Below are 144,179 nucleotides of genomic sequence, written 5' to 3' on the forward strand. Positions count from 1 at the left end.
TTATTGTTAACTTAGGAGACACACTTGTGACTGTATCTGTAGCCAGGGAGTTTTAACTAAGGTAGAAACACCTACCCTGACATCATCCCATGGCCTGGGGTCCCCGATTAAGTGAAAGAAAAGTGAGCTGAGGCACCAGCATTTAACATCTCTTTCTTCACTGGATGCAGTGTGACCAGTAGCCTTATTCCCCTGTCATCATGCCTTCTAATCAGCACCAACTGCAGTCTCAACTTGTGAGTCCAAACAAGCCCTTCCTTAGGTGGCCCATGCCTGGTATTTATGACATAGCAATGAGAAAAGTGACTAATACAATTACCAAAGGATGAAAGTGTCAACCCTGCTAGCAATGACAGACCCACTATGGCAGATCGTGGTGGTGGTGGGGTGTGCTTCCCTAGTCTTTAAACTTTGCTGTAATTTACATGTTATTTTTATATGGTAAACAGTAAATGTATAATATGCTTATGTATGGACAGATAAAATGTAAATATATATGTGCATGCAAAAATATGATAAAGCCAGAGTTTCTTAGACATTTTTTAGAAAAGAAAATTAAATCTGAACTCTCTCAGTCATATGTTTTCTTAAGAGGAAGCTTGTCATTTTAGCCATATATGGAGGTTCTTTTCCCTAGCACACCTGAAGAGCTGAGATCAGATGAAAACCCTCTCCTCACTTCTCACAACCACTGTCTCTTATAACATCAGGGTCTTGTGATTGACATGTCTCATGGGAGCTACAGAACAGGCTCTATAGAGTGTACAGTGTTTAACTGACAGGTGGTAGAACTCTTGCATCCAGAACAGAGGTCTGCCCATCACCTCTCTAACCTCGGTTGACCTGTTCTGATAGGGAAGGTCTGGGGTGTTTTTAAAGGGTGCTCCTCAAGGTGGGGCGTTTCCCTTGTATGCTTAAAGTGTGTCTGTATTTAGCATTGGAGAATTAGATGGTATTGATCAAGTCTCTACTCATATCTTCATGAGAAAGACTGCTAACTCTAAGTATGTGAGGACCACAGCCACACAGCTTGGTTTGGGGACAGTCAAGAGCATGCCTGTGTCATGCTCTATGTCTAGCCTGTGACATAACCTTGGGCTAGTTGTTAATCTCTCTGCATTTCAAAAGTAGAAGCAATGAAGTCCACGAATAGGGTTGCTATGAATATTGAGATTCACAAACACATGCCCATCCCATGGCACGGTATGGCTGTGTTTGACATTTTGATGCTATAGTCAAATTCCCCGAGAGAAACAATTTAAGAGGAAGGAGTGACTTTGGTTCATGGCTTCTGGAGTTTAATCATGGTTGCCTGGCTCCATTGTTGTGGGCTTGAGGCAGAGCCAAACAACATGCAATGGGTGCATGTGGCAGAAGCTGCTTAACTCATGGTGGCCAGAAAACAGAGAGACAGGGCACAAGCTTCCAGTGCATGCTGCCAGCAACCCACTCCCTGACCTAGACCCCAAATCCCAATATGCCATCATGTGATGAATTCATCAAGGGTAAATGAATTGATAATGCCAGAGCTCTCCAGAACCAAGAGCCCAATGCTTGAGCCTGCAGGGAAATCTCAGATTCAAACTACAGCAGCTCTGCTAAGTGCCCCTCCGCTCCTGACTTCTTCCTGGAGATTCCCTCAAAAATAAACAAGAGATACTTCAGCGTATGGACTAGTCTTTTTGTAGACTGTGAAGATGTATTGCTCTCAATGATTTAATGAAGAGCTAAATGGTCAATGCTAGTGAGATCTTATCTCAAAACACACAAACCAAATCAAAATAAAGTTTTTACTACAATGGAGAGCTAAGTGGTAAAAAAAGTAGAAAACACATATATATACATATATGTTTTGGGATTCCATTCTCTCCTTCCACACTATTTTCCAGAGATTGAACTCAAGTCATTAAACATGTGTGGCACGTGCTGTACCCACTGAGCACGTCACTAACCCACTTCCTGTTCTTCCTATCCTGGCTTTAATAAGAAGCTGAGTTGTAACAAGGAGCTGCTAATGAAGTCTTCAGTGATACTGGGCTGATTAATGATGCTGTGACTGCTGGGGGAAAATGCTCTAAGATAATGAAGAGATGTCCAACCTTGCAGCGCTGTGGGTCCCAGTTACACACTCATCTCAGTGGTGCTTGCTTTTCCACGGATGGCCGTGATGCCCACAAGGACACTCTTGTCAACCTCTCAGTGGGGAGATAGCCTTTCTGAAACTGTGAGCTGGGGTACAGTACATGTTTTTCATGCACAAGGGTCCAGATTAGATCCCTAGCATCACAGAAAGAAAGCAAGAAAATACATAGTTGATATAGTCACTTCCACTGGGCCTCCTTTCTCCCAGTATGCCATAGAACTTAGGGTGTGCTACTTGTTTGTTTTTATTGGGAGAGGTGTCATGTTGACACAAGACAGGACACATCTAGAAAGAGGGAACCTCAATGGACAAAATTCTTCCATCATTGGCTTGTAGGTAAGTCTGTCAGGGTATTTTCTTGATTAATGATTGATGTGAGAGGGCCCTGCCCACTGTGGGTAATGCCACCTCTGGATAGGGAGTCCTGGGTTATATAAGAAAAGAACCCAATCAGGCAAGGAAGCAGCACCCTTCTATGGTTCTGCTTCAGTTCCTGACTCCAGGTTGCTGCCCTCATTTTCCTCAATGATGGATTGTGACTGGAGCACTTGAGCCAAACAAACCTTTCCTCTCCAAGTCTTTGTTCTTTTGTTTCACAGCAATAGGAAACAAATTAGAACAGAAAATGGTACTGAAGAGCGGGTTATTGCTCTGTCATTCATGACCATGTTGTTTCCTGGAGGATTGTAGGAGTGTTTGGAACTTAGGGCTGAAAAATTCATTGAGTACCCAAAGCTCAACAGGCTGTTCTGTGGGAAAATTGAAAATAAAATCGTGAGTAATGTAAATTATGGGAGCTTGACTTGTAGTTTCAGAGGGACCATTAATATGATTTATTTAAATGAAGAATCTGGGCTCTGGTCACTTGGAGTTGAAGAGCTGGTTGTGATGAGCAGAGACCAGTACCACCGAAGTGGAGCCTTTGCTTTACTGGGACAATCGGGACTGGTTGGCTGGGGCTGAGAGCTCAGTTGTGATTAATGAGAGACTGGCATCATTGACATGAAATCTTCTGAGGGCTATTTCCTCCGAGGGGCAGCCCACAATAGCTGTGGTCCATCGGGGTCAGAGCTGCATCCCCACTTGACAGCTGAATTTGGTAATGTATGAGAGTCTCCTGTGCAGTACTAGTTTTAGTAGCATGGAAGCTGCAGAATTGAAGGGGTTATGGAGGCTTGGTATGGCAAGGGGCCAGGAGAGGCTTTTGGTGAAGGTGAGGACTCAGTTGTAGGATATTGGAGATGCCAGGACAGTGGGGTAAACACTAAGGACAGTGGCAGGTGTGGAGTGGAACTAGCCTGCAAATTTGAGACAAGCTGTATGAGATGTGGATGCCACAGCTGGAGAAGGGGAATGGCCAACGTCCTTTAGAGCCCAGAAGAACACAAGCAAGTCCCAGACACTGGGCACTGAAGTGTTTTTCTTCTTTCCCTTTTTCTTTCACTGTTGGTCTTTGGCTTTACTTCAATCTGATTATGATTGTGCCCTAATTCTTTCCTCTTGGAATTAGAAAGTATGTGGTTTATTTTGGATTTTACAGGAACCCATAGTTATTTAAAAGACTTTGACTTTTTAGTGTTTGAATTCAAATTTTTGTTTTTGATTTTTCGAGGCAGGGTTTCTCTGTATAGCTTTGTAAACCAGGCTTGCCTCGAACTCACAGAGATCCTCCTGCCTCTGCCTCCCAAGTGCTGGGATTAAAGGTGTGTGCCACCACTGCCTAACCTGAATTTAAAATTTTTAATGATTACATATATGCATGTTTTGTCTGCATTTAGATCTATGTTCCGCTTATGTGCCTGGTACCTATGGAGACCAGAGAGGGCATCAGATCTCCTGGAAATGGAGTTAGAGACAGTTGGGGGTTGCCATGTGGTGTTAGGAATCAAACCTGGGTTTTCTGGGAAAGTAGCCAGTGCTCTTGACCACTAAGCCATCTTTCTAACTCAGGTTTGAAAGTTTAAAAGACTCAGGACATTAAAAGTTATACCTTATTTTATACTATGATATGAACATGAGATCATGGGAATAAACAAGAAAAGAAAGGTTATGGTTTAATAGAGATGTATTTGTATGTCAAATTGATAAGGGATTAAGTTTGCTGGATAGTTATTTGTCAACTTGACACAAATTAGGGACAACTGGGAAATAGGAACCTCAATTGACAAAATGTTTTCATCAGGTGTGCTGATAGGCAACTCTGTTCAGGCATTTTAGTGATCAGTGATGAGCATGAAAACAACCCCTGAGCAGATGGACTTTGATTGTATAAAAAAGCAAACTGATGGGCTGGAGAGATGGCTCAGAGGTTAAGAGCACTGACTGCTCTTCCATAGGTCCTGAGTTCAATTCCCAGCAACCATATGGTGGCTCACAACCATCCATTATGAGACCTGGTGCCCTCTTCTGGTGTGCAGATATACATGGAAGCAGAATGTTGTATACATAATAAATAAATAAAGCCGGGTGTTGGTATCGCACGCCTTAAAAGAAAACAAACAACAACAACAACAAAAAAAAAAACAAGCTGAACGTGTCATGGAGAACAAGACAGTAAGCAGCACTCCTCCGTGAGTCTGCTATAGTTCTTGACTGGAGATTCCTGCCTTGAGCTCCTGCCCTGAGTTTCCCCTTCCTGATGGACATCAGCAGTCAGCTGAAGTAAATCGTTACCTCCCCAAGTTGTTTTGTCAGTGCTTTTTTGTTTGTTTTGTTTTGCACTGATAGGAAAGTACCCTTGCTATAATAACCCAGTAATTATATGGAGGAGACAAAACAAATACCAAAGAACATGAAAGCCTGGTTAATGTTGAAAGTATGTTCCATTTTCTTAATTCATTCTGGGAGGTCTGACAACTAAAGTAACAAGAAAGTAACTGGTGAAAAGGCACACAATTTTTATGAATATGCTGCAAGTACCAAAAAAGTAAAAGTGAAACTCAAGTGGTAAGAACAGTTCTATGTATCATTTTAATGAAGGAAAGGGACTTTGTATCTTAAAGAGAGATGAATTATGGGAAGTAACTAGGAAACCTTGGGATATTGGTGCAAGAAAAAGGATTTGGAGGGTTTTGTTGCAGTTGTTGTTTGTTTTTGTTTGATTTTGCTGGGAATTAAATCAAGGGCCTTGCTCAAGTCTTTGCTCAAGACTCTGTCTCAGAGAAATGTCCCAAGTCCTTAAGTGTGTTTATTTTGATGAGGTTGACTTATGCAGGCTCAACTGCGAGGTGACTCTTTCTGGTCATAAATCTCTCTCCTTCCCTGGTACATGAGTTCCCTCCCTTGAGAGGGAACATCTCAAGGGAAAAGTAATCTTGCTTTTAGGCAGAGAAACAGAGGGCAGAGATCTCTTCTGCATCTGTTGACTAAGAATTTTATGCCTAAGTAGCATGTTTGTGTGGCATACCCTGATGTGTTTAAGATAAACACACCCCTGTTGCCTACTAACCCCCGGAGAAGGAAAGTCATACAAAACTCACCTGGGTCCCCACATCCATAGGCCACAACAACACGTACAGAGCCTAGCTTGGATCTGCTGAACCACAGCCACCTCACAGGTGTCTGGCTATGTGCCTAGAGCTCTCACTGTTGTTTATTATTTGGAATTGCTGTAGCAATGGCTGACTCATCTGTGAGGTGCAGGAAGTGTGTTTCTTGATTTGTGTCAGCATTATGAGAATCAGAGCTATTTAACCAGTGTCTCAGATTTCAACACTCAAAGAATGCAATTGTGGCCACATTGACAAGGAAGGTTGATTTACCATGGTTCCTCCACAGCAGAGGGAAACACCTTCCCAGAAGAGCATCCTAAGCAGTGTTGACTGAACCCCTGTTAGATGACCCTGTTGAGTTTGGTTCAGCTCCCTTGAATGGACTCAGGCAGGTCATGGGTGAAAATGCAGTAGAATTACCATGAGTGACCAGAAGAGGAGTTGAATTTCACCATATGAGACAGCACAACATTTATTTAGTGAATGGATGAACTAAGGTGTTGCCCATGGTATTCTGGTCAGTTAATAAGTAGTCACAGTTTGGCTATATAGTACTGCAGTAACGGTTTTGATAAAGGGGAGGGGACAGAAGATGTTCTCTGTCTCCTTTGTGCCCAGGAGTGAGCTAAAAAGTCTGCTCAGGCCCCAGGGAGTCACAATTTGGAGAAATAGTGTGTTTGCTTTGGCGATGCTTCTAGAAAGGCAGGTTTAAGAAAAGATCCACTGACAACAGCAACAACAATAAACTCACCCTGTTCTCCTTCAGCCCGTAGGGCTTATGGCTGGGTCTGAGCCCTAGTACCTACCCCATCTCCACCATTGGTGGTACTCAGATCTGTAAGCCATTGAAAGTGTCTGGATCTCAGTCATGAGCAGATATCAAGATATTTTCCCACAGGACATTGTAGACACCATGATGATCTAAGTCTGCACACAGCTGTCATTGATGTGAGGTATCATAGGGCCTCCTAATGCACTGAGTGTTGCTGGAATCCCTGCTTACAGGGTATGACAAAAAGCACGGTGAGGGAAGATGGACTTATTTCATCTTACAGTACAAGGGGCCACAATCTGTCATGGAAGGGACAGCATGGCTGCAGGAGCTTGAGACAGCCGGCCACATGGCATCTATTGTCAGGATGCAGAAAGATGGATACAGAAATCCAATTCATTTTCTCCCAGAACCCCAGCCCATGGGATGGTGCTGTTCACATTTAGGGTGGGTCTTCCCACCTCCATGGAGTTTATCTAAGAACTCTTCCATAGATATGCACAGAGTTTTGTTCTAGGTTATTCTAGATGGTGTCAGCTTGACAATCAATGTCAACCACACTCAGTGGTGTGGAAAGCAGCAACTCGGTGGGAGGAAGCACTTGAGGAGGCCTGGCCTCTAACACCTGGAGGAGAGGAAACAGCTGCACATGCCGCATTTGGAATGGAAAAGGAGTGTCTGTACTACAGAGCTTGAATATAGCTTGGGCTCCAAAAGTGAGATCAGGAAGTGGCCAGGATGCTGGCCCTGGGTTGTGTGATGGGTAAGATGGAGTGGTGTTCTCTGCATGGGATGACTCAGCCCTCTTCTGGTGCTGAAATACTTCTAAGGCCTTCCAGAATCCCTGCAGACATCTCCTAAGTCCCAGTCAGAGCAATTTTTCTTATGCTCGTGGCTTTGTATTCGTTTGCAAAGCCCAGAATATCAAAATGTCACAGGCTGGGTGACTTGAGCAACAGAAATTTATTGTTCCATGGAGCTGGAAACTCATCGAGGTAGGGCACTCTCCACATCCTTCATCTGTTTCTCTTTGAGGGTGGAAATCATGCACCTCCCATTCTCCTTTGGAGCCATGTAGAGGGCAGCTGTGGACATGGGCTTCACATGCCTGCCTCACTTTGGAAGCACACTGATTCCTCGTGTGCAGCTAGGCTTAGGTGTGTCCCTTTACAGGGGTGGAGACGCTCGTGTGTGTGTGTGTGTGTGTGTGTGTGTGTGTGTGTGTGTGTGTGTGTGTGCGCGCGTGCGTGCGTGCGTGCGTGCGTGGTGTGTGAGAGAGAGAGAGAGAGAGAGAGAGAGAGAGAAAGAGGGAGGGAGGGAGGGAGGGAGGGAGGGAGAGAAGGAGGGAGGGAGGGAGAAAGAAGGAGGGAGAGAGGGAGAGAGAGAGAGAGAGAGAGAGAGAGAGAGAGAGATTTTGTTGCATTTCAGAAGGGGGCTATTTAGCAGAACCTTCTGGAGCCAAGAAGGACTGTGGCTGCATCAGGCCTCAACCTGCACTGACTGGCACTGTTCTCATCTATGCTCTCCCAGCAAGACATTTTGCCTGGATGAGTGGCTCAGAAACCAGAGGTGGTGTGCAATGTGAGCCCAACAGTTCTGGAAAATCAATCCGATGCATCTTTGTGGAGGGAAGGGGAAGCATAAAATAAGAGCTGTCTTGGCGGAGTCAGCTGGTTTCTTTATGCGGCTGTCTGGGAGGGGAATGACCTTTGAGGCTTCTATGCCCCAGACCCGGCCCCCGATGCACTTTCTGACTTTCTCTAATTGACTCCTGGAAGCTGTTTGCCACTCAGAGATGTCAGAAGGGCCACTTTCAGCTTCCTGAGCCACGTAGGGAACAGCTAACTTTGGGTGGCCGCAAGCCCCTACCTTCCATTGGCACTTTCCAGAAAGCAAGTTCAGGCCTGTGGAGAACCTGTCTGCTGATCTCATGCATGACTGAGTTTCTGGGCCATTCTGACCAACTGGAATACTGCTGGCCTCCTCATCAATAGGAGCTTGACTGCATATACCGCCCCCTGACCCTTGCAACTACCACCGTTCCTGCAGTATTTTGTGCATGGTCCTGCCAGGCCTGTGGCCAGGTAATTATCTCCAGATGACATCTTCCATCTTCCTTGTCAAAATCCTGCCTACCTGTCAAGGCTCAGCCCCACCCCCACAATTTTGCACTTAATGGCCACCCTCATTGCTGAATATCTTGAAACATCTGTTGTATTGTCGTGGTAGTGAAGTTAAAATGTATTTATATGACCCTCAGATGTATATTGGAATATATTTTATCATCTACAATCAAATTTTCCTTCTGAGTATGTACTCCCTGGGCATCAATAATGACAGGTGGTTGCATAGGTTGGAAACACTTACTTAGTTCAATGTAATAAACCAATAGACTCCTTTGGGAAATGCTTAATTTCCTAAGGACAAACACCATTACTCTCAGAGTGTGCTACCATACCTCCTCTTCCTCCAGATGTTGGTATAAAACTGGGGCCTGTTGGAGATGTCAGCACCTACTATCAGGCAATGCAGTGTCTTGCTCTGGCTATTCTCACCAGATTCCTCTCATCAAATGGTCCTGCTTCTAGCTTCATTGCTGTTTGCAGATTCCTATAGACACAGCTGCTGCTACAGTGCAGAGAGCCAGCACCTGCATCTTTCCCCACATTTCTCCCCAGGGTATATGCAAATGCCTGGATGCAGTCAAAAGGTTCAGAGGCCAGAACAGCTTGGAGAAGACACAAGTGGTAGTTTAAATGACACAGACTCAGGTATTTAAAGACTTAGCCCCCAGTTAGTGATGCTGTTTGGGAAGGTTATGGTACGTTTAGGGTGGGCTTTGAGAGTTTATAGCCTCTTTTCCAATTTGCTCTCTGTGCTTCCGGTGTGAGGATGGAGATGTGATATCCCAGGTTCCTGCTGAGGCTGCTTGGGCTACCCTGCTGTTGTGGATTCTTACTCTGGAACTCCATACAACAAAGAACCACCCAGCCCAAATATCAATAGCAACAATGTATGGTTCAAGGACTCAGGTTTCCAATTGCTGGCACTGTTTGGTGAGGTGGTGTGGCATTGCTGGAGGAGGTATGTGACTGGGGATGAGCCTTGAGAAGTCATGTTTATATTGAAGATGTGATCTCCCAGTGGCCACACCTATCACTTATTGGCTTACCTTTTTGCCATGATGGATTCTTACCCTCTGGAACTGGGAGTCAAGATAAATCTTTTCTTCTGTAAATTGCTTTTGGCCATGGTGTTCTATCACAGCAACAGAAAAGTAACTAATGAAGACAAGATTGAAAAACTGCTCCTATGGCTATCTGGAAGGAGTGTGCTCCACTGAGCCATGTAACTGTGAGTTGTCCACAGCCTAAGGTCCCAGCAGATAGGGAATGGGTATGTTCCCCCTCAACAGAGGCTCTGTGCAGAGCTGAGTGCCTGTGTGGCTCCTCATATTTCTCCTAACAGCACTAATAACCAGCCATGCTCACAGCACTTTCCTGTGGGGTACACACACACACACACACACACACACACACACACACACACACACACACAATCTCTTTTAAGCCTTGAGAGATGACCAAGAGTTTTTTTTTTTCTTCTCATCATTTTATAGCACAGGAATATGAAGCCTAAGGAAGGTTAATCCCAATATAACTGAGTAAGTTACAGGACCAGAACTATTAGACCCCAAAGTCTGATTCTTTTGCAAATGGCTCAGATCATTTTTGCTCAAAGAGAGCAATGCACACAGGAGAAAGAGAATTAACTGGAGTCTTAACCTAGAATTCAAGAGAAGACTCATTTCAGAGCAGGAGCCCCAACAGTGTGAGGTTGGGCAAACATCATCAGGGCCGGATATAGGTTTAGGATTCCTGGAAGGAAGCTTCCTGCCACCACCACATTCACAGCTGCCAATCTGGGTTTCCAGGACAACCCCTTCCCTGTAGAGGGTTGTTTTGTGTGTTGGGGATGGGAAGACTTCTAAAGAGAACAAGTAGACCATAGCATTTTGTATAATGACCACAGTGACAATGAAAAAGAAAAGAAGCCAACTTCCTGGTAGTCAACTGTAGAAAAATAATTTTATTTACTACTGTAAATAAAGTAGTGCAAAGAGTAGTTTGAACCCACAGTATTGCATTACTGATTTATTTACTACTGTAGCAGCATACAGTACACAGACACTCTGTTCTTCCTTGCCCTTTTACACACTACACACACACACACACACACACACACACACACACCTACCTATACAGACACAGGCAGGCAGCAGAAGGGGTGGGATGAAACTATGAGCTACCAGCTGTTTTTCTGCATATTCCATTGCTGCCAGTCTATTCTAATGGTGATTCATGAAGAAGACAACTACACTTAAATAGTAAAGATTTTCTAGATGTTATTGCATGGGTTGTGATGGAAACATAAACGATATCCAATAATGTCATCAGATGATTTGGAAGCACTACGACTCTAGAAAAACCCACAGGGGAAAAAATGTAAACCAATGTACAATGCTATTGCCTTCCCTGTATACGCTGTTTTGTTCACTCCAAGGCGCCTTCTAACTGCTCGGTTTGGGACTCAGAGAGCAATCTGTCAGGTGGGGTTTTGGGAGCAGGATGTGGCAAACACAGACACTGAAGCATCATTAGCCTTGGAGAGAAGTTCCTGTTCTCTGGTCAAAGAGGATGAACAAAGACTAAGACTTTTTTAAATGCCTCTCCATGGATGGGAATATGGAAGTGCCACAAGGCAGACTGTGGGTCCCAGAACAATGACCAGGAATGACAGTCTGATGGCCCAGTTCACCTCCTCACATGTCCCTGTTTCAAGGTAATTCTTGAATTTGTTTGATAACTACATTCTGCTCTGGGTATGTCCTTGTTTAAAAATAAACAAAAAGACACCAAGTGCAAAACCGGCATCCAGTTCACAAGACATTTAAGGTAATTTATCAGCAAAATGCCCTGGCCTTAGCCTTCCCCAACCAGCTATTGAAAGGACTATCTCTCAGCTGGAGAGACTGGACGTGCAAGTTCACCCTCGAGGCTCAGGGTTGTTAGCCATCATGGGTGGGTCATGGTCGGAGGCATCTGCAGCTGGAGGCACAGCTGGACTTGGGGCGGATGAGGTGGGGTCTGCCACGACCCAGGCTGGTGCTGGAGAGGAGCCACTGGCTGCAGAGACACATGCAAACGGAGGTGAACATTGAGAGGCATATGCAGGACACCCAGCCTCACCCGGGATCCAGAAAGCAGGAGGGATGCTCCTTGGCTGGTGAACCCAACTCTCAGTAGACAGACAACATTGGACCCATAATCTAGGTTCTTTGAACCTTGGTGCTCCCTTCTACAAAATACCATCTTGGAACAGAAATGGAGAAGATAAATGTAGCTGCCTCGCTGAATCATTCCAAGGGTTAAATGAGAAAGTGCATTAAAAAAGCTTAGAACAGTGTTTGGCATGAGTAAATGTGTGGGAAATGTTACTGTTTCCCAAGGAAATGTGTTAAGATTTGTTCATTTCAGGTACATGGCTTATGGGACTGACAAAAGAGCTGAAGCATTTGTTTTCTGGATGCCTACAGTCCCCTTTGAGGCTCCAGAACAAAAACAGCATGAACTTCAAAGCAAGAAAGACTATGGGTTGAATAGCATTGATGTTTACCAGCTGGGTAATCTTGAGCCAGCTCTTAACTACTCTGAGCCTTGGCTTCTTTAGCTATAAAAACGGGGACAGTAACACCCAGAGCTGTGTGATGAATGGTTAGCTAAGTGGCCAAAGTCTGGGCAAACATGGGCTAGTTTACCTGTAAGCTGTGATCACACTTAAACTCGACAGTATTTTAGTCTTACTAACTTTGTAGAAAGTGGGCCTTTTTTATTTTTACATTTTGTACTAATTTCTCTGTAGCACATATGTGTAAGTGTGTGCACATGCCAGGCACATGTGGAGGTCAGAGGACAAGTTGCAGGAGTCCATCCTCTTCTTCCATTACATGGGTCCAGGGATTGAATGTAGGTTTTCAACATTGGTAGCAAGTATCTTTAGGGGCTGAGACATCTTGAAGGCCTGATGGAGCCATTTTTAAAGGCCATTCTGAAATATATGTACTATACAAAGATGCCACCCGGTGTTGACAATCCAACTCTCCAACAGCTCCATATCTGAATATGGCCACACCCAAGGGCCACTGCTGGAGGTTGGCTTTTCTGCCTATGGACAGGATTTTCCTTAAGGGCTTCTTCCAATACCCACAGGAGATGTGGAAACAGAGACTAGGGGAGAGGCCGAGGTGCTGTGGAATGGTGGGACATTACTAGGGTGACCAAGTGATAAGGTTCAGGGACCACTGTGCCACAGTTTGAGGAGCAGTCCTGGTTCTTTTTTTCTTTTTTTTCCGTTTTGGTTTTTCGAGACAGGGTTTCTCTGTGGCTTTGGAGGCTGTCCTGGAACTAGCTCTTGTAGACCAGGCTGGTCTCGAACTCACAGAGATCCGCCTGCCTCTGCGTCCCAAGTGCTGGGACTTAAGGCGTGCACAACCACCGCCCAGCTCTGGTTCATCTTTTTTACCTGTTATTGGCTAGCCCAGAGCTAGATGCTGCCTTGTGGACGCTTCAGTTCTAACGTGTTAGAATCTCTTGTTTCCCATGTTTCCTCCCCTGGGAATAGAAGGGCTTGGAGCAGCTGGTGTCTGAACCCCCTTTTGCCATAGGATCTGCCTTTCCTGTGACCCTTGTGGAAGTTAATACAACACTAAGGCATGGGCTTTCAAGCTTAGGAAACATTTAAGTCGCCATGGTAACGAGATAAATCAGCAACTGGTTTTCTGATTAAAACAAAAGGTGCCAATGTGTAAATGTAGAAGGAATGCCTAATTAGCACTGCCACCACTTAATCCCCCTGGACGGAGACAATAATGAACGCAGGCTGTTTCCTCTGGCAAGTTTGTTATTATCTTTGTGAGGGTCCCCTCCCTTCTGTGAGGACTGCAATCACTGCATGAGCCCCCCCCCCCACTTCACATCTTAATTTTAGAGTGGCCCCTTTGTCTCTGCTCACCTGGAAAACGTGCTAATTTTATTATTGGGCTAGAATCAAGGTGACCAGGAATATCATCATGCTGCTTAAAAAATAAGAGTGTATTCCAGAGCCAAAGAGAAGTGATTTGTGGATTACTTGCTGCTGGGGAACCATTTTTGTACATTAGTGGGAACAATTAGGATCTGGCACACACAGGACCCAGGGCCAATGGCAGTCACTGCCTGGTTTTTTTGTATGGGTCTATGATCTAAGAGTGGTTTTTACACTTTTAAATGAGAGAACAAAAACCAAAGCAAGAATAAGACTTTGTGATGTGTGAAAACATTTGAAATTCAAATGTATCCACACACAGTTTTATTAGAAGCCCAACTATGATGCCTACTTCAGATTTCCAGGGACAGACTGGAAAAGCTAAAGCAACTATTATCTAACTCCTTACAGAAAAATGTGCTGCTGGAGTGTGCTCAGTTGGTAGAGCGCTTGCCTAGTATGCATGAGCCTTTGGTTCCATCCTTAGCATCACATCAGCCGGGCATAGAGATGTTGTCCTACAATGCCAGCATCTGGGAGAGATGTGGGAGGACTAGAAGTTCAAAGTCATCCTCTACTACAAGACAAGCTTGAGGCTAGCAGGGGCTATGTGAGACTCTGTCTAGAAAACAAGACAGAAAGTATGCTGACTCCTGGTATAGTCATTGCACACATTTGGTTGCCAGTCAATCAGATGTTGGCTTCAACCAATAATATGGGAGCATGCATTGACATGGCAGACCACTAGTAAGAATGAGGGGCAAGGAGGGGCACTGGAAACCTCACACTATGTATGAGTTCGTCCTCAGGAGCTTGTAGAGCCCAGGACAGGTACAAGATTCCTGTGACTAGACTAGTTCTAAGCACTGGCACTGGTGGGAGTGGGAGGCTAGAGGAGACCAGGAAGACACCTTGCTGTGACATCTCCAACTTCAAGACTATCAACTTTCTTCACTAGCACTCTGCGTAGCATTTCACTGTGCTGTTAGCAGAAACCTCATTATCTGGAAATGTAGGGGACAGGAGCAGAGCAGAGAAAGGTTTAATTAATCTCAGTTGGATCATCTTACATTTTGCTAAAAAACAAAAAACCCTAGGCTAACCACAGCCTGAAAGGATGAACCAGAGTACATGGGCAGTGTAGGGACAGACTGGCACTGATATAGGCCACCTCATCATCCCTGGGATCAGGAAGCTCTACAAGCCTCTTTTATGCCGTGTGTTCTTTAGACATCAAGTTTAGAGTCATGCTATAGGTGGAGGAATTAATTATTATTATTTTTTTTTGCTCTGAAATGAATAAGACCAGATGGGTTTCAGAGTTCAGATTTGGGGCTTAGGTTAGACTATGCCTAATAAGGTATCTTGTGGACTCAAGTAGAAACATGAAATTCATTGTTTCATATATACACCTTATATATATAGATCGAAAGATAATTTTATATATGTTTAGTGCCCCTGCATTTTGACTACAACCTGTTATGTGAAGTCAGGTCAGGGACTTCCCTCTTGTGGCTTCATGTGGCTTCTTAAGTTTCAGAGTTTAAGAATTTAGGATTTAGAGTCTTACGGATTTTGTGTTTTCAAATTTCAAATATCAGTTTTTCAAAGGAGGGCCTTTTCTTTGAAATGGCATTTCTGTTTTATCTTTCCATTCTTTTTTCACCTCCCTGCAGGCAGCCAGCCAGGCTTTTTTTTTGTTTGAGGGATGTCTGCAGCAGGCACAGGTAGTCATGAATCCAGACTCCCTTTACTTTGGGATATTTTGGGTTTCAAAACAGCTGCTCCATTAAGCTAATTATGTTCAGTGTCCTTGGTAGGGAGGGGGAGGTGGTGCTTTTGAGACACACTCAAGCAGTGAAATGAAACTTTTTTTGGAGTCAGAGAGGGACTGCGCTGTTTTTGGATTGTTCTAGCAAAATGCCCTCTCCTTTCCCGGGAGCAACCTGAAACTGGAGGCTCCAGGAAAATGCTAATGGTTCTATGGTTAGGTGAAGCTGCCCAAACAGGGGGACATGGAGTAAAAAGGTAGGCCTGGAGCAATAGGAGTTCTGTTCTCAGACCTGTGGCAACCAAGTAACTCCAGGGACCTTATTACCGGGAGAAGCACTGATCTTTTGAAAGATGTAGCTGCCTGGAAGAAGGCAAGCCAGAAACCAAAAACAGGTTTCCTTAGAGGCAAGTACTTATCCCCTGTTTTGTTGCTTGTGACATATTTGTTAACACCTTTGTTTAAATGCTTTTGAAGCCCCGCAGCATAGCAAAAGAATGTTAGGCTTGTGTTAACTATTAGAGGCAAATCAGGCTAGTTATGTATCATCAACTCCTTATGGCAGAATTCTTTAACCCCAAGCAAAATGTCCCAATAGGACAAGATTCTGATAGATAACAGCTTAAAATATACCATGCCATCTCATTTGGTTCTCTCAGCTACAGAAAGAAGCAGACAAAGTATTATTTCTTCCATTTTGTAGAAAAGCAAATGGAGGCACAGGCAAGCTTCTCCCTTACTCAGCATTGTCTCACAAATAACAGTAGGGTAGAATCTTAGCAGCTCCTTTCCCCACTACTGTGGGACTAATGCCTGTCCTGCACCACTTAACAAGGAACTATTTCATGTGGCAAAGGCTGTGGCATGTTGACTGTATATCACAGAGCATCACAGAAACTTGGGAGGAAAATTGGACGAGCTGGAGCTGAACACACAACAGATATGAACAGCTTGCTGACAAACCATTAAAATTTAAAAAACAATAGATTTTTTTTAAAAAATTCTAAAATGAATAAAAAACCCAACTTCTAGTTCCAATCCCTATCCCAGGCTGTTTTGGAGATCCAGCAGCTTTCAAACCCATGCCTTCTCTATTGACTTATTGACCAGCACCCAGGCCAGGGAGAAACTCGATCTGTAAACCAGGCTAGCCTCAAACTCACAGAGATCTGCCTGTCTCTGCCTCCCGAGTGCTTGGATTGACTGATATGTTTTCATTCTAGACCAGGACTTTAGACACCAGGAAAGGAATGGGAGAGACTCTTCAGCCCTCAGCATGAGTTCTCATAGGGCTGGTGGGACTGCAGCAGGCAGGCAAATTCTGTTAGCATGCAAGCCTTTCCTTTTTATTTCTGCCATTCCTGGTCCAAGCATGCTTTACAGAATGGCAGTGTGGGCATGACCCAGAGGCTTGCTACAAAGGTCTAATCTAGGCGCACACTATCAGAATTTCATGGGGTATGAACCCTGCATGATTCCTATGCCCAGTAAAACTAAGAGGCAGTGGGCTAGAAGTTACATATGGAATCATTATTTTGTAATAAGTTGTTTTCTTTTAATTATCATTTATATTGCTTTTAAAGCAAGTATGTGTGTGGGCAGGTTAATTACAAATTTTATTTTAAGATACTCAAACCTATTAGGAAATACTCTTACTGTGAAGGGCCAATTAGTTTAAGATAACCTATAACATTTTCAAGGATTGAGGTTTTGAAAGCAAGTTTAGAATTCTACACCCTACATCCCTCTTGGTCTCATTTCCTTGGGTGAACAGGTTACTCCACCTCTCTTGCCTCAATTCCCTCATCTGTAACATGCCACGTGTAGAATTAAGTTCTTTTTTAGATCTCATCCCAACACAATCTTCTGTGTTTGCTAAGAAGAAAGAGGGGGATGTCCTGGAAAAAGAAAATGAAAACATTTTGAAAAGTGAGGGGTGACAGGTGACAGAATGACCCAAGGAGAGACAGGAAGGGGAAATATATGTGATTTATGAAAGCGCAGGAGGGACAGGGAGACAAAAATGCAGAGGGTCTGATAATGAAGATTGGGAGACAGAAAGAAGCCAGTGTCTAATAAAGGAGCTCCCACCCATCCATGAATTTTCATGGCTACCAGCTGGCATAAAGCCATCAAGTCAATTTTTAGCAACCCTAACAGAACTGCATTCAGAATAGTCATAACAGTATTTCCACAGAGTAAAAATGACAAAGATAATTTGAAACGGAAAACACTGACAAGACACAAAACAAATGTGCTCTACCTGGCAACAAATTCAGGGACGAGACAGAGGTGCCCTAGGGAAATTTGTGCAGGGGCAGAGGACGAGGCCTCCAGCCAGGCAGGGCTGTGGAGGGCACCAAGCACCTCCTTGGGTAAAGGAGAGGGAGATGTTACTTCATTTGCCTTTGAGAGAGAGGCCAACCCACTCCTTTCACCTTTCATCATCTGCTACACAATAATAGCCATGCAAACACTCAGATGCTAGCCCACCCCTAATCTACTCATTTGTAAGTGTCTCTGTTAGTCTTGGTGAGTTATTCCCTCCTCTTGTTGCCATTCAAGATAGTGACAATCTGTCACTTTCCACCAAGAGACATTTGCAGGTTTGAGCCTCTGCTAAGTGTGAGAGATGATAATTTGAACGGTATTAGTTGGACCATCCTTTAACCCTAGAAAGATAAATAAAATAGCTATTGTTCATTGCAAGGGTTTTATACACCACTTAAGTTTAATAGCTCTCATTTTTACTATGGTTGCCATTAGGATAAGTATCTCATATGCATTTTTAAACTGCCGCCATCATTTTACATCCCTTGGAAGTTATGACAGACTCTCTTTTGATTGAATGAGAAACTGGGAGATCAGAAAGGTTGAGTAATTCCCATTAAGTCACACAGACTACAAGTATGGAGTCCCAAATAGAAGTGATGAGAAGCTCATTCCATTAGCTACTTCCTTAGGCTAGCTTGAAAAATAACTGTATCTGCAAAGAACCAAAGTGGACTCTCCAAGTCTACCTGGGTAGCTAGGTACACTTATGCATTATGACTGGAATGAGTGTGCTGTGGAATAGAATCTTTGTTTAACTAAGTAAAGATGTGCTACATTTTCTTGTGTTGTAGAATAATTGTTTAACTATGTAAAGATGTGTTGCTTTTGTTTATGCTGCATCTGTTTAACTACCTAAAGATGTGTTGCTGCTTTAAAGTGCCTGCCTAAGCACCCAGTTGGTCTAATAAAAAGCTGAATGGCCAAGAGTTAGCCAGTAGAGGCACAGGCAGGGCTGGTGGGCAGAGAGACTAAGTAGTAGTAGTAGTAGGAGGAGGAGTCTAGACTGGGGGGAGAACAAGGGAGAAAGAAAGGGAGACGCCAGGGGCTGGCAAGGCCTGGAGCAAGCAGAAAAGTAGGGCATACAGAATGAAAGATAAAAAGTCCCCAAGGCAAAACATAGATGAAGAGAAACAGGTTAAAATAAGTTGTAAGAGCCAGTGGGACAAGCCTAAACTAAGGCTGAGCATTTACAATTAACAGTAAGTCATGATTTGGGGGCTGGTGGTCCAAGAAATCCTGCTACAAGAGTGGAAACACTTCATACAGAAGCTGGGTTTGAAATGAGGTTTTCAGGCATATGTAGGGAAAAAGCAAACATTTTAGTTCTTTTTGGGGGGGAGAGTGTTTTCTGTTTTTGTTTTTTAAGTTAAAAAGATAAAAAGACAAAACTTCAAGCCCTTTACTTTGAAAATTGTAATTGTCCAAGGCTCCCTGACAACTGGGGGCTTTGAGACTATGTTAAAGACACCTTCATAACTATTCGGGACCATGTTAAAGAAATGAAGCAGGACCAAGATTATGAAGAGAGGGTGTGTCACTTGTTTGGAAGGGAAAAGAAGCCCCCCCCACCTCTTCCCTCCTGCCTTGGCTTTAGAGAAAGCTTTACCTGAGACACACTGGAAATAGAGCACCATCCAGGCGATCACTACGGACAGCAAGAAGGTTCCAAGGAAGTAGATCTGCAGACATTTGGAGCATGCATCAGATGACTGTGGAAGGGCAGGGCCTCAGGCAGGGCTCAGGGAAGATACTCACCAGGGCAGAGTGCAGAACAGCACTCCAGAGAAGCCGCAGGTGAAGGTAAAGCCAGGCCAGGGCGCAGGGGCTAAGCGACTCCTCGTTACTGAGGCTCCAGCACCTGTGAACAAAGATCAGGGAACCTGTGATATCACTGGCTTGGTGGCACCAGCCATGATTGGTCCCTTATAGCCACATGTGTTTGATTTTGCATAGGAAACTGCCCTCAAGATGGTGGCAGAGAATGAAGCTAATTAATTCTAAGTGCTCTGGACCTGAGCTGGTATTTGGAGATCCTAGCAGAAACCTCTGGAAAGGTTGTACCTCATTCCTAAGGAAGACCCTGAACAGCAGATATACCCAAACAGTATTTCTGAATGTCTTCCGAAGTCCAGATGCAGGATGACCTCCTTATCTTCTAGAAAAGTCAGCTTATCAGTTGTGTGATTTTTCTCCCCCATCTTACGGAAAATCTTGGTCAGCACTTGAACTTCATATCTAGAACAATCTATGCTGGACCTGAAGCTCAATGGAAAAGGAATAGCATCTGGGCTTAGCTGAAGGCTGACAGAAGCAATTCTGGTGACATTTTCTAATACTTAACATCACAAAATCAGGGTGATTCTAGCTTGAATTAAGTCTGCAGTGTCACCCATTAGGGTCCCCTCCCACCTCATCTCCACGGAACCAGAGTGCTCCGAGCTCACCTTTCATACAGCTCCCGGAGAATGGAGGCGTTACTGGGATGGAGTGATGGGTCAATTTCCAGGAACTCCAGAATGTGGTGTGAGACGGCAGCACCTTCCTCTATCAGTAGAGCCAGGTTGAAAAATCCCTAAAACACGAGCAAAACCAAACTCAGTAACTCCTGGCACAAAACCCAGACACACACCCTTCATCACAATGTAAACTTTTACAACCTCTAAATTTTTTTTCTCACAGTCCTTAGAGCCAGATGGTTTTGTCATGTTCATTGATGAATTGTTTCCCTGAATATATGCATCTGAGAAATTTATTTGCAGGAGAGTAGGGAGGGTTTCAAAGAATGCTACAGCCCATCTGCTCAAATGCCAGGCAAGCCTTCCCCATCCTAGTTTCCACACAGGACTTGGGGAAATGAGTCCTTTCATCAACAAAGCCAGAACACTGAGTTAAACCCATTGCTTAAGAATCATGCCTTGCTTGCCATTAGTCTACTGGACACCTGATCAGATAAACGATAACATATGAACACATATCTGAGGTGTTCTAGGTGAGTGTAGAAAACATCCCATGATTCCTGTTGGTGTAAATCTCAGCTATGGGTCATTTTTCTACTTCTTTCTTCTATACTTTGCTTCTGAGCCTCAGAGGAGGACCTATCCTTTGGACTAGGTAGCTCCAATAAAAGAATGTCATTCAAGAGCCGGATGGTTGAGATGTGTCTAAAATTAAGGTACTATTAAACTACCAGAAAGAAATAACCCCTCTGGCATGAAGGTCTGTGGCCAGATCCACATGTCCTCCAAAAGCAAAGGGATCTTTATTATTAGAGATCCACAAAGAAAAACCATTGTTGCCATTCCATGAATGATTGGTCATGTTTTTGTGGTCTCCCTTTGACCTTGTATTTCAATGGCCACTGATAATAATTTACAGGCCATCAACATCTACCATGTTGTATACATCAGGGCTCTCCTCAAGACCATGCAGCAGTCATTGTCAACACACTAGTAGCCAGCTTGTGAGTGCTTGCTATGTAGGAGGCAGCATTCTGCTTTATAAACATTCACTTAATCTCATAACAATGAGTCAGTATTGGCACTACCACCCTTTTATTTTATAGATCGGGAACCTGGGGCATAGAGAAGTTAAGGGATGTGCTCAAGGTCACCCAGCTAGAAAATGGCAGAGCTGGGATTCAAAGGCAAGGGTACAGGGTCCAGAGACTCTACTCACGCTGCCAAATAACCTCTAGATAGAGTATGGAGTGTCTTTAAAATTCACACACACACACACACACACACACACACACACACACACACACACACACACACACCTAGCAGAATACACACCATTCTCTCTTTGGAAGGAAGATACTCATAAAACGTGAAGTGTTAGAAGAAAAGAGAGAAAGTGGTTATAAAATTGCAAGGATTCTGATCAATGGAAAAATAAGATCAATGTAAGCGGCTGCTAGGCTTAAGGTCCATTGTCAAATAGGCAAATATATAAATAACTAATTATGACTTGAGTTAAAAAATATCAAAGAACCAATAGATAACCAGGAAAAGAACAAGAATAGAGAATTCACATAGAGAAGATAGGACAATTAGTTCATCACCAATAAATGTGGGTGAAATAGTCCTCCTTTCTAGTAATAACGTAAAAGCAACTTGAAATGAGAATCAAGTGTCAGCCTGCAGGCACTCAGTTAACAGAAATAAACTATCCACGTCGACAAGGTTTCTGTCTTCCTCCTCTGCTTATCTGCTGCTCACTGAGATAATGTCTGGAAAATATAAACCAGCAATATACTATTGTACAGTTATAAAACCACTGGGACTCTGTGACTAAGTGACAGTCGTTCTCAGCTCAGTGTGTAACTGAGGTATTCAAGAGAGAGGGGGAAGGTGAAGACCCCAAAGTGTTCATTACAGTCAAAGAGGGGGGCACTCCCCAGCTCCTCCTTGGGAGACTGTCAATCCCAAGAAGGCATGAATAGTGGTTTTACTTTTTTTTTTTCCATTTTATGTCATCACTGAACTTTGTAGTACAGTAGGATTGGATAAATACATGTTGAACCAATTAATAATTTGTCAAACAAAAGAATAAACATTCATGAATGAATACTAATGAAAGAGACTGTGTAATAAAATGTATTAATGTACACAGTATCAATTGAGTGATAATATTATTTTCAAGGTCGTATGTACTCTGGAGATGACATAACAGACACAGCTGGTGGGCAGGGACTGAAAGGGAACATACCGATATCACAAAGAAATGAAAAGCTCCAAGGCTCAAGAAATGGCTCAGTGGACAAAGGTGCCTGCCACCAACCCCGATGACCTGAGTTCAATAAACCCCAGGACCCACTCAGGGGAAGAAGAGGACTATCTCCCTAAAAGCTGTCCTCTGAGGTCTGCATGAATACTGTAGCATGCTCACCCCCACCCACATACAAAAATGAATAAATAAGAGTTAAAAAAGAAAAGAGGAAGAAAACAAAAGGCCTTGCCATACAACAGACACATTTACTGATTTCAGTTTTTTTGCCTTTTAAGATTAAATTTTACTGGGTTTGTAACATTGTTTTTCTAAAATATAAGTAATAACAGAATTGAAAATCAAATCATTAGACCTAATTTTAAATGATGTCTGATAGCCAGGGAGATTTTTTTCTTCAGCAGATCTGGGAGAAATAATAGTAAGATAGATCGTGCTCATTAAGCATACTTGGCATGGGATCAGAGCTTTATAGCACCTTGTTTAATACTCCTATCCCACAGGGGAGGGGCTATAATGACCCCGGTGGACGGATAAGAAAATGGAGACCTGAGGGTTTGCTTAGTGATGTGTCAAGGACACCTACCTGGGTGGGAAAGATGTGGGGTTTTTAACCTGGACACTCAACTGTACTGATGTAACACCTCTATGAAATTAAAGAAGGCTGAGGCAGGAATGAGCTTCAACTTTGCTCTGTGACCACACCCCAGCCAGCCACCCACACAAACAGGTAGCAAACTTCCCATCCTCCATTGTGGAAAAGAACCTGAGATCTTCACATAAATCTAATTAGGAAGCTGAAAGGGGAGGAAAAAAGAATTACCATAAAGACACGAGCTAGTGATTGTTGCAGGGAAGACCTCTTAAAATCCCTGGGCAAACTTTTGAGGACAAGCAAGATGCTTGAATAGTTTTAAGATACTTCCCCCAAAGATATTCATTCATCAGTTAGAAATGCAAAAATATTCACTTTACAGAAATCTTTTGTTGTGGATTCATTGTGAAATGTCACCAACAGGGTCATGTGCTTGAACACCTGGTCCCCAGCAGGTGGCACTGTTTGGGAAGATTGTGGAACCTTGAAGGAAGTGGACCACTGGGGGCAGGTCTTCATACTCTTAAAGCCCAGCCTCTCTTCCTGTTTATTCTCTGCTTTCTGAGTGTGACAAGCCAGACTCCAGTTTCCCCAACATACCTTTCCTCCTTGTTATCACATAGAACTGAAAGTCAAAACAAACCCTCTCTCCCTTAAGTTGCTTTTGGTCAGGGTATTTTATCACAGTGGTAGCTAAAATAAGTTTGCCACTGATGAGACATATTGACTGCATGCATTCCTGATATGATGCTCCTGGATATATCACTTCCCAGTATATGCTATGCTCTCCCCACATATATAGCCTCAATATATTCATTAGAAAGAAAAAGACAGTCTCAAAAGACAGACTCCAAGAGTGGGCTGTTCTACAAACTGTCTAACCAGGATTCTTGAAATTCAAGGTCATGGAGACAAGGAAGAACTGAGGAACTGCCATAGATTGGAGATTGGAAAGAAAGGTAACATCTACATTCATGTGGGATTCTGCATGGGATCCTAGAGCAGAAAAGGGACACTGGAAAAACTGTTGAGAGGCAATTCAAGACTGGAGTTAAGTAATTCTACTGCCCCGCTATTAACATCTTCATTCAACGGGGCAAGTGCCTCTAAGAGATGAACATCAGGGGAAGATGGATGGATGGTGCTGGTAACTCTCTGAGTTCTCTGTATAACCTTTATTTAAGTCTGAAATTATTGAAAACTAAGTTTCCCAAAAGTTCTCAGGGAATCAAGTCCCATCGCTCACATCCTGGTTCGGTGTATGTGCAAACCACTTCCTCCTGTGGGTGCATCTCAAGTTATCACTAAGCAATGAGGTGGAAATACTTGAGGCTTCACCCAGAGACAGAGCTGTGGTTCCTTTTCTTATAATCAGTTGTTTGGCCTTGAGTGATTCATTCCCTTGACATATCTCTGGGTAGAAAATGGTGTGATCATTCCAGCCCTGTGGGATTGGCGTGAGATCAGTATGAGGAGTGTAGCCAGTGCTCTGTCAAGATTCACCTGGTAGAACTGTGTGGAAGGGTGTGTGGCAATGAGGATCAACGATATCGAGCCATGCTACTGAAGCCACAGAGCAGGCTGGTAGGCCCTTGGCCTTGAGAGACAGTTACTGTTGTTACCTGGGAGTCTCCATCCAGGGCTGCTTGGGCATACATCTGCACAGACAGCTCCAGATCTTGGGACTGGTTTTGATGGCCATAGTAGTAAAGGTCTCCCATTTTCAAATATGCTGCAGAACACAAAACATGCATCTACTTGTCAGGTAGTATTATTTCCAGGTGTGTCTAATCATTGCCCATAGGCTAGGAAAGCATATATGCTTATGGGTGACATTGTGATATGATATTGTCATCTAAAATTTCATGATCTAGAACCACACAATCAAGTTACCAAAAACTGTAGAAAAAGTCATAATGATGACTTAGTGTGTCGATGTACACCTTTAATCCCAGCACTTGAGAGGGAGATCTCTGAAAGTTTGAGGCCAGCCTGGTCTACATAGTGAGTCCAGGAGAGCCAGACCTACATACTGAGATTCTGTCTCAAAAACAAAACCAACCAACAAAACAAACAAAAACCAACCAAGCAAAAAACCCATACTGAGATTCTGTCTCAAAAACAAAACCAACCAACCAACCAAACAAACAAACAAAAAGAAAAAAAAAACAAGCAAGCAACAACAACAAAAAAAAACCATAATGTTTTAAGAAAATTTATGATTCTGATTTTGGTTGTATTCTATGTTATCTTGGGGCCACATGTGGACACCCTGTTTTAGACCAATATGTTAAATCACTGGTGTTTCCTATTATAATATGTTCTAACTTTAGTTGTCAACCTCTATTTGTAAAATTGATACATCTGAGTCATCTAAGAGGAAACTCTCAGCTAGGGAAATGCCTGGGCCAGATTGGCCTGTGGGCACTTCTATGAGGAACTATCTTGATTAATAATTGATGTAGGAGGGCCTTGTCCACTGTGGGTGACATCATCCCTAGGCAGGTGGTGGTCCTGGGCTATGTAAGAAAGTCCATACAATAAACATAAGCCTGCAAATGAGAGCACCAGAGAACAAACCAGCAAGTAGCATTCTTCCCTGGCTTCTGTCTCCAGGTTCCTGTCTTGAGCTCCTGCCCTGACTCCCTTCATTGATGGAATGTGACTTGGAAGCACATGCCAAATAAACACTACCCTTCCCAAGTCGCTTTTGCCAGGGAGTTTCTGAAAGGTTCAGGCATTATGCTGGCCTGCCCCTGTTACCTGGTGGAACAGGCAGTACCCTGGTCGGCCCAAAGTTCCATGGGAACTAAGTCTGCACGAAGGTACAGAGGACCCCTTTAAAATGACAGATCCCTGCCCATTTACTCTCTCTGCTTCCTCGTTGCTTCCTTTCTACTCTCTCTCTCACCTACACGCTCTCTCTATGGCGACCGGCCATGGCGGTCAGCCATTTACCCTGTTCTTTCCTCTTCTTAGTCTCCTTACTCTGCCGGGCCTTATAATAAACTTATAGTCAACATGTCTCATGTCTCAGCATTTCTCTTTTCTTCTTTTTAAACAAAAGAATAACAGTTTCTATCACAGCAACAGAAAGGAAACTGTAACAAATATCTCATTTTCCTTGGTGAAGTCTTATGCCCTGGGCACTTCCATCTGTTGACATACTGTTTTCCATGGTGGCTCCCTGAACAGATCTGCTTGGGAAAATCTCTATCAGCAGCTCACAGCCCATCAGGTGAGGCTGTCTCTGACTGTCATAGCTGCAGTGCCATGGCCTGTCCTTCACCTGCTCTGCATCTTTCTGACTTTGTTTTAGTCATGTACTTCATCTGCTTAGGGGTATAGCTATAACTCAATGCCAAAAGAGAAAGCAGACTCTATCTCTGGTAGCTGCTGTACAGTGGGAGGGGGTGCTGGGGTTGGAAGAGCATAAAGGGTAAATGGGAAATTGGAGATGATTTGGTAATCAGGACTTAAGAAGCAAATGTCATCTTTAGTGTGCAAGAGGGTGCTATTGGAGGATAGATGTGAAACTTCCAGGGCTTCATGGTCCCACGAGAGCTGAGATCAAAGATGAAAGAGTTGGCTGGTGAGAGCTAGAACGCTGAAGGGCTGCTGCCAGAAGCTAGGGGCAAGAGAACGATGGAGATATTCCTCGGCCTCTCCCTTCCTCCCATGATGCAATCTTCCAACAGTATCTCCAATTGACAGAAGTTCACCTGAATGCCCTGGGCAAAGGAGTCTGGGCATTGTAGCTCCTGGAGGCTGACCTCTACCCAGAGACCAGAGTGGAGGGTCCAGGAGCCCATCTGTGGGCACAAAGACAAAGGACCAGCCCAGGGAACCACATCTCTTTAGATGTGGTTTCCTTAGAGATGTCTTTGTTTGGAAGAAGTGGTTGGCATGCAGGAAGTACATAGCAGGAAGCTGACAGCAGTTTAGCCATGACCTTAATAGCAAACATTTTTCACTTTCTTCCCTAATTGTTTAGAAATGCCACACTCCATACCAAACTGTTAGATGGTCCCTGTTACAATAGATTAAAACCTCCCAACACTCTGGTTTAGCACCTGTTTTTCTATACATACCAAATGAAGGGGCATCTATTTGAAAAACGGAGAAATTATAGTATCGCCAAACACAATCAACGCCCAAATATCTCCCAGCCAGGTCCTAGGAGGGAAAGGGGAGAGGAAGTTGATTCACTAATATTTTGGTCCAGTGACTAATTTTGCCCCTGTAAAACTCAATTCATTATCTTTAACCCCAGAGCTTCCACTGCGAGAAGAATAGAATACATTACTTACTGGCCGCTCCTCGCAGATGTGTGCTAAATTTGTCTGTGACACTTCAATTCCAGTTTCTGCTGCTAAAACGTAATACAGCAAAGCTTCATGCCTAAAAATAGATGATTAATAATAAATTTCATATAGTGGTTCTTACTAATACTCAGAGAGCCTTATATTCAAACAGAAGAGGGCACAAAATAAGCAGTTTTTAAAACCACAAAATCATGAGTTTTTCCCCCCCTTTAAATAAACACTGTTGTTAAAAATACTGCCTGTGCTGATTTGTTTTCTCTTAAAAGCTGAAAGGACAGATAAGGCCGGGAGCTACTCGATACAACAGCTACCTCTACTGGTTGAACGGCATGTGGCCACGATGGCTGGGGACTATCTGCAGGTCCTAGGTTCTTGAAGCCTTCCTTCATCGGTTATGATGAGCGGTATTAAGAAAAATCCCTGAGCTTTACAGCCCTCTGTTTCATGAAAGGTTTTCTAGGGCTTAGGGTTCTGAACAAGCTTAATTAAGTGGGGCTTTTGTTGTGCACTAGAAGCTAGGTAAAAGAAAAGTGGTTTAGAAGGAATTTATATCAGTGGTCAAAACAGACAACAAAATAAATGTTGAATGCATCGAGTAATTGCCTGGGATTTCTGCACTGAGTTGTGACAAGGGCCTAGGGCTATAAATACGGCCCTACATCCACCGATAAAGGGAGGGCCATGAACATGATGGCTCTGGAGGACGAGGTAGTCATGCCAACACAAGAAGCATCAATAATATGTGTAGCACACAGTCTCACACATCTCATCTGTGGAGTTTATTCAAAAGGGAAAAATCAGAGCTATGTAGGAGTTTGTGGGAGGGCTGCTCATATGAACAATAAGAAAGAAAACAAGAAACATATACTATTGAGTGGTTCAAGGGCTCCGTGGTGTAGCTGCTTTAGGATGTGGTGTTTCAGAATGATATCACAAGATGGTGGTATGGTGATACATGCCCATAATCCCAGCACTTGCCAGGCAGCAGCAGGGGGGTTCAGAGTTCAAGGTCGTTCTTGGCTAATGACAATCAATGTACAGGAGGCCAGTCTGGGCTATATGAGACCTTGTCTCAAAAGCAAACAATACTGAGGGTCTGGGTTGAACTCAGAGTAGAGTGCTTGCCTCCCATACACAAAGCTCTGGGTTGCAAAAGAGAAGTAAAACCAAACACATATGAATGCACACACAGAAGACACACCTCCGAGGCTCCAAGGCCCAGTGCTAACTTCTCTCTCTTCTGACCTTAACTCATCTGGTGAGAGTGCATGTAATATTTATTTTCTTCCTTTTAATTACCTGCTTCTTTAATTATGTATATGGCCCAGTTTATGAGTAAAAATAAATCATAAGTAGTTGTTTCCAAAGCTTATTTTTCACTGGAGCAGTTGATATTGATAATGCTTTCTCCATTTTAGCACTCCTTAGGAAGTAGACAGGGGTGAGGGGTGGGGGGGGGGCAGGCGGCCATGGGCCATGTGGCTGAAAAGGGAGCTAATTCCCAGCCCATGAAAGACCCCAAATAGTGGACCAGTTAGCTCTGACTCATGCTAAGAAGAGCCAAGGTCAGTCAAGGAATGTCCCCTGCAAAGACAAATAACTGTATTATAAATGTTATACAGCCTGCAACAACTGTGGTTGGGGACCAGACTCCCTGTAGCAGAGCAGAGCCCAGAGAGCATGTCAGTGGGACCCAGCAGAAAGCTACATCCTTCTCGAACAAGGTTCTAGTCCTACACATTCTCCCTCTTCCTTCCCCACTTCTTTTTGAGATAGGGTTCTGTGTATCTGTACCCCAGGCTGGCCTGGACTTGCTATGTAACTGAGGATAACTTACTATTTTCACTTCCTGAGTACTGAAATTGCAGGAGTGTTATCATCAAGACTGGTGCTGGGGACTGAACCAAGGGCTTTATGTATGCTAGGCAAATACTCTACCATCTGAGTTATATCCTTAGACCTAAGGTCTGAAAATCTCAAGTTGTTTCAGGGATACTTGGGTTGTACTCATGTCTTGGTTTCTCCCAAAAATGTGTGAGGGCCATGTGAAGAGGCACATGCCTTTAGTCCCAGCACTCAGGAGGCAGAGGCTGGAGAATCTCTGAGAGTTTGAGGCCAGCCTGGTCTACATGGAGAGCTCCAGGACAGCTAGACTACAAAGAGAGACACTGTCTCAAAAAAAAAAAAAAAAGAGAAAGAAACAGAAACAGAAAAAGAAAGGAAAGAAGGAAGGAAGGAAGGAAGGAAGATAGAAAGAAAGAAAGAAAGAAAGAAAGAAAGAAAAGAAAGAAAGAAAGAAAGAAAGAAAGAAAGAAAGAAAGAAAGAACGAACGAACGAACAAGGGAAGGACATGATATTGATTTGCAACCCAAGGTCAAGATCTGGGCCATGAAGAGACGGAATGGGCTCACATTCTTAAAACATAATGTGAGGAGCTTCTCTTGAGCAAGAGAAACATCAGCTGGCTGTGAGAATTGAGGACTGAGAGGTGAGCGTGAGACTAACACCCTCCATAAAAACAGTTAATAGGACAAAGCTTGCAATGACAGTGCCTCCTTTCTCAAGTTACCTTGGTGAAAGGGGGAGACTTGTGTTGTTCAATTATTACCTAAACCAAGAGGAAAATTATCAGGATTCTGGAGCATTTCCATCAAGGACAGACTGAGATCCATCAAAATGAGATGTCTAAAAGCATCTTTGTCAATATCGGTGCTCAACAGAAATCCACCTCATCTTCCATCTGGCAGAATCAATCACTCAACGCCTGTGTGTCTGATGTCATCACATTTCCTACTGAATAGTGGATGTCTATAGGGGTGAGATGCTACAGACCAACCCACCCCACTTACTAAAGCCTTTGAGGGGCTCAGGAGATGGTGCAGTGGATAAAGGGCTTGCTGTGTATATGTGAGGACCTGAGTTCAGATTCCCCACACCTACATAAAAAGCCAGGCATGACAGCATGAGCTTGCAACCCTAGAGATGGTGGGTACTGGGGTGGGGAGTGAGAGGCGATATAGGCAGATCTCAGGGGCTTGCCTGGCAGCCAGCCTAGCTGAAATGGCAAGTTCCAGGTTCAACAGGACCCTGTCAATAGAAGAAGAAACCCCATGTGTACCTCTTGCCTCCACATGTGTGTTCATACACATACATCACACACACACACACACACACACACACACACACACACACACACACACACACTTCTGAGACACAGACCTTCCCACATGGAACCTCCCAGCATTCACTTGACTATCTCCACAGAAATCATGTGAAACTATTCATCACAGATATTTATACTCTTGCATTTGCAACAAACATTTGCTCATCCCCATTCCCAGAAGCCCAAAGACAGAGTTCAAAGCTTTCTTGTTCTTCCACAAAGACCCTCAAGGTGGAGAAGGGCAAACAGTATTCTTATGCACTGAAGCACAACTCCATGACAGCTGCTGTGACAGAAAGGTCACACAAAAAGGGATTCATGGAGAATGGACTGAAATACATTTTCTACCTGGCATAAAATGTTCCTAGCACTTTCCTGGTGATACATCTTCATAAGGGCTTGTGTGAGCACCTGCTGTGAGCACGTCTGAGTGGCCTCTCAAACAATTAAATGATTTCCTTTGTGCAATTTTGTGCTAATGCTTGAAGCAGCTCAGACAAGAAAGAGGAGGGAGAAAAAAAAAAAGCCAAAAAAACTAACAGTTGAGGTCTCCCCATGGAATTCACTGCTTCATTACAAAAAGATGCCTCTTTGGTCATCAGCTCCTTGCCTTGCAGCAAGCCAACTGTAGGCTGGCTAACCTCTAGGGTTAAGTACTTGGGGTGTGTTGAAGGCAAAGGTCAGCCAAACTCACAGATCGAAGATAAAACACACATGAATAAAGCAGACTGAAACGAAACATGACAGCTGGCCCTTCCTTGCTTACACCCTCTCTTGTCCAAGGACCGCCTCAGGCATGACAACATTATCTTCCAAGTTATGCCAATGCAGCAAAAGCCCCATTCCCCATCACAGTCTTCTCTTAAACATCCCACATAAATCTTGGAACAACAGAAAAAGCCACAAGCACATCAAACTGACATATGTAATTTGGAAATAACGTCCAGAGGCTGGAGACATTGATGGATGACTTAGTTCTATTACAGCAAAATAGAAGGTATCTCAGAGGCGGAGGCTGGGAGAAGCACATGTCTATTTCCTGTTTACCCCTGGGGAGGGCCGAGAGGCTGGGAGGACAGGAAACCTTAGAGGCACTTTGCTTCAAATATATTTTGACAAAGATCTTCCCACCGTGATGGATATAGATGATTTTTTTTTCCCTGTCAGACTAAGCTTCAAATCCAGACTGATTGCGTCAGCCATACTTAGCATCAGTATTAAGACTGGCAAGGATGAGGCAGGGCAGAGATGTGCAGATGATGGGCAGGGCAGCAAAGGGAAACCATTTTGGGAAACAACTAGTAACAGGTGCCTATGCAGAGACCGGGAGACCCCAATGGCAAGTTTAATTGTCGCCAGGTCCTCTGGGCCAATCTTCAAGCCACATGGAGATTCAAGAGAACAAAAAGGAAACAAACATGCACTAACATGAGAACCTTGGTGTGTGACCACCTAGGATATGCCACAATATACCCAGAGGCAAGAATTAAACTGTAGAAACGTGTTAACTTGAAAAGACAGTTGAAGAATTACATATGTAATGATTTTAATAATATAAAGGTTGGAAGTAAGCCAAACTAAATCGACTGCATGCAAGCATATCCATGTATCCATATCCATAGAAGAATCCAAAAGCAAACATGAGGTGGGTGCATAAGAAGATTGGGCTAAGAGGTACTTCCGGGTACTGAGGTGGTGGTGGAATTCAGTCTGGGAGGGACATGCAGGAGTTTCACCAGCAGAGAACCAGAGCAATGCTATTGTCCCTCCCTCTCCCCCAGTCTTCCCTTCCTATTCTTTCTTCCTTCCCTCTCTCCTTTCATGCTTGCCTCCTTCCCTGTGTAACCAGGCTGGCCTGGCATCCACGGAGACCAGCCTGTCTCTACCTCCCGAGTGCTGGGACTACCCCTACACTCAGCCCTTCTCTCTTTCTCCCTTCTTCCCTCCTTCCCATCCTTCCTTTCTTGATGAAAGAGTCCACTAAGTTGCCCAGGCTAGCCTTGTAGCCTGGACTGGCCTTGTAGCCTGGGCTGGCTTTGTGGCCTGAGCTGGCCTTGAACCTTAGAGCCTTCTGCCTCAGCCCCCTCAGTGCTGAGATCCAAGGCATGTACCATTATCCTTTATTCATGCTCATTTTCATAGATAAAGTACACCTTGGTGCACTTCACTGTTAGCGTCTGAATTCAGGTCCATGTGACACACTGTTTTGTGTGGGTCTCTATTATATAAACAAAGGAGAATCAGTCAACTGATACAAGCCACATCTTCAGTTCAACCACTCGGCTCCCTTAACTTGGATCCTGAAGTAGCCCCCTTTCCTTTCTTGTCACCAATTAAGAAGTGGATATTTTGTCACCCATAATCCCATGAAATCTTGTTTCTCTGACTTTACTACACTTTATTCAAAAGCTAACCCTATTGCAAATGGAATGCCTTAAAATTTTCCAATCGCACTCAATTTTTGCTTATTTCTTTACTTCTGCTCCTGCAATTTTCTTTGCTAGAAACTCTGCTCCCTGCAGAATAAGGGGACACTCTATCCATCCTTCAAGGCTGCATTCTCCCTAACTCTGCCGTCAAGGCTTTCCTAAGCCTTCCAATCAAGGTAGCATCTTTTCCTCATCCAAATTTGCAAAGCCCACGCCATGGTTCTGCATCTATTCACTTTAGTCTACTCATATAGTTTGTGAGTATATGCTTCCCAGATGCTTCCATGTGTGGGGGCACTGTGATGCCAGCTGCTGCAACTGGAAAGCAAGGAACAGCCACGCCCCATGATGGACAAAACGGGGAAGGAGATGGGCAGGATTCCTGGGTAGCAGAAATGGTATGTGCAGAGACTTGGAATCAGACTGAGCGCAGGCCTTGTAAGAAAATGTGTGGTACAGGAGGGGCAGTGAACTGTCCCAAGTGTGACTTTTGCCATCCTTGTGGCCAATAGCAAGGTGCCCTACATTTAAACACTACACTAAATCTTTTTTTAAATAATACTTTTTTATGCTTTGAAAGTTCCATATGGTTGGGATTTTTAATTTTTATTATTTTTAATTATGTGTCTGTGTGGAAATGCACATATGAGTGCATGTGCCCACAGAGGCCAGAGGTATGATATTCCCCTGGAGTTGGTTGTAAGTTGCCTGATGTGGGTGCTGGGAGGCGAACTCAAGTCCTCTGGAAGAGCAGTGCATGCTCTTAGACACTTAGTCATCCCTCCAGCCCACTACAGTGGATCTTAAAAGAATCAGAAATTCTCGCCCAGGGCAGATCACACTCACATTCTCTTCCTCTGCCACCCACAGCCTGTGTAGGGAAAATTCTATTATGGCTGGGTTTTAAGAAGGAAAACAAACTATGCACATCCTTATCCATCTAACCCTCCATGGCAAGTTTTTAAAATGTGTGAGCTGAGGTGCTTTGTGAAGTTCAATTCAAAAGCAGGCAAGAAAACAAACCCTCTGTATGGAAACTCAGGCGTCAGACATCTGAGGGCGTGTCTGCAGGTCTGAGTGTGTTTACAGACTCTTTGAGGAAAACACTACAAAAGAATGCTTTGATAATTGGGTGTTTAGTTCATCCTAAGAATCCTGTAAGAAGAGAAGGAAGGTTAAGGTTGGATTTGAGAGAGGTTTTTTTGTTTGTTTGTTTGTTTGTTTGCTTGTTTTTGAGACAGGGCCCTGCTAGCTAGCCTGGAACTCACTATGTAGACCCAACTGGCCTTGAACTCGCTGTGATCTTCCTGCATCGTTCTCCCAGAGTGCTGGGACCACCACTACCAGCCCTGGGTTTGAGAATCTTACGAACTCAAGTTCATGGGAAACAAGATAACACAGCACAGGACTAGTGAGGCATGTTCACAGTTGGGAACAGTAATTTCATTTAAAGAAATTTCTTTATGATCATGCACAGGGAAGCTATAGATAATGAACGGTTCCAGGGTGACAAAACAAACATTTGTATTTGGTGCTTTTTCAAGAGTCTCATTTCCCAGCATGCTTTGATTTAAGATGCTTGCTCACTGATCTGTTGGTTCAGCTATGGACCAAAAGGGAAAATGGCATCCTTTTGGGCTTACGCTTTTATTTTTAATTAAGGTTCATATCACAGGGTGATCTATTCTAGGTCTGGTCTAATGTCTTTGAGGCAGTGGACCGAGGGGATTTCTGATGATTTGCATATCCATTTTCGTTATTATGGAAATACCCAGATCATTTAGGCAATAAACCAGCCAAGAAAATGTGGCCTGAGGGAGTAAAGATGGAGTGCTAGAGTCCACAGAAGAAAACAAAATGGGGAAAGAAGGCAGGTGGCGCTTGAATGCTGCCTGGAGATTTGTAAGATCACCAAACAGTGACAGACATGCAGAATATCTCATTTCTTCACAACAGAGTGGGTTACCCATGCCAAGGTCAGGAAAGGGGCATCTGTCAGTGAGTTCTGAGATACAGTCTACTATTTGCAAAGGAGAAGGGCAGAGCCTTGACCTTACACACCGGTTTCTTTTCCCACTAACCAAGTGGCTATGGCCAGTCTTGAGAGGCCCGGTAGGGTAAAGGAGTCTGTCCCAGGACTGCCTGTGTAGTTCCTAACTCTACAGCCAAGTAGAACATATTTGAAGGAAAGAGAAATCAACGTATCTGTGTGTCTCTCAACTTGATGAATGTGGACACTCCCCCCTAGAGAACTAATTTTTGTGTATAATTAAACATGGAAATGCAATGTTTTCCAATCAACAGCCAATCAGCCTGTGTGACTCTGGATACCATCACTGGAAGGCTGTGATTTTGCTGCAAATTGCTTTTTTTGGGTTGCATTTTAAGATTCCCTCCCTTAAGACTATGTTGACAGGTTGAAGACGAAGGGCTGGGGAAGTTTACTCTGATGTGGGTCCCGTGCTTACCACAATCCCTCCAGGTAGGCATTGAGGCCTTTGCGAATGACATGACCCAAGTATCCATTTTTCTCAGCCACATGCTTTGCCCATCTGAAAAAGAAAAGAAAGAGACGGGAAAACAAGCATACAGCAGCAGATTAAATAATCACCTTCCCTCATATGATCTCCATAAATCCCACTTGGAGAATATTTTCTTGTTTGAATTTTTATAAAGCAACAAAGCAGAACAGAATATTAAGAAGGTAAAGAGAATGCATTTTGAGAGCTCTTGTTCAATGTCCTCATTTATAAATGCCGAGTAGCAGCCTGCTATGGAAACAAAGACATGCAACACACATAATGTACAATTCTACTGATATTGAAAGACATCTCAGCTCAGGGTTCTATAAAACAAGTTCACTGGGGCTATCAGACAGCTCAGAGAAACAACAGTGGCTTAAGATGCTTCAGGCCTTGGGTTCGATCCCTGGTACCACAAAAATAAACAAATAAATACATTTACTTCTATATGGCGTTGTAGTTTGAATGAGAATGGCCCCTATAGGCTCATATATTTGAATAATTGGTCCCCACTTGCCCACTTGATGGAACTGTTTGGGAAGGATTAGGAGGCATGGCCTTGTTGGAAGAAGTGTGTCCCAGGGAGTTGGGATTTGAGGTTTCAAAAGACTCACTGCTATTCCCAGTGCCCCCTCTCACTCACCCTCCCTCCCTCCCTCCCTCCCTCCCTCCCTCCTCCCTCCTCCCTCCCTCCCTCCCTCCCTCCCTCTCTCTGCATTTTGCTTGTGGATGAAACTGTGAGCTCTCAGCTACTCTTCTAATACCATGTCTGCCTGCCTTGCCTGCTGCAATGCTTCCTACCATAGTGGCAATGAATCTTAACCCTCTGCAATTGTAATCCCCCCAAAACTCTTCTTGTTATAATCAGCCTTGTTCATGGTGTCTTATCACAATAATGGAAAAACAACTAAGACAAATGATAAGGTTTCTTTGTTTTTAATCTGTTCCCTAAAGTGTCCTAGTGGGGTTTATTAACAATGAATTACTGTGTTGTGATCTGGAGACTTAAACCACTTTTAAAAAATAACATAAATAAACAAAGTTGTGGTTCACAACTTTAATCCCAGCACTGTAGAGGCAGAAGCAGGAGAATTTCTGTAAGTTTGATACCAGCTTTGTCTACATAGTGAGCTTCAGGGAAAAAGTGATACATTAAAGGGCAGAGGACAAATTAAATTAAATGGAGACTAAGGTAGCAGTGCCTGCTAACAGAGATAAAAAAGAACACTGTAAAATTATGAGAGCCCACTAGAAAAGCAAAAATAAATCTATGTGATCCAGTTACATAAATTCACGATATGCAGCACAAAATTGACATAACTATAAGGAAACAAATTACATCTATATACACAGAGAATTATAACACATTTCTTTCAGTAAATGGCTTAACAAGCAGAACAAGAAAAGGCAGAAGGAATACAGAAGGTCTGAACAATGCAGTCAACAAACTTGGTGTGGTAGTGTATGCAGACATTGTACCCAATGAATTTAGAAGAGCCTGTTTTAAACACTGCAGAAAAGCATCTCCAAAAATTCTTCACACACTGCTCACCAAGCATGCTTCAGCAAGTTCCTGAGGACTGAGGTCACTATGAACATGCTCTCTGATCATCAAGGACAATAGAGTAGTAAGAAATTCTACAGATTGAATGTTCATCCCAAATACCCTACACCACAATTAGAAAGGATTCCAATTAGCCTGAGTTTTATTACTAAGGTAGGGTCAGAATGGATTTGATTCCAAATGTCTTAGGAAAACATTCTTTAAGGGAGCCAGGCTATAGGTGAGATGTAGCCAAAGGCAGTAATGTTTTCTTTTTTCTATAAAGAGTGAAATATCAACTTTGTAGGTCATAGATGGTTTTTCTTTGTTTGCTTTGTAAAGTCCTGCAGGGCAGTTACTAGACCCTCATTTCATACATGAGCCACAGCAGGCCAGACTGTGAAAAGCATTTTGGGTAGGCAAGACTTTAAAAGTGTACCTCCTGGGTAGCCAGAGAGATGGTTCAGTGGTTAAGAGCTCTTGATCTTGGAGAAAGCCTGGGTTCTGTGTCCACATGAGACTCACCACTGTTTATAACTCTAGTCCAGGGGATCTTCTGCCCTCTTTTGACCACAGTGGGTACAACATTCACACAGTGCACAGATATACATGCAGGTAAAGCACACATGAAATAAAAATAAATGAATCTATTTTAAATATGGGCCTCCTCACCAATCTTCAGGAAGTTATTGTAGAATGTGTTCCAACAAAACACTGGGAAGAGGGCTGGGAAAAACAAGGGCCAGTCTGGAATGTCAAAACACTGGCTAAATCAGATAGAAGGAAGGAGAAGCCCCAACATTGGACAAAGTCAATCTCAGGATTACAACCCAAAAAGGAGCCCCCAAAAAGGCTCGAGGGAAAACACTGTGAGAAGATTAACTTAATAGAATAGACCCAAGATGTCTGGGCATACTGAGAGGGGATTTAAGTGACAGGATAATTTGATCAAGAATATAGAAAATGACGGGACTGGAAAGATGGCTCTGCAGTTAGCACAGGTTGCTCTTCCAGAGGACCTGGGTTTGGTTCCCAGCACCCACATCACAACTCACAACCACCTGTAACTCCAGTTCCAAGGGATCTGACAACCCCTGCTAGCCTCCTTGGGCACCAAGCATACATGTGGAGTACAGACATATGTGCAGGCAAAAGCATCCATACACATGACATAATTAGAAGACTATGAAAATATTACATACATATAGAGAGAACAAAAATAAAAATTCCTCAATAGAAACTTATACAAGAAAGAAAAAGCTAGGATTGTATGATTCATGGCTTAGTTATATTAATTCAAACCTGATTCACTATGCTAATAAAGGCAAAAAGCTCTCGGGGAAGATGGCAACAGACAGGAAGCCTTAGTGTGCCGGGTTGTGGGAGGTAGCAGAGAAATAAAACTGTCTTTATTCTCCCAGGAAGACAAGGCCAGGGATGAGAATACTAAAAACATCCGTGACAGCATGCTGCTTAGAGGTGGAGGCCAGAAAAGCTGAAATAACAGTCAGATGGTGATATATTCTGTGGACCAGGAACTGGAGTCAGGTGATGGGTGTAGCCTGGGATTGCTTGTTTTGTCTTGTTGAAATTTTTTTAAGTAAAAATTTAAAATACTTTACTTGTCAATTATTTGGCTTTCTTTTTTATTTTAATTTTATGTATTTTAATTCTATGGATGTTTTACCTGCATGTATATCTTGTTTTTAAATTTATTTTTATTTCACGTGCATTGGTGTTTTACCTGTATATATGTCTGTATGAGGCTGTCAGATCCCCTGGAACTGGAGTTACAGATAGTTGTGAGCTTCCACATGGGTGCTGGAAATTGAACCAGGGTCCTCTAGAACAGTAGCCAGTGCTCTTAACCACTGATCCATCTCCCAGACCCCCTACATGTATATCTGCGTAACACTTGTATGCCTGGTGGCTGAGTAGGTAAAAAATGGTCATTGGATCCCACAGAACTGGGACTATAAATGGTTATGAGTTGCTATTCGGGTGTTAGGATTCGAACCCAAGTCCTCTGCAGGGGCAGCAAGTGCTCTTAACCTCTGAGCCCTCTCTCCAGCCTCAATGATTTGGGTTTTTTTTCCTTTTAAATCTACATGCATGTATATGTGACAAATGTAAAAACTGAATTTTAGTACTCACTCATTTTTTATTTTTAGACATAGAGCAAAGCATCACTAACCTACATTCCACACTGCCAGAGGAGCTAGGAAACAAGGAGGACCCCAAGAGAAGATTGCATAGTCCCTCGAAGAAGGGGATGGGGACAAGAACCCCTGACCAAATTGGAGCCCGGGGGCAGGGAGAGAAAGAAAGTCTTCTTCCAGTTGCTGTTCGAAGCAGAAACAGACACCCATAGCTAAGCACTGAACGAACCATACTACTGGAATTCAGTTGTAGAGCGGGAGGAGGGCTGAGCAAAGGAGCCAAGACGGGGATGGAGAGACCTGCAGAAACAGTGGACCTGACCTACTGATAGCATGGAGACCCTATTCATAAAGCTGGGGAAACAGCATTGGACCAAACCAAACCCTCTGAATGTGGGTACCAGCTAGGAGCCCAAGACAGTCTATGGCTCCTCTGATAGCGGAGCCAGTCTTTATCCCTAGAGCACAAATGGACTTTGGGAGCCCATTCGCTATGGAGGGATACTATTGCAGCCCAGATACAGCAATGAGGGTCTAGACCCTCCCCCAAACAATATGACAGACTTTGTAGGTCCTTGGTAGAGGGCCTCACTATGCCTGGAGAGGAGCCAGGGGGGTTGGGGATGGGTTGGTGTGGGTTGGGTGGGGAACATGGGAGCAGGGGAGGGCGAGGGAATGGGGGATGGATATGTAAATATGAGTAATTAAAAATAATTTTAAAAAAATGGGAAAAAACCCTGAATTTTAAAAAAGTGCAAAGAGAGATAAAGAAACAAACAGAAAGGGGAAGGAAATGAGAAAAGGATTGGCGTGAGAGATGGTAGGGGGGGAGAAGGGAGGAAGTGAGGGAAGGAGGGAAAGAAAGATATCCCTTTTGTCAGGCCAGGTGAGTACAGGACATGGCTTTTCAATGGTAGGTGACATTGGACAGATTCTTACACAACAGCTTTCTCCGGATCTCTAGGGAAGGTCTCCAGGTTGCCCGTGATATAGTAAAGAGAACACCACAGCGTCCCTTCGATGTGTCCTCCTTGTGCAGCCTTGTGGAAGTATTCACCAGCCAGCGTCTGTAACGATATGAACAAGAGCCCCTCTCATTAGTGCAGAGTCCCCCCTGGCCACACAGCCAAAGTCTCAGGTACTTCAAGCCCAGCATTATCACAGGCTTATATGTCTCCTGATACTTAAGAGCAAAACAGGTCAAGAATTAGCTACAAATAGACAGTCCATTCCAAAGGCTTAGGATATGCGACCCCACGGAGAACTATTCTGTTGATTAACTTTACACAATAAAGAAGACACCTTGTAACCAGGATGGCGCTGCCACCTCCTTGGGTCCTCACTAAACCTCTGCACGCTTGATGGAGGAACGGGACAGGAGTCACACCGAGTGAGAACTCAAGCATTTGCTTTCCTAACCTCACTTAATACCCTCCTTTACGCTCATGCACAAAAATTGCACTTCTAGCGGGAAAGTGAGAATTAGAATCTGACAAGGAATAAATCCTTGCTCGCAGATGTGTGGGAGGGCTACCAGACATTTGCAATGCATAAAAATATCAGCTTTAGTGCAGTCGGGGAGAGGTGGAGGGAAAAAGAAAACAAACACTTAGGGTGTGTGTGTGTGTGTGTGTGTGTGTGTGTGTGTGTGTGTACTCCCGTTGATCGTCAGTATTTCTCAGAAGGTGGTGAACCACTGTTTTTAAAAAGCATGGGCTTTATGAGCAAGAGGGGCTTGGGATCGAATCTCAGCTTACCGTCTGTCAATCTGTGTGGCCTTATTCTCTCCAAACCTCTTGTTTGGAGATCTGGAAGCCCATTCTAGAAGATGGGCACAGACATAGATGATGTTTCAGAGGCTAGCATACATGAATCTGCCAACTTCTGAAGTGCTTGGCATTTGGGGAAGTGCCCATTAAACACCAAACATGGCCTCTGCTCTTTGCTTTGTAACTTTGGTCTCATCTCTGGCAACTCTTCTTGCACTTGGCCCTTTTTGTTCCTTAGAAGGTCAGTCTCCCTGAATCATCTCTTGTTCTCCCATGGTGGATAACCTCCTTTTCCCTCCTCTACTCAAGCCTTCCTCTTCCACAAAGTCTTCATGGCTGCTCTGGCCTACCTTGGTTCTTCTCCCTTGAAGTACCTGGATAATCTCCCATGTGGCTAAATGCATCTTTTCCTCAAGACCATCATGCCTTCCTCACTAGACCCTGAGCTCCTGGAGGGCAGGCCCTTGGGTTGTATTATTACATCCCTCCCATCCCACCATGCCTCATTTAGGATGGACACTTGACATACCTTCCACAAGCATTCACAGCCAGCCATTGGTCAAGTGTAGAGGCATCTCAGGTTCACTCACCAGATTCCTTCCAGGAACTCCTGGGAAAATGCCATCTAAATACAGGACCCCAAGATTGTAGGATGCATCTGGATTCCCCATTTCTTCTGCTTTTAACCAGTACTTCGCTGCTTTAGCATAGTTTTTCCTGAATTTGTGGTAATACCATCCCAGGCCATTGACCGCCTGATGCAATCCCTGAATTTTAGAACAAGAGAGAAATTATTATTATTATTTTAATGAAATCTAAAGCATCTGGAAGCAGTTGCTGTGGCGGCATTCTTCCAGAGTCTTCCCTTTCTCTTTTTCAAGGGGGCAGATGGCACTAAAGAAAAGCTAACTGCTAGACAGCACGAGCCTGCCTAAGAGACTTCCCAGGTGGATTCTGCCCGGCTGCTGCTGGGTTTTCTGCCTTGCAGCCTCAATAGTGACGCTGGTCCCCAAATCATCTCTCAATGCCTATGGGCTCTTACATAACACCCCCACAAATGCCTCTCTTTACCCAGCAGGATCCAGCATGCCCTTCAAATTCATGAGAACTGGGCTGCAGCAGGATGTTTGAGATTGAAACACTCCCTGGCTGGGATGGTTTCTAGGTGACCCGCCTGCCCATCTGTTGATTCCTCTGCCCTACACACCAACAAGCCTCCAAGGACAGCAACTGTGACAATCCACTTGCATAGCTTCGGTGCTTTGAGATGAGTTGGCATCCCCAGTTCTGATGGGATTCAGGGTCTGACAGGGACTAGAGCAGCAGACAAGGATGTCAAGGGTGGAGGTGGGGGTTCAAAACAGAGCTGGTAATGTCAGCTCCAGGGAATGGGGCTGTTAATGTCAGTCTATCCTGAGTGCATTTTGTCAGGGACTCTTTCCCACTCCCACAGATTTTCAGATGATGACGGCTCGGGTGTCTTGCAGGGCAGCAATAAGACTGAAAGAGCCTCCTGCCCTGCCATAGCACACATGTGTGCACAGTGAGTTCTCACTTCTCAGTTCTTGCCTGACCCGAAGACCAGGAAAACCAAACCAAACCAAACCAAACAAAGCATTTGAGGGACCAACAGTGCCCTGTGTCTATGGACTTGTAAGGACAGAGTCTTACTGTGGAAGCATATTGTTTTAGCCTCCCCTTTCATCAGGGAGGATCTGGCACCTTGTTTTTATCTCCAGCACAGGGTAGACACTTTAAACAAGTGTCAGAAGGATGAATGAAAGCTACACTATGAATACAGGTGCAAAACAAAACCCTACACTCTTAAGGTGGAGAGTTCCCTACAGGCCAACAAGATATCCAGACTAACAGTACCACTTGGGCATAGTCAGCACCATGATATTGACAGGCGTATGCAAATTCCCTGTAAGTACTGAAAACTCTGTCTAAAGAAGTAATAGACTGAGGCATCCTCTAAAATGGCAGCAAAATTTTGGGGACCTGCCCACACTCAGGAAACATCCAAGTGGCTTCCCACTGCTCAGTTGGAGAAAACACAGCCTAATTCAGATGCACCTGCCACAAGCTGGAAGCTAGTGCTTCTCTGGGAATTGCTCTGGCTTCCGTTCATGAACCTGCAAGAAATCCTGTCATATTACTTAGTACTCAGTCCTTGCTCTGGACATCTATTTAGCTGGATCAACAGATCTGCCTCTGTGTGTCTCCTAATTCAAAAAATGGAGTTGTAAGCAACTTTCCCCTAGTGTTCCCCTGCCGAACACTAGGCCCTGAGTGAGTCCATGCTAATTTAAAGAATGAATCTCACAGCCCCTAAGAACAGAAACTTTGAGAGCTTGTTTGGAGGTTCTAGCAGGGGAGTGTAGCTACTAGTATACCCTTGACCGAAGACCGGTCCTCCTCTATTTGGGGAAGGTTGTCCTATTCCACCAAGCATTCAGCTTCGGGAGGGACACATGGATTGGTGAGGGAGGAAGGGGACTCCCGCCTAGCCAGCCAGATCTGCCAATCAACCCTGGCGATCAAGGGGTGGCAGATGTGGCAGCCAGATCACCCTCTGAAGAGTGGATGGGGGGTGGGATGGGAAGACAGTGGGGGGAGTGGGAGGACAGGAGGGAGAGGGAACTGGGATTGGTATGTAAAATAAGATTGGTTTTAATTTAAATTAAAAATTAATTAAAATAAGAACAGAGATTTTATAATCTGAAATAAAGCAAGCTGAATGTGAACTCACCACTAGGGGTGCTGAAGAGATGCAAATTTCACTCTTGCTTGGGCAACCCTCACACAGCCCCACTTGAGGATGCCTGGACTCAGTACCCTCGATGAACATCATTGCGCTGCTTTACTATTTCTGTGCATCTCTTGTGTTAGGTCAATAGCAGGTACGCACATAATAAGCAGGGTCATGTGCATAGGTAGAAAAGCCTTCTGAATTTCTGACTCCCTGCTTCAACTTCCTGCTCTATGGAAGCTTCCCAAGAGCTCCTGAGCTCCCCAAGACAAAGAGTGGGGGAGAAAAACTAGGATGGTTACTTTTAGAAGCCTTGAGAACAAAGGATCGGCCATGTCGAGGTACAGAATCAGAGTGGCTTCTGGGAAATCGATTCACATGCATATCTATACACAGGTGCATGGGGAGTGTGTGAGGACCAGTGTGCATGTATTTGGACTAGAAGTATTCAGGCATATGTGTGCAAGTGTGCACCTGTGTGTGTCTTCTTTCAAGTGCTGTTATGGCCTCCAGTCTGCAGGGTTCTATTGAAACCAGCTGCCTGAAGATACTATTGAACTATAAATAATGGCAAAGGCAAAGTAATTCATAAGGCTCTGACCTTGTTGATGATCTTTATAAACAGCCCATTATCAAAGCGTAAGAAGCAAATGGGAATTGGTCAGAACAGGGTTAACTTTCCAGGAAATTAGGCTTTGGTTTTCGTAATTCAATGGCCTTTCTCCTCATTCAATTTCAAGGAGCCCCACTGCTTGTTATCAGGGCAGCTCGTGATTATAATTTTACCTTCAAACAAAATCAGTCCGGATTCTATTGGCGGTGAGGTGTATTCAGCCTTTGAATGGTACTGTCCTCATTGTGGCAAGATTATGTGTGTGTTATAACTTCAAAATGACTAGTCGCTGCACAGGGGGACCCCTCCCCACCTCACTTCCACCTCTTCTTTGTGAAAGAAAGCTGGCCATTTACTTGTGCAGCCTTCTGAGAGCGTGGGCGTGTGAGGAGCTGTTTCCTCCCAACAATATGCATGGGTTACCTTGGAAGCCGCTTTCTTCATGAGCTCTAAGGCAAGCCGTCTGTTCTTTTTAACTCCTTGACCCTAAACATTGACAAACAGTAAAGATTATGAGGAAAATAAACCCCAAATCCTCACAAGCACCACACAGAGACACCAGTGTTCAATATAAAACGCTTGCAAATAAACCCCGAACCTTTAAATTAAAAACAAAACAAAACCCAGAAACCACAAGCTTAAGCCTTTTAGGCACAGCAGTATTGAAGGATATCACTGTTGCTGTCATCATTATCCACCACCACCACCACCATCATCATCTTGTTCATGTTTGTGGGGAGTGAAACAAGCCCCACCCTCCCAGCTCATCAGCAATAGGAACCTCCCCAACCTTGAAATGATCATGGTGTGAACTGTTCCCATCACTCCAGAGGTGCTGGGGGAGCAGCTGTAAGGAAGGGTGGATGGGTTTGCGAATTCAGGGTGCTTTCCTCTGGAATTATCTAATTTGACACCCAGATAAAACATGTTATCTGTGTTGAACAACAGTTAAGAGTTACTGGCTCAGGTCCCCAGGGTATGACACTGTGGCTTCTGAATCAGCTTGAGAGTGTGCCGAAAAGGAGACAGGGCCCTGAGAAATCAGTCACCTGGATGCTAACAAGTTTCTTTCTAGCAAATGGGAGATCTCCAGAAGAAGTGCTTGGCCTCTATATATAGAGATGGACTCTGGAGTTCTTGTTGCAAAAGGGACCTTTCTAAGGGGTCTAAAGGTCTATGTGGGGAGATGGTGGGTCCAAGAGTGTGGAGAAAAGGGGTCCCTGTGGTCTTGACCAAGTCTGATGATAGGAGCTGAGCCAGCTGAAAATCCCTGATGCTCCAAATTTATTCATAATCATGGGTCCCTTCCACTCTCCCAGTGCCTCAGGGGATCCTTCTTAACTCAGACAACCCTCATAGGGTCACATGATATGACTACAGAAAGGGCTTTCTTTGCATGAATACAGCTATCTGCTGTGGTTGATTTGCTCTTTAAGAACTGGAGGTGGTGATAATAATAACACGTGATCATGGACCCACCCCCATCACCACATCTAACCATCTAACCATCACAGCAACCCTAAGGGGGAAGTCACTGACAATGCCATCCACCTTAGCCTTATCAGAACTGCATGATATGTGAGAACACAAGACAGGATTTGAATACAAGGTACTAGACTAAGCCTCTGACCACCACACTATACCATCTACTGTGTATTTTGGTTCTATTCCAAGAAAGTATAATGGTGCTTACCTTCCATCGTGATATGGAAAAGACAAAGGGTAAGCTTAGCTCAATATTTTTCAGGATATCCAGTAAAAATAAGAATCAAACTAAAGGTTAAATTCTACTCATGTTTCTACTGGACCTTAACTTACCTATTTGGTAAAACCGAAGCAAAAGGTAGGATGAAAAAAAAATTTTTTTTTCAGAAGTATGGCTGTGCTGGCTAGTTTTATGTCAATTTGACACAAGCTAAAGTCATCTGGGAGGAAGGAACCTCAATCAAGAAAATACCTCTATAAGATTGGGCTGTAGGCAAGCTTGTAAGGCATTTTCTTAATTAATGAGGGAGGGCCCCTTAGGCTAGTTCTAGAACCTGGGTTCTAGAAGAAAGCAGGCTGAGCAAACCAGCATACAGCATCGCTCAATGGCTTCTGTATCAGCTCCTGCCTCTAGCTTCCTGCCTTGTTTGATTTCCTGTCCTGGCTTCCTCCAATGATGAACAACAATATGGAGATGTAAGCCAAATAAACCCTTTCCTTCCCAACTTGCTTTTGGTCATTGTGTTTATCACAGCATCAGAAACTAAGACAAACACCAATATGTCACTTAATTAGGAAAAGGATGAGAACACAGAAGGACAATTAGAATTAGATAGGGAACAAGATAACGTTTGGATTGCCTGAGGAACTGTGGAATAATGGAACATCCAGACCTAGTAGACTGCAAGGTTCATCGTCCTCAGTTCTTTGTTTTGAAGGAATGAACCAGGACTGGGGAGATTAATTTATGCAAAGGCTCACAGAATTCCTGAGCCCAGATATTCCAGTTTCCAGGGTAGAAATGTTTCCAGTCTCCTAGCTATTTAATCTAGTATTCTTGTCTGCTTCATGATGTAACTTCTTGCACAAGGCCTGCCTCACATGTTAATCCGAGCAGTACCGGAAGTTCTTAAAAAGAGACCAGTGCCAAACACGGGCAGAGTGAGTGCTTGCTGAACAGCCTGTGAATGCAGTGACAGAAGACAACACCGAGTCAGTCAAAGCTTCGTGGTCAGAGGATGCAAGATGTGATACACCTGGTCTTTCTCCAACCATCCACATGCTGAATGGATGAAGGGCCCGAGCTAATGGAGTTAGCTCCTTAAACACCTACAATAAAAGATTCTTTGCATTTGTATCGGGAAAAAAAAAAGTGATACACTTGACTGCCTTGGACAAGCCCTGACTCTGGTGTCATCTTTGTATGTGATCTCTTGGGTGCCCTACACTGCCAATGCACACCATTGCCTTTACACCCAGAATGCCCATTCCCATGGGAGCCTGTCTCTGTGGACTACTATACTTAAAAAGAGCACCTGGTCAGAAGCAATGCTCTTCCCTGAGAAGCTGATAAAGGCTTCCTGCATCATACCCAGAGATAACTTAGCCAGAATTCAATAGCACTGGCAAAACAAAAACAGCTTTAAAACCCGGGAAACGAGATCCACAGTCACAGATGCCTATATGTGCATCCCACTCTACATCCGTCATCCCTGGTGAGCAGAAAAAGTGTCTGACTCATACCTCCTTCTTCTCTGGACTTTGCACGGTGTCCAGCCCCAACTCTGGTAGACAGGTGTCTCATTGCTACATCATTTCTTTTCTCTGTCTTCCCTTCCAGTGTATGAGCCCTCTGAGGCCAGGGATGTGGCTCCCGCCTCCATATGTCCCTGCACTGACTGCAGAGGATGGCACGTGGCCAGCCAGAGTGGATGTGTATTAGATAAACACGCTGGCATATGGAGGAGATTCAAATAATTTCGGTTGATTTGGTGCCTGGAAAGAGAAGGTCTAGGCCTCAATTTGGAAACCATAACAACCATTAGGTTTCCAGGCCTCGACAGGGTTTAGAGGATTGAGCTGTAGCGACATCATGGTTGTCAGGGAGTTTGTGGCCACATCTGTGGATCTGGAGACAGACCGAGCCAGGCACACAGGTGACATGTGGTTATTTGACAAAATTCATTTTGAGGCATGGGCATAAGGTCCAAGGATTTCCTTACGAAAGCCAAAGTATCTCCATTTCCAAGCTTAGGTCTGCAGCCATACCACCCTGAGTGCACCTGCTCTAGTCTGATTTCGGAAGCTAAGTGGGGTCAGGTCTGATTTGTACTTGGATGGAAGACTTTTCTGAGAGTAATGATTTTATACATCTGATGCATTTGGGCATGCAGACCACACAGATCACAAAGCCAGTCTGCCTGGATCCCTTCCCCAGGTGCAATCATGGGTCAGTTACAAAACCTCCCTGTGTTTCTGTTGCTCTGTATAAGAGACTAAAATGACCTATACCAGCTCCTCGGCTGTGAGGATTCAATGTGCTGGTTTATTGAAGCAGGGAGCAAGTGTTTCATTCATCGGTAGGAAGAATGATTTTCCTGTGAAAGGCACATGTGTGGCACAGTTTTCAAAGCGTGCTGGTCTTACTGATCATTCAGCCCATGATCATCCCAGTACATAAACATCTTCAAAGGTATCCACAATGGGTACAGAAGTGGGACTCTAATACCTGCCCTCAGTCTCCTGGACTCTTCCCTGCCCTTCCTCCTTAGATGGCAACCAGGTTCATTTCCCCCACATCATTGGAATCATTGGGATGTGGCCCAAACACATGCTCTATTGAGCCAGCGACAAACATGCAGCCCCGATGGGGCTGGAGGCCATGCACCAAGCCCCGAAATATGGGTGTCTCCTTCAGAATGTCACAGAAGTATAGAGAAGCCAGGTGTCAAGTGTAAGATTGTCAATTAAAAATGCGCCCAGGGAAGTGCTTCTGTCTCTTCCTTTTCAGCAGTGTCCCTCTCCGTCACAGGTGACAGCAGCTTGTTCTAAGACTCCCTGTTTGCCTGCACGCCCACGGGAAATGTCTCAGGATGTCTATTATCAGAATGGAACAATTTTAGCACAAATTAAGTGGCTCTCACCTTGAATAACACGATGGCATAGTCATATATCAGTGCAGGGTCCTCGGTCTCCAGGGCCCCCTTAGCATACCACTCGATGGCTGCCTCAGGGTTCTTGGCCACCCCTTGTTGCCCCCAGAACAGCATCTGGGCCAATCGTTGCTTAAAGACAATAGCGATTTGGAACAGTGAGTTTCCTGGGTAATGTTTCACATGACACTTGAGGGAGTGGGTGGACAAACCTAATGTAAAATGTTCTCAGTTGAATGGCTAGCCACAAAAGGGACATCTCTATCACCCCTCGAAGGCTCAGGGAATGTTTTAGAAGAAGGGGCAGAAAAAATGCAAGAGCCAGAGGAAGCAGTGGGGAAGGTGTAGAATGCTGACATCCAGGCATGTCATAGGTGTGTGTGTGTGTGTGCGTGTGTGTGTGTGTGTGTGTGTGTGTGTGTGTGCACGTGCAAATGCATGTTCTCATAGGTCTGACGACAACTTGTGGAGTTGCCTCTTTCCTTCCACCATGAGGGTCCCAGAGATTAAATTCAGATAAACTAGGTATCAAGTGAGCCATCTTACCAGGCCCCTTCATTTTTTAAAAGTTTTATTTATTGTTTTTTATGGGTATGTGTGTGTGTGTACCCAATAAAGCCTGGGTGCACCAAATGCATGCAGGTGCCCCTGGTGACCAGAAGAGGGCATCAGATCCTCTGGAACTGGAATTACAGGCAGTTTCAAGCTTCACCATGTGAGTACTGGGAACTGAACCTGTGCTCTCTGCAAGAGCGGTGAGTGCCTTTAACTGCAGAGCTGCTGCTGCAGCACTCCCACGACACCTGTCACTCCTGAATTCACAGCAATTATTACCTGCACAGGATCTCTGTAAGAATGGGCCTCTAAACATCCATCATGGAAGGGAGAGGGGTCCGTGGGTCCCCACTCTTCCCTACGTTAACTGCACATGCTTCTGAAAATTATCCTCATGAGACTCACTGAGTGCTCCCTCCCCATCCGTCCTCCCCTCCCTTTCTTTCCCTCTCAGGCTTACAAAAGTAGAAGGGGACTAGTTAGGAAGAGGAAAGGGATTAAAGGGAGGATGGAGGAGTGAATAAAATTGAAATACATTATGTACATGTATGAAAATATAATGAAACCCATATTATATAATAATTAATAAGTACCAATAATAACATAACACTTTTTACGTGGAGAATACAGAATTAAACACACTATTTTCAAACAGGGGCAGGGGGAGGAGCTTGAAGGTACATTTGCATAAATACAAGCTACAACACATTTGTGTGTTCTTGCCTCCTGACAGCTCCTACCCTTAGTCTCAAAATGGATCCAAACACAGAGACAGCAGTGTGGGTAGGAGATCCGTGCATCTGAGAAAGGTCCCAAGACAGACCTCCTTACTGACTGCTGATCAAATGGACAAGCAGTACCTCCTACAGGAGGGAGTGCTTGAAGAGCAAGGAGGAATTCTGCTGACCAGGTTCTGTGATTACTAGGCAAGTTTCATCATGTTCCAGCCAACTCTGGTCCAACACACACACACACACACACACACACACACACACACACACACACACACACACGGTTTACCTAGCCCTCTCAGAAGTTTCCAGAAGCTTGTGCATATAGATTTTCTTAGGGGAGAAGTAAGTGTCCACTCTTAGAAGATTAATGTGAGCTCTGGAGCCCCGCAAGAAAAGGCACTTCTAGAACTACACTACTCCTGACTGGAAGGACAGCAGGCCAGGGTTACAAACCCAAGAATGAGGACAGGGACCCCCTTTGTGTGGGTCCCTTATTGTCTTCTTTCTGCTCCCACACTCATGTCTTCAATGTCCACAAAGAAAGTATCAAGGAAAGTGCCAGGAAGATCTCTAGGGGGCACCAGGAGACTTGTGCCCTGCATGGGACGATTTGTCAGTGCCTCTGACTCTTGTCCCTTTCCTATCTATGCTCTCCTGCCACTCAGAGGTGCTGGAGCCTCCTCCCCAGACTGTTGTGCTCCCTAGGAGCACTCATCAAATGCTAAAGCCCTCCTTTGGGAAAAAGGCTTCTGGTGAAGTTAGCCTCAGCAAGCTTCTAGCTTTTCATCAGCTGCAAATCAGACTCTGAAAACTCAAAGATGTAAGATATTCAAGAGACAAGGTCAAGCCTTCTGGCTTGACACTCTGTAAACAGTTATTGTTCTCGTGGCTGAACACATGGCTGTCTAGTTTTTCCCACACCCAAGGAGCTCCTTGCTTGCTATATGAGGCACGTACCAACAGGAGTCTTTAAGGGGATATATTGCACTATATTCTCTTTCTAGCTGGATGGAGGACTACACCCAAGCCTCTTGAACTTGAGGTATGCTCTGAGACTTGGGCCCCTTATGAGCAGAAGTGTTGCCTGCTAGGCTCAGATGTGCCATGGTTGTGGCCTGGACAATGATGTTGGAAGTATGTGGAGAAGCCTCGTCAATGCATCTGGGCTTCTAGGCTGAAAGAGCTCCATCAGACATAACTGCAAGCAGAGGATATGGCAGCATCGCTTTCAGCCACTGGGGATGGGGAAGCTTTGTTACTGAAGCAAACCCTCATCTGAGATGACTGACAGACTCTCTAAGATGGGCCTCTGCATACCTGTGCTGCCGCGTTGCCGCGGGTGGCTTCGTGCTTCAGCCACATAAAGACATCTCCATCTTCTTTGGTTTGGACTTTGAGTGTTTCATCATCTTTGAGTCTAATGGTTTCAACATAGGCCTGAAAAGAAAGGAAGTGAAGGAAAAGGGGAGGAGGGGAAGAGAGGAGGTAAACACCCAAATGCCATGAGCATGCACAGACATAATATTTTCAAACCAGCAATTGTTCAAGCGAAACCCATATGAATAATTTAAGTCTTAGGTGTGACTACATGGTCACGGGAGCGAATTACTTTTAAATGAATGTACCACGTCCTGCATGTCTGCATTGTTATTTGTTCCTATCAAAGTATTTGGGGAAGCCAGGGTCTCTTTTCTCTACTTCCACTTCAGTGTTCCCATTCCCAACAGCACCAAAAAAAAAAAAATTCTAAGTATGACTTTAATTTTTACTGAAGCATCATTATCTAACATAACTAGACATGTTTATTTCACAGCTTCAGTTATCTCCTCCTATACCCTCAAATTTAGAAATCTACCTTGAAAAGAAGCAAACTCTAAGAATTTGAGGTGGGATGTTCCATATGCTCTACAGATGAACCCAGAGGGAAAGTTCACAGGGTCATTTGAATTTGCACACAGCCTGTCAGCTGTTTGGCTTCTTTGAAGAAGATAAGATCCATCTCAGTGTCTCCATTTTGGCCAAACCGACTCTCATTGTTTTGTGGACTGCTCTCATGCATGATGGAGTCTGCGTAGCATGCCACGAGGGGGCCTTAGAACAAGCCACCCATGCCATAGGCAGGTGTGAGAAATTGGGAGAGAAGCCTCTGAGAATGAGGAGCCAGGCCTGATTTCCCTTCTGACTGCCCTCGTTTGTTAAGAAAATTATTCAGTCACAGTTTCTGGTCTGTATCTGTAGCTTCAATGCTTAGAATGTCGCTCAGCTGCCTCCGCTGGGTCTGTGTGGGGTCCAGGGTCCCTTTCAGGAGCATTAAGTGACTGAGGAGTCCTGCAAGCTTCAGGACCCAGGTCAACCCATCCCTGCCAAGTTCAACAGGGAAACAATAATGACAGCCTCTTCCTTTTATTGAAATCTGCTTTGGGGGCAGGGTGTCTAACTGATTCCTCACAACAAAGCTCAAATCCCCAGCCTACCTCCAGACAAAGTAACAAATGGAGGCTCCTAAAGTGAAAACATGGCTCTACCCTGAAAGAGATCCTCCACCCTCGTGATGTCACCCTCTAGTGGGAAGACCCTGCAGTCTCAGTTGGGAGAGAGACAGTCTGGCCAAGCCATGGACTCCTTATGTCCACAGCAGGGTTGGTGAGGCCTCAGTTGACACTGCAGAGATACTTGTTTTCAGTGAGCCTGGGGTTGGGCAGAAGAAGAATTCTCAGTTTTATGTTCACCTGTGGAATTCCAGTGTTTTGATTTTTGTGTTTCTTTTTCTCCTTGTCATGAGACTTGAAAGACAAAGACTAGACACATGAGGCAGTTCTGCCTGAGAGCTTCATGCTCTTGGTGGGGTGAGACAGGTATTTGGGGTCAGGGATGCTAGACATTCTGAGAAATCCCAAGGTTTCCAGAGGGTTTTTAGCTGCTTTTTTCATAAATCAGTGTCACCAGAATGAGTAGCCCAAAAGTTCATATCTTATATCACAGGGTTAGAGCCTGCTGCCAAGTTCCAGGAGGACCACTGTCTGGAAACTGCCACCCCCAGACCTCTGGACCAAGTGCCAGAGAAAGGCGCCACATTGTCCGGGAGAAGCTTCACCTTCTTTCCCTTTGCCAAGCCCGCAGGCTGCCAAGGGTGCTGATCACTGGTTTCAGGAAAGGCCAGAGAGGGGAGAGCTGGCCGGGGTTGGGGGAGACAGAGAGACCGACAGGCAGAAAGAAAGAAGAGGAAGGAGAGAAGAAAATAAGCAAGGATAGAGAAGAGATGAGAAGAAAAAGCAAAGAAAGGAAGGTAGTGGGGGAGTGAATAAGAGAAAGGGAGGGCAGAACATGAGAGGAAACAGAAAGGAAGGGAGAAAGAGAGCAGGAGGAGGAAGGTAGGGCAAGATAGGAGACAGGATGGGACAGGTGGCTGGGCTGCAGCTGGACATTTTCTAGAAATGCAGCCTTCTGAGGACTCGTGGGCTGCTGCTCAGGCAGTCCCAGAGAGGCAAGGAGGAGCTGGTGAGAGGCTGGTCCAGCATCCTAGCCAATGCTCACACCTGCTAGCCATTGCTTAGTTCTAGCCAGTTGTACTGCTGGCTCCCAGTTTGGAAGGGGTGGCTCTTAGCTGAAAGTTAATGTTTGGTTTTAAAGCGACAATGGGAAAGTATTGACTACTGCAGTATACTGAGAGAAAGGAAAGCAAGATTCCACAGATGCTCACTGCTGGATGATGCCAGGGTCCTTGTCCTGGAAGCTCAGTCTGGCAATGACAGAGATGTGCCTGGGTGCTATTTGGGAGCTCCAGCAAGGCCCCAAAGGAGGTTGCCACTGAGCACATGGAACAGTAGGAAAGTTCCCAAGGAAATTGTGGGGAGGAGAGAGCAAAGAGACTAGACAGGGCCAGGAGTGTGAACAGTGTGCTGTAACAAAATATGGTGGTGCCTAAGTTAGCAGGCCAAGGCAGGATTGCCAAGGGTTAAGATGGGTAGAGGGAGGGAGTACAGACAAGAAATGCCCTTGTATGCCCTGCTATGACCTGTTTTTACCCCTGACAACACATTATAAGGATGACAGGAGCTTCTAATATACACAGGCATGCACACACACACTACACACATGTGTATACATGCACACTCATATACATTCATATATACATAAATGAACACATAGAACACTACACACACATATGTGCATTGTGCATGAATGAACACACCCATTCATATACAAATAAACAAAAGCACACACATGCACACACACACATACCTCAGCATCCCCGGAGGATTGGTTCCAAGACCCCTATAAACAATGCAACTCCCGATTCTTGTCTCTTATGTAATGTGGTGTGGTAATTGGGAACCCAGAACCTCAAGCATGCTTCAAATGCACGCAACCGCTGTCCCACAGCTCCAGCCCCATGCTCTAAATCACAGCTAGATTACTGATAATACTTAACATAATATAAATAGCATACACATGGCTATTATGCTGTATTTCTTAGGGATTCCGAAAAGATAAGAAGTCAATACACATTGGGACAGACACCTTGCTTTTTTGGAATATTTTCAATCTCTGCTTGGTTGCAGCTGAGAGTGTGGCCTCTCGGGCAGAGGGTAAAAAGCAATACACACACTTATATTACCTTCAGTCTATGTGCCATCTCATACAGGGGTACTGAGCTTGGGACATCAACATTTTAATTAGGGGGGAAACACAATTTTGCCCCTAACAGAAGTTGTTGCAGCAGCTCAGGGGATAGATAAACAAGGACCACATTAGGCAGTGGTGGCAGTGATAAAGATGGGGAAGAGAGAAACGCTGTGGTTATTAGATAGGATGAGGGGTCAAAGGCCAGCCCCATGTCTTAGGGTAGCCATTGGTATCTTCTGGTGAGGTGTTAACATAGAGGAAGGGAGCTGTGGATGGCCAGCTTCTTTTGTGACATAAATGAAAAGGAAGAAAGATGTTAGGTGAAAATAACGGTTGAGTAGTATCAATATGCAAGGTGGCTGTGGCCAGGGATGTGAGTAAAGCCCTCCCTGCTGCCAGAAGCCACAGATAAAGGAAAGTTGCATTGTGATGTGAGAGAGAGAGAGAGAGAGAGAGAGAGAGAGAGAGAGAGAGAGAGAGAGAGCGCGAGAGGGAGGGAGAGAGAGGGAGGGAGGGAGGGAGATTCAGAGGGAGGGAGGAAGGGAGGGAGGGAGGAAGGGAAACTTCTAAGGCCTGGGCTGAAGGAATGAAACTCATTTGCAATTTAAGCCACAGAACAGAGGGAAAGCTAGCTGTGGCTTCCTGTTTCACCTGCAGCAAAGTCCCACTTAGTCACCAGTGGGGAGCAGAGTGAGAATCCTGATAAAGAAGATAGAATGATGGAAATCACGGAAGCAAAGATGCAAAGAGAACGAAGAAAGGCGCTATTGACAGACCCTTCGTTTGTTAATTAGAGGTCTGGCTTTCAAGAGCTCTTCGTTTGCTACATTATGCTGGTGAGTTAATAGATACCTCAACAAAAGGACATTTAAATGAACGCATGACACCTGCTTCAATCCTCAAGAAGCCATTAATTATGAGTTCTTAAGAAAATGAGCGATGACACAACTCCTCTAAGTGTATAATTCCTATCCACGCTGCCTAATCATACGGCCTTTCAGCTGTGAGACACATCTTTTCTGTTCATCTCCTCCGGTTCTGACCAATTAAACATTTTCATTCCTAATCACAACATTTCACATGCCAAATCTTCAAAAGAAAAGGAGCTTGTCAGCAACGTGCCGCTTCCCACTGCTAATTGATGCTGAATTTGAACCCTTAAGTGTGTGATCTATACATGCAGGATGTTATGAACATGTTTGGGCTTGGTGGAAAGGTAAAGGCAGCCTTATTTTGCAATTTAATTTTGTAAAAGTGTTTTTTGCACAGCAATGTTTTTTTTTTTTAACAAAAACATCAATTAATTGCTGTCTAGCTGAGGTCAAATTTTGCATATCACTTTTATACACAGAGAGTAGTCAGCTATAAGTGACAAGTGCTGTGTGGGTTTATTTGAAGAGAACCAATATTGTCAAAAGGGATTAGAATGTCTCTATAGAGACAGACTTTTGGGTTTTTATAACTTCTGGCCTTTTCCTCCTCCTCCTCCCCCCTCCCTCCCCTCTCTTCTTCCTCCACCCCCTTTTCTCTTCTTCTCCTCCTCTTCCCCTCTCTTCTTCCCCTCTTCCTCTTCTACTCCCCCTCCCTTCTTGGGACAGGGCCTCACAAATCCCAGCCTGGTCTTGAACTTGCTGTATAGTCAAGGATGATCTTGAATTCCTGCTCCTCCTGCCTCCTCCTCTTTGGTACTGAGATTGCTAGCACATGCCCCTACACCTGGTTTCCTGTGGTGCTAGGAATCGAACCTTGGGCATGCTAGACAAGTGGCCTACCAACTGAGCTACACATTAGCCCACTCTGTCATGTTTAACATTCTTTGAAGGCTTGTCTCTCTGAGCTGTTGATTTCACAATAGTGAAGTGGCCACTGTAGTTTTCTTTTCTTTTCTTTTCTTTTTTTCCCAGAAACCATCTATTTCCAAGTATCAAATGCTACTTTTCTGCTCTGTGGGCTTCTGACTCAATCCAAGGGCATTTTGGTTCCCAGTTAGTCACTGAGCTTGCGATTCAACAATTGTGACCTAGCTGGGCTTGTCCCTCAGACAGGCCTGCTCAGCAGGCAGGAAAGGTGAAGTTCATGGCATAGATCCTGCCATGGGGCTTCATACTGTCTGTGGCTACACAGACCCACATGCCCCATTTGTTTCCATGTTTCCACATTTCTCTGGCGGAGATCAGCAGGTGCAAAAAAACCCACTATACAGTCAAAGCTTGAAATACTCACCAGCTGGCCCTTTATAGAAAAAAACAAAACAAAACCCCAAAACCAACAAGAACAACAACAAAAAACCCCTTCAACCCCCACAGCAAACTAGTTACACTTATCAGTGTGAACCATCTCATGCCCTCTGTGACCCAGAGACCGACCAACCCACTGTCTCCTCTCACATCTGAGGGTCTGTGTCATCGAGGAGGCTTTCCTGCTGTCCTACACAGACACCTTCACTAGCAGCCTTTTATCCTTGCCCTCAAAAGAAGCCCGGAAGTGAGCCATCAGTGAGTCTAATCTAACGCATTATGCTTTTTTGGCAGATGTGAGCCACTGATTTCTTTGTCCAGTGAGTCAGCAAGATTGAGAAGCCTGCACGAAGCAGGAACTGGTGCTAAGCCCCTCTTGTCTTTAAGCATCAGCCACCAGGGAGAAAGAGAAGGTAGGTCCATGTGCAGAAGATCTTTCTCAAGCATCCAGCACCGGGGACCTGGCTGGAGATGGTGCTAGCTTCTGTGCTTGGTAGCCCCTCCTTGCTCATCATGCACAGAGAGGGGTGCTGGGGAATTAAAGTCTCCTCTCAGTTTGATTCCTTCCCTCCTAACATCCAGACCTCACCATCTCACATGGACAAAATGCTTACGTTTCAGACCAAAGCCTGCCTCAGGAGCCAATCTCCCCTTCACACACCAGTTTGCCCACTCATGGACAGCTCACACATGTGGGCTCATGTCTCCAGTCAGCCTGGGATCCTGCACAATGGCAGGAAATAGGAACTGAAGATAGGGCAATAAAGCTTTGCTCTCCATCAGACAGTAGCCAACACATAAACCAGATGCAGGTGCAGCCACTAGCATTCAGGACTGTGGTAGCCAGGCTGTTAGCACCCCCAAGCATCTCTGTCCTACCTGGTCTCCCTGCAGTGTGTGCTGGTCAAGGGGTGTCTTCGTAGCAATGTTGCTGTAGTAGGCATATGACAGTTCCCAGTCCAGGGGATAGCTGTCAACACCCTGGTAGTGTTTGTACCCAAGATTCATTGACGACAGCCTCTCACCACCCTGGCCTCCAACCAGACTGTATAGCATGCCCTGTTAGGAAGAAATTGATAAAGTGTTCACAAGACTGTAGATAAGGTAATAAAATCCCCTAAAGCTGAAAGGTCATTTGCCCTGCTCCCTCTCTATACTCTCAGTCATTCTAGAAGGTTAATGTACCTTTAAAAAGAAAAAAGAAAAAAGAAAACAAAAAAACCCCACACAAAGACAAGCAATCACACACACACAGAGATCAGAAATTAAAAGTCATCAGAGGAACATGTAGTGTTTTCTTGTGATAGTGTTATCTGTCAATGTGACTATGCTGGCAGGGGCCCAGCATCATTTCTCAGGGAGTCTGGTAGGCTGTTTCCAATGAGGCCTGGAATTGGGAGGCTGAGTAAAGCAGATGGTCCTCCCCAGGGTGGGGGAGCAGCATCCTACCCATTGAGAGCCTAAAGAGAACCAAAGGCAGAGGAAGGAGGAGTTCATCCCTTTTGGCTTCCTGCCTGCCTGCTTGAGCTGGGGCCCTGATCTTTTCCTGTCTAAGGGTCAGATTGTTCCACTACCAGCTCCCCTGGTCATCAGACCCTTCTGACTTTGACTTGAAACCCACCAGCAGCAGCTTTCCTGGCCTCTCACTTGCAGATGGCAGAGCAGGGAACTTCTTGGGCTCCATAATTGCATGAGCTGATTGTTTAGAATAAATCTCTTCCTATATATATCAAATCCCATTGGTACTGTTTTTCTGGAGAACCCTGACTAATATGCTTAGGAAAATGTGACTCAAAATGTTAGGCACGTTGCATAATCAATTTGGATTCAAGACCCAAAGTAAAACTGTCTACTGTGGCATTTATTTTGATAGTAGAAGGGGTAGATGTGGCGACAATTTGCTGAGAGATCTGAAGGCTTTTCTGAGTTAAGAAGTAATAAGGGGTGACGGCATCAATGTGATCAACCTTAACATGAGGACCTCAACGGGAGGACCGCATTTGTTAGGGAAGAGGTCTCTAATTCTGAAGGACAGGATTCCAGCTAGCCCTGCTCCAACTGATCCTGGGATGGTTTACCAAACATGAAAGCCATATGCAGAAATTGAGAAGTGGTTGCCCTGTAGTTCCACAACCCAAGGACATTTTTTTTCCTTGAGTGTAAAGATTTTTAGGGGACTCCAAGGAGCTGCAACACATCCAGTGTCAGCAGGGGCATCTCTTTGCACACATAACCCGGGTGACAGATGCTCCTGAACCCATGAAATACGCCACCTGCATCTGATCCCGAGGTCCATTTAATCCAGTTTCATAGAAGACAGTGAGGTAGTAGGATGCTTTATGGTATCCACAGCAGCTGGAATCCATCAGAAAGGGGATGACAGAGCTAATTTGGTGGAGGCCATCAACGCCGGAGAGTCTCTTTACAGCCTTCTCAAATATCTTCCCACCGATTTCTAATACAGAGTCATTTTGGTTCCATGGCACTGTAAATAACACAATTCGAAGCACACAGAATTAATTACCACAGGGCTGATGTGGCTGGAGAAGAAGGAAGGAAAGCCAATTAAATACCTCTGTTATTGACAAGGTGGGTCCCGCAGTACCTTGAAATATACCACCCTCTGGGGAAGTAAATGAAACCCTTTGGGGGAAGCTATGGTGCCCCTCTGTAAAAAGCTTTTCCTCTGGCACTAAATGACAGCCTAGTATCCTGGGGGAAAGAATGTGCCTCACAGAGCTGAGAAGGTGCCTCAAGAGAGTAATTCACTCCGTGTAATTCACCGCCCAATCAGGGCTGCTGAAACTTTCAGAGAGACTCTTCTGAGATGTGGAAGAAGAATGTGTTTTATCCCAGAAATAGTTCCTTGGTACCGCTCCCAAAATCTGAACAAGAGCATTTTATTTTGAGATGCTTCCTCATCATCTTTCGATTCCAGTTTTACTTGTGGGTCTCTCGATAGAATGAAAAGCACAAGTCAACTCTTAGGGAAGGCTTACAAGACACCTAGTACAGGGTCAAGCAGCCTGTGCAAAGGAGGCTATTGGATCTGCTGTTATTAGTCTCCTCCTTCTTCACAGCAGGGGATTAAGGCCCTAAGAAGCAAAATAACTTGTCTACAGTTACAAAGGCTGGCAAAGGGCCACACAAGCCAGAGTTCACACTCACCCCCTTGTGGACAGGCAAGCAGCTACATTTACCAGGGCCCTCCCAGCATGGATGGGGAATTGTTTGTTCTGCCTTGATATGCTTGGTGCTTTCATGAAACCCGCTCATAAGTCCATAAGCTGATCGGTGTCCAACACAATTGAGCAAGTGTGGTGGCTCCATGACATGGCTGTTAGAATCTTCTAAAGTCTGCCCTTGCTATCTATCTCTTTTATTCATTAATGCGGCCAAGGAATGCTTCTAGGACAGGCATGGCACTACTGTGGATGCCATGCTACAAAAGATCATACAGGATGGAAAGATGTTATTTACAGGAAACATAGGGCCTATGTTACATGTAAACAGTGTCAGCTTGAATGTTAAATTAAATGTCAGCCTTGACTAAAGTTTCACCTGCCTAAAAACTGGTACTTCCAACATTTTTATTTTCGTCATCCTACTAAAAAAAGTTGTTTTTAAAAAAATGTTCAGGTGACAAAGGATAAATCACTCTTATTTGCACACCAGTAAGGAATGAACTGGGACCGAGAGGTTTGGATTAAATTTACTGAAGAAGAGTAATGCCCTTGCAGTGGTTCATTAAAAACATGGGTCAGGAGGATTGGGGGGATGGCATAGTTGGTAAAGTACTTGCCACAAAAACACAAATAGACCTGAGTTTGACCTCAAGCAACCACATAAAAAGCCAGGGCACAGAGGCATTTTTTTTATAATTCCAGTACTGGGTAGACAGGGCCAGGAGATGCCAGGGCTTGCTGGTGAGCTGGCCAAGTGGAATTGGTGGTATTAGTTGAAGATATGTTACATTCCTTCATGCTGTGGAACATTTGTTTAATGATGCGAAGATGTGCTGCATACTTTTATGTTGCATTTGTTTAACTCTGTGCAGCTGTGCTACTTTGTCTAAAATACCCAATTGGTCTAACAAAAAGCTGAAAAGCTAATAGCTGGACAGGAGGAAGGATAGGTGGGACTGTCGGGCAGAGAGAATAAATAGAAGGAGAAAAAGAGAAGGAGGATCGAGAAAAAGAAAGGAGAAAGATGCCGGGGTCAGTCACCCAGCCACACGGTCAGACATGAAATGAGAAGGAAAGAAAAGATATATAGAAATAGAGAAATGTTAAAGCCCAGAGGCAAAAGGTAGGTGGGATAATTCAAGAAAATCTGGCTAGAAATAACCTAAGCTAAGGCCGAGCATTCATAAGAAAGAATAAGTCTCTGTATATTTATTTGGGAGCTGGGCGGCAGGCTCCCCAAAGAGTTAAAAAATAAACAACTACAGAGACCATCTCAACTAGGAATCTTGGGCCCACTGGTCTCCACATACAGGCATGCACACCACATTTGCATCTTCACATAAGTTGCGTTAAGTGTGTGTGCAGACAAACACATGTATGCATGCACACATGCGTTCGTGCACGTGCACACCCAGCAAGATCAGAAAGATCCAGAGCTGGCATTTTGAAAGCTGATGCACTTATTAACAAGCGGCTGGTGGTCCCTGCGGCCCCCCAAAAAGCAGATACAGTTTGCATCCAAAGACCTCTGAAAGGTGGACAGCCTTCCAGCTGCAGCTGCCTCTGCTTAGGCTCTATAGATCCCGAACACTCAGAACCACAGTAGCTGGAAAAGCCATCCTACTGCAGAAACAGCAGTGTGCCTTTTCCATATTCTGTTTGTTTATTTGCTTGCTTGCTTTACTCTCAACAGACATAACTGTTTGTTATGTAAGAAACATAACTATTTGTTTTTGCAAGACAAATCAAACAATGCAAATGGTTTTAAATAAAACAGAAGCCTCCTCTCCCCTACTCTGTCTTCAGTGAAGATAAAAGCTGTTAGAAAGCTTGGTACCTATGCTTGGAGATTTTTCCTTTGCATGCACAATAATTCATGTATGCATTTATTTACATATGTATTTTTTCTTTTCCCTAAGTGGCATATTATACCACTATAGATTCATTTTTTATGTTTTAGATTTCTATTAAACTTTACTTACTTATTTTTGTGTGTATATGCAGAGTTGCATACATGCCACAGCATGAATGTGGAGGTCAGAGGACACCTTGCAGGAGTCTGTTCATTCCTTCCACAATCGGGACCAAACTCAGGTCTTCAGGCTCAGTGGTAAGTCCTTTTACCCACTAAGCCATCTCACCAGTCCAGCTTTCTCTTTTAAATTAACCATGTATTATTAATAGCTCTCTATGGCCATCAGAAAAGTTCATTCTGTTTAATGCTCCAATAATACAGAGGAAGAGGAGGATGGTAGCTCTGTTGGTAAAGTGTATGCTGTGCAAATATGGGGACCTGAATTCAGATCCCCACAACACACATAAAAAGCTCCACACTGTGGCATATGTCTGTAATCCAGCCTTAGGGTGGGGGAAGACAGGTAGATCCCTGAAGCTCATTGGCCAGCTAGCATAACCTAATCCATAAGCTTTAGGCTCAATGAGAGGCCTGTCTCAAGAAATAAAGGTGGCAAGTGATCAAGGAAAGACACCGCTGTTGACCTCAGACATCCACACACACTTGCCTGCATATGTCCACATCCTCCAAATAAATAGATAAATGATAGTAATTGAGGTGCCACCTCCAGGATTCTCCCCAGTTCCCCACAGCAGATTATTTGCATGTGACCAACCTACATCTCCTGTGTATATCCACCTTCGTATGAGGTGGGTCCCATCTGCAGCTTGTGGCCACATGTGGCCAAGAATAGCTATGAACTCAGCCTAACACAAAAATCTAAACTTACTCGAAACATTATGAGACAATTGTCTGTGATTTTTTTTTCCAACTCTATTGTGTGGTTCTAGAGCATGGATTTTGTAGGTGACAACAGCCATTCGGTTACACTTTGAATCAGTTGGTAGGCTGTGCCCTTGACTCTAAATCCTCTCTAGATTCCTTGTGTCCAATACATTGGAAATGCTATGGAAATGGTTGTTCCAATGAATTGTAAGGACTAATAACAAGAAAAAATGTCCATATATGTTGATCACAGGTAGGTAGGTGTGTGTGTGTGTTTGTGTGTGTGTGTGTGGGGGGGGGTGGGTGGGTGGGTGTGTGTGTTTTCAGTGCAGGGATTGACCTGAGGACATCACACTCACCCAGCACTGGAGACACAGCTCCACCCTCAGTCTGCTGCTCTAAATATCTCTGATTCCTGTTTGGTTGTGTACAGACTCAGAGTCTACAGGAACAGAGCACCAACCAATCTGCATTTTATGGCTGCACCAAGTTCTGTATTTTTAGACTGTTGGGGTTACTTCTTTGTGATTTCGCTATAACCAACAACACAGCAATAGGCAGCCTTGGATGCTTCTTTCTGTTTTCCTGCTGGGCTATGGCTGCATGGTAACATCGTTTTCCACCAGGACTCGGAATCTCTTTTGTTGGGTTTTCCCTTTGCTCAGTTGAGGGGAACACTCCATGCTACTAGACCGTTTCCTTGAGAAGAACCTTTACAATGGATTCAGTGAGTACAATTGCACAGAAACACCGAAAACATAGATCCTACTCTATTTATTCATAGATTTAGTTTTAAACATGTGCTTATTTCAGATGCCCCTGTGTGCACATTCCCAGCAAAGTGGCATCCGCTTTATCATTAACGATTCATCCTGGCCTCACCTCCCTGCCAAATTCCTAACTAAGATGATGGGTTTTGCTTGAGTACACAGGGATGCCAGCTTTGTGGGCTGAGAGGAGGGAAGGACTCCAAAAGAAATGAAACTCTAAATGAAACACCTGCCCCACTGACCCCTGGCACAGAAGCCCAGAAATCAACATCAGGATTGCCCAGGTAGCTGGCAACACACCCAGAATCCTCCAGTCTATCCTGAGCCCAAAAAGCTCTGCAGATGGAAAGGGCTTGCTCATTTCTTTTTTTATATTAAAATTCTTAACGCCCTCCCACAAAAATATAACCAATTGATATTTTCTCTGCCCAAGAATCTAAACGATTTTCTGCACTACTGAATTTAATAAAAGTAATAATTCTAAGGTAAAATTACTCATTTCACACATTTGGTAAAGTTCAGATAATAACTATTGTCTAAAAATCAAAGCCATGGCATCTTTGTCGATATTAAAGTCAGTTTAATGAAACTGTTAATTTCACCCATCTGGTTTAGCATATGCATTTTTTCCTAGCCAATCTGTAACTAAAAACATGTCTTGTTTGTGGAGATTAATGTTATAATGAAGAAACAAACAAACAACAGAATAGGAGAAACCACCATTTTCTTTCTTTCTGTACCAGACGCTAAAGAACAAAAGCTGTAGCCGTCATCAGTAAGCCCTATATTCCAGGTAGCACGGCATGGCTTATCTTACTCTTCATTCATATCAGAGATGTGTGCTGATTTTTAGAAGAGGCAAGTGCAGAATCTGAGGAGATAGCCACCCACTTAAGGCCTGTGAGCTGGAGCGGGCTTCTGATTGAGAATTCAGAAGGAGAGAGGCACCCTCACTCCCTGTGAGAGGGACAGAGACATCAATAGGAAAGTAATTTTTAGTGTCAGGCTTCCGAATGGCAAAGTGCATCCAAAGTAGAAGTTTGAAAGTGAAGAAAAGTAAAAGATCACGAGCTGTTATAAGAAGCCCTCTTCATTGGGGGTGAGGGGAGGGAGAGGGAGAAGGGACTTACATGTGAGACAAGCTTGTTCCCTAACTTGAACTAATAAAAAAAAAAAAAAGAAGAAGAAGCCCTCTTCATCAAGTTTACTGACTTAAAAAACACTGAGTGTCTCATCTGCATTCTGATCTGAGGTCCTGAAGGGCTCCAAGGAGTTCCAAGAACCACTGCGACAGGCCTAAGTACAACATGTGTGTCTTTCAACACAGGGAACACGGATTCTATCCAAGTCATGTCCCTCTTTCTCCTTCCTTCTAATACAGTGGAAATGCTCTGGAAATAGGTGTTACTCTGTACTGTTAGGTGCAAATAATAAGAAAAAACTGTCTGTACATGTTCCCTACAGATATGTTTTTCCTTGTTATTTTTACTTTGGGGTAGTGCCGAAGATTGAGTCAAGGGCCTCACATCTACTAGACATCTACCTCAGAGCTCCATCCATCCTGCTTTTCTAAATAATTACCCAAGGTTAAGAAACTTAAGAGTCCCTCCCTCCCTTCCTTCCTTCCTCCCTCCCTCCCTCTTCCCTCTTTTCCCTCTCTCCCTCCCTCTCCTCTCTCCCTTCTTCCCTTCTCTCCCTTCCATTCCTTTCCCTTCCTTCCCCAACCCCCTCTCCTCCCTTTTTCCTTTCAGGATTGTTATTTTCCGGGTGGGAAACCTGTAGCCCATTTCTTTGTTTTCTTCCTCATCACCTCTGTTTGAATGCATTTTAAAACCTAACAATACATGCTTTCAAATCCTGATAATACAGGCAATGGCTCTCTAACAGTCAAGCATAGCTCTTAAGGGAAGGGGTGCCCTGGTGTTACTAGGTCACATAACTGTGTATCCATCATGCCCATGCTTTGCATTTCTTCAAGCAAACAGTGGAACTGCTGGCCAAATTAAAATCAAAGTAGCATTCTAGAGCAGCCGCCTTCCCCTCGGCAGACTGTGCAGAGATGTTGCTTCTCTACATTGTGCTCCAAAGCCCGGGGCAAGATGCCCTGTGGAAACCAGGCAGATGGTGTCAGCCCTGGGAGAGGAGCCCAGGCTTGGACCTGGCCTCATCCCAGAGCACCATTTATTGGAAGCTCCTAGACTTCCTTTAGGCACTGGCACCAGCAATGTGGGCTTAGTGGTACCCCTGCAGAAAGGAGGGCAAGAAGACAGTCAACAGTTCCGGCCTGGGGCAGATGACCCTGGGGCGGGGGGCATACACAGCCATCACACCAGCCTCACTCACACATTCCTCCCACCTTTATGGCACTTGGTCCTAACCATGGATCCTTGCCTATCTGTTTGTGCGCCTTTGTGGTCTTCTTCTCTGTCCCTAGCCCTCAAGCCCAGAGTCCAGCCCCCAGTGCCATTCCACCCAGCACCCACTGGTCCTGGTACCACAGCACCCTTGAATGGGCTTTTGATTTCAAACTACTCAGCTTTGACAAGGATGGTGTGACAGGGGAATAAAATGATGCACTGGCCATAACAATTCTTAAATAATAAAAACCACGTAGTCTACATTCTACCATTGCAGCATCAGAAAAAGCCCAAATGCTAACAGGGCCATTTCCATGCCCCAGCAACTGCCATTTTCCTGGAGAAGTCAAGGCTCAGGAGACAGCTATAAGGTTGACTAATCCAAATGCCCTGCTGAAGTCCTGATCAGAGGATCTGGTATTGGATGTCACCCCAGCACCTTGCACAGTGGGAACTTTGTGACAGAGCAAGAATAGGAGATTTCACAGATCAAGCAAGGCAATCAGGATTCAGAACTTATCCCTGGAATGCCTGGGAGTGGGGGTGGGGGCAGAAGGGTCTTGGGAGCCTCTATATGCACTGCAGCTGTGTACCCCAGGAGTGCTGCCATCTTTAATTCAAAGGCTTGCAGACTCTGTGAAGTGAAGAACAAGCCGTTATACATGAGAGTGAAGACACCAGTGGGAACAGCTGAGTTTTACAGCATGTTAGCACATCAGCTGTCAACATTTCGCAAGCTTCCCCCACAGCACCCCCGGCACTTGGCCCAGAGCTGTGTGTGGGCTGTTTCCCCCACTCTCTGTGTGGTCGCCCCAGGGCTTAGCACAGTGCCAGGAGGTACTCGATCTATGGGCCCCAAACTGGCTTCGCAATGTACCTCAGATACTGTCGTACATCTGGCCACCTGTACATCTCACCACCAGAGATCAGAGGAGGCAGCAAGGATGAGAGCTGCATTTTGGGAATTCTTTGTATGCACAGAACTGAGAGGATTCCAATCTCCTTTCATGAACTTTAGAGAGGGTCCATAGTTTCAGGGACCAGAGCAGTGTTTACAGAGGCAAGATGAGGAAACAGGTTCATGAGGAAAGAGAACTGAGAAAAATGCAGAGGGTAGAACAGGAAGCACTGCGGACTCTGTCAGTCTGGACTGGAGCCATGGCTTTGCCAGTGCAGACCCCCACCTGGGGTCTCTTAATGCTATGCTGCTTCCAAAGGTTTGAGGATGGCAAGAACACTGGGATCCCTGGGCACTGAGAGGCTCGTGGCATCTCAGGACTTTCTGAGGTGAGGGTCTTCAAGACAGCAGGGAAAGCTGCTTGTAGGATTGGACACCTGTAATCCCCAGCACGTGGGAGGTAGTCGCAGGAGGCTATCAGTGAGTTTGGGGATAACCTGGACTACAGGCCAAGGCCCTGTTTCTAAAACAAACAAGCAGCAACTGTGAAGACAGCTCAGTTGGCCAAGTGCTTGTTGTGTGATCATGAGCACCCGGGTTTGGTTCCCAGAACCCATATTAAAAAGCCAGGCATTGTGGTACAAACCTCTAATCCCAGTGCTGGGAAGGCAAAGAAGATCCTTGGGACTCAATGGCCTGTCAACTAGCCTACTTGGTGAGCCTCCAGGCCAGTGGGAGACTTTGCTTCATAAAACAAGGTAGATAGTGCCTGAGAGTGACCTCTGGCCTCACATACATTCATACACACGTGTTTACATACCCCCATACATACACATGCAGACCCTCAGTGCATAAGCATATAAACACAAGCACGCATGCGCGCGTGCGTACACACACACATACACACAAAGTTGAGGGACTGCTTCTGTGTTTGAGGACGCAAAGCTATACAGGGCAAGCAGTCAAGCAAGCACTGTAATATAGAAAGGCAGCAACTGTGCAAGCATGCATGAGAGGAGGGGCTGTGGGCCTGCAGAGATGGACAAAAGGGAAGAGGAGGTGGACTGAGTTGGGACATGAAGGCTGCTTAATAGGAAGGAAGGAAGGAAGGAAGGAAGGAAGGGAGGGAGGGAGGGAGGGGAGGGAGGGAGGAGGGAGGGAGGAGGGAGGGAGGGAGGGAGGGAGGAAGGAAGGAAGGAAGGAAGGAAGGAAGCAGACAAATGAACAACATCCATTGAATAGCATGAACATGATGAGCAGGGTCATATGAAGGAAGCATCTGTCACCAAGCAGCTAGCATGCCCCCAGAAGTTTTGCTGGCACTGTGGAGAACCCAAAGCATAAACTGTGGATGCTCTGTGCCACCTTGCACAAGCCAGCACCTAAGATCAAAAGGGTACACAGAAGATCCAACAGCCCTAAGTCAAGGCAGATCCCATTCAGACAAGACACCCTCATGGCCACATGGTCATTTTCTGCCCATGAAATTCCTCCCTAAACCCTGTGTCATGTTATAACAGCATATCATTCTGATCTGATCCCATATGGATTCTAGTAAGACCAGACTTTCTACAGTATATGACATGCTGCACGCAATTTATCATCCCGCCTACTTATAATGCTGCTTACTATCAAAACAGGTGGAAAATAAGTGTGTTGGTTAGGATTGGAGAATTTCAATTCTTTGTGCACCATTAGTAGGAACAGAAAGTGGCAACCATTGTGCAAACTGTAGAGGTTCCTCAAAAAACTAAACAGAACCGCCACGTGATCCAGTAATCCCACTGCTGGATACACACCCCAAAGCATTGAGAGCAGACATAGCTGAAGAGAGACATTTGTATTCCTATGGTCAAAGCAGCATTTATCACAATAGACAAGAAGTGGAAGGGACTCAGGGGTTCATCAATGGATGAACGGACAAACCAAGTGTTTTATCCAGGACACACAATGGAAGACTGTTCATCTTTAGGAAGAGGAGGGAGATTTTTGACACATGCTATGCCACGGGTGAAGACATTATCTTTAGTGCAATAAGCCAACCACAAAATGACAAAAGCTAGATGGTTCCACTTCGAGGGCACATTTGAAGTAGTGGTACTCACAGGGACAGAGAGGAGAATGGTGGTTTTCAGGGCCTTGGGGCAGGTAGATGGGAATTTTTAAAAACAAATGTCTAAGTTTCAGTTTTTTTCAAGATACAGAGTGGTGGTGATCTGATGCATAGTGTACGAGTATTCCTGACAATATTGAACTGTACAGTGAAAAACAGTCAAAATGGCAGTTTTTATATTAAGCACATTAGCACAGCTCTCAAAGAGTTAGGGTGGAAACAACAGCTGACCTCACTAGGTGGGGAAGGAAGTACAGATTGCTCTATGTGCATCTCATTTGCCAATGAGTGGAAACTTCCCCAGCCCTGCTAAGTTGCCATCTCTCCTTTCAAGTGTTGGCTTCAATGGGGAGCAGATGCTCCATCTGAAATAACACTGTGTATGGGGTGGGGTGGGGTGGGGGGATCACTCTCAAGTCTGAAATGTGCATATGCAGCAGCCCGGAAGCAGAATGTTGGCCGTATACTTCAGGAGATGCTTCCAAGGAAAAAGGATTCCTCATAAAGAATCAGAAGTGCCATCATCATGTCTCATCTTCTCTGTTTAAGAGAGAAAATAGAGGGCTGGAGAGATGGCTCAGTACTTAAGAGCACTGACTACTCTCACAGAGGACCTGGGTTTGATTCCCAGCACGTACATGGTGGCTTACAGATGTCTGTAACTTCAGTTCCAGGGGGTCCAATGCCCTCTTCTGACATGCACATGATACACAAATTAATTTCTCTGAGGAAATGAAGGAAGCTGTTGTTTACCTTTTCTTTTGGCCCAGCTAACTCTAGTTTAGAACACGGACTTGCTGAGGATGCAACTCAGTGGTGGCATGCTAGCCTAGCACACACAAAGCCCTGGGATCAATCCTCAGTGTAAAAAAAAAATCACAACATCTTGTCTAAACCTAACCTAGACAGGCAAAACAGCTCAGGGGTAAGGTGCTTGCCTGGCAGGTTTAGAGACCCAGGTTTGATGCCCCCAGAACCCACATAAAGGTGGAAAGAGAAACTGCACAAAATTGTTTTCTGACTTCCACATATACAATGTATCATGAACATCCACAAATATGCATCACATACCCACAGGAAAATATAAAAATTATAGAAAACTAGTCTTTCCCTATTCTTTGTTCTATTCTGGCTCACAGGGGCCATTCAGATGATGCCTGCCTAGTGAACATGGGGATGAACAGTTGAGAATGAGTTAGGAATATATTCAACGAAAGGCTTATCTTTTGTACCTATTCCAGCCCTACAGCAAGAGTTCTAAGCATCAAACATCTGCCACTCAAGTCCATTTTCATAGTCTATCTCAGATGTGGAAAATGCAATACGATGCACATATCCGTCTGCTTTGCATTACTATAAGTGAAATGCTCAGGGCATGATACTTTTTCTTCTTTCAAGGAAAAGAAGTTTGGTTTAAGGCACAGCTCTGGAAGTTGAAGGGGATGTTGCTGGCACCAGCTTGGTCCTGGGGACCATCTCAAGGTGGGAGCTTGTGCAAATGAGAGATACCATATGGCCAAACAGGAGTCTAAGGCCAGAGTCTGCGTCTGGACTTATTCTCATAATAATTCCCCCTCTTTAAAGTTTAGAGGCCCCACGAAAACAACAGGGTCCCTTCTGAGGCAGGCAGTGCCTGGAGTGTCCAAGAGACCTCCCACGAGTACTTACTTCATGTATGTGTTTGGGTGTACACATGCACATGTGTGGAAGCCAAAGGTTCTTCACTCACCCCACCTTTTGAGATTGTGCCACTTACCAGACCTGGGCCTCACCAACTCAGCAAGATGAGGTGTCCAGCCAGCCCCAAGATCCTCCAGTCTTGGCATCTCCAGTACTTAGATTATAGGCATGTGCCACCGCATCTGAGTGCTAGGGATCCAAACTCAGATCCTCATGCTTGGGATGCAACTACTTTGCTGACTAAGCCACTCCTACAGCCCCTGATGCTCTCTCTTGAAATGTCCCTTCCCTTCCCTCCACACTAGTGACCAAGACTCTAACATATGAACTCTTGTGGGAGAAGCCATATGCAAACCATAGTGAAGGGAGGCCTATGCCAGTCTACTGATCAGTAAGATAAGACATGCCAAGGCGACAGTACAAGAGAGAATGCAGACATACTTTCTATAAATGAGAAGCATGCTGGTGCTAGCCAGACACTAACAGAAGGGTGACCTTGTCAGAAAGGGTATTCAGGAGACCAGGAACACAGGCATAGCAGCCTTCCTGCCATTCTCTTGATAAGAGACCATAGCAAAGGTCCATTAAACATGTAAACTGATTTTCTACCTTCAATTTTCAAAATCAAGTTTCTGCATTTTTTCAACCTTGTTAGGAAGCTGGGTACGAGCTATGACACCAATTGCTCTCTCTTGGGTTAGCAGGATGATGCTATTACAGCCCCAAGCAAGGGCACCATGCCAGGCAGAGACGAATTTGATGGTGTGTGTACCCTGCCTCTGCAGGATGCTTCAGGGCCTTTCCTACCCAACCTAGGAAAGCAAGTGCCTCTGGCAGAAAAGGGCCCTGGCTCCAGAAATGTAACTTCTCTTCCACTCATGTATCCACCTGCTCTGAGGTCCCCAGGGAAAGACAGAAGAGGCAAGCAGTGGCTGTGTGCCCAGAGGAGGCCAAGGCCATGGTTTCAGGTGAGTTACAGAACCTGGGGCATCTCTTCCTCATGATCTCATTTGGCCTGAAATTTGCATTTGACTGACAAGTCTACCTTAGTAGGTCCTAAAGCGGAACATCTGGCTTGGGGTGGGGGGGTGGGGGTGGCTCTCCTTCCTCTCCTGAGGGCCATAGTAACCTGGCCTCACTCAGTCAGTGGGACTTGCTAGATCTAGCTGTCTTTTGTAGCTTGTGCTCGTGATTTGAGTTTTTCATTTGATTCTATTCCAGGCCTCCACAGAGAATAAAATAGTGCTAAATTCAAATAAACAAAACCATTAGCTGTAAAAATAACAGGAAAACATTTGTATTGAGAGTATTTTCCTTAAAAGAACGTATTGTGAAAACGACACATTCCTCCTCCCCACCAGTGAATCTATATTTAGCTACAATCAGAAATCACAGGCACAGGGTTTTGGTAGATGTGGTTGGAAGTTCTGTTTGAACTCTTCAACATTCAGCATGCACCCCCTCTCCTTAGAGATTTATTAGGTGTGAGGCCACTTCACCACCTCACAGGAGCTCAGGGAAAACATGGGGTAACTCTTCTCAGTCATCATAGCAGTTGGGGTAACTGGGCTTCTTGGGGACACTGGGATTGGTCAATGTCTAAAGGTGAGGGGTGGCTGATATTAGTTGGGTAAAGGGCAATGTGTAGCAGAATATCCTAAAATGCACAGGAGGACCCCAAAACAAAGATCCTTCCAGCCCAAATGAGTACAGTATTGAAGCTGAGAGATGCTTCTTCCAAAGGGCTAAGTCCAGAGTGATTGGTGTGTGTGTGTGTGTGTGTGTGTGTGTGTGTGTGTGTGTGTGTGTGTGTGTATGTATGTGTGTTAGGATCAAAGCCTTGCACATTCCAGTTAAGTGTTCTATCACTTAGCTACATCCTCCCCACCCCCAGTGTTCTATATGAATGTCAGCTAGTGATAAGGATTGCTACAGCATGCTCCCATCACCACCAACAACAACCAGTACCACCACCATTATCTCTATCACCACCACCACCACCGCCTCTACTACTTCCACCACCACACCACCACCACCACCAGTACCAATGCCACTACCAACAACAACAACCATACCCCTACCACCCCCAGTGTGTAGATGAAGAACCCAGGGCTCAGTGAAAACAGACAGTTGTCTAAGAGCACACAGTGAGTATATGTTAAATTAACTGGAACCAGGTTACCCAGCCCCAGAGACATCGGTGTCACAGGGCATGATGCTGGGTCACATCACCCAGCAGACATGGGTGCTACAAAGCCACCCGAGGCATCTCCTTTGGCTCTGTCCTACTCAGGCCGCCATCCTTTCTTCCTAAGCCTGCAATCCCCTCCCTGCTCCATACTCTTCTAGCTCACTTCCCTGCCCCCACCTGCCTCAGAGTAACATCAGAAAAACCCTCTGTTACACTCTACCTACAGCCTGAAGCCCTCCAACTAGTCACAGGCACCTAGAAGGAAAGGCCACACAGATTCCAGTTGGTGACTTGAGTTTTGCTTGAGTCATCTCCTTGGTCATCTATGGCTTCCCATCCTATACGAGTCACTTAGCATACTGTGTTGGTCTCTCCTCCCTGCCTCCAGCATTTACTCCTGCCTCTCTTATCTGGAAAATGCCTCAAGAAACAATCACAATGTGACCTTCTCCATGAAGCCCTTTGGGACATCTGGGTCCAGAAGCAGCCACACCTCTCTTTGTGCCTTCACTTCACGGCTTTTACTAAAATGACATACCATTTGTCTTTGTTTTGAAGCCCATCACTCAAGAGGAGGGACCTTCTGTCATCTCTTCAATCAAGCTAAGTGACTGAGCAGTCCCCTCAGTCAATACTAAAGAACAGAAGATCAAATATCCTGTATGGCTTAAATTCTCCTAGCATGGGCAGGGTCACTATATAAAGAGAGCCTGTGTCTTGGGACACTGCCATTCATAAGAGGCCATGCTCTCATCTCCTTGATTCAAAGGGCTGTTTCTATATCCAGGAACACAATGAGTCTTTTTATCACCAGAACATATATATGTACCTGCTTGGTGTGCTTCCCATGTGACCATCTCCTCCTTCTAACAGGCATGGTTTCAAGATCCCCTGGGGCCCTACAGTGTGTACTTAACTAAGCAAATTCAAATGGCAGTGGGCCTAAGAAGAAACCACCAGTATCCAGGAGCGACCTGTAAATATAGGATGACACCAAAATGTACTTCCAATCAGGAGGCTCAAAGTTCAAAGGCCTAAGGCCCAGCAAGCTATATCCATGACAGCAGATGGCAGAAGGTGAAAATTAGAGAAGAGGGGCTGTGGGTAGACAGAGCAGGCCTGAAGCTGGGCCTTCCCTCCAGGATTACTGACTGTAGTAACAGAGGCCCAGGGCAGCTACATCTTTGAATTTTTTCTAGTAAAGCTAGAAATTTGCATTTTTCTGAAAGTTTTTAGATACCGATAATGAAATTCTTTTCAAATATACAAAAAGGTATTTTGCAAACTAACTCCATTTGGAGGCCAATTCTGGCGGCGGCCTGTCCGTTTGCAGCCCTGGCTTTAGATAAAGAATCGCTTGAGTGATCCCTAAATTTAAGTTTTGGAAATGTACACAGATATATTCAGCACTGTGGACACACAAGGGCAGAATTTAAATCTGAGATTAAACTAGAACAGTAGGGTTAAAAATAACATCAAGGCATAAATCACCAAGAGAGAATGAGTGAAACAGAAAAGCAGGGTGCTTTTCAAACTAGCACCCAAAGCCTAGGCAGGGCTGGTTACCAGTCAGCAGGTCCATCTGCAGCAGTGTCTGGAATAAGCCGGGGTGCCTGTCTCTCAGCTCCTTCTCCCAGGGCAAGGCTCTGCACACCTCTGGCCTCCCATACCTGTGCTTGAGGTCCAGGTAGGAGTTATAGACGTCACCTACACAGAAACACAAGACATCACCTGCTCAGGAGTGGCAAGCCCATTTTCCCTCTAAAAACTGTCTTCCCTAAGGGGAGCTTGAAATAGGAAGTCTGGCTTAATGTTCCTGGATTTGGCTTGGGTCCTTAAGGGACATGAAACTGGCCATGACACCCCTGTCTTGGGGTCAGCACCGCGAACTAAATCCAAGAGAAACATTCCCAGTATGTTGTTGATGGCTGTTGACTAATTCTGCAGAATGAGCAGCTGGTCTCTGACTTGTCCCCAGGAGGCCAGTATCTGGGCCACTTTGTTGGCATGTGTGTTGAAGAGCAAGGCCCATGAGCCCCCAGGGAAGTGAAGCAGACGAAGACTTTAGGAAAATCTCCCTGATGTCACCAAACAGGATGGCATATAGGGCTGCCTTTTCTACTTAAGGTCTCACTCCTAGTGCTGTGTAAATTACCCAAAAGAGTTTCCTCTTTGGGACATTACTATTCCTGTGTGTCTGCCCCCTCTCCTGGCAGCATCTCTGTTTCTGTATGATTCAGCAGCAAGAGCAGCAAATGATGAGGACAGCCTATTCTTTTTCATTTTTTATGCTCCCATGTGTATGGGAGGGGTGAACATGCATGTAGAGGCAAGGGATAATCTTCAGTGTCATTCTTAGAAATGTCATTTATCCTTTAAGATGTGGGTTCTCATGGTCCCGGGAGCTTGCCACTTAGGCTCACCTGCCTGGCCAGCAAGCCCCAGTCTCCACTTCACCAGCAATGGGATTACTGGATTACAAGTGAGTGACATCGTATTTGAATTTTTATATGGGTTCTGGGTACGGAACTCAGGTCCTCTTGCATGCAAATACATTACCAACTCCTTAGCCCAACACAATCTAGTCTTATTATATATTGTTTGTTTGTTTTATGTGTGCATGTATGTGTACCATAGGGCTCAAGGGAGATCCAAGGACAACTTGGAGGCATCGGTTCTCTTCTTCCACCATGAGGATCCCAGAGATTGAACTTAGGTTGTCAGGCTTGGTGGTTGGGTATCTTTACCCACTGAGCTACATGGCCAGCCTGATAATCTACCCTTGACTAGAACTGCAGGTGTGCTGACTGCCTGTTACCCTCTCCGACAGACCGCTGTGTGACCCTATCAGACCAGGGCATGCTGGGATACATCTATGCACCCCTTTTCCCTCAGCCTGGAACTAGAAGTTCCACTCTGGGGGCATAAGACACAAAGGCAAGATTGAGATACGGAACTTGCTCCTGCTGACGACAAACACCCCACAGGAATTTCTCTTCCAGAAGGAACATATGTAACTGACTATAGTGTCACCACATCAAACATGGAGATCTAAAACACAGAAAATTTTACAAGTGCCAAATCTAAGCTGGGACCCCGGGAGAGGAGACAGGACCAAGCTCTGGCCACAGCCTGAGTGCGAAAGGAGGGCCTGCACAACATGAACACTGTGAACAGAAGTCTGAGATTCATTCCTTCTGTAGAATTCTGTAGAATTCACCAGTATCTTCCTGAGCTGATTTGAGGGTTTCAGAATAAAACAGAGCCCCAGCCAGCAGAGTCATTCTTCAGATATTAATGGTCAAAGACAAAAGTACACCAGTGTGTACAATGATTTCTAGTGTTTCATTTACATTTTTCAATGCATTTTTCAGACCTGCCTTCTAGGTAGGAAAAACTCCAGACAAGGTTCGAAACCTCCTCAGTCATCTGTATTCTTAGATAAGATCAGGTATGGTGGGAGTCTGATCACATTTAGTTCTTGAATGCTGCTGCTGCTTTTGGGGTGCAGGTGGGGGAGGGGATCAAGGTGGAATGCACAGTCTGATTCCCATCCATCTGTGGAAGGCTTGAAGTACACCTGATCCTGCTGGTATCTGGGCCAAGTGGTACATGGTGTATGTTTCTATTTTAGTCCCCCCCCAGAGCAAAGCCAAGCATGTCCATGCAAATGCAGGGCTTAAAATTCCCCCAGCATAGGACTGATTCAGACCCCCTGAACGTGGGTGTCAGTTAGAAGGTCTGGGCAATCTTTGCAGCCTCCTGTAGTGGACCAGTATTTATCCCTAGTACACGAATGGACTTTGGGAGCCCTCTCCACACAGAGGGATATTCTCTCAGCCTAGATACACTGGGGAGGGCCTAGGCCCTGCTCCAAATGATATGATAGATTTTGAAGATTCCCCATGGAAGGCCTCACCCTCCCTGGGAATCAGAAAAGGGATGGGATAGGTAGGGTGTTAGTAGGGGGCAGGGGAGGAGGGGAGAGAGAGGGAATTGGAATTGACATGTAAAACAAGCTTGTTTCTAATTTAAATTTAAAAAAAAGAAAAGAAAAAAAATGCCACCCAGAGCTCCACACTTACATGTTTCTCGTCTCTCACCCCCATCCTGGACTGTGGCAGCATACATGGATATTATTTCTTGGACCTCAGCACACCGCTCATAATATAACTTGATTTGCTCAGCCAGTTCCTTCTCAAGGAAGGGATTAAGAATCTGCAGGAAGGCAAGAAATCAAATGAACTACAAGTCATCAAATGTCCACAGGCTAGTACTTAGTCTGGTAGGTTCAGCTGCCTGAGGTCTCTTGTTGACGTCACCAGCTACCATCTCACTTGGATTTGCAAACCAATGCCATTAGAATCAATTCAAGGCCATGCCAGCTCTGGCTTCTGGTGTCCCATTTCATCTGCAAAGCTTCTTACACATCAGTGTGACCTGGAGACCTGTTCCTTTCCAAATCTCACCCACTGATGCTAATTCAACCCAAGCTGTGCCTGCCACCTGAGGTCCTCCTTCTGCTTCCTTCTGCTTGGCAGCACCCATAGTCTGCAAGAGCCAACGCAGGGCCACTGTTTCACAGCACAATTCCCCACAGCCCTAACTTGTGGCCAGATACACATGTGCTTCTCAGTGAGCCCAAACACTTGGGAATTAACTCAAGTTATGTGACTTTTTATGACAAACAGGTCAAAGTCCCAAAGGGCAAGCCCAGCAGGACCAGGAGACTTAATGTTAACTCTGTTTTTGAATGCATGTCTGGATCCAAGAGAAGCTCATGAGATGAGCTCACTGTAAGCAGCAGTGGTAGAATTTGTTTTTATACAGAAGGATCTAGAACTTTAGAGCACACTGGAGGAATATATTTTTCCTTTTCTTTTTTCCATTTTGGTTTTTTGAGACACGGTTTCTCTCTGCAGCCCTGGCTGTCCTGGAACTCATGATCCTCCTGCCTCCACCTTCTTCGGCAAATCCTATTAGAGTTCATCATCTCAACCAGCAGGAGGAGGTATTCTTAGTAAAATTTTTATTTAAGCTTCATGTATGAATACGTGTGTGTGTGTGTGTGTGTGTGTGTGTGTGTGTGTGTGTGTGTGTGTGTGTTTTGTTCATGATATTAAATAGACTATTAAAAAATGGTTTTTTTAAGCTTGGTCTGTTGACACACATCTGTAATCATATCTACTCAGTAGACTGGAGGCAAGAGTATCAAAAGTTCAAAGCCTGCCTGAACTCCAGAGTATTCGAGGCTAGGCTGAATAACTTCCTGAAAACTTGTCTCAAAAAATTTTTAAGTGTTTTTAAGAAAGGAAAGAGTCTAAATCTGGAGAGAAAGCTCAGTGGTCAAGTGTTTATCTAGGAAGTGTAAAGCCCAAAGTTCCAAAAAGAATACTTTTATTTTGTTTTTGTGAGACAGGGTCTCCTGCATCCCAGGCTGGTATCAAACTTGACCTTGAGCTCTTAATCTTTTTGCCTCAACCTGCTGACTGTTGACATGACAGGTGTATACCACCACAGGCCACAACAGCAAAGTGTTTGAAAACTGTCTAATCCATCATGCTTGCCCAGGATCTGGCATAAAGTAGGTACTCTGAAGTGTTTACTGAACAAATGAATATTTGGCTTTTCTTTTCCTTGACATCTTGAAGACAAGGAATCAGGCTTCCTATTTGTTCTTTTGCATCTTTGCCTGTACCCCACATGATCAAGGGAATGAGGAAACAATCCCCTCACAAATATCTGGTGGGGTCCCCAATCTCCTTAAGAGGGCTATGAAGACACTGTTATGAGGCTGCACAGCAGGGAGTCCTGTGTCCTCTCAACAGATTGGAAATGACTGGAGTAGCCTTCTGTGGGAGTGTTAGAATGTATGTTCTGGGTATGGTAAATTCAGCTTGGGATTCAAAGTCCTCCAGTCTGGCCTGCTCTGGTCTGCCCTCCCCAGCATGAGCTGAGGCTGGGCTTCTGCCGAGACCGGTGAAGGACTGGAAGACTGGCACCATGGCTTTAATTTGCTGGAGTATCAAGTCTTCCCATACTTTAAATAATAGTGTAGAAAAGAAGCTTTACCAAATAACTAAGATTCTCTCCTTTCATTAGCTTAATCACTGGATAGGCAACAGCCTGATAAAAATCTACTCTATAATTAAGCTAGTAGTTATTAAAACAGAGGAAGTAAATGGTTTCCATTTTATGAGTACTAAATGAACCGCACGGTAACAGAAATCTATTATTGGGCCGGCTCAGGGGAAGCCTCAATATTAATTATGTTTGGTGGCTGAGCCCATGCGTGGTTCAGTCCGCTTGGGTAAATCTTTTGTTTACACTGTTTCTTGCCCTCAGCGGCCCACCGTCACACACACTCCTGGCAAACTTCTTGATCCCACAGGCTCACCTGTGCAGGGTGTAGGCTTCGGAGGCGATAGTATTTCACAGGTCCAAAGAAGCCTTCAATTCCTGCCACATACCTGCTCCCTCCAATAATGAAGTATCCAGCTGTGTCGTTGTAATAGAAATCTTCATGGAAGCTAGGGAGGAATACAAAGGATTGAGACAACCTTGGGGCTGGGACCCAGTTATTCAAAGAGACTCTTTCAGGGCCACTGCCACCTTAACCTAACTCAAGTTGCCACCAGCCTCTCACTCTGGTTTTGAGCAGATTGAGCCCACTGTAGGCTCAGATGGACTTGGGCTAGGACCGGCTCTGCTAATCAGCAGCTATGTAAACTTGTTAGGATTTTATGTAGTGCAGTCCCTTTTAAACACCTAATATCTACTACTGATGTTGGTGACACTGTTTGGAATCAGTGGAAATATTGAGAATTGCTCTTCTTCAATATTTTGTTCTAAAAGGCAAAAAAAAAAATATTGAGCAAACAGAAAGGAGATTAAGGAGAAACTTAAAATGTAGATCACTTGATAAGGATGAGAAGTTAAATTCAGTGAGGAGACAGCAAGGTCAGAGGTCACAGCCAGAGACAAGAGACCAGCCATGGATGATGTGCTGAATGTCCTCATTGCCTGGAAGAGCTTGGAGCATCAGAGAGGAGGCAGGACAAAGGGGGTGGCAAATATAAAGTGCATGAAACTGTTCCTTGCAGTGTTCTTCATACTCAAGACTGGAGAATCCCAGACATGTGCCAGTAAGGGATGGCCAGCCAGCAAGCCTCAGGCATTATTTTCTATGTAAATTGAAAAAGGGGCAAAAATCTGGAGATCAAACATGTTGCTAAATCTAAAAATGAAGATGTGGGGGCTAGGGAGCTAGTTGGTACACACAAAAGCCCTGGGTTCAAGCCCCAGCACCACATAAACTGGGTAGAGCAATATAAGTCTATAACCCTAACACTCAAGAGGAAGAGGCAGGAAGGTAGGAAACTCAAGGTCATCCTCTGCTACACTGTGAGTTCAAGGCCAGTCTGAGGAGAGAGAGAGAGAGAGAGAGAGAGAGAGAGAGAGGGGGGGGTTCTATTTGTGTAGAGAAAGTGGATAAATATATTCAAGAAGCTAATTCTCCATAGGATGGGGAATAGAAGCTGGAGTAAACATTAGGAGAGCTGGAGGCAAAGCTTGACTCTATCTTCCCTTTTACTCTTTTCTTTCTTGCTTTTGACTTCTTAACACCATGTGTACTTACTATCTGTTTAAAAACCAAACTAGGACTAGGTGACGGGTGTGACCAGAGCATACGTGAACAGCAGGGTACTCAAGACAAGTATGAAGTAAGAAGCCAGACAAAGAGGAGAGAGCCATGGGCAGAGAGGGCAGATGGAAAGCCAGGAAGAGAGAACAAGATGACAGGCAGGCAGCCAGAAGCCAGGGAGCTAAGGAAGCCAAGAGTCAGGGGGACAGCAGGCTCTTGACAGGTGGGTCAGGGAAGCCAGGCAGCAGAGGGTTATTCCAGGACAGAGATGGACTGACCGCCTCTCAGCAAGACCCTGTTCTCTAGCAGGTGTACCTAGCCAGGGAGGAGGCTTGTTTTGGTGGCAACTACTGTCACAGAGCTATCACTTAGAAACATAATAGCTTAGGCACACACAACATGGGTGGAAAAGAAGGGCTTCCACTCTGTGTATTTATGCTTTCAGAACCTCAGCCTTGATGGACTAGGGAAGATAAAGGTCCTCCCCCCTCCTTTTCTCTCTCTCTCTCTCTCTCTCTCTCTCTCTCTCTCTCTCTCTCTCTCTCTTTTTCAGGAGAGATCACAAAGTTAGTAACTCTGAGAGATGAACACACTCTGGTTTTCAGGACCTTGGAAAGACTGGAATGTTCTAACAACTCTCTGGGGAGCACTTGGTCCTGAATGAATGAGAAGCTTCATTAAGGAACCAGCTTGCTTGAGGTCCCCATTCTCGATGACTCCATTGGCCAATGCTCACAATGCTACTAAGAGTTCCCTAGTAGAGGTTCTCTGGAGCCCTCATCACCTCCCCCTCCTTTTAAACATGGAAATAGCAATGTTTGCTTATAGGGTAGGGTTGTTGTGAGGGTTGAAAGGACTACAGGTTGAATAGCCAAAATGCTTCAGACCAAAAGCGTTGTAGATTTCAGAAGGCTTGGATATTCCAGTACATGCATAGACTGGTGACTGGTTGAACATCCTGAATCAGAAAAATCTAAAAATCCCAAAAGCTCTGAAATCAGAAACTTCTGGAACATCTAAAGTGCTCTAAAATCTGATGTGACAGTCCGAAACTAACAGAATGTTTGTGACTTCCCATTTCTAAATCTCAACCATGTACTTCATAAAACCACTTTATAGTTCCATTATCAAAAGAAAATTCTTTAAGAGAAATAACTAAACTAGCTCATATATTTACTTAATTTTTACTAAAAGCTTGAAGTTTTGCTTAATCTTTAAACTCTTGTAAATTACAACCTGTGGACATGTAATTTAAAGCCACAGGATCATATACTCAGCCATCGAAAAGACATCGAAAAGACACCCATGTCTTCATTGTGCATTCTCCTCCTCAAATGTGTCTCTGTCTAAATACTTAATAAACTCACTAACCGCTTCACTCAGACTTGTCCTGAAATTGTTTTCTAGCTTTATCTAAGCAGAGGTCACTAAGGTCACTAAGAGATGAAGGCAAGGATATAATTTTATCACTAGACCCAAGATATATGGTAAATGGGTGTTTATTGGGGAACAATTACACAGAAAAATACAAAGAACTGCTGGAGCATTTAGGTTTAAGATTTTTGGATACTCAATGTATCTAGTGCAGTGTTGGGCACATTGTAGATACCATGGCTATTAGCTACAGGTGTGATTACTCATCTCACGGCTGGACTTCTGTTCCCACCATTGGAGGCACACGCTTACTCCAAGGTGTGTTTATTTCTCATACAAAATACTGCCAACTATATGTTCATTGCAATCCTGGCATTTACTTCAACATGTAATCTATTAAAAGAGAACTGGGGAACCTACAGTTCCTTCTATTAGAGACCAAATTAAGCTGGATCTATAATCCCAGCTACTCAGGAAGATGAGTCAGAAGGATCAAAAGCATAAGGCTATCTTGGGTAACATAGTGTGACTCTGCCTCAAAACAAAACAAAAAGGCTCAGTTATTTTAGATATGGAACAATGATAAATAACTATGAAAGATTGTCAAGATAAACTGAAGAAATCTTGAAGGGCTTGAACCTCAAACTGTTTTACAAGTGTCTTCTTTCTTCCTATCTGGGAAGAAAAGAAACAAATTGTATATGGTTTCTAAAAAATAAAAACAAAAACAAAAATACCCATATCAAACTCCAATTTTCAGAACAAAAGGAAGGCCCTGACTACAAAGTTTAGTACAAACTTATACAGTAGTCCCTAATCACTCAGGGGTGCAGCCCAAGAACCCCAGCAGATGGCTGATCCTTACATTGTTTCAAACCCTACCCATGTACCTCCACACCTACCATAAGCTCAATTAAGAAACTCCACACAATAAAGGATGAACAATAGCAAATGATAACAGAGCAATTAGGGCAGCATACTTTAATAAGCACATGCAAATGTGGTCTCCTTTCAGAGTATCTTTTGGTGCTGTGTTCACCTTTCTCCTGTGAGGGAGAAGACACTTCAGAGAAGCACCTAACAGCTCCCTTGGGGCTTTTCAACTCCCAGCGTCGCTACTACTGTGCTTTGGGAATTTTTAAAGTAGAGTGAGGATGGTATGAACACTGATATCTTGACAGTGGGTGTGATAACTGAAGACCAACAGAAGTAACGGGCAGGTAGCACCCACTGCATGGAAAGATGATAAAGGACAGGGCAAGGTAGCAAAGATTTCACCCTGCTACTCCTAACAGTAAGCACTTTAAAATGTACACAGCATTTACTTCCAGAATTCTCATTTAATATTTTGGACCTCTGTTGACTGTGGATAAGTAAAACCATGGAAAGTGAACCCCTAGGTAAGAGGAGGTACTGTATGTTTTTAAGTTACAGTAAGATACTTAAGATAAGGGTCCTTGCTTTTACTGTGTATTCTTTTTTTTCACTTAAAAACAAATTACTTGGTCTCTATGTCATTGCTTAATAATTTTTAAATTGTCATCGTAATGAACCATCAGCAGGTATGTCTAGCTTGTCTCCATTTGCATCTCTATATCATGTTTCCACATTTTTCTCCTCTGAAATTCTCAGTGTTTGCATAAGATTGCAAGCGAACCCTTGTACTGTGCATGGTTTAATGGTCATCAATTTTGTTGACACGAAAGCTGAGCTAGATGCTTCCAGAGCTCAGACAAGTCTCTTTGGAAAACCACAGACATTCTGGCAAACTATCTTTCCTCTTATCTGGACACAGAGGGCCATGGTTTATTACTGAAGAGCACCAAAGCCCAGAAGATTCACAGACGCTCTTAGATAAGCCCCCACCCCCACCCCGCTCAGAATCAGGAAACAGCCAGACTTGCAGTTCCTCTGAGAGGAGACTTAAGGACCCTCACCTCTAATCATAGGTTTTGTCTGGTGTCAATTCCTCAGGACCTGATGTAAGTTCTGACTCTCTCAAGCCACTTTATTTGTTCTTCCTAACATTTCCAATAAGCTGTAACTTTAAACTTATTTGTGAATTTATTGTTCAGTAACACTCTCCTTTAGTGTGTGTGTGTGTGTGTGTGTGTGTGTGTGTGTGTGTGTGTGTGTGTGTTTTCAGTTTCATGGAAATAGGGACTGCATTCCCTCTGTTTACCTTCTTCCCCAACCCCAGAACCAGGCTTTGAGTATGGCATGTGAAATTTGTTCAATAAGTATGGAATGGACAGACAGATGGACAGATAGATGGATGGATGGACCCTAAAGGGATTCCTGTCACCAAATGCCACTCATAGCCCCTTTGTACCCAGCACTGTGTTGCTGAACACTTAATTTGTTTCTATGACCCTACTTGCACCTTCATGGGATAAAACCAATACTATGTTTACACTCCCAGAGAACTAGGAGGATGTCTTTACAATACTTGCAACCAGGAAGCCTGAAATGAGATGCTGTTCACTTCACTGATTTACATCTCGGTACAAATGGGGCTCTGGCTGAGATTCTATACACCTGTCCACAGAAACCTCAAGAGAGGGGTTGTACACCTTGTGGACCTGGCTTTCCCCTAGCTATTCTACTGTGTCTGAAGGAGCCCCAGTCAGCTTCTCTGTCTCTTGAATTAGTCACAGAAGTCACTTTCATAAAGAAAACCTACCTGTGTTGGATGCTTTCTGCCAGTTTTGGCACACCTTAAGACTTCTGCTTTATCCTCATGCTCTACACTACAATACAGTTATTGACTTACTCTTGACCTTTTTGCAGCTAAGTGATCCTTATACTTTCTAAAACAAAACAAAACAAAACAAAACAAAAAACAAACAAACAAAAACTCTACTCCTTAATTCTGGCCACAAAAAAAAAACAAAAGAAAACAAAGCAAAAAAAAAACCCCAAGAATTGTCCTAAGCTCCTGGAGCCTACTAGAAACCAGCTGGATTTACATGTAAACAGGAATGGCTGAAAAGAAGAGTGTGGCTTCTATTCCCACCTCACCCCCTCTCTCCTTTGATTTCTCCAATAGCCAGTTTCTGAGGGAATCTGGGTATCTTGCTATAATGGGGTTTCCCAGATACCTAGTGAAGTCTGTCTGTGGTTGACAATATAGAACCCACTATTATGTGTGGATATAGGAACAAATTAAAAAGCAACAAAGCACAAGGCCCCAGTTCTCAGCCCCAGTTCTCTATAAGTCATGTGGAGATGGTTACAGGAGGATGAAAAGCTGTGCTGATATCAATAGCTGCACACATTTCAAGTCTAGATTATGAACATAAATATGAAGACTGTCTGCTTTTATGCTCTACACTATTCCAAAGTTTCCAGCCGATCACAATGAACAACATTAATACTTAGATTTATTTTCTTTAGAATCCTTCGTAAAGATAATTTTCAAAGAAAATAAATTACCAAGTGCTACAAAGGAAGAATTTATGGTGAGATTTGGAAAAAGGATTGACGACTTTCCCTTGCTTAGTACCATATATATGTATATATGTGCATTATATATATGCAGGAAAAACAGGTGCCTGGTAAAATTAAAAAGTTCAAAGTCTAGCTTGGGCCCTGAGATGGTCCATTGGGTTCAGGCACTTGCCACCAAGCCTGACAACTTGAGTTTGAGCTCAAGAACCTACATGGTGAAAGGGGAGAAACAACTCCTGCAGGTTGTTCTTTGACTTCCACATGTACATGGTGACTGACTTATGTATGTCCAACATGGCTGACCTCCACGTGTACACCATAGCATCTGTACACATGCAAGTGTGTGCATACATGCGGGGGCAGGGGGGGATAAAATCATAAAAAAAAACCACCAACAACAAGAATACTGGCCTGGAAAAGCTGAAGGGGTTTGCAGAATAACCTTACCGTTGAGGGCTACAGCATGAAGACTACAAGTAGACCTAGAATGGTCTACTTGTGAATGAAGACCACACTTACCTAATGGTCTGATTATGGTAGCTTTTCAAGTCCCATCCAGTGCTGGCAGTGACCACTATCTACATTGGGAGAGAGATAGAAGCGTCAGTTAGGTCTGCACATCCCATGCTATAAATACATACGGCCCTTGGTATAAATTACTCATGAAATGTGCTTGTCATTCTCCTGATTAATTTTTACAAAAATAAAATTAACAGTTTACTAGCCCTGTGTATATTTTAAGACTTAATAAATTTAGCTTTCCCAAATGACTGGATGGTGTGTCTAAAAATATCTACAATGCAATTTCTGCCAGTGGAGTTTGGATGCTTCCAGACTTCAAGCCAGAGGTTGATTGGATGTGTCTGTGCCTCTAAACTCACGAAGAAGACAGGGAAGTGCATCTGGCAGTACAAGTAGGTTCTGAAGTGTCACTGATTTTACCAGAGTCATGGGGGAGACAAGACGGGTGCTGTATGTTCTTCATGGCTTGCTGGTCCCACCTCCCTTTCCCTAAGCAACAGTAGTCATCACCCTCATTTGGGTGAGGACAATGTTCTTCTCATGATGCCATGTGTTATCCCAATCAGGCTCTTCTTAGATCTAGGGACACTGTGTAAGTCCCGGAACTAATGGGGAAACTTTTTATTCTGACACTTCCACAAGAAGTGTTTCCACAAAATGTGCCCTGACCTTTCTAAAGTCTCAAAGACTTAAAGGCCACCCCATGAATACATAAGATAAACGAATCCACTAGAAATCAACCCTACCAGTCATGGGGCATGTGAGAAGACAACATGACCTAACCACTTGTCTCTCTTAGCAGTCATTTACCTTTAAGTAAGTGATTCACTTGGCCAAAGCAGTATGTGTTGGCAATCCCATCAGACATCTGGACCTATGTCCATGAAGCAGTCCAGATGAGGCAGAAAGAAAGTCTGGAAGCAACTGAAACCCACTGGCAAAAGAACACACACAAACACACACACACACACACACACACACACACACACACACACACACACACCACAGCTCTGCTTTTCCTTTTACCTTTATGCACTTCCTACTCTTCTATGACTGCATTCCACCCACCACATACACATTACACTATGCAGCTCATCTCTCTAAGGGACTGTATTCTTTGGTTGACCAACATTATCTACGACTCTCTACTGCCTTGCAAGCTGAAGTCCAAGGTTCTGCACATTCTAGCCCCAAAGATACAACTTTTCTTCCATTAGTTTTCTATATCCATCCAGTTTATATATTGGAAATTTCATTCTTAAATGTATGTGTTGTTGGTATTTGGAGGTGAAAACTCTGGGATTCTTATTATAGGAAGCCCAAAGGATAGGACCCTTTGATGAGATTAGCAGCTACCTAAGAAGAGAGGGCCCAAAAGATGGTTCAGTGGGTAAGGGTGGATCCACCAAGCCTGGTGAGCCTTAGTTTTATTCCACGTGGTGGAAATAGAGACTTGACTCCCATAAGTTGTCCCCTGACTTCCATATATGTACTGTGGCATATGAACACTGGAACTCACATATACATATTATGCATACACACTAAAATACATATATATGTATGTAGATGTAAATTAAAAATCAAGGAGAAAGAGAGATCTGAATTGGATATTCTTCCTGGCTATCATCTAGTGATGCCCATGTTGTAATGCAGCAAGACGGCTCTCACTAGATGCCAGCAATAGCCTTCAAAACTATGAGGAATTAACTTTGTCTCCAGGTAGTCTGCTGACTAACAGCAGCCAGCTTGGCTTATCTGTGAAATTTCCAATCACGTGCAGAAAATCCCCCTCCTTTCTTCTCCATTTAAATTCTGCCCAAACATAAAAACCTTGTACACGATTGCTTCCCTGAGCATCCCAGCATGGAATGCTGTCTTCCTTCTAGAAATCAATATGAATCATTTGGCAATTAAGCTTGCCTTATGACTTCTCTTCACGTGCTTAATGTTACTTCCATAAATAGTCTATAAGTAACTGGAGCCCGGTGCCTTACATACACACAGCAGGTGCAGAATAAGATCTACGAACCTGCTCTGATTATTTGATGCTTGTCTTGGTGACACACCATGTGCCTCACACACATGGGCATGGGTAACATGAACCTCAGCTATGTTACTGAACATTTTTTAAGGGGAAAAAAAGGCACAAAAACTTCCAGCTGGCATCTTACTCAGTCCTCTCAGGAAGGCAGCAAGAATTAACCTGATTAATTTTTTTCTCTTCAGAAAACAGAAGTGTGGGAACCTTAAGCACAAGGGAGGACCATGCATTATCTAACGCACGAGACAAACAAAATGTCTCCTCCAGTTTTGTTCCAGGAAAATCACAAATCAATAAGAAAAGCTGATGAGAAAATAAAGTAACCAGAAAAAAAGCTAGCATGCCAGCATCACATCGATGGAGAAATGGAATCGTCCTCAATTACAACAACAGATTTCCCACAATCCATAAAAACCTCTGTTATGGGGGGTTTGAAACAGTTATGAGCAATGTTTTATGTACAAAATAGATAAAGACCCTCCACCCACCACAATCATCACTTATCCACGTTGGTTATTATGAGTGTGTTTAGTGCCAAACATAAGCAATTGTTTCAACTGCCAAAAGCAGTCAAATCATTTCTTAGTTGAACTAGGCCAATAAATTAAAAAAAAAAAAAACTCAAAAAACAAAAAAAAACAAAAAAAGAGTTGTAGATCTAATAAGGTCATGTAAACATGGCCAATGTGGCTTTGACACTTATGTGCACAAAGCTTATCTCCCTAGGGGAGAAGGACTGAATAACTCAGATAAAGTGGCTATTGAGCTGGCTATATTATTTACTCCTTCACCACAGAGTGGAGAGAAGCACTTTAAAAGTTAATTAAATGGGATGAGACTCTTATGATTTAAACTTCCATCTATAAAGTTCCATTTAGCAAGTTCGTAATTGTAAAGGGCTCATCGTTTGCCAAATTCCCTCCCAGGCTTTGTGGCTCTTGGTTCACAACAATGTTTAGCTCAAAAAGATGCTCCTATGACTTCAGGTAGAGTAAATACATAGATACCTGGCCTCCACTGAAAGAGATATCCAGTCGGAGCCACTCCTTCAGAGGGAGGGTGAATTTTGTTTTCACAGCCAGATCTTCCCCTTTGACAAGATGCACTTGAATATGCAAACCACCTACAAAGAAGATGAGGTCATGACATTAGCAAGGAGCACCCTGTGGTATGAGAAGGGGCAATGCTTTTTCAATAATTCTCCAAAGAAGTTACAAGAATAAACCACATATAAACCACACACACCCCCACATGCCTCTGGCTTAAACAAAAACCAAGTCAAGCCAGGTGCAGTGTGATGCACACCTGTAATCTCAGCACCAGAGGCTAAGGCAGGAGGAGTTAGGGTTCCAGGCCAGTCTGCATTATACAGTGAGTTCCCCACCTTCCTACATAGGGAGATTTTGTTAGATTGATAGATAGATAGATAGACAGACAGACAGACAGACAGACAGACAGACAGACAGACAGACAGGTGATTCAGACATAAAACAAACCAAACTAGCAACACCCCAAAACTGCATTTGTACATGCATTTCTTTGTAGATAAGGTATTTATTTAGAGCCCCTAGGGGGAGAAAAAAAAGACTAATTTAGAGCTCACGGTTGGTTCCCTATGGTCTTATCTGCATAACAACACCCAATTTCTATATTCAATTTCTATTTCCAAATGAAAAGAAAACAGACACCTTTGTCTAACAACCTGAACCCAAGACTATCTAGGTCTCTTCAATGTATTTTCTCAACTTTACACAATTGTCATAATTCCACAATCATTCTTAGAAAGATTATTTGACTGCGTCTACCCAAAATAATCAATTTGGTTTTGGTTTGTGTGTGTGTGTGTGTGTGTGTGTGTGTAAAGAACATGCCTTTCTTTCTCCATTCCTATTTTATTGGATTACACATCTAAATAGCATAATTACAATGCCCACACAATCACCATTAGCTGCTTGCAGAATAATGTACATTTTAACCTCACAGAGCCTGACACTGACATTATCTTCCTTATCCTGGACAGATGTTTCTGCCAAGGAGAAAGAGTATAAGGAAACGACAAGATCATTTCAAGGCTCTGTTTATACTCACCCTCTTCCGTAAGAAACACAGAAGGTGTGCCGTACATCTCATTAGAATCAACAAAGTACAGAATTCCACAGAGACTGGCCTCGCAATAATGGAGTAAATAAAGCCACAGTGAAACTGTAACCCTAAAGGAGGGAAGCGAAAGAAAATTCTGCAGATATCATCCAAGAACAGGTAATTACAGTTAACAATGACCAAGTAAATTGCTTTCTTTCTAACGAAGGGGTGGATTTGCCTTAGTGTTCATCATGGGAGATCAGCTTGCAAAGCTTGAGATTTTGAGACAAAAGAGGTAGTTATAGTAACTGCAAAGATTGGAGTTAAGCTCCTTTGTACAAAACTCGCTGACATTCTACCTTGCACCAAAACTGTTCCGGGGCTCTCTGAGATGCTCACGTGCCAGCAATTTGAATTCTTGATTGAGGCTGATAAAGCGAGACAGTGAATAAAAATATGGATTTTTAATAAGAGGTGATGTGATAAGGAGCTATTCTGATATCTGTGATTAAAAGGTAAAAAAAAAATGTAATTAGAGCTTTCTGAGCAATTTTGTTTCTTTCAAAGATAAAAGCCCCAAATGTAATGCTCTGCAAATGGCATGTCCATGTGACACGTGGACACAAATGCACCATCTTTACACTCACATTAGGGTACTTTAGTAGCCCAGTTCTGTCTGACAGATATGGCACAACTCATCTAATTATTCCATTCCTGCATGGGGCTATTTCAGTTGGACAGGAGTAGGGGGGTTGGAGGAGGGGCACCATGACAGAGTAGATGGCTCAGTTGGTAAAGGGCTTGCTTTACAAACATGAATACAAGAGTATGATACCCAGAAACCAGGGCAAAAGGTCAGGAGCAGTAGTGCTTGCTTGTAATCTCAGCACTGGGGAGACAGACAGAATTCCCAGGCTCACTGGCCAGCGTAGCCCAGTTGGCAAGATCCAAGCCAGTGAGAAACTCTGCCTCAAAAACTAGTTGGACAGCTCAACTTCAACAGCCTAAGGTTGACCTCTGGCCTCCAAACGCACGCACACACATGTCTTCAGGCACACATACAAAATGTATGCACACCCACATGCATATAAAAGGAAAAATATTGGTTGGGCCGTGGTGGAGCACACTTTTAATCCCAGCACTTGGGAGGCAGAGGCAGAGGCAGGCAGATCTTTGTGAGTTCCAGACCGGCCTGGTCTACAAGAGCTAGTTCCAGGACAGCCTCCAAAGCTACACTGGGAAACCCTGTCTCGAAACTCACCCATCCACCCCCCAAAAAAGGGAAAAATTGTACAACTGTGATTTATGGAATGAGGCTAAAATAACAGTAGCAAACTCAGCTAGGGCAGTTTTAGCCAAGATACGTGATACATCCATCACTCGGGAAATAATTGCTAAACACTTGTGGGAAGCACCACACTGTGCTAGAGACCAATAGTCCAGCAACAAGGAGCAGGGAACCAGCACATTGGGTATATGACACATGGCTCAATGTAAAACAAATGCATCTCGCTCTTTCTACTTAGCACCGTAGCTAATTTGAAGCCTGGGCTACGGTAGCAGTGGCCCTCAATTCTTTGGGGGCTACAACCAAAGAACTCTTTCAGAATATTCTGGGCTTTGTAAACTGGCCTTGAAGTCAGTGTCACAATGTGCAAACAGATGGTGTCACAGACTTCCCTCCTGACCCACCCAGCTGAGCAAGCTCATGAAGATAAGTTATTACAAGGAAGCTTAGCGAGAACATACGCTTGGTGAGTGACTCAAGATCTTTCTACCGCCAGCAGCACAGGAAGAATTAAATCACTCGGCTAAATCCATCTGATCTGAGGTGAGAGAGAAGCCATTCCGAGCATCTTCGGCTCAGTAGAAGGAAAAATAGATGTGGATTCTGCTGAAATCAATGGAGGAGATCAGAGGCCCACTGTGTTCTAGCAGCTCATCCAATCTTCCAGGACGGAATGGGCCAAGACCAGGACTACAATCCTGTGCTGGCTTTGGATGGCTGCACTTGAAGCCTCAGAAGACCCGAGCCTCAACACCTTGCTGCCTGCTCATGCCATCTCTGGGCCCAGCCCAAAAAGATGAAGGAAAATGGAAGGCTCCTATAATTTCCACTTAAAGTTCCCTAGTTCTCCGATTCTCTTTAAGCATTGTGCAAAGCACCTTGCCAAGCCATGTCTTTGGAAGGGGTTTTCCCACTAGCTACCAGGTGGTCAGATACAAACAAGCCCATCCCACCAGCCCACAACCTGCCCCCTTACATGGGGTAGTCCACTCGTTGGCTTCGGGTGGCCTCCAGCTCTCGGTTCCGGAACTTGGGGAGCTTCTTCACGATGCCAGTGTTTTCTCCACTGGAGGCATACGGGAAACTGAGGAGGGCAACTGCATCTGTAACCATCACAGATTTCACCTTCAATTCTCTCCAGAGAAGCACTCCTACCCAATGCACACTCTTCCTGGTACCCTTGGCTTCCAGTTACAGCCACACAGTTAAAGAAATAGCCTAAAATTATGACTAAGCATTTGCAGAACACAGAATCTAAGCCAGGAACCACCATGCTAATTAAGCACATCAGCAAGACAGGCTTCATTAGTTTTCATTACAACTTCAAGTTTTTGTTATTAGTCCCATTCTGTGGAGAGAAAGTCTAAGGTTAAGTTCACAAAGTTCAGAAGTGATATGGTCAGACTTCAGGTTTAAACTCAGGCATCTATCTATCTATCTATCTATCTATCTATCTATCTATCTATCTATCATCTATCATCTATTTTCTTTGTGGCAATCAAGGACCTTGCACAATGTAAGCAAACACTCTGCCATTAAGTTACATCTCCAGCTGGCTTTTGTGCTCTTAACCACATTGCATACAGCCCTTTAATGCTAGAGAAAGAATTTTCAATTTGTGTTATAGTTATAACGATGTTAGCACTTTGACAAAACTCATGAAGGTACAGACAGTATAGCAGCATAAACATTACACATGTATTACCTTATTGAATTCTCATTATCATGGCCAGTGCACAGAAGGGAAACAGAGGCACAGTTTACCAAGGTACTAACTAATATTTGGTGTACAACATGCATCATCATAAGCACAACTCAAGGATGACATCACTAAACTTCGTAACAAATGAACAAGTGGGCCCTTCAGCACAGCAGTTGACAGATGAAAACCTGAACCTTACAAAGGGATAAATAAAAAGAAGCGGGGCTGGGATGCAAACTCAAGCAATTTGGTTTTAGAATTCGTGCTTTTGAATTTACACTTCTTTTTGTGTTATTCTGATTTTGCAGTTCTAGGAATCAAATCCAAGCTCTTGCACATGCTAAACACACACCCTACCGCTGGTGTATAGCAGCCTCATTTTGATTTGGATATGAATGCCACTTGCACTCAACATATCACCTCTGTACAAAGTGACTAATTGAATCCCGGAAATGGGGAAGCCAAGACCATGTGAAGATACACAGGTTAATAGAAATGGGTTCATAATTAAGAGAGAACTAGCCAATAAGAAACCTGATCTATCGGCCAAACCATTTATAATTAATATAAGCTTCTGTGTGTTGATTTGGGACTAAACAGCTGCAGGACTGGGTGGGACAGAAACTTCTGTCCACAGAAGGGTTCCACTTTCTTTCACAAGCATGGGGGTGTGGAGCATAGGCATATCCACAACAGATCTTCTAGGGGAAACCAGCCTCATTGGATCTTTATCCAATATCTACTGCTTTAATGAAGGCTAAGTATACATTTCTATTTTCCATATTCACTTGACCTAGGAATAATTATGCCTTTCTCTTTCTTAAAATGCTCCTGGGTTTAAACATCCATAATTCAAATGATAGGAACAACCCACTCTTCCCAGGACTCTTGGGGAGATAAGTTGATTTCTGTAAGAGCCATCAAATACACAGTACTGGCACATATTACAGGTTCCTCATCTTGGGAAGCCAGATGGCTCAGCTCATTTCCCAAAGAGAAACCAGAAACTGTAGTAAGTGTAGAAGTACCTTGAGTTTAATATGATCTGAAAAATCCCAAAAGCAGTTTTTAGAATCTCTAGCCCTTGTATATATATATTTAATAGGATTAAGAAAGCCAGTTCCCTGAAAGCATCTAAATCATGACATGAATTTGAGCTCTATTTGGGCACAGAGGACTTTCTGGTCTGTTATGAGTGCAGTGATGGGAACTGTAAATGGAAATACTGCAGAGGTCTTTAGACTCTGAAGATAGCTCATCAAAAAGATTGATTTCAGCTGACCCTTGGCTTGGCTTCTATGTGTTGAAGGAAGCAGAAGAGGCCAGATAGTCATATTTGCACCAGGAAGTCCAATGCACATAACAAAGCAACCTCACAACAGGAAAATGAAGCTTCACAAAAGAGGTTTTACTCACCCTAGGATCAAAGTGCCCTGCAGCCAAGGACTGTGGAGGGAGAATGCTCAACACAAACATCCAAAATAGCTTTGCAAAAATACATAGTTTTGGTGCCCAACAAAATCAAAGGCACGGACATGTTCTTGTCAGTTCTGTAGCTTTAATAGTTTTGTGGTGTTTTTCCCTCTGTGTCATATTATGTGTTCTATACAACCAAAATTAATTAGCAAGAAAGACATTTTAGAATCCATCTAGAACAGGAGAGCATATAGGCTTGTTGTCCGTTAGCTGACAGTGGCTGTTGAGAATATCAGACAGATGTTCCTTGACTTATATGATGGAACGACATCCCCCAAACTATCAATGGCAAAAAATATAAAAATGTACTTAATATTCTAATCTACCAATCATTATCACTTAGCCTAGTCTATCTTAAATGTGCTTAGAGCACACATTAGCCTACAGTTGAACAAAATCATCTTATACAAAACCTATCTTACAGTGATGTATTGGTTCATATGACTCACTAATACTGTACTAAAAATGGAAACCACAATGGTTGTGTAAGTATGATTCTCCACTGTCAAAAGTTAAGAAATCCAGGGCTGGTTCAGTGGTTAAGAGTCCTCTCTAAGTCACCAGGAGGACCTGGAATCACATGGAGGTAACAATGTGACAAGCCAGCCATGGTCTTAAGCATGCCTAGAACCCCAGCAGTGATTATCATTGGAGTTTGCTGGCCACTAGCCCAACCCAAAAGTTCAAAAACTGGGATCAGGAAGAAACCCAATCTCAAAGATATAATGCAGAAAGTAATGAAGCAGGACACCCAATGCCCTCCTTTGGCATCCATGTGCACATCACATAGGTGTGTACACCCCCCCACACACATGTACATACACATATACCATATATACACACACAGAAGTTGAAAAATCCTAAGTCAATCCATCATGAATCAAGGATCATTTGTAGTTGACTAGTGATGTCTCTCACAAGAGTAGACGATGCCATTCACCATCAAAACAGTTATAGGTAAGTTAGGTACTAAGAGATTTAGTGACTTATCCAGTTGTCTCCAATGGTCCATGAAAATAGGGGCCTTCCTTCATTCATTTCTAGTCTCAGAGCCTAGAACAGTGCCCAGTGCTTGATTGGAGTTCCATAAGTAATGGTGAATAAATGAATGCATGTAACTATAGACAGGTTAGAATCCAAACACTCCCCTCTCTTTTCCAACACTTTCTACAATTCTAGTATATGCACCATGCTACCTAAGACAAATAATCCTTTCAAATCCTTTCTTCAATTCTACTTCTTTGACTCTTGTATGAGATGAGGATGGAGAAGGAAGAAACCACACACACACACACACACACACACACACACACACACACACACACACACACAATGTATAAAGGCAATACATGTTTGGAATTCTTCCTGAACTGCTTTTGTTTTGTTTCTTTAAATTTCAGAGCAACAAGAGGAATTGATTATTGAATGGTGCAAATTCTTCATTTGGAGACAAGAAAAATGTCACTGTCCTGATGATAATTGAGTAACTAATAAGAGGTCCAGCTCTGACTCAAACAGTAGCTTCCCACAACACACCAGTGAGTTTTTACTAACCAAACTGCATCTCACAAGCACTCTGAGAGAACAATGACTGATGTACAGCTGCCATGCCAACTGGCTGCTAAAACACTAAAACATTTTGATATTGATTAGTTAAGAAATGCTACCTTGAATTCTCAAGGCCTTACCACCTTCTCAGCCTCACCTTCAGGTTAGAGCCTGACTCAGCATAGCTGGGGTGAGGGAAGGAATCCTCCAGCACCACCCTGCTTCATTACAAAGGCTAGTATCCCACTCATGAGGTAGATTGGGGTCCCTCTCTCTTCCTGGTGTGTGTGTATGTGTGTGTGTGTGTGTGTGTGTGTGTGTGTGTGTGTGTGTGTGTACATGAAAGTTCATGTGTATATGTTTGCATGTGGATGAGGATGAAAAGTCAATGATCAACATCTGGAGTCTTCCTTTATTTCTCTCTAACTTATATTTTTGTGGCAGAGTCTCTCACTGAGCCTGTAGGTCACCAATTTAACTAGACTGACAAGCCTGTAAAATCAAGGATCCTCCAGTCTACTTCCCTGGTGCTGTTACATGTGTTGTGCTGCATGGATTCTGGAGATTAAACTTAGGCCCTCATGCTTTCTTGACATCCTTCTTCCTGGGCCCTGCTGACTATTTTAATCTCATTGTAGAGTGGGCAGGGGCTAGAAGAATCTTGTAGCCCATTGTCTAGTCCAGCCAGAGGACTGGGACCCTGACATGGAAGCCTAACTCTGGGGAAGGTCCTGTCTCTATGTAGCAAGGCCCTTCTCGGAATGAAGTTCAGACACAGCAGGAGGACACCACTGAGAAAGACCTCCAGCCTGCACAGGGAAGAATCAAGCACCACCTTGCAAGGAATCCCTGTGGCTAAAGATCTGCTAGCAGAGCCTAGGGAGAAAGAAAGTACATTTTTTTTCAAACCTGAGAAGTACTTTCCAAACAGAGGTCCCTAAAAAGGCGGTGGATATTGTGTGCACTGTTGCCCTTAAGTCAAGCCTGAAAATAAAATCAGTATCTTCTAGCAGGGATGATTTAAAACATAAATGCCCCCAAAAGGTATCTGTGTAATGAGGTGTATTCCTTTGGATGTCTGTGGGATAGCCACTTTCAGGAGTCTTGAGAATATAGGTTCCAGTCCTTAGAACTCATCCTCCAAACATATTCACATGTACAAAGATTCCTGTAAGGATGTTCAGAGAAGCAACACAGTTGAAAGCAAAAGAAAGAAAAGCCCTACTTGGAGTTTGGGGAGGCTCAGGGAGTGTACTGCTTGCCTCACAAGCATGAGGACCTGAGTCTAGCTCCCTAGCACCTTTGCAAAAATCAAAACACAACACAAGAATGACACCAACAAAACTAGGTATGGCGTCACCCACTGGAATCCCAGTGCCGGGAGATGAAGACAGAGGATGACAGCGGCTTGCTAGGCCAGCACATTTAGCCAAATAAAAAGGCTTGTGAGACTAGTAGACATATAACACTGAACCCTGGCCTCCACATGTACACATGCCAGTACATGCATCCCCACATACGTGAGCGCAAACACACATAACACCCCCCCCCGACACACACACACACACACACACACACACACACACACACACACACACACACGGCCTCCATGCCCATCCAAGAATACAGGTTAAACAAGTGAGAGACTAAAGGGCAATGGACTGCTAAGGATCTGTCAAAAAAGAATAGGGCCAAGTAGCACGGTCTGATGGAGAAAAAGCTCCGCTGTGTCGCTAATGAGTGTAAGGCAGAGCTGCTCCTCGGCTATCATTTGCTTGTGGAGACAAGGAACTAAACCTAATGCTTCTATGTGCAGAGGGCCATTCCGGAAGGAGAAATAAGAAATGCTTGCACCGAGTCTGCTTCTGGGAAAAGGACCAGAAGACTGGGGTGGGCGGAACTCCTTCCCGCTAAGCTTTTTTACACGATTTGAATTTTTTACCAGGTACATGTATTACCTTTGCAGCTAAGAAAGGCAAGAACAAAGGCCCTGAACATTTCCATGCAGGCAGAGAGAAGAAGGCGGCTGCATTCTGCTGGCCTCCCCACCCTGGGCCTCGGAGGCTGTTCAGCTCAGCCCAATCGCTTCAAAGAGACAAAGTCCAGTGGGTGAAGGAAACATGATTCACACCGATAAAAATTCAACTTTAAAAAAAGCCTTCCTTCTAATTTAGAACCTGGGCTAGGGCTGTATTAGCATATCTTGGAGAGGCGGCATAGCAAAGTCGAAAGAATGGAGGTTTGGACTCCAGTTAAATAATCTCTCCGAGCCTCTGTTTTTCCCCTTCATTAAGAAGAGGATGAGAATAATACTGTCTTTCCCATGAGACTGTTACAAGGATTAAATGAGACAAAGTGCCTGGAAAAAGTGTTTTGTACATTGTAAAGGGCAATGCAGATGCGAGGCAGTAATTAGTGTTATTACTGGGAAACTCAGACTACTGTGATTAACTGGGGACGGGGGGACTGAGTCTGTAGTGTTTTTTTTTAAAGCCCAAATATATAGCTTATAATTAGAAATGGATCATCATGTCACTGGCTTGAATAATCGAGATACAAACACAGTTTGTTTGGGAGTTTGTTTTATTTTTTTCGCTCACAAAGACAAGTCAAGCCTGGCTCCAACATCTGACTTAAATATCATTTTTATTTTGTTATAATGGAATTCCATTGTAAGAAACTGTACTTTCAAGGGGCAAGATGGCTCAGCAGGTAAAGACGATTGCTGACAAGCCTGATGACCTGAATTTGAACCCTGAAATCCACGTGGTGAAGGAGAGAAACCACACACACACACACACACACACACACACACACACACACACACACACACACACACCCATACACACAAGAACGTATTGTGGCATGCACATGCTCCTCCCCACCCCCAAATAAATAAATACATAAATATTTAAAATAGCATACTTCTGATCCACTAGAACTAAATGTGACAGTGACCTTTCATTGAAAAGAAAAGGAAACGCCCACGACCCCCAAGAGTTTCTTATCAGAGACCAGAAGAACTGTCATGAAGGGAGGCAATAGGTCAGAACACTTCCTGCTGCTAGTGTGGGATTTGAAAATCTTCACAGCACGGTCCTAACCTGAATAACCTTCCCCACACCTGAGATCCTGCCTTCAAGTTCAAGTAAGCACTTCAAACACACATCAGGCATGCTGCTAGTCTGCATCTTCATCCCAGGGCAGACACAGGTGCTGATGCTGGCAGTCAGTTGACTGGTGAGATCCTTCTCACCAGGCAGACTCAGTGTGGGAGCCCTCTTAACCCCCTGCAAAGTCAGTCTGTCAACCTGCCCAAGGAGGGATGCAGTCACACAGCTATCCAGCAACTATCCAGCGCTATAGTTGGTGCTGTCACTGTCCTTTCTGCCCCATGTCCTCCCCTCTAGTCCTCTGACTGTGAAAGTTATGCTTATCCATCAGGTCCCTGTCTAATGTCACTTCATCTATGACAAACCTCAGCGAAGCACCTAATAAAAACACAGTAGCTTTGGCCAAGGTGAATGACATGGAATAAATAAATAATAAATAAAAAGCTTCATAACCCCAGGCAGCTGTATAACCCAGTGGTTAAATATGAAGTTTAGGAGGCAAATGATTCAGCCTTATGTACCAGTTCCACACTTAGTAGCACTGTGACCTGAGACAGGTTATTGTACTTCCCCCAGTCCACTTCCTCATCAGCAAGTATGAAAGCAGAATGTTGGGAAGAACAGCTATATTCTTCCCACAGTGTCTGGCACATGACAAGGACTCAGAAATGGAGAGTGGCTATGACTGCACCATAGCTGTGTGTGTCTCCCACACAAACACTTTAGAGAGACAGACTAGGTCTCCATTGGTGAGTTTCTTGATTTGGGGAAGAAACTGGTCCAAAGTCTTTGTTTCATTTAACTGAACACAACACATATCACAAGAGAGGTACTCATAGAGGACTTGGGAATCCAGGGTCAGAGAGGCAACTTCTGATTGTGGGAATAAAACATGCTCATGAACATACATATATTTGGGGTCCCAGTAAGGGGAAGTGGCAATTTGACCTGGGTGTCAAAGGTTAGAGAGGATTTCAGGAGGGACATATGGGAAAGGTGGCAGGAGATAAGGCTACATGCTGATGGCACTGGTGGGGATGGTTGGGACAGTGTAGGTCAATAACTTTTCTAGGCCAAAGGAACTGAATTAGGAAGATATAAAAGTGGGTGTGTCAAGGAGGACCCTAAAAGAGACAAACATTGTCCCCTGGAGAAGAGGAAAGGGTCAAGATCCTCTGAGCAAATTGAGAGCATGGGAAGAAGGGGGAGGGAGCTATGAGAATGAGAAGGGAAGAAGAGGAAGGATGCAGAGGTCATGAGGGAGCAGAAAGGTTGAGTCAGGTGAAGAATAGAAGAAAGGGTATGTGATAGGTAAGGTTTTAGTTGGGGGGGTGGTAGGGGAGGAAGGGAGGAAGAAGGGAACTGGGATTTTCATGTAAATCAATCTTGTTTCTAATTCAAATAAAAAATGATAAAAAAAAAAACTGGGTATGTCAGATTCAACCTACTAGGGCAGAACTTAGTCACATGTGTTTGCAAGAAAAGTGATGCGAGTCTGCAGCCTGAGTGGGTGTGGCTCTCATAGGCCACCTGGGAAACTACAGCCTTGTGGGCCTGTCTGCAGAGGGCCAAAGGGAGGCTCAGGGCCAGCTCCACACTTCCTCACCCTCCACAGGGGTTAGGGCATCAAGGTGTTGTCAAAGTGTGTTCCTCACTGGAGGGCAGCATAAGGAGCCCGCATGATCATAGTCTACAGGAAACCAGAAAATATGGCTATTTAATTACAGTGTCTAGTGGATGTGGGCCATAGAGGAGACTGAGGAGATAATGCCAGGCAAGGCCACTAGCTCAGACCAAGTGGTCAAGGAAGTGGGCATTTGAGCGGGGGTATGAAGGAGGTAAAGAAGCAAGCTGAACAGAGATCTGGGAAATGAGCATTTTAGGTGGCAACTGTCATTCCAATGTCCCAAAGTGGGACTGAACATGGTCTGTTTAGGGAGAAGCAAGCAGGCTCATGTGGCTGGACAAAAGCATGCCAGTAGACAGAGCCAGCAAATGCTACACAACAGTGTGGCTTGATCCCAAGGGCAGAATGAGGGGGCCTACAGGGGCATGGTGTGAACAGCCTGTACTGCACAGGCTGCCTGGAGAGAGAAGAGCAAGGGCGAAGCTAGAAAGCCACCACTAGGCTGTGGCCAGAGTCCAGGAGGGTGGGGACTTAGTCCAGTTTGCCAGTACACGTGGCAAGGAGAGGTTGAACACATGACATATGTAGAAGAAGTGGTAGTCAACAGCGCTGGCAGAATCTCTCCTTAGGTTGTGACAGAAAGAAGGTCTGAGGTGGCCCAGGTTAGACTGAATGTCAACCCTTCACCCTATCCCCACCCCATGTGGTTAATCCTTGCAGTGAGTTCAGGAATGAGTCAGACACACAGGGGACTTAAGGGATAGTGCTCATTCCTTCCTCAAGGAAACAGACAAGAGTGCTTGCTCAGGCAATGTTTGCCCAGCCACCTATGGCTCCATGGCCGGAACATAGCAGGGACAGGTATGTAGAAGGACATGTGTTTGTGTCTTGGCACAATGTATCTGAAGGCTGTTGACTTTTGATCTGGGCTGGCCTTACTCAGCAGAGCCTGGTAAGAACCTGCCAGCAGTCCATCAACAGTCTGCCAGTACTACCCCAGAGCAGAAGCTAAGCTAGCAGCAGCCAGGACTTCAACCATTCTCCTGGAAAACTCAGGCACAGGGGAGTTTGAGACTTCACAAACAGCAAAAAAAGATGAATCCAGATAGGGGTACTGAAGTTCAGAGACAGGACCATAAAGGACATGCAATGCTTGGCACAGAAAATGTTTCCCAAGCCCTGAATCAATGGGGGCTGCAGTTTATAGAGGCCCAGACCTAGCAGGTGCCCCTGAAGCTCAGTTTGGTCTCCTAATACTCTCTTGTGTTTCAACTGACTGTTGTCTGGCAATGAAACAAGAAGGGCCCTCCTAAGAACAAGGCCTCAGCCCAGTCCCTGCCTGGCCCCCACCCGGCCCCTGCCTGTCCCCCTTCTGGCTCTCACCCCGTGCCCCCCCCCAAGCCCCATCCAGAACAAAGGTTAAAGCACCTCCCACAGCCCGCTGCTCTCTCACTCAGGTGACTTCTCTTTTAAGGAGAGGGGGAAAATGGTCTCGTTTTGGTAAACAAATCATAGCTACAGGTGCAGGGCTGGTTTGAGAGTGCAAGGAACTCCCGCCTCGGTGTTCAGTGATTTTTCGACTCCTAAGAAAGGTTTTCCTCTGTGCTATGATTTGATTAGATTGGTTCTCACACCAAAAGTAATGTTCTGAAGAAGGCGGGTAGAAAATTCCCACTGTGCCATTCCTGGGCCTTGCAAACAGGGCAGGGAACAACGGAAGAAAGAAAGGCGGCTCCCATTTTCAGGGCACCCTGAGAATGAGCCAGTTTATAAATGATTTCATTTCAAGACGTCCCACTTGCAATTTGGTCATTTTTCAATGAGAAGTATATACATTTGCAAAACATGAAATGGAATCATTAAGCCCTGATAAAGTCAGTGGCAAAGCAAAACTGTGGCTATGCGTGCCCTGTACTCCCTTCTGCTTGATAAATTAGGAATCCCTGTAGAAGGCACTCCACATAGGTACTAGCATAGGGCTCTGCCTGGAGGAAGGTGGCTCACCCACTACCAAGGGGCACACAGCTCCCATATTCCAGATATCTAATTACCCAGCTCTTCCCACAATGTGCTCACATACACACACACACACACATACACACACACAATTCAGTCTACAGTTAACAACAATATTCAGTCACACTGGTCCCCTAGTTTTGATTCTGTGCTGTGATTACAGAATGCGGCACCAGTAGGAGAAGCTGAGCCATGGCACGAAGGCCTTTCTCTGCCATTTTTACAATTCCCTGTAACTCTACAATTAGAGTCAAATAGAGAGTTTTCAAGATGCCAACTGTTTAATGCATGCAACAAGAACTGAGGACCTATAAAGCCACAACACACACACACACACACACACACACACACACATTTTTATTATACATGAAGCCACTTTGGAAACTTACCAAGAAACTACCCCAACCACTGTTTCCCCAGAAATCGTATCTCAAAGGTGAGGAAAAGCATGTCACTAGAGGAAGAGCATGGAATCGTGTCCTTAAGTCACCTTCTCCCACAGAGATCTGGAGAAGACTAGGTGTCAGGAAGAGACTGTGGAAAAGCCTGCTGTCATGGGCTATGGAACTTATGCACCTGCCAAGCCAGCCTGGGGGTTGGGTCACGGTCAAAACAAGATCAAAGTCCTATTCACAGTCCCACTCCCTTGCCCAGAGATTGAAATTTGTGGGTGCAACAGAATCCATTTCAAATGCTGGGTCTACTCCATCCCCAATCCTGGGTGAACGAGGAACATTTTAGACCAGTCCTGATGTGGAGGGGGCTGAGGAATGACCCAGGAGCCTCTGTGTGCTCTGTGTGGGCTGTTACACATGGCATTTAGGATAAAATGCAGAACTTAGACTCTCCCATCAGTGTGGCAGCTTGGTGCTGAGGGCTGGTGCCATGCTAAACAACTGCAGCTCACTCAACACTTATCACTTCATTCTGAGGGAAGGATCCATTAGCCTATTTTATAGGTAAAGAAATAGAGGCTAGGCAAGTTCTGGCTACACACTCAGAAACAGCAGACCAGGATGGCCCCAGCCACAAGTTACTACCCTGAGGCAGAACCTCCCTATCTGGCACAGGATTGCTTTTGGGGGTCTCTCTCACCTCCTCCAGGCTAAAACGTTTTTTCTTATAAATAACAGAAGCTGTGCTGCTTTCTGGGGAGCCAGTCTTTGTTTCAGCGGCATTATTGTTTCTAAGCAGCTCGAAAGCTCTCAAAGGTTCCCTCTACTCCCCCCACGGTCCCTCAATTCTTTTCTGTCTTTCATCTTTCTCCCTATTCTCCCTTAATCTTTCTCCTCTCTTTTATTTTTTTATTCATTCCCTTTTGTTCCCAAATTCAAAACGACAGACACAATAGACCTCTCCATTTTCCCTGTCTTACTGATGCTAACTTAAGAACTTGCTTTTGGGGCCCCGGCAGGATAGCTCAGTGGGTAAAGGTGGCTGCTGCCAAGTCTAATGACTTAAGTTCAACCCTTCAGACCCACATGGTAGAAAGAGAGAAATGACTCATGCAAAATTGTGCTCTGATGTCTATGGGACACAGACACACACACACACACACACACACACACACACACACACACACACACACACACTCATAAAATATAAAAGGAATTTGCACCTGCTGTCATTCGATGACACTGGCAATCTGAAAACCCAAGAATGTGCTCTGCCATGAGGCAAGCGACCTACCACTTTCCAGAGGACACTGTGGGATCCTGTTGGCCCAGAGGCTCCAAATATAGTCCATGTTCCACTCCAGGCACACCTGATGGTCTTTGAAAGGCCGTTCAAAGGGTGGGACCGTCTGCAGCAGGGTGTAATTCTTTGCTACTGCATGCAGCAAATTCTCCTCCCCTCGGACATTCAAGGCCCCACCACTGTGCCTGTGAGTGATCCAGGCTCGTAGAATCACCGTGGACACAGAGATAGGGTGTCTGATGAAGTAGTCATCTCTGTACACCATAATGCTTGGGAACTTCACGTGCACTATTTGTGTTCTGCTGGTGTGAAGGTGTTTCTCGTTCCTCCACCTCTTTTTGTACACAGGAATGCTACTTCTGAACTCGGATGAGACAACTGCTTCCAAATTGACAACACAAGGCTGGGAGCATAAATACTCCACGGAGACTTCAGAGACATTGCGCACGCTTCCTTCAAAGGCAGTAAAATAAATAAAGTCCGTGTACGTCGCACCCTGCTCGGCACTAGGCAGCACCGATGTCGTCAGGGAAGTCTGCCTGCCCAGAGATGGCACAAAATTCTGAAAAGGAGAGAGAAAGTAATACAGAACGTTGTTGTTGTTGTTTTTGTAATCATCCTAAGAACACATTCACGGATTGTTATTTTCTTGGCATTAGAAACTATAGCTCTATGTAAAAGTAATGAATTTGGAAGTAAGAGATGTCAAAAGCATGACTATTAGACTGGAGAAAAACCAACACACACAAACACACACACGAATGAAGACTAGGTCACGCTGAACTCTCTCCCTAGGCTCTGGAACATCTACTGATCAAAATATGGCTTTCAAAGCTATGTGGCAATCATACCAGGGGGCTTTCTGAAGGATGAGGCTGCTCCCTGGCAAAGGTAATAGTGAAAGGGACCAGAATGAAAGAGGCAAGCCAGTTTCAGACATGTACAAACTACTTCAAATGGTGGTCAGACACTGCCAATCAAAGGGCTGGAGAAAAGTTGAAAAAGCATCACCAGGGAACATAAAAAGGAGGCCAGCCTGGTGTATTTGTCTCCTGTAACTAGGGAGTCAGGACAAGTCTGCAAGCCTGGTGGCCCAGCAGGAGGTCTCTGATGCTCCACAAGGGCAAGCTTGGACCATGGCAGCCTAGTCCCATTTCTTCACTATGTGACATGGCATGATGTGACAGGTGTCAAGAAAGATTCTAGCAGTATGCCACTTGGTTGTTTCTTTAAGTATCCAAACCCTCTTCTCACTGTGTGCATTCTTCCAGAAACTTGAGGAACTTGGTTACAAAATCCAGGCAAGTTGTGAGTTTGAGGTAATAAACTATGGCTAGCTGAACCTTTTTTTTTTTTTTTTTGTCATGACTTTGTGATTCAGGTGTCCAAAGCAAGTAAGGTCACTGTGACCACTTCACACCCATGTTGATGGCTATGATGGCGGGGTGGGGGGGAGGGTAGGACTAAAAATGATGTGGAGAAATTGGAATCCCTGTGCACTGCAGGTGGCAGTGGAAAACGGCACAGCTTCTAAGGTAAAGACTAAAGCCACTTTTTTGGGGGGGGTGGTTGAGACAGGGTTTCTCTGTGGCTCAGTAAGCTGTCCTGGAACTAGCTCTTGTAGACCAGGTTGGTCTCAAACTCACAGAGATCTGCCTGCCTCTGCCTCTGCCTCTGCCTCCCGAGTGCTGGGATTAAAAGCATGTACCACCACTGCCCGGTGCCACTTTGTTTTTAAATTAAAAATATAAGAGCCATGAATCCTCTTCCAAGCATACCCAAAAAGTTGAAAGCAATAACTTAGGACATAGTTACATGCTGATATCCATTGCCACACTCTTCCTGACAGCTAAAAGCAGCTCAAGGTTCATTAGTGATGCGAAGAGTAATCTATGTGCACTGCAACAGAATGGGCTTCTGCTATCCTATAAAGTGGGTGAACCTTAAAGATATGCTTACTGAAATAAGCCAAACACAAAACAGGAAGTACTGTATGAGGCACTTAAGGTAGTGGAGTCAGACTCGTGGGAACAAAATAGAAGAGTGATTGCCAAGGTCTAGGAGGAGGGAATGGGTGATTAATGCTAAGAGTTTCTTTGCAGGGTGACGAGAACGTGCCGGAAACAGAGTGGTGGTGGCTGTGCACAATGTAAGCTTACTTAACGCTACTGAACTCCAAGCTTCAAAACAGTAAGCTTTATAAATAAATACTGGATCACAATTTGAAAGGAAAAGTCATTTCATTTTGCCAGCTGTGATGACGCATGTCTCTAATCCCAGCACTCAGAGGGCAGAGACAGGAAGATCCTGCAAGTTCAAGACCAGGTTGGTCTGCAAAATTAGCTTCAAGCCAGCTAGGGGTACAGACTGACACTTAGTCTTAAAAGTGTGGGAAAGGAGTGGCAAGATGGCTCAGTAGGTAGAGACGCTTGTTGCCAAGCCTGACGACCTGAGTTCGATCCCAGAACCTACATGGCGGAAGGAAAGAACTGACACACAATTTTCCTCTGACTAACAGACACATATGCCATAGTACACATGCTCATGAACAAACAAAACAAGTACATGTAATTCCTTAAAAATTAAAGCTACTTTGGTCTTTCAAAAGGGGCTCTTTTCTTCATTCTGATTTAGAGCCATGGAGAAGCAAAGGTGGAAGAGAACTGAATTCTTGTATCAGGGAAGCACACCTGTCAATAATAGTTAAAAAAAAAAAAAAAAAGCCAGGTGGTGATGGCTTACACCTTTAAACCCAGCACTTGGCAGGCAGAGACAGGTGAGTTTTTAGGCCAGCATGGTCTACAACGCAAGTCCCAGGACAGGCCCCAAAGCTACAGAGAAACCCTGTCTGGAAAAAAAAAAGAAAGAAAGAAAGAAAGAAAGAAAGAAAGAAAGAAAGAAAGAAAGAAAGAAAGAAAAAGGGCTAGTGCGCCAATCAAACAACAAACACACCCATTGCAGATCAGCATCATACAGAGGGTCTAGAGCAGCTTATGGAAGAAATGGGACTCCATTTGGGCTTTGAAGGGTGAAGAGAAGTTCTTCTGGGGACAATGTAAGGGAGAGGCTGAAAGTGGCATAAACAGCACAATCAGAGCAAAAGGCAAACAGCTGGAGTGATCAGGAGAAACCAGCTTGGCTTGGCCAGAAAACCAAACAACAGCAGAGCTACAAGCAGGCATGGGAACCTGAGACAACAGAGAGCATTTGGCTCCAGGCAACAGCAAGTGGCAGGAGCTCTTCCCTCTGCATGCAGGCTTTTATGGAAGGGGTAGTGTGTTTTTTTGGACTCCATGCACAAGGGTTAGGGTGACAGTTCAGCAGAAATATGAGGAACTCAGTGATGAGTTTCATAACTCAGTGATGAGTAAGGCCCCACTCATGGAACAGAAAAACAAATTAAAGTCACACAGAGAGGGCATTTTTAACCTAATAGCCCTTCAAGATCAAGATCAGATTTCATGTTGCACCGGCTGCAGTGGGAGGAGGCACACCCACTGTGTGCTGCTGGTGGTGGTCATTTCTACATGACAATCACTCATTACCTACCAAAAGGAGTAGTCCCCCTCCGGCCCAACAATCCTACAGATACACTAAATCTGTGGGAAAGGGTGGAAGTACAGGCTTCTCACATCAGCACTGTCACAGCAGAAGATAAAAGGTATAGATAAGTATTTCCAACCCTGGAGCATTCTACAGCCACAAAAAGACTCAAGATCTTGACATGCACATGAGGGGACGATCTCTGAAGGGTATTTTGGGTTTGGAACTTTTGTTGTTCCTCTTGTTGTCATTTTTAAGTGAGTTCATAAATACCATAGTGGGTGACAAAGCACACACACCCATATAATACATGGTGTAAAAAAACAAAATCACTTGAATACACATAGCATCAGCTGCACCCTTGGAACATGGAAGACCGAAGTGGTCAGAAGACAGACTAATAGGGAGATATGTGTTGCTATCTCATTATCTTTTGCATGAACATTCAGAACGGAGAGGAACCATCTTAAGAGGCCAAAGTGTCGGCTTCCACAAATGGCAGAATGGGAAGGGAAGGACTGGCCATTCCTTTACACTGATCATGGGAAACCTGGGGGAAGAAATCTGTAAGGAGTGAGGACAGTTCAAACTGTCCACCCCTTCTGGGAGAGACTTACTTGTTTTCCGAGCTACTATATATGGCTAAATTACAGGGAGGAAAACACGCATAAAAAATAATCTTGTAGTGGAAGTGGAGCGGGAGCCATCGGTGATGGTTGGTCCTGTCTTTCACTGTGCAGATGAGGAAACAGCAAGCAAATTTCTGCATCTCTCATATTGCCCCAGTGGTGGGCTAGCAGAGCCCAACCAGGAACCTGGTTCTTTCTTCACCTCCACCTACCCACCAACACAATGCCCACCCCAAACCACATTATGGCAACACAGATCCACTGTTGCCTGGGAACCCTGGGCTGTATCCTCCTTTTGCACGAGTAGATGAACCACCAGTGTTGGTCCATAGGAAGAATGCATTCATTCAACACCCAAAAGAATTTCCCCAAAACCAACAGTTCCTAGTGCCTGTGGACCTAGACCACAACAGCAGAGAGATGAACATTGCATCTTAAACTAGGGCGATGCCCCCAGATACTTCTCCACGGAAATCCATGCAAGGAGCCATTCACTTCATGAAGCAAGACAAGGCCCAGGGTCCAAGGCCTGCCAAGGTACAGTACACACCACAGTGTGTTCTCTTCCCAAGTATGACTCCAGATCTCATTCTTTCTATGCCTCTCTGAAAAACTAACCAGGTCCAATTTTCTTGCATTTTTTTCTTAGCACATTTTTTTTCAATGTTAAAAGAAGAGAACTCTCTTCTAAACAGAAATGCAGGAGGAAAGCCATTTGATTCAACTGCAAAGTGTGGTTCCTTATAACCCTGTTCATTATTTTACGTCTGATTGCTTGAAAATTCGCCCGTCACACTTTTCTGCATTAATAAGGGCAGTGTGGCACGGTTTGCCTGGTGTGTTACACTTGTCACATTGTAGCTGAGGGAGGTGGAGTCACACCTTCCCCTGTACCTCTCCAGGGCCTTCCTTCCAAATTCTGTTTCAAAGAAAATGTCTGGAAACTCATACGAAGATTATTGTATTTTCATCTGGTTCTCAGTCTGGAGTCAGCAAAAGCAAACCCAAAGGATGCAGATCCCAGACATATGATCTCCAGCAGGATAGTCAGGAGGCAGGTCAGCCACTGTGACATGCTGCAAGTATAAAATAAATCCTGAGTTTCAAAGCCTTGCTAGTTAGCAAAAGGCTACAAAGTGTTTTATTAGTGATTTTATACTGATTGCAGGTCAAAATTATATTTGGATACAAAGAATTAAAGTATATTAAAACAGATCAATCCTGTTCTTGCTTACTTTTTCAATGTGGCAACTACTGAATATAACAGTATAATGTGCTGTGAACTGTCTACAGATGGTGCTATTCTAGATTTGGGGTCATTTGACTTTTTCTATTTTTAAAAAAATGGCCATATGGTGAAAGGCAGTCATCCCTCAGTGTCTGAGAGGCAATGGTTCCCAGACCTCAAACAATACGAGCAACTGTGGATGGTCAGGTGCCTTATACAGTCCAGGGAAACTGCGTAGAACATATCCTCCTATGTGAGTACAGGAGCATGTGTGTGCAGGTGTGTCCATGCATGTGCATGTGATGGCCAGAAGACAACTTAGCTGTTGTTTCAGAAGTGACATCCACCTTAGTTTTGTTTGTTTGGTTGCATTTTTTGTTTTGTTTTGTTGGAGGGAGAGGGTGTTGTTTTGCTTTGTTTTTCTGAGACAGGTTGTCTCATTGGCTTGGAACTTGCCAAATAAATTCATTTAGCTGACCAACAAGTCTCAGAGATCCTCCTGTCTCCATCTCCCCAGGACTGGGAATAAAAATACACACCATTACTGTCATCTGGTTTTGTTTGGTCATTTGCTTTCTGGAGATAAGGTCTAACTATGTCACCCTGGCTAGCCTCGAACTCATTATGTAGACCAGGCTGGTCTTGAACTCACAGAGATCTGCCTGCCTTTGCCTCCTGAGTGCTTGGTCAATGCTCATTTTTTTTTTTTAATGTGTTCTGGAGATGGAACTCGGGTCCTTGTGCTTATAAGGGAAAGATTTTACCGGCCAAGCCATCTTCCCTACTCACTTCCTGTATATTGCAAATGATCTCTAGGCCATTTATGTCTAAGCCATTTAAATGCTTTGTACATGGCAGCTATATTATGCTGTTTGAGAAATAATAAAAAGGAAACACCTTATTATTATTAAACTGTACATGTCCAGTACAGATGCACTTGTTTCTAAAACATTTTTGATCCTTGATTGGTTCAACTCCAGAGATTTGGAAGCCATGGGATCTGAAGACTGACTCATCTTGGGTGTCTCTGGTAGGAAAACAGCCAACAGGGTGACATATAACTGAAAGAAGTTGCTGTCCCAGACAACTTTTGCTCACAAACAGGCACGTTGGCTGGATTGGCCCACTGTTCTACAACACCAAGAAAGCTTTCTTTCTAGATAAGGTTCTGAAGCATTGACTGATCAAAGCTAAGCCCTGAATGGAGTTACTGTGGGAGAGATGGGATGAAAGACCCAACTAGGTACAACGACCCGATGAGGCTCAACTACGTATTTTTCTAAGACTCCCAGGTGGGGGTGTTGGCATCTTGCTATTGCCTCTTTTAGTAAAGATTCAAACTGGGTAAGACCTGGGGGTGAAGGAGGACTTCAGGAAGAGGGCATTTCTGTAATGTAATAGGGATATGCTGGCCCCAGAGAGATCCTAAAATCACCCCCCCCCCCACCATGTGCAGAGCACTGGCCCAAGTCCTCCAAACAGCACTTAGGATCTCAGTCTTTGGGACACCTCTGCAAGGAAAGAAGCCGGCCTCTCCCAGGCTGGAGCAGACCCAGAGGGCAGCTGCTACACCATGAGCTGTGGCTACCTCTGCTATGTACAAAACCAACACCGATTAGTAACACATCACACTCTAAATATTGATTAAGCCAAAGCTGATTTCCTGGCTCAAGTCATGTGTGTGGTTGTCAGCTGTTTCCTGCCAGGAAAATAAGGCAATTAGCTTGAAGAGTTCCAGCTTCAGGCATGACACGTGTCCAAGCTTCATAGGTATTTTCTTGTGCCAGGTTGCATTAACATAAACTAAAAGACCTGCCTACACTTTCCCTAGTCTAGAAACTCCTAAGTCAGAGTCTATGTCCTTGTTCTAGACCTTGGCACACAGAAGGCATTGTGTGCTCTTAAAAAAATAAAATAAAAATAAAGCAGTGTCGAAGAGCACCTGCCAGGTGTTTTGGTGGTCAATCTCCTGCTACAGCTTTATAGCCCTGGCAGGTACCTACACACCAAAATATCTGATCTGAGCTTAAGAGTACACTGCCCTTCCTTACTGTCCCAAGTTCTCCCATAAATGATTACCACCAGCCTACTCCTCACTCAGCCTCCTTGGCTCCCTCTCAGAGTTCTTACCATCAGCACTGCCAGCCCAAGAAACAAAACCTGAGGGGTCTCAGAAAGTGACATCAACTTGACCATTTGGGGTAGACTTTTCACAGCTTTTTCATCCCTCCTGACCTTTTGGGCAATAACTCTATGTCCTAGAACTTTCCCACACCTCAAGGAAATTTTAAAACCAATTTTTTTAAATTAAGAAATTCCCCCCTCCCCCTATCCCTGCTGGGTTCTGGTTCATCTGACAAGTTCATCCATGTTAATATGATAATATGATAGTGCCACATCTCTGCACTTGTATTCCAGTCTTGTCAGACAATGTCTTAAAAGAAAAAAAGAAAGTGGGGGGAGGGAGAGCACAGCTCAAATGCTCTGCATCTCTAGGCAAAGGCATTCGGGGTGGGAAGGGGCACTTCTGGCCCCTTCATATCATGCTGTTTAAGCGACCATATCAGTGTTCCACTCCAGGAGCTAAAGAGCTGCTCTGCACACTCGGGGCTGGGAAAAAGACTCCAGAGCCCTCAGATAACTGGTTCCAGCAGACAGGAGCCCCAATCAAAGTCAAATTTGAAAATGCCATGCACAAAACACAAACCCTTTTGCCTTTGTAATTGTGCACTGTAATATTTTTAGAAAATGAAATAGATCAGTTAATGTGTGTTCATGATAGAAGACCCAACGTTAGAAACCTGAACTCATTGATTCAGCATGGGCATCAAGGACAGATGAGTCCATATATCTTCCGGGCAAAGAAAGAAAACTACCCACATGGGCTAAACTTCTTTTAGGATGAGTGCATTTGATTCCTTTAAACAAATCAATAAGGAGTGACTCTGTTCAAATAGCCCTGTTCCACAGAGCTGGGAAACTGGCTTTCTTCTTTACATGGTCCACTAGGTATTGAAGGAACGAACAGGGATTGGGAAATCTAAAATCATTCACTCTCACCACAGGAAGTTCATTTACACTTACCAGTGTGTGGGAGCTGGTCAGAGATGCAAACAATAATTGTGTCTGTTTTTCTAGTTCCTGCCCGCTCATTCCATCCATCACCTAAGAAGACCTTGGCTCTAGAATGCTTTCTTTCCAAACTGGCTGGATCAAACTTCCCATAGGTCAAAAAAGTAATTGTATTGGCTTAAAAGTCCTATTTTGTCCAATTTCTGCTGACTAAATAAGCAAAGCTTCTCTTGATGTCCACAAAGCATGCAATTATGCAGAATGGGCAATGATGTCAACATGGCCTTCACCATCAAGATGTGTCTGGGGAGACATTTCCCATCAAGCACTGCCCCTTCCCAGACAGAGCCAGCCAGAGAAGCACCATTCCAACAATGATCAATATTTCTACTTGTGTAAGAAACCCCCAGTGCTCGTTATCATGTTCTTCCATTCTAACTCAAACCCTACAAGGACATTTAAGATTTGGTTTGGTTTTATTTCATTGAGGCACACTATGTGCTGGCTACTCTAGCAGGACAATTAATTTTTTTTTCTCACTTTCTAGCTTGTGTCTCTTGCCTTCCAGGAACACCCCAAATGATACCCTCATCTCATTTGACTTCCTGTCTCCACTCTTTGGCTTACAGTGAGGAGAACTGGAGACTTCAGTATCTTATCTTAGAAGTGGGATGGATCAAGCTTCCCTCTGGTCAATCTTGGGGGATGAGATAGTTTGTCACATGGAGACACATGGGCCTGGGTGTATATGTCAACATGAGTAAGCCATTCTCCAGGTAAGACAGGAGGCAGGAGCTGTCCAGGCAGAACATCGTCAGCAATTCCTCAACCTCTTTCTTCAGTTCCTCCCTTGGAGGGACAGGACAAGCCAATAGACAGAGTAACTGAATTCACTCTGGGCTATTTATGGTTTGCTCCAGTCTATCCATCATCTCAGAGAATTGCTTGGGTCTTTTATTTCTTCTCATACACATTTCCTATGGCTCCTGCACTCTTGGCAGCCAGGGAAAGCAGGAGGCAAAAGACAGAGGCCACAGTATGGGAGAGTCAAGAGTAATGGTCATGACGAACAGGGATGTCACTGGCAAATACAAAACTTGGAGATTACTCCTGAATTCCAAATATCTGTAATCACAGTTCCCCAAGCTGAGTAACTGAAGGTCCCTAACACATTTTTTTCTTTAACTTTTTCTATCCTGTGTTGCACAGTGTGAAAGGATAATGAATACTCCTAGATGGATAATGGATGGGATGTACGCACTTACAGGGGTTCCGGTACAAGACTCTATCATAGCCGCTGTCTGCTAACGATCTCTACATATATCTGAGCTGCTAATGTCCTCTTATTTCTTTGTCCCTAGTTGTCTAACAAGCTCAAATGCCCACTCTGAATACTTCAGCTATACAGCTGACATCAATATTGCCTACAGTGAGATTTATTTCCTCACTTAAGGAAAAAATATTATTCATTCGAGACTAGAGTTCAGAGACACAGAATTGCCTTCTAGAAGCCCCAATGTCAAGGGCAGGACTAGGGCCTGTTCTAGCAAGGCAAGAAGAGGAAGAGAGGCATTAATGGTGTAAGAACACAGCAAGAGGTTCTGTGGGGCAGAGTGAGTCCTGTGTGAGGGGACATCTCTGTAGCAGAGACTTCAGCAGAAGCAATTCAACCTTTTGCTTTGGAGGACCTCACTCTCCCTGGAGATGCTCTGCATCTTGACCCTTGGTGACCTCAGGATTTTCTGGCAGTCACTGGAACCAGGAATCATCTTTTCAGAAATCTGCCTGGCATGGCTCCGTGACTTATCTTTCAGACCTCACCACAATTATTCAGGCTCCAGCAGTATCCAGACGTCAGTCACAGTACTTCTTTGAGCTAGTACTGAAGGTTATCTTGTCCCAGCTGATGAAGAAGGGAGGTGCCCTTCCTCAGAACCCTGACTCCAGGGGACAAGCTCCCTGGAAGGGCATGTCCAAAAAGTTACTTGCATCCCAGCCTTGTGAGCAGGCCCACATAAAATAGAAAGGAATCCCCCAAGTCCTCAGCAATTTGGCATTGTAGTACACCCTACTGCTTGGTCACCCTCTGCTGAGAACACAATGATACAAACTCAGATGCTGCACTTCAGTTTTTGCCTCACCCTTACCAATGGCAAATAGTTTCTGGGTTTACTTCCCCCTTCCTTTAACATCCTGCTTCTATTCTGTAGCCTATCCTTCCTGCTTTGTATATTTTAGGTTATTTTAGACATGACCTCACATCCTGGACAGTTGCACAGTAGCTTCTAATTACTGGAGCTCTGCTAATGGGACCATACATTTATGCAAGAGGGGAATGGGCTATAAGAAGCAAAAATCCAGAAGTCAATGGGCTAGCATAGGTCAAAGTGAGGGCTCTGGAGAGGAGGCCGACATGAGCTTCATCTCAGGTTCTGTGTGGCCTGCAGAGGCTTGCTTAACCTCTCTGAGCCTGCTCTCTCATCAGCGTGGAGAGCCTAACAGCTCCTATCTCACAAAGAGTATTACTGAGATTAATACTAGACAGTGACCACATGTGACTTAGCACAATGGAAGCTGTTATGGCTTCTAAACTGTAGAACGGCTTCACCGGTAGCTCCTGCCTAGACATTCTGCTCCACCTGCCTGCTTATAGCTCCCAACCAGTCAGCTCCTTCAGGAAGCATTCCTTGATCAAGGAGAACCCACACAATAACACATCTTCATTGTTTCCTGGTCTTCTCTTCCTCTCTCTCTCTCTCTCTCTCTCTCTCTCTCTCTCTCTCTCTCTGTGTGTGTGTGTATGTATGTACACATGCACATTTGCATTTTCCCCAGTTCACACCCCAAGCTCCTCCAAGATCTAGAAACTCCATCTTTCACAAACATCTCAGGTAGACCATTGAGAGCACAACCATCAGCAGTCAGAACAAAAGGTGGAGGCTGCCTCAGTTTACTCGAGTGGGCAAACCCCTCTCAGTTAGTGATGCATGGCTCTCTTGCTCACTCAAGCCTGTTAGTAGGCTATCAGAAGCCCCCCCCCAGAAGGAAGCAGGGACAACGACATGTGCCCCCATCATGTTCTCATATCTGCCTCTTCACCAACTACCAAGTCATTCATCCGTGTTCTACTCTGCACGCTTACAGCCCTACCTCATCACTTCCCTCCTGTTGACTCTGGTATCCTTTCCCCTCTTGGATCTGTTCCTCCAACCCTCCTTGGTGAACACAGACCTTCTATACTTGGTCCACCTTCTGTCTGTACCACATCAGCCATTAGGTTTTACACTTGTTACTCTGATTTCATCAGCTGTCAAGAAGTGCCCCCCTCCAAGACCTTGAGAATCTCACATGGAACTTTCCAGATTACCTGCATGGAAATATTTCATGAACTGCTCAACTACATAAATTCTGTTTCTGCACTAACCAGCAGTGCCCTGTATGCAGGATCATCTGTTTAAATGAAAACCCTGTCATTTGTCATGGCAGCTTTATTTATGAGTCTGTGTACTGTAACCCTATGGCATAAATATTAAATAATAACATCCCTCGGGCAAAAAAAAATCATTCCCATTACCTGGCAACTTCTTATAAAAATAGGAAGTAAACCCAACCACAAAAATTGGTATTGGCAAATTCTAAAATTACAAGCATAAGCAAGGATTGTTCAACAGGTAGAGAGAGGGGCACAGTTACAATTTGCATTTTTACACTGTCTTGATTCAAGAAATGAAACGGCCAAGAAATAAAGCGTGTTTAAAACAACAGCAAACTTGGGTTAGGTGTCAAATTTCTTCAAACCCAAATTCCAGCTCCTGTCAGCATTGCCTCAGCAGCTGAGCGTCCTAGAAGACCAGACTCCCAACCCTGGCAGTACCACATGGACAGGGTTCTGGGCAAGGACGTTGCCCATTTTTTAAGCATTCTGTGAATTTCCTATTACATCAGTTTCATGATTCAGCATTTCCCTTTTCATTTATTTACAGTAATATACTGTGAGATAACCCGAGCTTTCCGCAGGATCCTGGAACATAAGGTAGGCTGGGCAGCAAGGGTGTAGCCTTCTGTAAATGTACTATTGCCTAGAACTCAGGAAGAAAGCAAGTCATCCAAAGAACTGAGAAGTTATCTCCTCACCATACTCTGGGGGGTCTCAACTACTCTGGTATTTAAAATAGGTTACTGCCATCTAGTTCGTAGGTCTACCAGAAGGCAAGTAAGTGGTGTGCAAATCGCAAACTGACGTGCATAAGCCAAACGCAGCTCTGAAATGACAACGTTCAAGACGCAGCTAAAGTCACTACTCTGGCGGTAAGCGTGGTACAAAGTAGATTTCGTTCTGGCATCCGCAACTTGGCTGGAGTGACCAAGGAGTTGAAGAGCCTCTGGAAACCGGAGGTGCGGTGCCACAGAACAGTCCGGGCCAGGAGGACCCAGTGAAAACTCAAAGGAGGATCTGGGTGGGTGGCAGGAGAGGAGGAGAGGAAGTTGGGCACAAGAAGGAAGCAGCTTCAAGAAGGTGAATGAAAAGCCGAGCATGGGTGGGGAGCTACGCTTCGAGGGGCTGGAGGCGAATGCATGGTAGGGAGGGTCCAGTGTCACTGGGGACAAGAAGGGTACTCTAGGGGAACCCGTCCCTGGTCTTCAGCGAGGCCGTAAGGAAGAGGAATTGACTCCAGTGAGAGTAGCCGACAAGTCCAGTCCACGCACCCGGGTACTTATCCCAGCTGCTGGGATCGCCCGGGGCGCAATGGCAAGGAAAACAGAAAACTCGCGCCGTCGTCCCCACCTCCCGCGGCTGGGGTCCGCGGCCACCCCACCCGCCTGCCCCAGGGCCCGGGCAAAAGGAAGGACCCGAGTAGGGTCCAGCGCTCACCAGGTAGCAGAGAAGGAGCAGCGCGCCTGCAGGGCGACCGCCGAGGCCCGGGGGAACACCGCCGCTCAGGGGGACCATGGTTGCGGCCCGGGGACCGAGCGCGGGCGGAGGGGGCTGCTGCTGCTGCTGCCGCCGCCGTGGCCACCAAAGCCCCGCGCCGCGCCACTGCGTGGCGAGGCCGCCCGGATCCCGGCCGGAACAGGTCACCTGGTGCAGGGACCGGCCCCCGCCCGAGGCGCCACCTTCCCGCCCGCCCCCGGCGGCGCCGCCGCGCGGGCCACCTGCCGCCGCCCACCGGACCGCCGCCGCGCCACCGCCGCTCCCGCCGCCGCCCCCGCAGCCCCAGCCGAGCTCCGGCTCCTCCCCGCTCGCAGTCCCGTCCCCTCCCTCCCTCGGCCTCCCTGCCCAGCCCGCCTCCCCGGTCGCTCCCTCCCAGCCCCCGGCGTCCACCCCTAGGGGCTGTGGGCGCCCACGCAGGTGGGGACCGCGTGGTTCCGCCCCCCCGGCCGCTGTTCGCTGCCGGGTCCACGGGGCTCTCGGCCGCCCCCATCCCTTTCTCTTGCTTCCTCCTCCGCCCCTTCCGCGCCCTTGCAGTCCGCGATCCCCCCCCCCCTTCTCCCCTCACCCCTTCTTCTCTCCACTTTCTCCCTTTCCTTAACGTCCTTTCTCCTAACTCCCCTCCTATCCATTGCTCCCTCCCGTATCTCCCGCCGGTGCCCACCCTGCTGCATGTCACTCATTCCCACTTCGCGCCCGGGCACTAGACAGTGGGGTTTGTTTGGTAGCTTGGGGGCGCGGGGTGGGGGGGTTGTAGCTGGGGCGCCATTCCCACAGGGCGGGGGCCGAGGGTGCTTCCTTAGAGTTAATTCACGCAGCCGTTTGGCTTCTAATGCTTAGGGATGGATTTTGACCCCTGCCAACCTCCACCTGCCCACCTGCAGGGCTTGGGGCCGCTTTCCTGCTTGCATGTTTAGAGCCCAGGCTGTGCCCCACCCTGCCGCCTGATTGGCGACACGTTCTGGATGTTTCCCCAGGGTTTTGTGCGGTGCCGCCGCCGCTGCCACCGCGCTCTTTGTTTTAATTGTCCGGAGTATTGGCGCCCAGAGCGGGTTTGTATTTGATTTGCATCCCTGAGCTCCAGCTTCCACTTGGACCGAGAAGAAAACGAATTAATTAGGCCAGTCCAATCGTACTCAAGCCCCATATGAAGGGGGTGAGGCCCTTGAAGTGCGCAAAGAGCTTTTTTAAAAATCAGGACACATCCTAGGCTTTGAGGAGGTAGGGTAGGACCTACTGTTAGTAGAACTGGGTTCTGTAGCCAGTGGCAGGTGAGATGGGCCTCAGGGACAGGGCGAGCAGCTTAGGGCGTGCCCTGTAGTTCCGGGAGTGCTTGGCTGTCTTGCTGCTGAGAAAACTCCTTGGGGGCCAAAGGCTAGTGCTGTGAGGTAGTTAACCCACCTTGGAAAGTTTGCCCCTTTGGCATTGGTGTGGATTTGTGTGGATGGGGACTATTAATAGATTGGAAGTCACAGAACACAGCCCTTTCCCCAGGAGTTGTCACTACTGTCCGGCCAAGTCTTGCTAGGCCTGTAAGGTTGGGCAAGAGTGAGGATAAGAAGCCCAGAGGCCAGAGTCGGTTGTCCAACCCTGGCCACACTGGGGGATATCAGCAGACAGCTGGGTCTCCCTTGTTTGTTTGTTAGGTCACCTATGAGTTTGTGTGCCGGTGTAAGGCCCCTGACACCCTAATCACAGCTGGAAGCGCTCAGACTTTGGCACCTGGGGAGCAAAGCAGGTAGATGGTGGAGTGCCCCTGAGTTCTGTCTCAGTGGGTCCTGTATAGTGTTGAGAAGCCTCCTGGTGAGTGAGTTTCCAGGTGACAGTGCCCAATCAGGGAGGTCTCACTTTCCGAACCCTGGGCTTACAGGAAGGATGCTGCCTGCTTAGCCAGCTGCAAGCACAATGAAGCACTTGGGAGGTTTGACAGATGTTGCCAGGATCCCTGTCCCACTTCCACAGAAACAAAGCACTTAGAATTCTCCTCTGTGATGCAGAAAACTATTTATTCCATTTAGTGTCCAAGGGAACAAAAGATGGGGTGGCTTTGTCCCAGATCCCATCTGTATTTTTTCCATCAAAAGAAAAAATACTCCACACTTTTTTTTCTGTTTTTCTTTCTTTTTTGAGACAAGGTCATGATTCTGCGTATCCAAAATGGCCTGGAGCTTGAGATCTTCCAGCCTCAGCCTCCTGAAGGCTGGGATGGCAGGCAAGAACTACCACACGACTCTGTCAATATATGTGCATGGGGAAATGTTGGCTTGTTTAAGGAGGTGTCAGAGGCAAGACAAAATTTGTGGTCATCCACCTGTCTTCTTGGGTGTTCCTCCAGTGTTTCTGTCCTTTTTTGTGGGCTGACTCCTATCCTCAGGGAACTGCATAGTCTCCTCTGTGGCTTGAAGTCCTAGGCACAGTTTTCAAAGCTGTGCATTAAGCAGGTGCATTTTCCCAAGTGTAGTTCATACAGAGGTGTCCCACTGGAGCTGGGAGGTGCTTTTGTAGCACTCTGTATCCAACTGTGTATTCCTTTGTCTTCTGTAGCACCAGAATTGTTACTCTTTAGGAATTCAGAGGGGGGTGGGACCATTCGTTTTCATCAGGAGCAATGGACATGCTTCAGAAAACTGACCTAAACACAGTTGGGTCCCCTAAAATGATCACCTAGTGACTTTGATGCCCAGGGAATGAGAATGGGTTTGCCTGATGGCTCCTATATTGGAAAGGGGCAGAGAAAGGTCAGGCATTCTTGCAGTAACCTTTGATCCAGAAGACACAACACTTATTACCCTTGCCTCTGTTCTAGCAGATTATTTGAAGGGTGTGGCTTTATTACAGAAGAAAGCCCTTTGTTTGGAACCAAATTTTCCCCATTGCCTTGTGGAAGGGTTTGAAACTCCATCATCACAATTCATTGGTTTGGATTAAGCTTTTATACTCCACTAAAATCCAAAGGCCCCCAGGAGGAGGCTGTTTGAATCTGGCCTCCCTTGTGCCTACCTTAGTGTAAGATAGTTTATCATCTCCCTGTTAAGGAGACAGGGAGAGAAGAGCAAATCCAGCCCTGACAAAGACCAAGAAAATCCAGGGAGTTTAGGTGACCCAGTGGGAGAGGAAGCGAAGATCTAGAGTCCCAGGAGTAAGAAGATAACTTGTCTTTGAATAACCCTGCTCATCTCTGGGATCTGCAAGACTACCTCTCTACCAGTTGTTCTCAAACTCCAAGGTGCTTTAAGATCAGCAAAATCTTAGGGAATTCAATTGGCTAGCTAAAAACTTGATGAATAAACATGTTTAGAAAAAGTTCTAAAATACATTGTATTCTGTCAACATCATTTTATCAAAAGGCAAGGCTTTTTTATCTAAGAATTAGGGAGGGATGTGGGTATATGCCTGTCAAATTTGGGAAACTGAGGCAAGAGGCTCAAGAACACAAGGCCAGGCTAGAAAACATTCAAGATACAGGCTCAGCAACTTAGCAGGTTAAAGTGCCTGCCACTAAACCTGACAACCTAAGTGCACTCCCCAGGACCTACATGGTGGAAGAAGAGAACCATCCCCCAAGTGTCCTCTGACCTATACACACATTTTACGGCACATATCCTCTCTCAAAAAACAGATAAATAGAACTCACCTCTGACCTGGCATAGTCCATATGGGAACTTGGAAACCACACCCCAGGCAAAGGACGTATCCAGCATAAAGAGATCTGTACCCACAGAGGCATATGGCCCCTGGGTTTTAAGAGGTGGGAAGACATACTGGACTGTGGCATGTCCCTTCTACTTGATTCCCTCCTATATAAATCTCCAGGACCCAGGCAAAGCCCACTGACTCTAGAAAGCCTCCTGACCTAATGAGGGAGGAAAGGGTTTATTTGGCTTACATTTCCATAGCAATGTTCATTCTCGAAGAAGTCAGGACAGGAACTCAAATAGACCAGGAGCCTAGAGACAGGAGCTGATGCAGAGGCCATGGAAGGGTGATGCTTATTGGTTTGCTCCACATGGCTTGTTCAATCTGCTTTCTTATAGAATCCATGACCATCACCTCAGGGGTGGCCCAGCCCCAAACGGGCTATGCCCTCCCCCATCAATCACTAAGAAAATTCCTTAAGGTTACGTCCAAATCTTGGTTGTTCAGAAAACAGAATAATTTTCTCCATTGAGGCACCCTTTTATCCAGTGACTCTAGCTTGTGTCAAGTTGACATAAAACTTAGCACCTGCATCCTCTCTCAGTTCATAGCACAGTTGGTCAGTGGCCGTTGGCCACTTCTGCCTAAGACTGTGCTTGGTCGGTAGCTTATTCTCCTAGATGAAACAGAAGGTCTTGGAGACAGGGCATGTTTCCTGAGCACTGCTGTCTGCTTGCCACATGCCTTATGTGCAGACCATTCACCGACTCCTCATGTTTACTTGCTTTTGCTCCCCATTCTCCTTCCCTCCCTGCCTCTTGCCTTCTCACAATCATGTTATCTCCCAATCTGTTTCCACACACCGGCCCATTCTCTTTTCTGCAATTTCAGTTATTCAAAGGGTGGTGAATGAACTGTATTATTTGTCTTTTCCATCAAAATAGAAGAGAAGCTTGTCGTCAGCCAGGGCTCCACCTCTGGAGGGAAACCATTGCCTTTCTTCTCTGCTGTGGACTTTTGGGGTCTTCCTATACCCTGAAGGCTTCTTTTCATTCTCTGGCAATTCCTAGAGTGTCTCACCCACATCTTTTTTCAGATCCTCTGCTTCTTGCCACTCCCCTTTTGTTCTGTCTGTAAATCACCCCACCAGATCCTCTTCTTATCTCGTACTCCTCAGACCATCTTCTGAACCCTGTGCTAGGACAGTCAGTACTTCCTGAGACCACAGAGCCTAGCTCTGAGAAGCACAGTGATTAGGGACTGAAGTGCTGGTGTTGGCGGGTGTTTCTCGTGGGTGCTGAAGGTCTCCGAATCACTCTGGCTGGAGCCCTGGTGTGCTCCAGAATGAGCTCTATTTCTGGGCCTGTCAAATGAAATGTCGTTGCTCCTAGTTATTTTTGGCTCTTTGCCCTTCTGCATAGGTGCGTGTTCAGCTCAATTCTTCCCTTGCCCTGAGCTGAGGAAACAGGCAGCTTCCTCTGGCCAAGCCTTTCCTGGGTCAGGAGCACCTGTGCCATAAACAGCAGCTCACAACAGCAGTTTTCTGAGCTGCACAAGGATTGTTTGGGCAGAGAATGGGTGGGCTAAAGGGAGAAACTTTCTTTGGCCTTGTTGAAGCACCAAAGGGTTTGGCAGGCTCAACATCCTTAGGCAGGTAGATACAGGTGTCCACAGCCTCATTGAACTTCCTGACCTGGCAGGCATGCTTTCAGATTCTTTGGCCATCCTCATGGGGGGCTTGGGATAAGATGCCAGGGACAGCGCAGGCTCAAAGAGAGCACAGAAACATAAGCATCCAGGAAGGTACCCAGGATATAGGAAGCCAAAGGCCCATGTCTGTGGATGTACAGGTATCTTTAGGTGAGTGAGTTGAAAGCATGTATGGGGCAGGGGTTAGTGCAGTGGAGAAAGATTGAGCAGGAACATAGAGATGTTGTTGGGACAGGGTGAAAGGGGAAAGTGATGTGCACCCAGGGGAGAAAGTCTCAGTTAAATCATCAAACAGAGATCGAGCACACACGAGAGGCCCTGAGAATGCAGGATGTGCCTACAAGTCACTGCTGTGTTTCATAACTGACCCTGCAGTCCTCCAGAAGCCATTAGCATGGATTTGGGGCTTCTGGCTTATTGGGAATGTTCTGTATCAAGCCAAAGAAAACAGCAGCAGCAGCAGCTAGACAGACACTGGTTAATAAGCCCCACATCCAATCAGGAAAATCGGAGACAATGCAACAAAACCCGGGTCCTCTTGGCAGCTCCTTTCTCTACTTCTTCCCACTGAGGCAAGTCTTCCTAGTTCTTATCAAACATCCCTTTGCTATACTCATTCGCTGAATCCACATGACAAGCCCCTGAAGCAGGCACCATCATAATCGCCAATCTTATTTTACAGATGACAAAATTAAGGTACATCAAAGATGTCCCAGGCCCACAGTTGAAAGGTGGCATAGCCAGTATGAATTCTGCCACTGACTTATTTATTAGTTAGTAACATCACTGTGGTTCTGGGGGGTGAGCTCAAGGTGCTGTGTGTGCTCAGCATGCATACCCCTACCCAGTTGCACCCCAGTTTCACTCAAGGCAGTTTTATTCAAGGCTTAGGGCTCCCCCAGCAGTATGTCAGACTTGTCAGACTCGTGCAGTGAGGACTGATGAAGAGGCAGCCAGGCTCTGCTTGGAATGTGAGGTACCACCTGGGTTTCAGACTTAGACTGTCACTGCTTCACCAGCAGCTGGAGAACATGGGTTGCCATGGTAGACACACTTTTCCAAGACCCAGCTGACCACTGCCTGGCTGAGTTACCTTGGCTAGGTACTAATCATGATTAAACCTCAGTCCTCCATCTGTAAAACCAGGAACAAAGTGGCTGGTTTGCCCACTTCCATGGTATTGGGAAAGCAGGTGAGCTAGCACCATGGATACATAGCACGTGGCACACTGACAGATCCTGGACGAGAGGAAAGCATTGCTTGTGTGTGCTTGCCAACTTGCCCTAAAGGCTCATAGGGAAAGATGCATGATTTCCAAAACCCTGGGAACGAGTCAAAGATGTATAAATGCCACTGATCTCCAAAGATGATCCCATCCATGAACCACAGCACCATTATAATGCTGTGGCAAGGCTGTCCCCTTAGAGATGCCAGCTATGGTATGAGAGCTGCTGTGACTACCACCCCTCAGTGAGAAAGCCCAAGCTAGCCACAGGGACTGTATGAAGTATAGCCAGTCTCCAGTCAGCCTAGCTATCCAATCTCAGGTGCTAGTTGTGTAAATGAGTACACTCTCTCCAACACCCAAGAGTCCCCAGGCAAACTACTTAGCATAGGCTTGTCAATCTGTTGATCTGCTGAAGATAGACAGAAAATGTTGCTTTGAGCCACTCATTTTGGAGGCAGTTTGTTCTTAGCAAAAGAGAAATGAAACAGAATCTTGGCCTAATATTGGTATTTTTTAATTGAAATGCATTTAGTTCAGAGCCTCCTAGCAGGCAAAGCAAAAAGAGGAGCAGGATGGATTACCTGCATCTGTCATCTTGTGCTATCATCTACATAAATATAGAGACAATCCACTACCCTGTATTCAAAGCAAAATGAAAATTAAAACCATTTCTGTTGCATAGACTCTGCTGTGTTTACCAGAATTACATGCAGTCCACTCCTGCAGATTCTGTAACCTGCAGTGCTAGGGCAAACCAAAACAATCAACACTATCACAAAGAAGGAACTGTCCCCATGTCTGGGTGAATCGGCAGATCAGCTCAAACCCCTTTCCCCTCTTGTTTCGTTTTCAGCATTTCTTGTGCCTCCTGCTTCAGACTCATCCCAAATTAAGTCACAAATAGGCTCAGTGACTTCAGGGTCCTAAGCAGGCAGAATTAATGACGAAAATAGAAATGCTGAAAATAGTGGAAACCGAAGCAGATTGGATGATTTATTCAAACCTTGAGGAGAAACGACTGCTCAGCCCAAAACTGAAATTTAGACCTGAGCTTTGTAATCAGCTATGATGTACCTCTTTCTGGATTAACCCCAAAAAGGAGAAAGGAGAAAAACACAAACTCTATGTGGTACTCCCTATATGGTGGTCCTTGGAGAGGTTTCTGGCACTTCTTAAAGATGTTCTTCATGAAGTGACCTTTGAGGTCAGAGAGGTTAATTAACAGCATGGAGTTTAAGAGAACAGAGAACATGCAGTCTGGATTCTCCCCACAGTGACTCTGGCAATGAGCACACCTTGCCCACTGTATCATTCTTAAATGCCCAGATGGTCACTCTTTCCCCTGGGAACCCTAACTAGACCCAGGTGACTTTTAGAAGGTAATAGAATTGTCTTCTTTGCCCCAGCCTCTCGTTCTCAACTCATTCACCTCGCTGGTTTTCACTCCCATAAGGTGGACTTCAGGGCCCTTCCTTCTGTTGAAACTTCGTGAGAAAAAACACCAGGCTCAAGCCCCAGCTGAGTTCCTGGCCCTGATTTGCATAAACACTTTCCCCATCTCAAGACAGTTGTGTCTGGGTTTTGTTTTGTTCTTCAACAAGTCTGTGAAGTAGGGTCTGTGGTTGAATCACAGTGCTTAAAAAATACGTGGTGTACCAGCTCCCCATCGAACCTGTGGGTGTGAGAGGCTGTGGCTGTGTTTGGAAATAGGGGTTACATGGATGGAGTCAAGGGAAAATGAAGTCACAGAGTAGTCCCTAATTCAATGGCTGGTGGCCTGATAAGAGGAGGGACACTTGGCCATAGGTGTGCATAGGAGAGTGACAATAAGACGTGGAGGGGGCAACCATGGGAATGTGGGAGGGAGGTCAGAGTTGTGAGGCCACAAGGCAGGGATTGACTGAGGCCAGAGCCTGCAGAAGCAAAGAAGGGCCCCCTCCGAGGTCTGGAAGGGAGCACACCTACACACAAATTTACTAGGGCCTTGGGGTGGGATTTCCATCTTCCTGAACTGGAAGGATAACTTGTCTGTGGTTTTCTTTTTGAGACAGGGTCTCCTATATCCAAGGTTGGCTTCCAACTCTGTGTGTAGCTGAGAATGACCTTGAACTCTTGACCTTCCTGTTTTCAATTCTCAAATGCGGAGATTACCTGCATATTCCATCATACCTATTAGTTTATGCAGTGCTGGGGATTAAACCCAAGACTCAAGGCAGGCAGATATCTTTGAGTTCAAGGACAGCCTGGTCTAGAAAGTGAGTTCCAGGACAGGCAGGGCTGTTACATACAGAAACCCTGTTGGGGGTGAAGGGTGGTAGTGGTGGTGGTGAATGAACCCAAGACTCATGGTGCTATGCAAGTGCTCTACCAACTGAGCCACATCCCAGCCCCCAATTTCTATTGTTCCAGCATATGGTATTTTGCTTCAGAAAATCTAGAAAGGTAATGCATAGCCAAGTTTGGTGTTAATGTTCCAGTTTTAAATCCAGTATTATTGGTTACTTACTATGCCCCAGGCTTGGTGCTAAACTCTGGAACCAAACCCAAGGCTCTAAGTAATACAAAGCAAGCCAAAGTTGCCAAACCAGCTGGTGACTTTCTGAATTTATTCCATCCTATGCCTTGGGCTCCCCAGTGTCCAGTGTCCTCACACCCACACACCCCTGCCCATCACCAATGTCTGATTTTCGTCAGTATCTGATTTGAAGCTACCTTGGAGGGGTAAGCCAGTCCCTGGTTTTACAGGCCTGTAAACTGAGATTGAAGGGGTCCTGCTCCCAGCAGAAGGGTGGCAGTGGGCTTGAACGTCTCCCTCTCTGCTTATTCATGCTACTAGTAAATGCAACACAAATAAATACTAAGTTATGTGTGACTGGTGAAGGCAATGTCCTCCCCAGCCTGGGGTCTTAGAATGGAGAGCAATGCCTTCACTGAGAGATGTGACAGCCCTGGAAGAGACATGTAGGACAGTCGTTCACTCACCCTTTATCTCAGAGTCCTAAAGAAGTTTCCATGTAGGCTCAATACAGGACTGGCTCCTTAGAGATTTCTGGAAGTGAGCCAAGGAAGATCTGGCTCTCCTGTGTGCTTTGAGAGGCCACGAGAGCTGCGACCAATGCCCTCCCGGATGTAGAAGGAGTCACTGGCCTCATTATATGCGTGTACCACTACTGCTGTCTGAAACTCCAATACTGCTGAACAATTCAGAAATAGATCCATTATGGGTCTGCTTTCGCCCCAGGGCTTTAACACGGGTCACCAGAAAATCCAAGATTTCACAGTCGGTCCAACTCTTAAGAGGTAAAGAAGAAAAAAAAAATGTTCTGCAGCACTTCCGCTCCCACCCCCTACCCCAGCCTACCGGGAGCCCCTCTTCACTTTTTCTGCTGCTTTGGAATAAATAGCTCTTTAAATGAACTTGAAATCTAAATTCTCTTCAGCTATTAATTGATAAGAGCATCTCCTTTTACCTCTCATGCTCTGAAGTAAGATTAGAGTGTAAATAAACTAGGTCAGGTTTAGCGAGAAGGACGTGAGCTGTTCTCTTCATTCCTCTTCATGTTAAAGGGGTAACTAGGGTCTGGACATCATTCAATGAGCAGTTATGTCTCTGCTTCTTCAGTCTTCAGCTGAGCCAGGGCAGGGCACTCTGGGGGAATCCAACAGACATCTAACACTCACTGAGATAGCAAGCCCTGCCCCCAGAGCTTTCTACCTGATAAAAGACCATTGAGGTTATGAGGAGACTTGACTGGGTTGGTAATCATTTTTAGACTAGATGGGGTCTCTTGTGTTGGAGAGATAGGGTGGGAAATCAGAGTTTCCTGGGATACCCATAACCACAATATGTTCAGCATTTCCTGAGCTTGGCTTCTCATTTGCACAGTGTGTTAGAGTCATTACCTAATTATTAATCTCACCCTAGAGCTCTTCTGAGCTTATGATGCCCATAGAAGTTAATGAAGGCTTTTACCTATAGATCTGGGGCTGAGTCACTGTGATTGACAGTGCCCAAGGTAGGGTAGGTAATGATGGAATTGGCACAGGGATGAAGGGTTAAACAGATAGAAAGGAAAAGACAGGAAGATGATGATGATGCCGGAAGGGAGAGGAAGGAGAACCGAGACAAGAATGTAACTTCAAACACCTCATTAGGAAAATGGGGCAGTTAAGGAAGAATCAAGTAATCTGCTTAAACTTTAATTAATTATTCATTTATATATATTTATGTGGCACACTTTCTCCAGGGAACCCAATGTGCTTTGCAAACATATTAAATAATTAACTCTCTCAAATCTAAGTGAAGTGAAGAGGCAGCAGAAAGATTCTGTAAGTGGCCAAGAGGTTTGGAGAATGACAAGCAGAGTCTCTTAGAATAGAAAGTCTCATGTGCCTAAACTGGGGTTGCACGACAGGCGGAAACTCTCTGGTGGCTAATGAATACTTCGGGAGCACATTTGGACACCTTCAAGATTGAGCAGGTCATGTTTGGAGAGCTAGATGATATTAGATAAATAGGTAAGCAGATGCATAAATGAGCTATTATCAGAAACCATGGGGATGAGCACTGTTAGACGAAGACAGAGTGGAACACATTCTGAAAACATGCTGCCTTCAAGATCAAAGTTAGGAAGTATTTTAAATCAAGAATATCAATGACAGTATTACATAAAGCAGAATTGCCAAGGCCAAATGGCAAACAGTGAGCAATAAACATGCACTAACTTGTGTTTTATCACATTTTTAGTTCCTAAAATTATACTCTCCATGCACTTTGACAGGACCCAGGACACAGTACATGTCTATAATCCCAGAACTTGGGAGGGTCTCTATATGCTTAAGATCAGCCTGGACTACATCTACACATATAACATGGCCCTGTCTCAAAAACTAAAAATCAAACAACAACACACCTTTAACAAATTGCTTCAACATTTCTCTGGAAAGTATAAATTTATCTTCTAAACCATTGGAGGTCAAACACATTACAATAGAACAAAACTTAGTAAATTATAAAAAGACAAGTGACAGTGGCAGCTCCTGGGTCAGAGGGAGAGATTTGTCTGAGACAGCTGCTCAACGGGAGGCTCATGTCTGCATGGGCTCCATCCTTTTGGTCAGTTACAGCATGTGACTTCTGCTGACTGCATTTTAAAACTAGGAAACTGAAATGCCCACACCAGCCTTGAACAAATGAGGTAATTAAAACCACAATTTGCTTTTAGCCGGTATCTGTAACAGGGAGACACAGTCCACATAAGATTCGGCTAAGGTTTGGTCAAGTAACTTGCAGAAAAAAGTACAGGTTGCAAGACAACAGTCAAAAGGGAGAGAGGGTTTGCTTATTTTCTAGAATGGGAGATGACCTTCTACTACAACCTCCACCAGGGAATGAAAATCTAAAATGAAAGAGGAGTGGAAAGGGAAGAAATGTTTTTAAACAAACAGAACATTTTGTTGTTGTTGTTGAGACACGATCTGGCCTTGAACACTCCACATAGCAAAGGGTGACCCTGAACTTTTTAAAAATGCATGGCCATTACATTATTTATGTGTGTGTGTTTATGCATGTGTGAGTAGGGGTGCACATGCGCCCTTGTGTACATGTGGAAGTCGGAGAGCAGACTTGGTTCTCTTATTCCACAATGCTTTGCTTTGTTCGTTTTGTGTTGTTTTTCAAAACAGAATTTCTTTGCGTAGTCCTGGATGAACTGGAACTCACTGTGTAGCCAGGCTGTCCTCAGACTCTGGGATTTTCTTGTCTCTGCCTCCTGAGTGCTGGGATTATGATGTTCTCTTTCCTCAGGATCATCGGCCACAGGTTCACGAGGGTGGAGGGAGCAGAAGTGGGGAACAGGGTTTGGATGGTTGTGGGTACTACGGAGATAGCCCTCTGGGATATGACTTCAGTGAGACAATCCAACTTTATTCCAGAAAGAAAAAGGAATATGAAAGCTGAAGATAGTGACTGGGCATCACCTAATTTGCATTAAATAGCACATTCCTATCATAAGGCTTTGTGTGCAGCAGGAGGGTCCTAGTACAAATCTTAGTTGCCATATGGGCAACAGGGGAAAGCTTCTCTCTGGAAACTGTACCAAGGGTCATGATAGAGATAAATCAGGTATCCAGGCTTAGAGACAGATTTCAGATAAGGTCAGTCCTCAGGGCTTAGAGACATTCTCCAGATAAGGGCAGGTAGAGACCAGGAAGTCTCACTGAGGAGGGAGTCCCTCGTGTTGCCAAGCATGGATAGAGCTGCCAGGTCAAGATAGACTGCAACCTCTGACCAGCAAAAGGCCTCCCAACAGGATTAAAGGGCTATGCTACCACTCTTGGCTTTCCAGCTTGTCTTTGAGGCAAAGTCTCTCTTTTGTTTCTGCTTCATTGTGTACTCCAGGCTAGCCAATGAGCTTCTGACTGTATCCCCTGTCTCTGCCTCCTTTTTTGTCACAGGTGTGCTGGGACTACAGATGCACATCACTGCATATGGCTCTTTCATGTGTGTTCCTACGATCAAACTCAGGGTCTTTCACTCACTGAATCATCTTGCTGTCCTCATCTTGAACTCTCAATCTTTCAGCCTCGATTCTCCAAGTGCTGGGATTACATGACAGAAACCTGCTTGGTTAAGAAGCACTACTGATCCCTAACTAACTCTTCTTGAACTCCTTACTTTATTTTATGGGGTATTTTTTTAAGACTCTCTCTGTCTCCTCTGTCTCTCTGTGTCCCTTCCTCCCCATAAATGACTTGGTGTACAGAATAGATTGATTTGAGCCCAGACTCCACCAATTATTAATCAAAAGCTCTGAGGCGTCATGACCTTCTAAGTCGGCTTTATCCATTGAAAATGACAGCAGCCACTTTCAGGATTGCCTTGCGGAGCACTTCAAAAACTGGCCAAGGAAGTGCTTGGAGAAATACACAAATTCACTGGATTTTTAGTGTCATGTTTTGAACTGAGATGAAAGTCTTATTGTTCAGGCACACAACTCTTCCACGAGACATATATCTCATACTCCTGCTACTGGCACATTCTAGAATTGCACTCTAGTTTTAAAGGTCTTTTTTTTTTTTTTTAATTTATTTGCCTCTTGTACTAAACCCAGTTTTAGATGGCTAATTTCAGCATTAGTCAGGGATCAGTCTTTAGCCCTAATGTAAACCCACACTTTCCTGCCTAAGCTTACTGTGATGTGAATAGCATAGAACCACTAAGCACAACAAAAAAAGACTGTCTCTCAAATTCCCCTTCAGGGGCTGTAGATAAATTCTTCTCCTAAGGATAGACTGAAATACATGCTGGCTGACTGGCTGTTGGTGCTCACATTCAGGTCCATCTAGGCTTCCTAACTCTGTTCATATTTTCATAGATGCTATTGTCTGTGTGTGCTGCCATTCCCGAGGTAATCGTGTTGGGAGGTGATTTGATTCTGTGGGCAGAGCCCTCATGAACCACATTAATGGCCTTAGGACGAGACCCAAAGAGCTTTTCCTACATGAGCTTTTCCACCCTATGAGGACATACTAAGAAGGCACTCTCTACAAACAAGAAAATAGATTCAATAGACACCAACCATGCAGGCACTTAGACCTTGGACTCCTGCTAGTCTGTTTATAAACTACGCTGTAGCATGTTGTTGTAGTAGCTTGATCTGATCAAGGTAGAAATTGCTTATATCTTCTAATCCAATGTAAAAGCTTCTGAAAGCAGCAAAGTTCATGGTACCATTAATAATTTTTGGTAATACATTATTATTTACATCATGGATCTATTGAAAGATTTAGTTATTGTATATATAATATATACATATGTAATATTTATATATTAGTATTATCTTAGTTAGGGTTTCCATTGCTGTGAAGAGACAGCATGACCATGACAACTTTTATAAAGGGAAAACATTTAATTGGGGTTGGTTTGTAGTTTCATAGGTTTAGTCTATTATTGTCATGGTGGCAAGCATGGAGGCATGCAGACAGACATGGTGCTGGAGAAGTAGCTGAGAGTTCTACATCTGCATCTACAGGCAGTAGGAACAGAAAACTCAAACCAGGCCTAACTTGAGTATTTGAGATCTCAAAGCCCAGCCCAGTGACATATTTTCTCCAACAAGGCCACACCTATTCCAACAAGGGCACACCTCCTAATAGTGCCACTCTCAATGGGCCTATGGGGATCATTTTCATTCAAACCACCACAATTATCATCTATCTGTATCTATGTATCCATCTATTGCCTATCTCTACCTGCCATATATCATCTATCTATCTATCTATCTATCTATCTATCTATCTATCTAATATCTATCCAACCATCTGTCCATCATCTGTCTAATGGGTCCACTCGCCAATATCCATCCCAGTACACCAGCTTTAAATTTATGGTGTTTATCCTTGCTTGTAGGACACTTCTCAGTCTTTCACCTTCATATATTCAAGGGAATCACTGACTACTTAACACACGTAACAAAAGTTGTCAGTATACTAGGAAAGGCCTGGTGGGCTCAAGGAGGAAAAGCAATGCCCCTCAGCCTGCATCCCCCAATTGCAATCTCATTAAACTCCACACATGCTGGGGAGGCACTCAGCCACTTCTTTTAGTTTTATTTTCAGATAAAGGACAGTGGCAATCCAGAGAGATTTGCCATTTTTCAAGGTCACACACAGAAAGCATGGTAAAGAGGTAGAAAGCCAACGGTCTCCAGTCGGCACGCACAGCACCGCCTGGGCAGTGATTCCTGTCCGAGTGGAAGATGCTGGGCAGCTGACCCCTGTCAGAGAGCCTCACTCTCTTGGGAAATTTTACAGGGCCTCTCCAATTCCTCCACACCACAGTTAAGCATCTAAATGATTCCATTACAGCTTTTAATACCCTTCTGTCTCCCACCAAATCATGGTGGGAGAAATATGTAAAGTCTCTAGAGGAAACAGCCGACCATTTCTTTTTCTTATTTCTCAGTGAATGAAGCAATTTCTGGGCTTTTCTTCTCATTCTCTCTTTCTTTTTTTTCTCAAAGTTTAAATTAAAATTCTGACCTGTGGAGTTCTGAGCTCAAACTTCCTCAATAAATAGAGAGGGATCTGTTAGAAGCAGGTTAAGGAGGAACCACCTACATCCGCACCCTCTGTGTCTAAAGAATTTGAGAAAGAAGGTTGATTTCAGGTTGATATTTTCAATCATGTTCCATGGAGTGGGGATGGGGAATCTAATTTAAAACAGTCCTGACAAGATGCTTGGTTGGTAAACATTTGCCACATAATCATGGGGACCTAAGTTTGATGCTCAGAACCCAAGCCAAAAAAAAAAAAAAGTTGGGTGTGGTGGTACATGCTGGTAATCTCAGGTAAAAATGGAGACAGGCAGATCTCTGGGGCTCAAAGCTAGCCATCCTAGCCAAATCTGTAAGCTCCGTTAAAACTTAAGAGACTATGTCTCAAAAACTAGGTAGAAGAGTGACCCCTGGCCTCCACAAGATATGCACGCCCATACACCTGTACACATATGAGCATATTGTATGCACACACATGTGATCACATGCACACAAGGACAATTCTCAAATGATTGATGATAACTCTTTTTCATTTTGTAAAATCTTCCACAACAGGTTTGTATTAATTATGGAGTCTCTAGTACAGTGATTCAGCAGAGGGAGAATTCCATCTCCTCCGATAAGCATGTGACAAGCTATGGAGAGATTTGGGGTTGTCCCAACTTAGGGCAGGGATGGCACCTGAGGGTAGAGGTCGGGGGTGTTGTTAAACATCTCTTGAAGCACAGCATGATCTGATCCAAAGACATGAGTGACACTGGGACTGAGGCCCCTCCTTTGTGGCAGTTATCATTTATATGACCATCGTATTCAGATTCCTTTGTGTGTGTGTGTGTGTGTGTGTGTGTGTGTGTGTGTGTGTGTGTGTGTGTGTAATCCTAATTGGTTTTAATAATAAAAACCCGGAGTCAGGGTTAATGCTGAAAGACCAGAGACGCAGAGTAGCCAGCCACTAGTTCTTACCTTACTGAATGTTCAGACCAAAGGGGTGAACCTGTACCTACACATCCTCAGACTGAATGCATAACCCTGTCTCTAGGACTCCTCAGACTGAGTGCTATCTCTACAAAACCTCAGACTGAATGCACGAGCTCCTGTCTCCTCCCTCCCGCCTTATATTCCTCTTTCCACCCAGCCATATCACTTGCCATCTCCACCTTCCTAGTGCTGGGATGTGGCTCCCAAGTACTGGGATTAAAGGTGTGAGCCATCACCTTCTGGCTCTGCTTCTCTTTTAGACTGTAAAGCTGAACACAGCGTTTCCCCCTACAAAACTGGATCAATCTCATGTAGCCCAGGGTTGCCTTGAACTCACAGAGATCCATCTACCTCTGCCTCCCGAGTGCTGGGATTAAAGGTGTGTGCCACCATTGTTTGGCCTCTGTAGCTAATTAGTGGGCTAGCTCCACACTCTGAACTTCAGGCACAAACAAAATATCACCACACCTATGTAAGTGCATTGCATGCACGTGTGCTCACCTGAGCATATGCTTGTGGAGGCCAGAGGTCAACATCAGTTATCTTTCTCTATGATTCTCCATCTTATGTTTTTAATGGTAGAGTCTCTCACTCAACCTGGAACTCATCATTTCAGTTAGGCTGTCAGCTGGTGAACTCCAGGACCTGCCTGACTCTGCCCTGCCAGCAATGGGTTACAGGCTTGCACTACCATCTCCAGCTTTTACAGAGATGCTGAGGGTCTGAACTCAGGTCCTCATGTTTTCACAGCAAACACTTCATTCACTGAGCCATCTTCGCAGCACCTCCTGATCTAGTCTGCCCCTTTACCCCAGCATCCACTTTTGTGTGGATGTTGAGCATGGTGCTAGCATCCTGTGATGTGTTCTGCCCTGTCAAGGAATACTACTAGGCCATCATGCCTAAACCAAAAAGAATTTTCCCCAGATCTTTTAAACAGGCAAATGTTGATTACCTAGACTATGAAAAGCTATTATGATATATTTTATTATTTTTTATACATCAAGTCAAGAGTGTTTATATTTTGAAGCCTTGGCACACACAGGGCATACATTACCTTTCAGGAGAGAGATTATGCCAGCTGGTTGGGTGCCCCGTGTTCTATTAACATTGAAACCAGGCTTCCCTGCCGGGCCATTCCGGGTAAAGACACTCAGATTTGCAAGCAGTGAGCGCAGGCTTCCAGCCCAAATGGCTCTTTGTGTGTTGAGGAGAAGGAAGATCCAGACCACTGGAGCATGTCTCTCACCACCCCTGAGCATCCTCCCTATTAGCCTCTCAGACCTGGGAGATCAGCTAACAGCTGTCGGGGGGATACCTGTAATTGAGTCAGACAGGAATTAGTTGTACAGCCCTCTATCTGTGTGTTTCACAGGTCACACTGAGAAACTGGATCCCTTCCTGTCTCCTGATGACACAGCTCCTTTAAGACCCATAAGGCCTTGCCTACACCCTCTGCTCCCACCCACTCTTGCCAGAGTGGCCTTTTTACCTTCCCACAAGCCACACTCTGTCACAACAAGGCCTTTGCACAAGCTTCTCTTGTTTCTAGAAGTTACTTCTGCTCTTTCGCTTTGTCAGTGCACCCATCCACTTCTCCAAGGCCTCTGGGCATTGCCATGCAAGTTCTCCCTTTGGCTTCCTCATACTGGTGTGGTTTTGTATCTATGTGTGTTTTGTTAACATGGAGTCTGGCTAGGACACATCCCAGATTCCTAAAGTACCATGCTCAGAGACACCTGCATTAAGTGAGTGCTAGGGAACCAATCTCAGGCCATTCAATTTTTAAAATCATTTATAGATTTATTTTATTGTTCTCTCTCTCTCTCTCTCTCTCTCTCTCTCTCTCTCTCTCTCTCTCTCTCTGTGTGTGTGTGTGTGTGTGTGTGTGTGTGTGCATACTTGGAAGTATTGATTCTTTTCTTCCACCTCATAGGGCCCAAGGCTTGATGGCAAGCACCTTACTCACTGAACCATTTTCGTGGATACTGAACCATTTAATTTTTAAATGCATAAAAATGAAACAAACAAGTAAATGCAACCATCCTGATATCTACACCCAGTAGCAGAGTACTAGCTGGGAGGCCAAGGCTCATAGGTCCAGATGTCCCTATGGGTCATCAGGATTTGTTAGTGTATTTCAAGGCACAGAAGGGAAATCTTGGCCACAAACCCTGGAATTCAGAAGTTGCCATGTCTACCTTCATGAGAGCATCATTAAGTTAGGGAACAACTCCTACACACTGCTTTAGGATCAGGCCAGCTTCTAGATCCTCGGGCAGCATGGCTCAGTTGGGTTCCCTGTGCCTCCTCCCATTCTCGCTGCTTCCTAATCAGGAAATATGCACAGCCTTGCTTTACATCACCCCTCCCCGCCCCTGTGAGGTTAACCTTCCTTCCTGGGTTGTATGTTGTGCAATACCCACAAGGCCAGTACTACCATCTGAGATATTTAAATATGACTTTGAGAAATGAGTCTGTCTTCGATATAAAAGCCTACAGTCACCACGACAAACATGACTGCAATGTTGAAAATCCCTAAATAAAGAGATGCCATGTTCTCTGCATATTCATGGATGAAATGAATATTATATATGATGCCTGGTTTTGTAAGCATTCGGATAAGGCAGAAGGCGAGAATGCAGATTTATTTATTTTTATCAATGAAAACAACTCTACTTGACCAGCAGAAGAATAGCTTCCTCTGGTCTGAAGAGCAATGCGCCTGAAGAAGGTAGTTTTGCCTATTAGTCTCTGGACAAAGCTTCATTTTTATATTATTGTGTCGTTTTATGCACAGTCCCCAAGTGCCTTGTCAATGACAGCCACTCATTAAATCATTTGAACTATCATATAAAAATAAAGATAGATTTTAAGCTACACTGAGCCAGGCAGTTGGTTAGCAAATACTGATTGCTCCCCATGGGGTCTGGAGTGTTCTTTCGGGTGATGGAGACTCATAGGAAGAAAGCACCTGGTCCATTGCCTCAGGAGGACTCAGGGACCAATCTAAGCAACAAACAGATGAACCTTCAAGCAGAATAAAACTGCTCAGAAAAAAAAATACACTGTCTTTAGAAAGTAGGGTGAAGGTCAGCCAGAGTGAAGCAGGCTTCAGAGGCAAGCATGCTGTTTCAGGCAGAGGAAGATGCAGGCCATGAGTGTGAGTTTGGAAGGTTGGACAGTTATGACAAGAATACTGGGCATGAGGCCACGTGCCTTCGAGTCCCATCCCTTGGAGAGGGAGTCGAGAGAATTGCTGTGTGTATAAAGCCACCTTGGGCTACATAGTAAGAACCTGCTGGAATGGAGGGAGAGGGAGAAAGAAAAATGGGGAGAGGAAGGAAGGAAAAGAAAAAGAGTGCAAAGGAGGAAAAGAAGAAAGCAATGAAGGGAGTGAGGGAGTGAGGGAGGGAGAGAGGGTGGCAGGGAAGGGGAGAAAAAGGCAGGAGGAAAGAAGGAAATAGAGTGAACACCCTTAAGAGGTCAACTTAGCAAATGGTTACGTTTCTTTAACTGCGGACAGGTGAAGCCGTAAGATAAACTTAGAACTTCTCAAGGATTATTCTCCTTTCTGGGCAAAACTATAAATTTTCAACAAGGACATAAATGTGAGCATCTCACAGAAAAGAATAAAGGAAACTCCTGAGAATGTGCAACAGGAACCCTCCAGGAAAGGACACAGGGCAATTCAGCCACCCTGGAAAACTGCTAACCTTGACTGGTACTGTCGCAATATGAAGTGTCCTCCACAAACTCCCACACTGATTTTTTGGGGATGCTATTTTTGGAGGCTCTAGGAACTTTAGGAGGTGGAGTCTAGCTGGAGGATGTAGGTCTCTGAGGGTGGGTGTTGGGGTACCGTATCCTTGGCCCTTCCTCTCCCTTCTCTATTTCCTGGCTACCCAGAGCTAACTCCTCCTCTACCACACATTACCGCTGCCACAGTATTCTTCCAAAGTGCACAGGGTCCAGGGGCAACGGATTGAACTCTCTGAAACAGCGAGCCAGAGTCATCTTTTTTCTCTTTAGGACAGATACTCTGTCAAGTATTTTGGTCACAGTTACACAAACTAATGAATACATTAACTCAGCTAAAATGTCCAAATTATACTGCACTCTGCAATTCATTACAGATGTCTACAGTCCAAATTCATGTTTCTGTCCACCAAGGGAAAGTCACAAGACTGTTCATGGCAGTAGCATACCAACTACAGTACACAACCTAAACATCCACCATCAGCAAACTCAGAAATACTCACACAATGGAATATTGTACAGCACTGAAAAAACGGTGTCCTGGAATTACAGATAGCATCACTCAAACACTGAGTGAAAGAAATCATATGCAAAGAAATTCATGGTGAATAATTCTATTTTTTCTTTTGACTTTTTTGAGACAGAGTTTCTCTGGGTAGACCTGGCTGTCCTAGAACTTGCTCTGTAGACCAGGGTGGCCTCAAATGCAGAGACGAACCTGTCTCTGCCTCCCGAGTGCTGGCATTGAAGGCATGTGCCACCACACCCAGCTATTTAGATTTTTTTTTAAATCAAGACAACCAAAAAGTAGTATTTCCAGGCTGAACCTCATCTGGGAGGAAGTTAGGGAAACACAGGGCAGGTGAGGGTACATCTGGGACATTTGTTAGCTTCATATCCATGTTTTGTAGTAATTGACTGAGCTCTATGCTTTTGTGTGCTTGTACTTTTGGAATGTATGTCACATATATCATATTTCAATAATCAGAAAACTTTTGTTTAAAGCATGGAACCCTTAAAAACAAAAACATTAGTATTTAAGGAAATATATTGGTTGAGGCTAGAACTACCTTTCTCACCAGCTGCCTTAGACTAGCAGAAGTGCTGATCCTCTGTGGCCTTATATGCCAGTGGCATAGTGGTTGGGTGTGTGTATGGGTGTGCATGTATACATGTGGGTGCTTATATATGTACATGTGAACATGCGCGCACGCACGTGTATGTGTGTGTGTGTGTGTGTGTGTGTGTGTGTGTGTGTGTGTGTGTGTGTATGTAATATAAGATCTGGGTGCTGAAAGGCAAGTAGGAATACATAAGTCTTTTTCCCAACTTAGAGGTAGGGGATGTGAGGTCCGCTAGGGACATTATTCCTAGGGATTGTGCCAAATGTAAGCACCAGACCTGTGTTTGCCTGAAGATGGGGACCTGGGGAGGAAAGAAGCCAGAGGGTAGAGCTGTGTTAGAGGCAGCCCATAACATGAATTCACTAGCCCACATATTATAGGAGTGGTTACATGACTAGCAACATAACCACCCAGCCAGATCTGCTCTACCTGTGTGAATATGGCAACAACTTTTGAACTCTACTATCATCCATGGAAGATTTCTGGCATCATCTTCAGGGACTCCACGGAGAGGCCTGGCCAGACCTGCCTAGTTCTGGTGCTCACTCTCTGTCTTTTCTGGATATGTCCCCCTACCTGTCCTCCACCACAAACTTAATAAAACCAGCTGGAATTGGCCATGTCATAAAAGCAGCAGCATGAGGGGCTCAGTGCATACCTTTAATCTTAGCATTCAGGAAGCAGAAGCAGAGGCAGGTGGGTTTCTGTCAGCCTAGTCTACATAGCAGTTCTAGACCAGCCAGAGCTTCACAATGAGCCCTTGTCAAAAATTAAAAAAAAAAAAAAGGAGGAGGAGGAGGAGAGAAAAAAGGCCTTAGAGAATGAAAATTCAGTGGTCAACAAAGTGTCTCATTAAATCACAAATATCTTGGATCTTGTCTATTAGTCTCCATTGCAAACATTCAGCTCAGCAGTGAGTCAGCCATAGCAGTTACTAGGTATAGATATGTCCCAATAAAGCTTTATTTACAAAAAAACAAGCAGTGGTTCAAATTTGATCCATCAGCCCTAATTTGCAGACCCCTTTTCTGAGGTTCGATCATAACTTAGGATTAAGCAAATACCACCAGGAAATGGATTAAGTTTCTGAGACCTTGAAATAAATGACAGTGACAACACCAGATAGCACACTTGATGTGCACCACATTGAGTGGCTGGCTCTTCTCTGTAGTTCAGAGGCCATCAGCTGCACCCCTAGCCTGTAACCTTTCTGGGTTTATATTCACATAGAGTCCCTGCATGTTTCCCAACATCTCCACTTGTCTCTGTCACATCCACAGGGCTGTGCAACCATAGTGCTCCTCTGGTTCTGCTGTCTGGGCAGAGCCATGCCTCGGACTGTACTGCTTCCCCTCCCCCAGGAATCCCTCTTTTCTGCTTCCAAATGTGCTTTCATCTTTTGAGAGATCCTTCAACTGTCTCTGCCTTGAATTTTCCGAGGCAACCCTAGGCTGGATGGATATCCCCTCTTCCATATTCTCACAGCCCTTTGAACAGAAGCACACTTCATCAATACAGCTTCAGCAACCTTCTCCCAATTTATCTCTGATGGCTTAACCTTATCGAGTGTAGTTTTTTTTTTTTTAATCTGCTGCTTCCTTGATGGGTTGTGAACTCCTTTCAAACACAGGCTGTGCCTTATTAATCTTTGTTTACTCCCGGGTTAGCTGTGGATCTGGCATGGAGAGGCAGCTGAGCACATGTTTGCACACTTGTTTAACTCACTGCAGAGTCTGGTTGAGCTGGGGCCCCTGGGGCTCCATGGTATGAGTCTCAGCTTAGATTGTCTGCTGTTTTCACAAGCACCTTCCAGCCAGTTAATAAGCAAGTCTTCCTGACAAGGCATTTGGGAACTGTTCATAAATGATAGAATATTAAAATCAAATCAAGTTCAAAGGTAAATACACACATCTCTCTTCCACCTATGTCCTATGCATCCTTCAAATCACACATACACACATACACACAGTTACTGTTCTGGTTGATTCTACCATTGTGTGCTATTTGGCAAATACATTTTTTTTCTTTCATAGGCATCTCATGAAAATCTCATTTTCATATTGGATGTGGGACCATCATACATTGTCTTTATAAAATAGCTTTCTGGAGCTTTGTAGGTTTATCTCCGGTCTCATTCAGAACACCAACAGGATGGTTTATTTGGAAAAATCCCAGCAACCTCCATGTGAGGCTACAGTTTTCCAAAGTGCCAGCTGGATGCTCCCTCTAGTTAAATTCAGGCAAGAATAGAGGCCAGCACATGTAAATGTCCCCAGCCCTACTTCTTCATTGCTTATCTAGGGTAAAGGGAAAAATCAGTGTGTGAGACTCTACACATGAAACTGTCTATTGACCACTGCCATGTCACTGGGCTTTCTGTAATATTTGTTTCTAGAATTCTAGAAACAAATTAGTCTAGAAAGGAGTACACGGGACAAGCAGGCCACGAGTAGGGAGCATATGTGCTGTTCTGAATTGCACACAGCCTCACCCCATGAGGTAAGTGGGGCTACTCCAAGCTTTCAACTGCTGATATCTAGCTTTGTTCTTGTTGGGTGAGGACCAGGGGCAGTGGCTTACCTATCTATCCCTTGCACATGGTACCTTATAACAGGCACAGCCCTGTTGACCCGAGTTGAACATCCTCAGGGCTTGTCACACCCAGAACCCACACCCACCCTCCATTTCTCTGGAAACTTGGATGGCTTCTTTCTTCTCGTTTTTTCCAGGGATTTGGGGAAATGCGCCTAAGAGAATTCTCTCCGCTGGCAGGGTTGATTCAGTCCTAGCTCAGTTAAGTGGTGATGCTGTCATTTCTCTACATCTTGGTCCTTCTGGCCAGCTTCCCTTGCTCCTCAGGAACTTTCAGAAGCAGATCTCTACCTGTTCTGCTGGCAGCAAGCTCCTTAAGGTCAGAGAGGCCATCAAAGGAGAGGAAGTGCAAGGTGCCTGAAATTTGCCTCTTTTACACTTGTCTCATTGCCTCTGGGACCCAGGCTCAGCAGGGCATAAATAGATAATCAAAGATTTTTTTCTTTACTCACTCAGGTAGGAGTTATATAATCAGAGGCTGAATCTTCTTTTGTTTTTGTTTCTTTAAACTTTTTACATTACACTGAAAATTCCTCTGATTTTACTTGGAAATGTTCAAACCTTTTAAGTCAACAACCCAAGAAGCTAATCAGAAAATTATGTGTACATTAGTGTACACACTGAGATCTTTAAAAATCTTTTACTCTGTGTGTGTGTGTGTGTGTGTGTGAGAGAGAGAGAGAGAGAGAGGGAGAGAGAGAGAGAACCAAGAGAAGTATATAATTGCATACATAACTCATCTAATAATCTAGGATGGGGGATAAGCTCACTGGTAGAGTGTAGATGGACCTGAGTTTATTTCCAGCTCGAAAAGTCAAACAACACACACCTGAATCTCCCCTGTGTGTGTATGTGTGTGTTCTAGGATCTGTATTGAACATGGTCCCTATCCCTCTCCACCCTTGAGCCTCATAGATGGGACTCCCTCAACCCCATCCAGAACATGTAAGGTTTTCAACCCCTGTTAATGGAAAAAATTACAGGAATCCAAAGTTTTAATTGGGTTAAGTGAGTTCTGGGCACCCGATATATAGCACGGTGATCACACTTTATAGAATGATATTCTATACTTGAAATCTGCTAAGATGGCAGATCTTAAATGTATACACATAATACACACATAATAGTAACTGATATGACAGATATGCAAATTAATTTGATTGTGGCAGTCATTTCACAATTTATATATGAATCAGCATGTACATCTTGACTAGACAAGTTTTATTTTTCAATTGTACTTCACTAAATCTGGAAAAAGTGATAATAATTGATAATTTTTTGAAATAAGGGTCTACTGGTGAGAATAGAATTAGGTGAGGTTTTTTTGTTTGTTTTGTTTTTTGTTTTTTGGGGTGAGAGACAACATTTTGCCCAGCTAGAGTTTATAGTTAGTGTTCCCTGAGAGCCAGATGGATTGCAATTGTCCGTCTATAAAGAACCTAGAACTAGGTGGTGGACTGGGTTGGGCCACAGTTTGTGATCTGTCTATTCCTCAGAAAAAGAGGAAAGTGCAAAGTACAAAGGGCAAAGGCAAAGTGCTTGACACCAGGGGATTCAAAGGGACCTGGTACTTATAGTCAAACCGTGCAATACTATCTCAACCTGGATTCATCCATTCTATCTCTCTGTGATTTTATTCATTCTCTTCCCTGGGAACCCCTCCACCTCCTCAGAGAGCCTTTCATGACCCCTCTCCTTCAGACTTCTCGGCGGTTTGAATCTGCTCCCAGATTCTAGTATTAGAAACTGACTTCTCAATGTTGCAGTGTGGAGAGGAGGGGCCCTTAAGAGTACATCCCACCTCTCTTGTAGAGGACCTGAGTTGGGTTCCCAGCACCCACGTCAGGCAGCTCACAACCACCTGTAACTCCAGCATCTGGGGATCTAACTTCTTTAGCCTCCACTGGTGCCAGTCCTCATGTACACATACCCACATACAAATACACACACATACATGTAATGTAAAAACATTAAAAATGATAACAAAAGAAAGGGTTAACAGGTAAGCCAAAACAAAACAAAACAAAACAAAAAAAACCAAAACCCTCCTCCCTTAAGCTTCCTGCCAAGTGCTTAGACATAGCAGTGACAAAGGTAATTGATGTCAACTGCTAACCTGTGAGTGGGAGACTCCAAGCAAGCCATCCCTAGTGGCTCCTTTCCCAGGGAGCTCTTTGTTCTTTGAAAACTAAAACACTA

At 44.7% G+C, this 144,179-nt stretch overlaps 1 protein-coding gene across 1 annotated transcript; it reads right to left on the minus strand.

The window, feature by feature from the left end:
- Positions 1–10,475: 10,475 nt before the first annotated feature.
- Positions 10,476–118,046, minus strand: Sel1l3 (SEL1L family member 3). The gene is made up of 24 exons (XM_027386951.2): positions 117,841–118,046; positions 104,487–105,057; positions 92,292–92,418; positions 90,034–90,155; positions 88,953–89,068; positions 85,902–85,960; positions 79,311–79,443; positions 76,999–77,131; positions 74,480–74,620; positions 59,253–59,464; positions 57,859–58,038; positions 51,434–51,553; positions 48,819–48,959; positions 44,614–44,676; positions 41,416–41,592; positions 39,996–40,123; positions 35,301–35,384; positions 27,225–27,315; positions 27,006–27,090; positions 24,537–24,646; positions 20,039–20,166; positions 19,350–19,452; positions 19,201–19,273; positions 10,476–11,592 (listed from the first exon to the last, which is right to left on the minus strand). Exons 1-24 carry the CDS (start codon positions 117,916–117,918, stop codon positions 11,453–11,455), a joined length of 3,315 nt encoding a protein of 1,104 aa, XP_027242752.1. The 5' UTR covers positions 117,919–118,046; the 3' UTR covers positions 10,476–11,452.
- Between the last annotated feature and the right edge of the window lie 26,133 nt (positions 118,047–144,179).

Source organism: Cricetulus griseus, assembly GCF_003668045.3.
Source record: "Cricetulus griseus strain 17A/GY chromosome 1 unlocalized genomic scaffold, alternate assembly CriGri-PICRH-1.0 chr1_1, whole genome shotgun sequence".
Classification (NCBI taxonomy): domain Eukaryota; kingdom Metazoa; phylum Chordata; class Mammalia; order Rodentia; family Cricetidae; genus Cricetulus; species Cricetulus griseus.

Excerpts from the sequence above, each read along its gene's own strand:
- Sel1l3 (XM_027386951.2), bottom strand. The coding sequence starts at position 117,918 with ATGGTCCCCCTGAGCGGCGGTGTTCCCCCGGGCCTCGGCGGTCGCCCT. Across the intron at positions 105,058-117,840 it reads TGCTCCTTCTCTGCTACCTG|AATTTTGTGCCATCTCTGGG; the intron begins GTGAGCGCTGGA and ends TCTCCTTTTCAG. Across the intron at positions 58,039-59,252 it reads GACCTCGGGATCAGATGCAG|GGCATGCTATACAGTCTGGT; the intron begins GTGGCGTATTTC and ends TCTTCCTAACAG.